This window comes from Artemia sp. Qi Xiang Cuo, chromosome 17 (genome assembly GCF_049724085.1).
Source record: "Artemia sp. Qi Xiang Cuo chromosome 17, ASM4972408v1, whole genome shotgun sequence".
In the NCBI taxonomy this organism is placed as follows: domain Eukaryota; kingdom Metazoa; phylum Arthropoda; class Branchiopoda; order Anostraca; family Artemiidae; genus Artemia; species Artemia sp. Qi Xiang Cuo.
Window position 1 is genome coordinate 28,471,196 of NC_142810.1, and position 144,179 is coordinate 28,615,374.

Sequence of the window (144,179 nt, forward strand, 5' to 3'; positions counted from 1 at the left end):
ATCCAAAATCAATTGTTTTTCCATAAACACTAGATTTGATCTAATTCTCTCTTTCTCAAATTTATTCATTTTTCAATCCTTTCACTCTGACGGCTGACTCTAGACTGACCCCGATTCGTTAGCCCTAGCATTCTAACCTAACCAGAAAAGAAAGGGACCATTTTCGATTTCGAAACAATTTTATTGAATAATTACAACAACAACAATTATACTAAGCATATACAATTACCAATACAGTTTATTGTCTTCGATAAGTTTCACTAATACAATTAAAGCACATTGAATTCTATTCACATGTGCTATATCAAATTTAGCGGCGAAACATAATTGATCCTCCATTTTAAATTTGCTCAAGGATATCACATATCTTGCATATACTTCATCCCATTCCAGACAAAGCCTTGATCCTCTCGTAATTTCCGCTGCAATGTTTGGTGCTCTTGTATTATTGCTACCAACTCCACTATCAACTTCTAATAGGGTAAACATTCCACTCGTCATCATCATCAACACAAATACCCATCCAAATCAATTCTTAATAGCGGATTCTAGAGTGCGTTCATATTATTAAATTTTACTAATAAGCGAGCAGAAGAGGGGAGTTTCTTGTCGCAAGGGCCGTTGTACCTGCCGGGAGTGTGACTCCCTTAAACTGCGGGGATCAGGTAGCAAGAGACTACGCTTCCCTCGCTTATTAGCTTAAATAGCTCTGTATTACGTCGTAGTTTATTGAACTGGCTCCTCCCCTCGGACTTTGATTTTGCATTACGGATTGTGACGTGGCTGTTGCGATGGGGAGTAATGAGAAATTGGTTTGGAATGCGTTACTGAATTATGCTTTCCGTGCGATAAAAGCTGGTAATCGCTCGGAGGATATAGCGAAAAAAGCAGTCGAGTTTTTCTCAGAGGAAGCAATTGCAATGGCGAAGGAGTTATTGTGGCCCCTAGCAGGAATTACCACACGTGTTACTGCGCGATCGAAGAACACCGATGATATCCTGGACATATTAAAAGTATTTCGGGTTTGTGAAGATAAAAATATCTCGTTGCCGCGGTTTGTGATTTTCGAACCTGATGAAGTTCCGATAATCCCGGGAGAAGTGACGGCTACCCTAACCCGGAAAGTAAACGAATTGTGTGCTAAGTTCGATAGTTACGTGGATTCTAATCCCTCTCCTTCTGTCTCTGCTATGCCTGCGGCAGAAACCAACACGATCATGTCGAAACTGTCATATGCGGTTGTTTTGAAGAATCCCCCGAAAGATCTTTCGAACCCTAGCGCTCGGAAATCCTATTTGGACAGAGTATGTGGTGATACTCGTTCGAACATTGTGGAGCTGAAACCTAGGAAATCTGAATGGAGAGTAGTCTTGAACAACAAGAATGCTGCCGAGTCCCTGGCTGAGGCAGTGGGTAAAAGTGACTCAACTATAAGTGTTAAAGTAAAAACTCCCGCTTTCTTCGGAATAATCCGCCACGTTCCCACTGAAACTTCAGATGACGAACTGCGCTCAGTTGTACCGAACTGTGTTAAGGCCGTACAAATTGGTAGTACTCGGTCATTCAAATTACAGTTTGAAAGCAAAGCTCATCTCTTTATCGCAATGAACTCTCCGCCCATTTTTGGTTACGAGCGACTACCCATTACAGAATTTAAATTCTTACCGATGCAGTGCTACAACTGTCAGTCCTACGGACATGCAGCAAAATCTTGTGTAGATCCCCCGAAATGTTCAAAGTGCGGTGGAGATCATTCCAGCTCTCGGGACAATCCATGCCAAAATGCCCCCAAATGCGCTCTGTGTGGTTCTTCTCGACACCCGTGCTACAGCTTCCAATGTCCAGTAGCTCAGAAGCTAATTTCTAAACAATGATCGGTGATTCTATACGGGTTGTTTCATGGAACTTAAATGGTGGAGTGGTTGATAAAATGCCACTGTTAGAAGGATTGTTATGTTATAATGATGTACTCTGTGTGCAGGAACACTTCCTCTCGAATCAAGCCGTTAGTCTGCTTGAGCTAAACGATGGCGTCAAAGTATTTGCTACTCCTGCAAAGTCATCGGGCAGGGGAAGGCCGTCCGGTGGAATCGCCATTCTTGTTAGCAGCAGGTTAAATCCCATTCTGTATAAATCTTCAGACTTTTTTGTTGCTGTTAAGGTGCACAAAACTGTTATCCACTCTGTGTACATGCCAACAGACTACAGAGACAGTAAATCAGAAAAAAAATTTAGTGAAGCCTGCAGTAAGCTATCGAGTTCGGTGGGCAGCTGTTCTAGCCAGGGCCTTGTATGTATAGTCGCTGGTGACGTGAACTGTGACTTGACTGATGAGTCTAACGCTCGAGCACAGATCCTCCTATCTTCCTGTGACGGTCTTCGTCTTGCTAACAATGATCTGTGTTTTACTTATATCCATAACTCAGGCTCGACTTCATCTCTCGACTTCATGTTAAGTTCCATCCAATCTCCAGCTTGCGGCAATTCGCACGTAGATCTGAGCGTAAGCGCGTCTGATCACTTTCCAATTATAAACACTTTTCGAGTAATTCCTGCCTCTCCTAACCCCCCAACTAATGAAAAGAAGTGGAAAATCAAAACTAATTGGAGTAAAATTGACCTGGCTACTTATCATTACGTATTGGATGAGATTCTCACAAAGATTAAAGTGCCGTTCCAATTACTACAGCAGAGTGTATGTATTCAAGATGAAGAGAAACAGCTGCTACTAAACATCTACTGTAGTGAAATATCTCACGCACTGTTATCTGCCGAGGCCGCTGGTCGTCCGAAATCAGGTGTTGTAAATGAAGTTCGGCTGTTCAGCAAACGCAGATTTGCTAAGATTTTGTCTAAGCATAAATGTGAAGTGATCGATCAACATAGTCAATTGATAAGTAATGATCCAAATGCTGTGTGGAGATTTCTTAAACGTAAGGGTGATCAGAATAGTGTCGAACCTGTGATCTCTGAGCAAGATTGGGTGTCCCACTTTACTTCTGAGTTCTCTCCACCCGAACAAGATCTTGAAGATAAATATGAAGTCGAACTTGATAAGTTCATGGAATTGCCTAGTTCTGGTGTTGGCTACATAGTAACTGTTCCTAATCTGATTCGTGCAATTTCAAAATTAAAAAAGAAACACTCGAAAGGTGTCGACAAGTTGTGTGGGTTGCATCTTGTACATGGTACTGCTGGTCTCCTGAGTCATTTAGAGCTTCTATTCCAAATTATCTTTAATTCTGGTCTCGTTCCCGACGTTTTTGGTACTGGAGTAATTACACCTATTTTGAAAAAAGGGAAAAATCCGTTTGAATGCGTATCTTACCGCCCTATAACTGTTTCGCCGGTTTTATGTAAGCTTATGGAATTGCTAGTTATAGATCATATTGCTTTTCAATGTTCTACCCCCGATAATCAGTTCGGATTTAAAAAAGGTGTTGGTCGCGAGCACGTCCATTATATTCTTGCTAATATATTAATAGAAGCTGATGAACTGAATGAATCCCTTATTCTAGCGAGTCACGATGTTAGACGTGCTTTTGATTCTGGGATACATCCCCAGTTATTAGTGTCTGCTCATAAACGTGGTGTGGACCGATCGGTTATTTTGCCTTTTCGGGATATGTATAAGAAGCTTCGAGTCCAAGTTAAAGTCCCGTCTCCTAACGGGCCGATTGTATTACCAAAAGCTATTCCGGTTAGAAAGGGCATTAGGCAGGGTGCAATTTCGTCACCCCGGTTGTATAATAATAGTGTTCTCGAGGCCCAAAAGTTAGTGCAAATGAGCTGCATTTTCCGAGGTTTGGATGTAACATTACTTAATTACGCAGATGATATTTTTAATTTAAGTAGATGTTTGTCTCGTATTGATGAAAATTTTCAGATTCTAGATGATGCTTATAGAGAGATAGGCCTATCTTTTAATGCAAGTAAAAGCGAGATTGTTGCTTTCAATAGGAGAAATGCAGATTGTATAGATCTTGCTGTCAAATTTGGTGCTCAAGAGGTTCCACTGTCTGACTCCATAATGTACTTAGGAATGCCTATAGGTCATAACATGGCATCTACATGTGCTCGCCAAATAAGTAATTTCGCAGAAAAGGCACGTAAGGCTTACGGGGCGCTATCTTCAACTAAAGCGAAATATAATCGACAAATTCGAGCTAGGCTATATAATGCACTGGTGATCCCACACTTTCTGGCTTTATCACCGTTTTGGCATATATTTAGTGTTAGTGATAAAAGAAACCTTCGATCACTTTTTTACAATTATGCAAAATTTCTTTTAAATACCCCACCGTGGGTTAAAAATTCCAAGATGTCTGCAAGGTTCGGTATCACAGATCCGATTGCTGCTGTGACGAAACGTCGTTCTGAATTTTTGGGGTCGCTTGGGCCTAGTAGTCTGGCCATTGCAATTCGTCCTTAGTGAGTTTTTGTAATAATGTTTTTATGTATTGGCGGTGTATTGTAACGTTTGTTTTTGTTTTTGCAGTTAAGTGTTTTTTTTGTTTTTTTTTTCTTCTTCTTTATACTCCATTCGTGCCATTTGTGGTTTTGTATCGAGTGGGTGAATAAAATTATCTATCTATCTATCTATCTAAATGAGTAGTCAAACTGTTCTTCTTCTCACTCCTTTGAATTCTATTCACAGACTAATAAAAAAACTATAGCAAAAATCCTTTCCTCATATTCTCTGCAATCCTCTCCCGCTAATATGTAAGCGAGTCTCTGATTGGTCTAGAAGGGAGATGTATCCGAGTCTATGATTGGCTAAGAAGGAAACACGTGATCCTGTTTCCTATTCCTGGAATCTGACATTCGCCCCGAGCGTGCACTTGGCCAAAACAACAACAACAAATCAATCGACCTTTGGAAATTTAGGTCATTGACCCACTTTAATTATACAATCATTCTCCCTGGGGGTTCCATGCCCATATTTGGTGTAGGGTCAGACTATCACCCCCTTTTCTACTTATATATATATATATATATATATATATATATATATATATATATATATATATATATATATATATATATATATATATATATATATATATATATATATATATATATATATATATATATATATATATATATATATATATCCCAAATTCCTAAAATATGTCCCTTATTTGCCCTATTATGTCAATGTGTCCGGAAGCACACGAATATGTCCTTTGGACATAAAATATGTCCAGTTGGCAACCCTGAGCGTCACCGGAGAAAGATTCATTTCGTTGACAACTGAGGAAGAGCGAGCTACAAAGCTGTGTCCCGGGCTAAAGCGGGACGCAACTAATAAACTCTACTGCCGGATAATATTGCTGGCAGAGAATAAGGTAGGCAATCTTATTTATCTTGAATAAGCAAGCAGGAATGAAGGGAAACCAGACCCAGCCACTTTAACCTCCGGATACATCAGATCCCAAAGCTATTTCTCAGTTTATGCGTGAAATAAACTTCAAACTGGATTTGATCCCACATCTCTCAATCAGCTTATCAGGTATAGAGTCACAAATGATTAGTTTTAATAAACAGCTAGATTCAACAAAATCAGAAATTTCAAGCGATCTAGCCGAAATGAGGAACAAACTCAGGGATTCTACACTGAAAATTGACTCACTGGAGGCAGAAATAAAGCGTTATAACCTCGTGTTTTGCAATTTCCCTGTGACTGGTCCATCCCAGTCGAGTTTGAAGCATGAGCTATGCGATTTTCTTAGCTGGTGCCTCCCGAACCTACAGCTTTCACGGAGGGACATCAAGGATGCTTTCCGCCTGAGATCAGGGCCTGTAATACTTAAGTGACACAACTTCAAAATCCGAAATGTGGTTCTCAGGAAAAGTTTTGTATTGAAACAGAACGGCGTAGGGGTTGCTCCGGACTACACTACGTATCAACGCAAGACTAGACAAAATTTAAAGCCAATACTGTCCCAAGCCCTTGAAAAAGGTCAAAATGCGCGGCTCAAAGGCGATAGGCCTATCATTAAAGGTAAAACGTACACATATGACCGTGAATGTAAAAATAAATAAAGAAGTGAGTGTAAGCCACCAATTAGGCCCCCTATCAACCCAGCGCAAAATAACTCACAGATCCAGGGCACAAATGCCGCTAATGTGAATGAAAAAACAAACACGACACGAACACGATAGTTGAAAGAAACAGCAGCTTGCCAAAAACAGTAGGAACAAGGAAAGGTCGTAAGAGCAGCGAGATTAACCTCATCGATAATACTTACAGTCGCACGGCTAGAAATGTACGGCAAAGAAATGACGAGCCATCGACAAGCCGAGTTACTGGTGGCAACTGGCCACCAAGTTACAGACAATACACACACCCGTTCAGGCAGCTACAGAGAAATCAACCTTGGCAGTACCACTACTACTAGTACTAACAACTCACCGCAGCACCAAGCCGCCTGAGGCCAACACAGCTACGCACGCTTCTCCTCCACCCCAATCTAGTCAAAGCCTCCCATTTTACACCCTCCCACGAAGTTCCCATTTCTATTAAATCTTTCTTTATGACGCCCTCCCACGCCAGACGAAGACGACCTGCTTTCCGTTTAGCCCTAAACGGTTGGCCGAAAAGAACAATCTTCGGCAATCTGTCATCCTTCATCCACACAACGTGCCCTAGTCACCTCAAACTTTCTTTCATTATAGCCCTGGAGAGCGGTATTGAACCACATTTTTCGTATAGCCTATTGTTTGAAATACGGTCATTCAGCCGTGTACCCAGAACAATCCTTGAGCAATTTCTCTGGAAAACATCTAGCCAATCTTCATCCTCCTTTCAGAGTGCCTGTGCTCAAGAGCCACATTTGACCACTATCATCCCTGTAGCTTCTAATACTCCAGTTTTGGCTTGCATAATCATCTTCCTATTCATCCAAACTTTTTTTAACTGTAAAAAAAAAAAAAAACACCCTGAGCCTTGGCTATTCTACTTTTAACATCTTCACTGCTCCCACCATCTTTACTGATAATACTACCAAGGTAAGTGAAGCTGCCCACCTGATCAATCTTTTCATTACCCAACGTCACCTTTTCATCTTCACTTATTTCAGCCTTAGTGACTTAGTCTTCTTAACATTAATTTTCAAACCTATTCTAGCACCCTGTACTCGCAAAACCTCTAAAACTTCATTCATTTTGCTCACACTTTCATCTAGGATGCTTAAATCATCAGCATAATCTAAGTCCAGGAGACTTTTTCCTCCCCATTTGATTCCGTGGTCTCCCATTGCCTTTCCCGTGCTCCTTAAGGCAAAGTCCATCAAAATAATCCATATAAAAGAGGATAGAATACAACCCTGCTTAACTCCTGATTTAACACGAAAACAGCTGCAAAACTCATTTCCTACCTTAAACGCAGCCGTGTTATTCTGGTACTTAGCTCTTATGAGTTTCATGTTTTTATTTGTTATACCATACAAGGATAAAACCTTTACTAAAGCTCTTCTATCAACAGAATCGAACGCTTGCTCATAATCTATAAACCTGAGGACCAAAGGTGTTTGGCAGTACAGGGGTATTATTGGGCCTAGGAGTGACGATTATTACCAGTTAGTCCCCCCCCCCCCGAGTGATTACAGAGCCCAATAGGATCGGTAAGGCCATACAAAACCCTGAAGTTTGTATCTTGGAATATAATCCTGATGTACTTGGTACGCAATTCAAGAATTATAAAAACACTCTGACAACCCTGCTCAGGAAAGCTAAACAGGCTTACTACCATAAGCAGTTTCAAGAAGCAGAAGGATCGCCAAAGAAGACATGGACACTGATAAATGAATGCCTGAATAAACAAAAAACTAATATGTTTCCTGAGACCATAACCAAGCCTGATGGAACATCTTCAACATCCCAACCAGAAGTAGCCAACCCGTTAAATGAATTTTGTGCATGCATTGGAGAAGCAACCGTAGAGGAAGCTTATGGCCTTTCCACTGTCGTCATGGATAATTACGAAAAATACCTACCTTCGCCGTCTTGCTCCTCTATGTTTCTGTCGCCAGTCACTGAAGACGAACTGCTGAAGATTGTTCAAGTCATGAAAAACGGTCACTCCGAAGGTCCAGATGGGTCGTCAAATAACCTCATAAAGAAGACCATCGATTGCTATGTCGGTGTTATCACACACATCGTCAATTCTTCATTTCAAGATGGCATCTTTCCTACTGTCTTCAAGTCGGTGAAGGTTATACCCCTCCACAAAGGTAGCGACCCCAATCTACATTCAAACTATTACTCTGTCTTTATTCTCTCTGCTTTTTTCGAAAACTATGGAACGTTGCATCTACAACAGACTGATGGATTATCTGACTAGGTCTAACTTCTTCAACAAATATCAGTTTGGATTTAGGCCTGGGCACTCAACCGAACATTCTATATTGGTTTTGCTATAGTTTTTGAATGTTGCGATGGGCCGTGATGTGATACCAACTACAATATTTGTGGATGTAAAAAAAAGCGTTTGACACGATTTGTCATCTGATTCTTCTGGATAAGTTTGACAACTGCGGAATAAGAGGTAATGCTCTCTTACTCATCCAGTCCTGCCTCAGTGGTCAGAATCAATTTGTGGATGGGGGTGCAGTAAGATCGGTAAAAACTCTATGTTCTAAAATGTTAGGAGTAACACAAAATTCAATTTTAGACCACTACTATTTTTTATATACACCAGTTACCTTCTGAACACTAACAACGATGATGTACTTGCTTATCTATTTGCAGACGACACGGCTAATTATGTCACAGGTTCGGATGAATCATCCGTCAGAGGAAACCTCTGTGTTGGTCTAAAGAAGCTATTGCAGCGGTTTGCTGACAACCTCATTGTGTTAAACTCTTCGAAGACCCATTTTATCATCTTCTCTCGAATTTCACATGCCGTACCGTCGATTTCCCAAATATCCGTCCGTTTTATCCACAGTTTATGGACAGTAAGCTTATCGCAGATCATTTCTGGTCTTTGTTCTTGGTGCGAACAAAAAAGCTCCTCCCACTTATTTCTGCATTGGCGGATTAGTTTATTTTCATCAATTACTGAGAAATGGTAACCAAGGGCATTATTCGTAATTGCGAAAGCAGAAAAAAAACTTGGTGAGCCAGCCAAGTGGTTTGCAATTGTCCCATCTCACACGTAAGAATTAATTTATATACAAATTATGACTTAATCTATTATTTACATACAGTGGACTCAACTGATCGGCCTATGTAGGATTTTATAAAAAAGGGGGCGGGGGGGGGGGGGTTGTTGAAATTTGTAAAAATAAGGAATTTTTTCTTCTTCTAATAACTTGTGGAATAGATGTGCTGGTTTCATGGGTGGATTCAGGATTTTTTTAGGGGGGGGGGAGGCGCAAAAGAGGTTGATCTGATAAACTTACAGTTGGAGCAAGTTCAAATAATGCGAAGTTGATTTAATTGGGTAAATTACACAACTTTAGACTACAATTGGGGGGCACCCCTCGCCCCCCCCCCTCTGGATCCGCCCCGGGATTGTTTATCATTTTTTTTCAAATCGTGATGTTTATTTTCTATGATATTTATTTTCTAGATAAGACTACTTTTGTTTTCAATAATTTTTTTTTCGTATAAATGGGCAGACCTTTCCTAAACTTTAAACAATAAAAACTTCTGTTTGAAAATCTTTATACTTTCTAAATTTAGATGGCGATAAGGGTTCCTGATTGAGACCAATTTTAGGACTTTGGTTCTAATTATTGGTTGCTGTGGTAAAAGTTGCCATAATAGCCCTATCCAAGAAAATACCAAACGTCTGTTAAGAAGTGTTTTTCGTAAAATTCTTAGGGAACTTTCAGAAAATTTTATTTCTACTGATCTTAAGTTTAATATGGCCTTTACTCTTCTTTAAAAAAAACTTTCTTTTTCGTAAAGTTTTCGTAGTATATATATATATATATATATATATATATATATATATATATATATATATATATATATATATATATATATATATATATATATATATATATATATATATATATATATATATATATATATATATATATATATATATATATATATATATATATATATATATATATATATATATATATATATATATATATATATATATATATATATATATATATATATATATATATATATATATATATATATATATATATATATATATATTATATATATATATATATATATATATATATATATATATATATATATATATATATATATATATATATATATATATATATATCTATATATATATATATATATATATATATATATATATATATATATATATATATATATATATATATATATATATATATATATATATATATATATTTTTTATATATATATATATATATATATATATATATATATATATCTATCTATCTATCTATATATATTATATATATATATATATATATATATATATATATATATATATATATATATATATATATATATATATATATATATATATATATATATATATATATATATATATATATATATATATATATATATATATATATATATTTATATCGGCGCGTACAAACAGCTCCTCTCATTTTATCTGCCATTAGCGGTCCAATTACCCTGGAACACGTATTTTGGCAGAAACTTTTTCAAAATGCCTTTGAAACCAACTCGAGACTTCGAAACCTATTTTTAATTCCTAAAAACATCTAATAATAACATTGCACTACTAACTACCGGTTTTCATGTATGTATTGAAATAAATTAATTTAAAATTAGTTTCTTCAAAATTAGTGTTCCAACGTTGAAGCCAAGTTTCGCGTCCAAGAGAAATCTGACTTGTCTACCCGTGAAAAGATCTGACTTCGCTTATGTTTATATCTGCAAAAACGTTCTCCGGAGCACTCGCACCCCGGTCCGGGTTATTATAATGGGTGAGATAGAGAATGATCATACTGCTAATTATATAAACTGTGGTTTTAACGGAGAACTAGTTACCATTGCCAGGAAGGAGTCTTGTAAGTATCTAGGGCTAACAGTTGATGAAAATTTATCTTGGAAACTTCATCTTGATAGGCTAAGGATACAGCTAGGAAGGAATGTGGGGTTACTGCGGTATCTAAAATTCCACCTCCCTTTCCCTGCTCTTATGTCAGTTTATTATTCTCTAATCCATTCTTATTTTAATTATTGTCCGATTGCTTATTTAAATACTTTCAAATCTCTAATTAAGCCCCTTCAACGTCTTCAAAATAATGCCCTTCGTACGTTAAAAGCACTCCTTCCTTCCCCATCTTCCCTCCCGATAAATCCCCTTCTAAGAGCCTTTATACATTTTTAAGAATATTGCCAGTTGATCTAGTCCTTCCTGTACATTGTGTCCTTTTCAGACTAAAACAAATAAAAGAATTATTACCTAGTAATTGGCTTTAAATTCTAGTAACTTCTCTTCAGTTTCTTTTGTCCAGAATAATTATTGTTTAAGAAGATGTTCAGCCAAATTACCTTGCCCTAGAATCCGAACTGAAAGATCCAGATTTTCTCCTAAAAATTCAATAATAAAGTTCTGGAATATTTATGAAAGTAATATAGATTCGTGTTTTTCTATTCCAGTTTCTAAAGCTAAATTCAAACTATATCTAATAAGTAATTATAGATAACTATTCATTTATTTGAAGTCATGTTGGCCGGTGCTATTGTTGATAATTATTTAATTATGTGGTAATATATTGATTTGAGGTCTAGGCTGTGGGTTTAGTGTGGTGTCTCATTTTCTTCCGAGTATATCTAGTATATTATTATTTCTTTTCATCATTTGTTATTATTATTATTATTTCTTTTTTCTTTTTTTTAGGGTCCCTGTTTTCGAGTAGCCTATAACTCACTGTGTAGGCACCCTCTGTAAATAATTTCTTTTCCATTGATTCATATTGTAAAAGTGTTATTTTGTCTTGTAGTGATTTAATGAGAAATTAAATGAACTTGTACAGGGTATAAAAAATAAGTTAAGTTCTTTGGAAAGTAGTTGTCAAATTTTGACTTTGTAGCATTAATAGAAACCTGGCATTGTCCTAGTGAAACTCCAAGAGTAAGAGGTTTCAATGCGGAAAGTGTATCGCGAGAGTTAGCTTTGAACAATCGTTATTTCGGAGGCCTTGTAGTGTTGAAATAAAAAAAAACAGGTTTTTTTTAACTGAAAGTAAGGAGCGACATTAAAACTTAAAACGAACAGAAATTGTCCCGTATATGAAAGGGGCTGCTCCCTCCTCAACGTCTCGCTCTTTACGCTAAAGTTTTTATTGTTTCAAAAAATAGGGTTGTGAGAAAGAGTCTAACTTTAGCGTAAAGAGCGAGGCGGTGAGGAGGGAACAGTCCCTTTCATATACGGCATAATTTATTTTTGAAAGGTTAAGTCTTTCAAAAGCTATTTAAAGCTGAAAAGTAAATGAGAAAATGTTATTTGGATTAGATTAGAATGTTTAGATGGACTGTGTATTGTAATAGGATCGATTTATATTCTGCCTCAAAATAGCTCGTACCGAAATGAAGATACGTGGAATTTGTTGGTAAAAGAAATAGAAGAAAAAAGAGCTCATTTTGAAAAAGATAGATTGATATTAGTGGTTGATTTTAATGCTTATACTGGTGATGAATTTGGATTAAAAGATGTGTTAATTCCGGGTATTCTGTCAGCAGTCCCAACCGTCTACACGATTCCCAGAACTAGCAGGGATGAAAAAAGAAGAATAAGTTAATGGGGAAGAAGATTGCTGACACTATGCGCAGAATCACGTTTGATGTTTGGAAGTGGAAGATTTGGAAAGGATAAAAGTCGAGGTGAGTTTACTTGTGTATCTGGGGCTAAAGCAAGTTTAATTGATTATGTTTTAGTGGATATTTGCGGGGATCCGAATGACCTTAATGTGGATGTGCTTAAGCTAGTAGGATCAGACAATCTACCGGTATTTTTAGAAATGCCGTCAAGGAGTGCTTCCCATAGGAGGGATATTTCAAGGGAATATCAGACTTACAATGAAAAAGTTAGATGTTAGATACCTAGGGACTGGTCTGCAGAAGAAAAAGTTAAATTAAGTGAAGTGTTTTCAGAGGATGATGTAGCTATAATGGTATGATGGATGATATAATGGATGATGTAGCTATAAGGCTAAGTGAATTAGAGAAGATAAATAACCAAGATAGATTGACAGAAGAGTTCACGGAGATTTTACATGAAATAGCAGGCCCAGTTCTAGGAAATAAAGGAGGCTGTAAGGATTTAGAATTTTTTGATGAGGGATGTAAAATAAAAAAACTAGAATTGACTGAAGAATTGGAGATTTTGAGGGAAGATGAAAAAGAGGAAAATAGGCTTAGACTAGTGACAAGGTTTAAAAATGTTCGCCGGGAGTAAAAAGACCTTTTAAAGCAGAAGAAGAGACTGGCTATTCAAAGAGGTAAGGAGGAGCTGATCCAGTTTTATGAAGAGTGATATGCGGTCTTTCTGGAGAAAGATAAGACAAGAGGCTTCCCTAGCCCAGCCAAAAGTACCTGAACCGAAAACATGGTCGATATACTGCAACGACGTGGTACAGGAAGGCTATTCGTTTGACTGTTGGTTCAGCGACGCATTATCACAGAGAAGGTGATCAGCCTCCCACTAAAAGAACATGATTATGATCTGATAAAACCCGCATCGAAAGAAGAAATCGAAGAAGGCATAAGTGCCACGTAATTACTTACTTTTTTCATTTTTATATACTTTTATTTTAATTAACATACTTTTTCCATTGTCTTTAGAAAATATTAGTCTCTGAGCTTCATGAAATAAAGAACAAAAAAAAATTTCAACTGAAAATAAGGAGGAGTATTAAAACTTAAAATGAACAGAAATTATTATGTACTTCTATAGAAATTATTACGTAATTATTACTCTTCATGCTAAAGTTTTTCGGCACTTTAAAAAAAGTTACTTATTGTTCATATTAAACAACCCTTGTGTTTCAGAAGTCATTTTTGAAGAATTTTGGACAATAAACTTTAACGTAGAGAGCGAGGTGTTGAGCAGGGGGCAACCCCCCTCATAAACGTAATAATTTGTGTTCGTTTTAAGTTTTAATGTTGGTCCTAACTTTCAGTTGAAAAAACTCGTTTTTAAAAATTTATGATCGTTTAAATAACGCCAGGATAACTGGCTCCACCTCCACGGAAAATTCGCCCCTCTCCATAGAAATATCCTCTGGACAGTTCAATTCTGGCTAAAAATTTATTCTGGACAATTACCCTTAACATGTCCATGCGTAAAATTGAATCGGTAAAGATAAAGCAAGATCATATAAAGAAATTTCGTATAGGAATTCCGGCAAATTCACCCAGTGTAAAATTTTCCCTGAAAAGTTCACCCCCTGAAAACTTCCCTCTCCGGCTCTCCATGGAAAATACCGGAAACCTACAAAAATTTCGAACTTGGTCGGTAAACGCAGCAGTTTTACCAACATAGCAACGGATAATTGCACTCAAGGACGCCGGCAGAAAATTTTCCAGGTGGGGCCAGACGCCAAAATAGCAGTGGTGGTTGGGTGACAGTTTAGGTGGTTTAGGGCACCAAACTACGACTTTACCCCGAAGAGGACGAATTTGCAATCAATTTAAAATCATGAGAAGCTAATTGATTTAAAAGTTTCAATATTTTAGGCGTCCCAGTTGCAAAAGAAGTAATGCCAAACGGTGGCAGTACTGGATTCAACCAAGTTGATTCGCTTTATTTGTAATGAAATAAGGCTATGTTTGGTGATCTGTAATTGTGTATCAGCTATCATGAAGGGGGCTGAGTCAAGGGCATAGGCAGCATTAGGCAGTATATTGTATAGGGGGGGGGGGAGTCGATAGTGTGATGGAGTTTTATCAACTGCTTTTTCAAAACCATCTGCTTTTTCAGCCATATCTAATGTAAATTTGAAGGTCTAGGGGGGGGGAGCTGCCCCCCTCCCAGCCCCCCCCCTCCCTACTCCCATGGGCTGAGTCATCGTTTAGGTGGGTGTAGGGTAGATTCCTACAGAAGTACATTTTAGTGGACAAACTGCTTACTCTTTCTGAGGCTTCAGATAAATGTTGAAAGAGGTAGGGGGGGGGGGGGGAAGGATTAATTACAATGTTTCTATATACAGCTAAAATGTTACATTTACATATCTAAAAGCACATAGGTGGAAAAGGCAAGGCAGGTCATCATCAGCCTCGCCAGGAAATTTCTTTGGGGTGGCAAATACTGCTAGGAACTTAGTTTTCAGCAATTTTAAATGGCAATATTTTTCTTTTTCTATGTATATAAAGTACTTCAATGTATTTAAACGAATGTGTGTAATGTATTTATCGATAAGAATCAAAAGATCAAAAATCTCACAGAATTTCCATCAATACAAACAATAATACTCCTTTTCATCCAATCAAAATTCTTTAGTAGCAATATTAACAAGGACTTTTCACCACAATTACTATTCATCGCCAATATTTAAGTATATTCAAATTTTATCCAAAGTTGAAATTGCAAATTTAAACGTAGGGCGGTACTAATCAACGTAAAATTATTGATTTACAGATTTTAAAAGCTGTTAACCCGGGATTTAATGAATTGATATCCAAATCATATCCTAGTTAAGTGTCGGTGTGATTTGTAAAATAATCAGAAATTAAATAAAAAAGAGCGTTTCAACTGAAAGCAAGGAACAGATTTGGAACCTATTTGAACAGAATATACTTTGTATGAAGGGGGCTGTCTGCTCCTTAGCTCCCTACTTTTTACTGTGAAGTTTGTCTTTTTTTCTAAATTTTTGAGAAAATATGCAATTGGAAAAAAAAAATTCAAAGCACTAAAAAACTTTTGTTTGATGAACAAAGTGTTGAGAAGGGGGCAGTCCCCCTTATATACAAAGTAATTTAAATTTATTTTAAGTTTTAAACTTGCTCCTTACTTTAGTTGAAAAACCTTTTTCTATTTCTTTAATTACATTTCGTGGACCAAGAATTTCAAACTGACATAAGACCGTTAGATTGTATGGAATGAAAGGCAAACAATGCAACAAGGCAACAAACAAAGTTTTTTACCGACTGATCAAAAACAAGGAGGGGGTGCCCCCCCCCTCCTCCCAATACGTGACGGACCTGCTCAAATCTATGTTTGAGATGCGCTCTTTCGACAATGTACATGCACATAGTGTCTTCTGATTTAGTTCTAATTCCCCCTCAATATTTTAAATGTAGTACTGTGGTTGTAGTAGTAGTAGTAGAAGCAGTAGAAATGGTTGTAATTGTAGTAGTACTATTGCACAAAAATGTAACGTTTTTGGTCAATTGATCATCTCCCTTATCATTTCCTGAAAGTTCCAAATGTAAATACTCAGTCATTCCTGAGTTACGCCCTTTGGACAGCCCGTATACACATAGCGTGTTTTGATTTAGTTCAACACTCCCCTCAACATTCCCTGAAAGTGCCCTGGTCTAAAAAAAAAATGATAATAATAAATAATACACTGTGCCCACATCGCTCTTTACTTAGGCAGCACTATCGCGCTGCCTATGATAGATTCAACCTAATGCAAAAAACTATCCTTGTTTTGTGTAAAGACTGTCTCTTAACAGCTTGTGACATAGCATATCAATTTTCAATTGAGGTTTTTTTGTTGTTTTTTTTTGTTCTCAAACAGTGCTTTTTTCTGGACGAATTAGGGCTATAGGTAATTGAATAAAGAAAACATTACAGCAAGTATACGCAGTAACTGTTTTTATGGATAATCTTTCTGATTCAAAATAGATTACAGGCAAGGAAAATCATGCGGTTCAAAAAGAAATAAAAAGGACATTTCACGTACTGTACATGTACATACTACAATGAAGATTTTATGAAAGGCAATGTGAATTTTATGAAAGTATGTACCAATTTATGGTTTCCATTACAGGCAAATTTTACACAATAAACTTTTGCATGTTTATTTTTCTACGTTTGGAGTTTTTGGTTTATGGCTACTACGCAAACCGTCCTCTTATATTTTATTCCCTTTGGTTATAGTGACAGCAGTTCGTATTACAAGTTCTTCCGGACCAATAAATCCACTGATACTCTATTTACCTTTCTGAAATGTAATTCGCACTTAACAAATTTTAATAACTTTATTCGGAAAGAATGTCATTTTTTATAACAATAATACACATTGATGGCTTCCAACTGAAACCCAATAATCCAGGACCTTCTTTGCTTTATGCATATCATATAAAAACACTTGTGTATCTACTTCAAACCAGGCTATATTACCGGGGTATTACTAATAGCTAAGGGATAAGCTGTTGAATTGAGTAGATCTCCAACCTATTATTATTTCCTTTCTTTGAGTTCAGCACCAACTAAAAATAGAACGTTTATTAGACTACCAAGCACGAGCAAAAATGTACATTTTCGAAAGTTAGAAGTTTACCAACTGATATGTTTGACAAGCTGCGCTCCATATTTAACTTTCAGTTACTCTCGGAAAGCTACAAAACCTTCGGGAGAATATTGGCATAATTTATTAAACCAAATGGTGTTTGGGGTGTTTTAGAGTAAATTTGAAAGTAATCGGCAGCAGCAATAACAAAAACTAAATTGGTTGTGAAAACAGAAAAAAGAAATACAGCAATATTAGAAATAAATCAATAAATTATCTGTACTTAAACTAATAAAAGATGTTTATTACTTTACGTGCAAATTTCCTCTAAGAATTGCCTTCAAATATTTTTTTTTTTACTATTCATTTGACGTGTTTCAATGTACATGATTTCCTTAGAGTGTTTCATATTAATATTTATGTAATAGCATAATTTTGATAGAATATTGTGCATTAGTGATACAAAGTATAAAATAATGACCAACTGTCTGTTAATCCCACTTGATCAAACCAGTTCTCTTTAATAGGACAGGTCCTCAGGGTGTAGTGGATTGCATAAATTTTTGCGTTCCATCGATTTTTAACGCTTAAGAAGATTTGATACCTTATAAACCCTTTTGCGAGCCCCAACATCTGTTGACATTACGAAGGGTCCATTAGTGAATTCTCCCAGTGAACTATTTATCCTCGGAGGCTATAGAATTTGTGGTTTGACAACAAAATTCTATTGAAAAGACATCGAAACTGTGTCGACAAGGTTTTCAGTCAAAGTGGGTAGCACCACAGGGAACTCCCAAAGCTGTTAAACTGATCAAATGCCATTTCTTTTGGCATTTCTTTCTTTTGATTTTTGGTATTTTCCTAGCAGGTTTACTAAAACATATTTAGGGACTGCCCTTTAAAAAGAAGTTTAAAAAGAACTATAAAAAGAAGTTTTGCTCGGTTTAATCGAAAACCAAGATTCACACTTTTTATCAATGTAGGTTTCATCAAAACTGAATATTTCCATCTCCGGTAAAAAACGATCGAAATGGTTTTTCTAAGATTCCTGGGAAAATAGGTGTCAAATTTAAGTTTTCTTTCGTTCATTTAGATCTCTTTTCTAAGCTATACAAGTTATGACAAGACCACCCAGCCCATTCCAAACAGTTTGGCCACACAAACAAAAACATTTGTAATGGACAAGATAGGTTGATCCCATAAGTTTAAGGTATCAAATCCCCTTAACTCCCATGTTATTTTAAAGCCTGATCCATGCCACAGAAATAGTTGGCAATTCAAAAAAAATTTTATGAATGATATGTATTTATCTTCGATTTTATTGGTAGAAAACTACTGTTTTGAGCATCCATCCTTTTTAATTTTAAAAATTATGTCCTTAATCTTTCCTCTGATTGGTCAATCATCAATACTAAAAGTTGAACAGTGTTGAACTCGATAAATTAGGAAACAGATACATAATTGGCACTGTGCTCTTAAGTAATCTTGGTTTTCTCCGTAAGTGTGACAATAATATAATCCACCACCACCTGGAATAGCCTCCCAGCAGAGGTAATCGTTGAAAATCCCTCACTTGGAGCATTTAAGAGGAGATTGAACAACTCGTTTGGACAACAAGTATATCAAAGCTGAAAATAAATTGAGAATATAACCAGGACTAGCGCCATATCATCATTGTTGATGAGACCATGAAGATTAAAGAAGTACAAAAACAAACAAACTATAAAACAATGCTAAGATAACAAACTTCCTATTCTTCAGATATTTTCCCGACTTCTCGAAACTACAAATATGTCATTAACAATACCTTCTTAATGCACAAAATCTAAAACTTTCATTTTCGTTGAGTATGCGTATATTTTATATGATCTAATTTATGATTTATTTTGCAAATATATTCAATGAATATTCATCTCATCGTATGTTTCACAGCGGTCATTTTGGTAATGCTGAAATATATAGACTTTTATCTCGGTGCCTTTATGGTAATTCCCTACTTTAGTCAAATACAGACCTCAAGGTGTGGAGCAATTGTTTTGTATATTTTCCATGGTGCAGAATTGTATTTATTTATAAAATAGTCAGGGACCCGGCCAACGAAATTCTAACATCACAGGCTTCAACGAGCTAAAGAAGGTTTGAGTAATTTATCAGGAGCAGAAGTGGTTGCTGAAAACGAATATAGGCGGGCGCAACGAAAATTTTGTTTGCCAAAGGAGTTATCACCTAATTTGCAAAATCGATGACGTAATCAGCTATATTTTCTGTTTTTCGACCTAGATGAGAGGTTTGAACTTGGAACGTGAAACAGAATAAGGCACCGAGAGAGAAAAGAAAAAAAAATGAACACAATCAGATCTAGCTTCCTAACTACACATTATTAGAACATACCTAAGTGGTGACACAAGAAACCAACTTTCCTGTACTTACATTAGAGTTATGTTAAAAGGGGAAAGAACAGAGCAATTGGGGGTGCACAGGAAGGTGACAACACCTTTGCAACTCCATTCCGTTCGTGACTTCAAAACAGAAGCCACTTGGAATGAATTAAAGTCCACAGATATTGAATCCTAGCCTCGACAGAAGTACGTCCAAAATAAAATTAGCTGCTGAAATAGAGCTTTTGGTGAAAAAAAAAAGAAATAAAAAGAATCTAAAGAAAATGACCACAAATTACGCATATGTTATACTTCGTCCGGTGAATTATCACACTTTCCGGCACAAGCACACAAAACATCACAAAATCAAGGAAGGCATTTAAAGTTCTTGGTGCACTTTTTGCTACACTCACAAAAGAGCTGTGAATACCCCAACGGAAGCGAGGAAGCACTCGAAACAACAGGAACAACATATTGTCCAGAAAATTGCCATCCATAGCTCAAAGGGCTTGGCAGACTTGGTCTTGCAATCAATTAGGCATTCCAGATTGCAAGTTGATTGTAAGAATGCTTACAATGTCCCACAAACACCCCCTCTGTAGGAGGCAACACTTTCAGCCCCTTTTTCCGAAGGTACATGTGTACTCGTAAATCACTGAGGGGAAACTGATTAGGGTCCCTTCCATAAGCGCTGATTATCAGCTTTCTTGCAACAACTTGGAAGGAGAACATACTGGCTTCCGTGAAGGTTTCATCTCTCAACTTCTGTATTGCACACTGAATCTCCATGTACAGACCGCTATTTTTGGCGGACGCTAAGAATGTTCGTTTTACTTTAGAGAAAAAGTAACTCGTTGTGTCACACGCCAAAATGCTGTGAATGAACGCCAGGGAGTTCAACATTTGCTTCTCGGTTCTCTGGAACAAAAGATCAATGAGGACATAATAATTTGGAAACTTCACGAGGAGTTGAGGCACAACATTCTGCCCAGGAAAAATGTTAAGGAGACGAGAGAATTGTTCCACCAGAATTACAACTACATCAGTATCATTAAGCACAAACAGTCACCCTTTCAAAGCTGTTTTTGAAGCAAAAGGCTACGTGCAGAGCCATTCTGGTTTCCGCTTCCTCATGTGTCCTATATAGAAATTCCTCGAAACCGAGCGAATCAACATAATGACTTAAACATACAGCTCTCATCCTATCTTTAAATCCTTCAGACCGTTATACACGCAATATATCGGCAGTACTTAAGCTGTTTATACAGTCAAATTCATTTGCTTCCCATGTTTCACAAATTGCGTTCATCAAATTTGCTTTGCTCTATGTACTTGTAACATTCTTTGTCCAGTTTCTAATTTTTAAGCTCGTCGATAAGGAGCAGCGGTCACGTAATTGGTGACACCCACTGCAGTCTTTCAGAGATATACTGCCACCTTTTGGATCAATATGATCAAACAGTCCGTCATACCTGTCATCCATGGTATGAATTCTACTTGCTGTTTCAGGTATCCCTTTCAACACGGCTTTAAGCAGCCGCATGGCATAGATTTCGACGGTTTCATGTTCAGCTAGTGTCTTTCGGCGAACTAGTGGCATGAAGTCGATAACAAAGACTTCACGCCCATACAAGCAACGTTCCTCTTCGAAGTTCAGGTTTTCATAGAATCCCTAAGCTTAAAAATTTAAGGAGCATATGAAACCAGTTCAAAGTATAACAGTTAGTGAAACACTCAGAACCAAGCCCTTGGCCTGAAAAAGCTAGCTAGCTTTGATGGACTTACCAGGACAATTTCCAATATATACTCAAATGATATAGATAACATTTAAAATTAATTCTTTAAACTTCTTCAGTAATAATAAATATTTGAATAACCCTGATTTAGCTAGGCAACCTTTATTTAAACATTTCAAGGAAGAAATTGAAGACAGACAAGCAGAAGCACTAAATTATTGGTACCATAAAATTATTTCAAATGGACGTCAGTATTAAATACTTCTTGTCTGTGACATTCATTCAGTCCTTTGTTGTCTTTAAAATCTTTGATTATCCACAGTGATGACACTGACGTTCGGGCAATGAGATCGCATTACTAGGTAGCGTTTACGTAAAATTTCCGCTGGGTGCATAAGTGTAGCGCAAAGAGGGCGTCCAAGCGTGGAAGGATCTGGGTCACATCGGGTGAGTTAGGGTGGGGGGGGGGGGAGAAAACTTGCAAAAATACTTAGTATTGCACAGAGTATAGCTTTTTCATGTTAATGTCAATCAGTTGAAGAACTCATAAATTCTTAATGCTTGCAAGTACAAATGAAGGCAAGGTAAATGTGAAAAGTAGAGTGGAGAGATAATACTCCCCCTCTACTCTTGAAGTCCCTCATTAGTGGAATTGGATCTAAAATTCCACTCATGCAGAAATATTCTACCAGACAAAATGTTCAAAAAAGCTCCTCAGAATAGAAATATACCCAATCTTTGTTTTTTTCCTATTCCGGCAGATACAGCCTTTTTGCCATTGGGGCAAGGAATTTTGAATGTGCCACCAGATATTCGTTTTTAGCGCTTGTTTCTTCTCTAGATTCCATGTTCAAATCTTCTTTAGCTCGTTGAATCCTGGTAACTGTTTTCTAGCGATATTTCTTTATAGAAAGATCGCTTTGAGTCCTTGACTAAACACTTGCTCTTCAAACAAAATAGTATGAGATGAAAATTAATAATATAGGAAACTCAAGTCCCTCTTGCAGGAAAACAAAAACACTTTCATCTAATGCTACCCAGTGCAATCTTAATTTATGCTTAATTAATAGCCTAAAGTAAGAATATTATTTTTAATTTATATGTACAGATGATATATTTACTAATACAGGTTTTGCAAGTCAATTTAGAAGAAACTAACCATCGCATTGAAAAACTTTTGTTGTACTTTAGGAGTACACTTTGCCAAAGAAAAAAATGAACATACACTTAGAACGATGAGCAATATTTCGAGCATAATTTTTTACTTTACCTTATTCCACTTTTGGAATTTAATGCAAATAAATTTGTTTCTAAATTAACTGGATTTAAGGTTGTTTAAAACTGTTCTCGTTCTACTGAGCGACGCTAAACTTTCAGAGGCGCTGTTAGTTTTTAAGTAATTTCCCTTCCAATTTAACTTCTATTCAGTTTCGTATTTTCTTTGCTTTAGGCTTCAAGGACCGCTATTGGTTCTGCACACTACATACTCCCTATTGAAGCACGAAATAGCTAATCTTCTTAGAAATTTAGCGACTAGAGACTAGTGATAATTTAATAAGGTAGATAATTCAAAATGCAATGCGACTTCGATATTTCGAAGAGCGTCATATTATTTTTTTTTCTCGTCAACCTGATTTTTATGGTTTACATTTTATTCTTAGCAATATCTATCGATTGGTTCAACCTACTTTCCCATATTCATTCAGAACATAAGTTTTCAAAATGGAACAGTGTGCAAAGGAAATGGAATAAGCATGATGTTAAAATACGTTTGAAAAATGAGATTTCTAAAAATTTTGAATATATTTCTAGTTTTTTAATTAGAATGATTCAAAAATACCCACAGAAAATTTTCAATATAAAAAAAAACAACTGAAATTTACTTTTGGAAAATAGAACATGCGCTGGATACACTAACACTTCTTCCATTTAAACTTCAGAAAATTATTTAACCTTCAGCCCGAAATATACGCATTATCTTGCGCTATTGTTCTGACATTCTTTCATGTTATTGTTTCATCCGCATCATTACTACAAGTACTGTATCTTAAAAAAATAATACGTTTTAAAGAGGTCATTAAGTAAAGAAGTTTCCAGAATAACACTATTCCTCCGATTTTACTTTATTTTAAGTAGCCACAAGTGAGAAATCTTGTGAAAGAAATATGATTAACTATATCTGTTCAGATTTTTAAGCTCCGTACTTTAAACCTTATTTTCAAAAAGGGGAGGGGGGTCAAAAGTCTAAACAGTTTCAAAGACCTAATCGCTGAAACCAATCACAACCTTTCAGAAACCAATGAAGCTTATATATATACGAGTATTTCTATACCGTAAATAAAAATTATGCGTTTAATTATTAGCCTACTTGAAGTTATTTGATTTGTTTGTAAATGTAAAGTCTAGAATAAGAAGCTTTGAAAAGATCGTCTGGTGAGTCTGTTGGCCTAGGGATAGGAGCTCTGGCTAGCCACCAGGGATTATTGGGTTCAACTCCCATGCCAGCAGCAATTTCTTTATTTAATGAATTTCCAATTGAATATACTTTGTGAATTTGTAGGAATCAGTGTTTTTACAGAGAAAAAATATGCTACTAAGGCTTAAGAAGAATAGAATCATTATCAAACAATGAAATGTACTTTTACACTTCAGGCACTCCCCCTCCCCTCTAAAGAAACATCCACTGGCATCGTCCCTAAAGATACAACTGTCTGAAAATTACTAAAGCTTCAAACGAGCCAGCCCAGTCAAATGAAGCTTAAAAGTAATCGTCTATGTTCACCATTCATTTTGTATTGTTTAAGGATGAACACGCTATGCGTGGTATTGAGAGCGTTGGACGTAGGAGACATGAAATAGGTTAAGTGGCTGTCTTAAAGTTTTCGATCGATAATTCTAAGACAACCACTTGATTTTAACCATCATAAACCTATTCAATATGTCTCCTATGCTATAGCGTTTTGACCCTCTTCGGGCCGATTTTGTACCATAGAATAGTAGGAATTACTATTTTTCTGTTGCCAGAGCTCTGTTGCTACCTAAAAAGGGCACTCCGAGCAAATGACCTCTATTCTGAAATTCATTGACGACTGATTCGGCGCGATCAACCCTGGACAGAAAAAGAAGCAAAAAACAAACACACGTGCATGACCATGCTTCTCGGGTAAAATGCAAAATTTTCTTATTTTTTAAGGGGTTTGAAATTTCTCCTGTAGGATCATAAAACAAACTGAATCTCATTGTGGCACTTTCATCAAGACCGTGACTCCCCCTTTTAGGGGTGAGGAGGTTCCCTCCTTTATATATATATAATATATATCCTGATTTCCGTTTAGCACTAGACGGTTGACCAAAAAGGACGATCTTTGGCAATCTGTCATCTTTCGTTCGCAGAAGGTGCCCAAGCCATCTCAACCTATCTCTCATTATGGCCCTAGAAAGCGGGGTTGAACCGCACTTTTCGTACAGCCTACTGTTTGAAATACAGTCAGTCAGCCGGGTACGCAAAACAATGCGTAGGCAATTTCCCTGGAAAACATCTAGAAAATCTTAATCCGTTTTTTGCAGCACTCATGCTTCAGAGCAATATTTGACCACTGTCATCACTGTAGCTTCCAATATTCTAATCTTGGTTTGCAGACTTATCTTCCTATTCTTCCCAACTTTCTCCAACTGTGAAAACAAACACCCTGACAAATGAATAGACGTCAAATTTTTGCTAATTTTGGCTCTTGTTCCATTCTAAAACATCATGAATCAAGAAATCATTTTTCTATTCCTGTGCTGAAAGCGACTTGAAATCCTGAGGTCAGGAGTTGGAGTCCTGGTGTCCCTGGTTATTTGGTTTGAAACGGACTTCAATGTTGTGACCCTGTAAGCTCAGCCAGTATTGACCCAGCTCTAAATGGGTACCTGAAGAAATCTGGGGGGAAACACGGGAAGCATCGGATTATGCCTACAACCCCGCATTGCACTCCCGGCCGAAGGCATTGAATCAGGAGATCAGTACCTACGCAACGCAGACCGTTGGCCAGCATGCGAAAAAGTTTAAGTAAAGTAAGTGTGCTGAAAGTAGTGTCGATGACCGCTAGGTAGTTATATGTAAATAGGGAAAGAAGTTACGATCCTCTAACCTCGAAAGATCCGTCATTGAAATTGATACCTCATAACAATCGGAAGCGGTGTTTTTTTTTTTTTTTTTTTTTTTTTTTTTTTTAAATAATAAAAAATAAACGCGATTTAATAATAATGTTGGCGTTGTAAAAGTTTTATCCTTAAATAACTACCAGGTTTTTTAATATAAAGAAAGAAAAACGAGAAAAATTGGGGTTTTTAAAGGCCAAATGAAAAAACTGACAAAACACAACAAAGCGAACATTTTGAAGGGACAAACGCCCCTCTTCTTCAGTGCGAAACGAGAAGATATAATCAATAAGAGTGCCGAAGAAAAAACCAATAAAATCAAACGCGGAAAGTCAATGTGAGTGTGAAAAAAAAAACAATGAAAAATAAATAAATTAAAAGATAAATAAAATTCAATAAAAGTCAAAAATTGTAAGAATTAATGCCAAATACCTTTAATTCCACTAATTATTTTTATTTTCTTTTAGTTTTCTGGCTCTAAAATGAATTAATAAATTTTACTCGGGTTACTGTACACAATTCTTCATCTACTGTAAGTCAAATACCTCTAAACTAAGATACATTCGACTCACAACCTCTCTCGATCAAGCGTTACAGTCTTTTGATATATATTTTTTTTTTTTTTTGGCTGGCTTGAAAATATATAATATCAAAATACAAAGAAAACGATGAATTTCTGCGTGCCAGCCATAAATAGACAAATTTGTTGTAGGAGAGAAAAAAAACGAAACAAGTACTGTTTTTGGATCTTTCCAGGACCATAAATCTTTCCAATATTGGCTTTGCGTTTTTTTTTGTAACAGTTGGTATAATGCCATAGCTTTTTGGTGTATTTGAAAGATTCCATCTAAGTAGCATCGTGATAATATACCTGCGTGGACATATGTCAACTCCAAATACCTTTACACATAAAGTTCGGTGACCTTAAGTTTAGAAGGGCTTAGTAACAAAGTAGACCAAATTCGTTTAATAATTTTTAAGGCGCTGATGCTCTAATATTGCTCAAGTCTAACATTTATGAGTAGATTGATGAATTATATTCTAATATATGTACTGCTGTTCTAGCAGATGACATTGGGGTCTATAAGTATCTGATAGTTCTTTCAGAGCAGTAATGAGACATATCCACTAGCCTTTGCTTTTTGTTCTCAGTTTTTACCAGAAAATTATAATATTCATTGTAAATATAGCAAATCGGCATCAGGAATCAATTAATGAAAAGTTACTTTTTCGAATTTGGTTCACTTTATTCTTATCTCGTCTTGGGTCAATAGTCCAGATAAAAAGTTATAACTTAGAAGCGTATATCAAGGACATCACAACAGGCAAGAACAAAAAGCGTAATAAATATACTTCGGTAGAAATCATGCATATACTTATATTGGGTATCCTTGTCTGAATCAGGTAGGGTAAAAAGGAAAGGTAAACCAAATTGGTAATATATTTCATACCACAATTTCGCTACAATACGAGTATGTACAACTCAAATAGAATTCGAGCAATTATCCTCTAACAAAAATAAAACCACTCTGGCTCATACTATGTTAAGTCTTGGATGGAAACTTGTGCAGGGTTAAAAATTGGGTTCACTGAGCACATAACCAATATGAGCAGAATTCAAACACGCCAAAATTGGGCAGAGGCACGAGGGGTTTACTTGATGAAAGAAAAGTCTGTGAAAAGAAAGGGTGTTAATGTTCAGGGTATATAATCAGGGGTATGATATATGTATGCATAGATTATATATATATATATATATATATATATATATATATATATATATATATATATATATATATATATATAGAAAAAGAGAGAAAGATGAGGAGAGGGAATAGAAAACGATTTATGTGACTCGATTTTTTCTATTTGGGGATTGGTGCTCCTTTAGCTTATGACTTTTAGTCTGATCGAATAGAGAAAATTCGGTACTCTTCCATTAGCTGGACTCTTTTATATAATGCTAGTTTGGTTAATGATAATGAAATAAAATAGGATGACTATATAATATTTTAGAAACAAATTTGGGCTATATATTTGCAAATTAGGGGGGGGGCAAAGCATATATTAAATACGTAACTTAACCAAGGTACCTCCCCCCCCCCCCCCAAAAAAACACTTTAAATATCGTACACACAATTAAATCACGCTATACACTACAGCTGTGTCTTGTATCGTCCCGTTAAAAAACGGGTTTTTCAACGCGCTCGAGTTTGAGATATAAAAAGAGTCCAGCTAATAGAAGAGTACCGAAAATTTTTTAGGGTCAAATAATGGGAAATAGTGTCCCAGAATCCTTTGATTAGGACAAACCTTCTGTATACGTTTAATTCATCAACAGGTTTGGTATTAAAAGTGTGGTTTTTCAAAAACTCTCAAAGGGTTACTTGAGGGATTTTATTTCAGGATTTCATGTAACAAATTGGTAGTTAAAAATCAAGACAGGTTCATAGTAAAATCTAAGTTCTTAGCAATTGTATATTAAAAATTATAAGTTAAATTTCAGTATATGTTTTAAATCCAGATAATATTTGAACCACAGTTTATAGAATTATCCAGTAAGTTTATCGCAGATCATTTCTGGTCTTCATTCTCGGTACGAACAAAAAGCTCCTCCCATTTATTTCTACATTAGCGGGTTAGTCTGTTTCCGTCAATCAATGAGAAATGGTTACAAAGTGCATTATTCGTAATAGCGGGTTTCCACTTGTTTCGTGTCCAAGAGAAATCTGACTTGTCTACCCGTGAAAAGATCTAATGCCGCTTATGTTTATATCTGCAAAAACGTTCTCTGGAGCACTCGCACCTTGGTCCGGCTTTTTATAATGGGTGAGATACGGTATGATCATTCTGCTAATTCTATAAACTGTGATTTGAACTAACGAAGACCTTCAAGAGAAAGTGGATAATAACGTCAATTAAAACAAGCATTTGATTATGAAACTTTAACGTTGTGGGAAGAAAACATTAGTTGCAGACCAGAAATCAGGACTTATATTTCACGCATTAATTACTTTGGTTGTTGAAAAACCACAAACAAAAGTAAAAACAAGGGGCAGGGTAAAATATTACAGGAGCACAAACTACTTCCATCAGATAGAAAAAAATAAGAAAAATAGTAACATATTTCAAGAAGAACAACACTCACCCAATATTTAAAAGACGCTTCCTGAAATCTCAAGCTATGCATATGACCCCTTTTACATTAACAAGCTGATTTTTTTTGTAATATACACATAATAACTCAAAATTTGACAGGTATTAAGGCCGTAACATTGCATTTGAAATTTGCTAATGTCTTTTCATTTAAACTACCCACTTTAATAACTGTACTACTTTCTCGACTACTTACTGTGTTAAGAAGGGTGAATTGTAACATAAACAAACTTAATTTATTCATATTTTCCAACCCACTCCAATATTGTTTCATTTTAAAGTTTATAAGTATCTGTTTTACTTGTAGTTGGGGCTTTAATTAAAGCGCCTTTACCGTTGAACTAACTGGTTCCACAACCCTACCATTTTACACTCCATTGCTTAGTTAAATGATAAAAAACAGGAGACAAATGCTTTCTAGGAGTAAGGAACAAAGAAATACTGGTTTAAGAGCCAAAAGGAATTTACCAAGTATAATTTCAAAATACAACTAGGAGGAAAGCGAAGTTATCAAAATTCGAAAAAAGAAAACAATTTTTGATAAATAACGGATCCTATTAAGCCACAACTTTCATTTTGGATTGTTTCGAGTTACTGGTGTATTCCTACAATATATATTGTAGTCGTCAGAGGAACAACACGAATGCAACAATTTGGACAAGATTTACTTTAAGGATTCAAGGTATTAAGCTTATCAAGATATAAATAACGTCAAAGCTAAGAAAACCTAGGATTTGAAGATTACAGAAGAAGAAAAATCATCCCAAAGCTTTAGCCTAAATTAACTTAACTAATTTTTCCCCTCCCCAAAAAATAATCAGTGACGCCACTGGATATTCTGTATATTATTCTACTCGTTTCTTTTCTCCATAATCACCTTCGAAATTGACAATTATATGAGTATATAGCATCAACCTTTAAAATTTGTAGTGGATAGTTTATTTTTATTTTCTAATATTGCACTCTTTTTTTCTTTACTACATTATAACACATGTTTTTCAGAGCATGAAAACTTACTTGTTTTATGTAGACTTCGTTGAAACTGGATGAGATTCAAATTGATTTGCATCAAGTTTTTTCTGTTAGAAACATTCCAATGTTACTATTTCACATACTATCTCTCATTAAAAGCGTCAAAAAATGCAACCATACAAATTGTTTATTTTGAAAAGTAGATTTACTTCTAAAAACATTATCCAGCTAAGAGATCGCAATACCCCCACAGTCTGAAATTTTGGTTAAGACAGGAGAGGAATCGGTCGAGATTTAAAACAAAATAACAAAATTCAGTCTCTAATGCAATTCTCAGTTAAAGTCCAACCTGCAAAAAAACTGCAACTTTCAGAAGTCTCTCAGCACTGAAAAGACTGGTGACTAAACCCTGCACTCTCCTTCCATGAATCGAATGCAATTTGTTTTGAAACCTTTCTTCAGTTAATACATAATTACGAAATGAGACCCTTTCTATTAATTAACCTTAGTTAATCATGCATAATCAAAGGGTTAGTACATTACCTTGATAAGACAAAACAGACGATACAACTATAAAGGCATACCATTTCAGGAACACATAAAGGAATAGCAATCTGGAGAACGTATGGTAAAGCTGCCAAACTTGAACAAAGGTGTATACAGAAATTAATATTCTTAATTGGACAATAGTAGTGTAACAACGGGGAGAGATGCCCCTCTCCACCTTAAAACGCTGGAGAATGGTTACATTGTCAATGACAGGTTTGTCCATGACTTTTTTTGTGCTGGTAAAAGACCCTTTCCACAATTCAGTGGCCATTTTACCAAATCTTACGAAAAGAAACCAGGGGCGGATCCAGGAATTTTTTTTTGGGGGGGGGGGGAGCGCAAAATAGGTTGATCTGATAAACTTGCGTTAGGAGCAAGTTTTATTAACGCAAGCTTGGGTTAATTAAGTAAATTACACTACTTTAGACTACGCTAGGGGGGGGGGGCCTCACCCTCATGGATCCGCCACTGAAAGAAACCAACTTCCCTAAAATTAAATCTTTTCAAAATCTCAATAAGTGAATTTCTTAGGCTACGAAAAACCAGTAAATTTTAGAACCTATCTTGATTTTTTTTTTTTTTTTACTTTCCTGTAAAATTTTAGACAAGGGACTAACTAATTTGGCAAATTCCTAGACTTATTTTAATTGTGCGGTCTATAGACCACACATGGCACAAGAGATTTATGAGTATAATTTTACAACCAAATTTAATCTTATAAAAAATGTCAAACCGAAATAATTCAACTCGCATTTAAGGTTTTCGTCTCAACTAAAGAATTATTTGAGCTTGCCATTATTTGAATTTTATCAACTAAAATTCATAAAATTTGGGAACTTTGATTTCAAAAAATCAAAAATTTTTAATGAATAGCTCATTTGCCGAACCAGTAGCTATTGTGATATGATTTCAAAACCGAATTATGTTTTAGTAGCCTTTTTAGAACTAAATATCTCAAATGCTTTGTAGTGCTAAGGATTTTTTTAAGTCAATGTAAAGCAAATAAGATTGTAAATAAGAATCAACAAAAAAGGCGAATTAAATCACTTTGGCTTCTAACGATTGAAACATCTTCCGACTTCAAAACTGAATTCGTCCGTACTTAAGCCTAAGCATTTGTAATCTGCACGAAAAACATTTTTTTTTCTTTCTAATACTTCAAACGGTTATTCAAACTACTGTTAGTAAATAAGTAACGCAAAAACTAACTTTTATTTCAAAACATGGGGCTTTCTATATAAAACAGACAAGACAAATACATGCTAAGTTTTATAAATACACTTAAACACAGTCGTAAGAAAAGAGTCCATTTTGAAACTGAGATATTGACTATTCCACAAATTTTCTTGTGTTAAAAATTACCGATGACTTTAAAGAATGAAATGATAAAAATATCACTATTGGAAATTTTTTAACGCAAGGAAGAAAGGAAAATTTAAGTATTTCTACATGTTTTTGATTATTATTAAAGAAAATTTATCAATTTAAATATTTTACCATATTTTTCCGCACAATTTTTTAGAAAATGAGAATTTGTGGAAAGGTGTAAATCTAAATGGTAAGGGCGAATTTTATAGCTCACCACCAATGGAATGTAAATTTCTAACATTTACTTAAATGACGTAAACTGTACAAATTTGTGTGATACATGGCATTACTGTGTTCATTGGTTCCCGTCACTAGAGAAAAAATATCTAAAATAAATAAATAAAAACTTCAAAAAAATTTTGTTGCCATGTTCTCAGAGAGCAATACCACTTTCGTCGCACGTCTCAGTGGGGTATATAAAGTTCCTAAAATTGTTCATAGTTATAACGGGGAGTAGAATATCACTCCAAAAAATAAGGCCCATGCGAGGACGAGACCCCATGCATCAACAAAATATGAAATAAGCGGCATACCATCGGTGTATTTTCTGGCTACAAATTTGAGAACTTCATCTAGAAGCAACACTGGGAAACTGATCTTCAATACAACAATCCATTCTGTTAATGTCAGCGGACAAATTTGGAAGACAGTCTGGAAAAGATTAGAAGTACATCAGCCCTGGCCTTTCAATTGTGACGAGGGGAGAAATTACAATTACTTTAGGGGAAGGGTGGCAGTGGTTAAAATAAAAACATAATTTAATCGAAATTTAATCAAATTTCAATCAAATTTAATCAATTTTAATCAAATTAATTAAAAACGAAATTTAATCAAATTTCTTACACCGAACTCAAAAGAACAAACAGGATGTTTATCATCCACTATTTTACTTTTAAATATCTAAAGTCAGCTTACTATTCAAGATTTGAGAATTTGAGCTTAGGGTGGCCAAAATTTTTTTTTATGCAAAAACTTGTCTAGATTTTTTTTTTACATGATTTAATGTTTGAACTAAAAAAATATAAAAAGATAAGAGCCGAGCCTGTGTTCATAAATATAACTGGATCTTTGCACATAATTCTAAAATATATGGAGGTCCAAAGCTTTAGCACGCTACAACTCTGAACAAGCAAAGATTGACTAACAACCCCCCTCTCTCCCAGCTCTCCCTTCAGAAAAAAAAACCTGAAGAACAACTGTAAATGAAATGAGACGAAGGGTTAAATTGTCCAGGCTAAGATCAAAATAAACAGGTATTTATGAAAAAGAGAGAGAGGGAGGAGAGAGAGAGAGGGAGAGAGAGAAAGAGAGAGAGAGAGAGAGAGAGAGAGAGAGAGAGAGAGAGAGAGAGAGAGAGAGAGAGAGAGAGAGAGAGAGAGAGAGAGAGAGAGAGAGAGAGAGAGAGAGAGAGAGGATATTCTGTGGGATTATAAATATCTATATATTTATATCCAGAAATTAGGGTTTTATTCATACAGATTTTTAAGTAAAACTCAAAGACAAACTTGCATTTTTTATTCTAACACTCATAATTTTGTGGAAAATGATTTTTAAATTATCCAATGGAGATAGAGAAAAAAAAATTAAGAATACAAGAAAAAAAAATTGATCCAACGTTGGCCTATATTTGAATCGTGTATAAAAAATACTCATTTGGAAGACTGCTAAATAATTAGAAATTTTAGAAGTCTAAAAGTACCCAAATTTTTAAGGAAAGTGTTCCTTAAAATTTATAGTCGGTCATGAGATATTTAAAAGAATATATATACAAGTTTTTTCACTTTTTCATATTTCATCTTTCCTGACTTATATTATTATTTTTTTTTTGTTAATACTTTTCAACACTGACAAAAATAATGGCAAAAAGTACTTACAGACAGGATCTCGACATAAAGGATAACGAAGTGAAGAGTCATGGAAAGGCAGATGGCAGAGATGAGCCAGATATTACACCAGGGTGGCATAACCAAGAGAGATTGGTTTTCAGACAAGCTGCAAAAGAATGTACATGTGTCAAACAAAAAAACAAATAATGTCCTAGACCACATATATACAAAACTTACTCAGGTGTGTGTGTGAGTGTAGAGGGGGGTGTATTTGAAGAGTAGGAATTAAGCACCAAATGTTATTGAAAATGCAAAAAAAAAGCTGGAACTAGTGACAAAAATCTTCCACCCGATTTTGTTTTCTTAATGTACTACAACTTGATAACGTATTGCTTTGCAACTCCTTTGGTACAAAGTATAATTCGTTAGTTTAGATGAAAGTAATATCTATCTTTACCACAAGCGCAACCTCTGAACATTTCTTTACGGGAAATAGTTTTTTTGTATGGTGTCTGTTGAGAGACAAGAAGTAAAGATGCTCAATTACAGTTTGTGTGGACAATAGAACAAACGCTTTTTGTTGGCTATCTCAAGACATTAGTACCAAACCTATCTCAATTTTCTTGATTCTAATGGACAAATTATTATTATTATTTTTTTTTTATTTATTTATTTAAGGAGTTAAAATTTGACTGTCGAAAGTGGGATATATCACCCTAAATCTTCATTTTTGACATAAAATAATTGCATATATATATATATATATATATATATATATATATATATATATATATATATATATATATATATATATATATATATATATTATATTGTACCGAGAGCCCAGCGGCTTTGCCACCGGTCCCCGGCACGCGGCAGGTTTCTATATATAGATTTTCACTGTGGCTTGTCTTCTAAACACAGACAATTTGAGCCTTTTTTTGATGTCATGACGTCCAAATGGACCTTAAATTAGAAGTGGTGCCTTTTTAAAATTACATTTTTTTTTTTTTTTTTTTTTTTTATTAAACCTTTTACTTTTGCCTCGGCTTGTCTTTTGTCATTATGAATCACCTGTTGCTGACCCTTTTCTTGTTTCAATTGCTCAGACGGTGGGATAAAAACTTCTTCTTCTTCCAGCAATTCATCTAGTCCAGGTTTTGATTTTCAAAGATATGGAAGGCATTGACAACCACCTTTGTTTCTTTTAATTGTTCAGGTGGTGGGACAAAAACTTTTTTTTTTGCCTTGTCTTTTGTCATTATGAAAGACGTATCGCCGAACCCTTTGTTTCTCTTAATTTTTCAGGTGGTGGGACAAAAACTTCTTTTTCTTCCAACGATTTATCCAGTCCATATTTTTTATTTTCAAAAGTATAGTAGGTATTGATGACCTTACCCATGTTAAAATCCAAATCCAAACGTCATCGCAATCATTTTCAATTTGTCTGGTTCGTTACACCTCGGCTTATCCCTCGTAATTATGAAATACGTATCATCGAATCTTTGTTTTTTTTAACAGAGGAATAGGGCACGCGACAAGCTTCTAAGTATAAGCTTTAACTGTTGTTTGTCTTCGATACAGAGACCATTTGTTCCCTTTCGGGATTTAGTTGCATCGAAAAGAGCCTAAAATTAGAAGTAGTTTCTTTGTAAATTTACATATTTCTTTTACTGGACCTTTAGCTTTTGCCTCGGCTTGTCTTTTGTCAGTGTGAAAGACATATCGCCGAACCTTTGTTTCGTTTAGTTACTCAGGCGATGCTACCATAACTTCTTTTTCTTTTAACAATTTTTCTTTTCCAAGGTCTTGATTTTCAAAGGCATCCAAAGTTTCGACGACCCACTTTGTGTCTTTTAATTTTTTAGATGGGGGGAACAAAACTGCTTCTTTGTTTTGGCTTGTCTTTTGTCATTATGAAAGACGTATCGCCGAACCCTGTTTCTTTTAATTTTTCAGGTAGTGGGACAAAAACTTCTTTTTCTTCCAACGATTTATCCAGTCCATATTTTTTATCTTTCAAAAGTACGGTAGGTATTGATGACCTTATCCATGTAAAAATCCAAAACCCAATCATCATCGCTATCATTTTCAATTTGTTTGGTTCGTTACACCTCGGCTTATCTCTCGTAATTATGAAATAAATATCGCCGAACCTTTGCTTTTTTTAACAAAGGTATGGGGCATATGATAGGCTTCTATACATAGGTTCTCATTGTTGCGTTTCTTCGAACCACAGACAATTTGAGCCTTTTCTTGATGTCATGACGTCAGAATGAGCCTTAAATTAGAAATAGTACCTTTGTAAAATTGATTTTTTTTTTTTTTATTGGACCTTAAGTTTTGCCTCGGCTTGTCTTTTGTAATTATGAGAGATATATCACCAAACCTTTGTTTCTTTTAATTGTTCAGGTGGTGGGATAAAAACTTCTTTTTCTCTCAACGATTTATATAGTCCAGGTTTTTGATTTTACAAGGTATGGAAGGCATTGACGACCACCTGAGTTTCTTTTAATTGTTCAGGTGGTGGGACAAAAACATCTTTTTTTTTTGCCTTGGCTTGTCTTTTGTCATAATGTCATAAAAAATGCTTATATGATGTAATAACATAGTAAATGACGTCAATTGCAAAAACCAAAATTAAGGCTCTTAACGATTTTTCTCAGACTTAGGCCTATTTAGATCGTTTTTTTTATGCGAGAACATCCCAAGATACCAATTTTCCCGAAAAAATTTGGAGCCGTTTTCGAGAACATACATACATAAATACACACACACATATATATATATATATATATATATATATATATATATATATATATATATATATATATATATATATATAATTTAGGTTGTCGTAATCTATAATCTAGATTACATTCTACAACCGTCTAGCTCGGCTAATGAAGAATTAGGAACTGGGAAAAAATTTACCACCTGAACTTCATTTCACCAATCGTTTGATTGATATGTAAATAATCAAATAATCTATAATAAAAGCTTTTATTCCCGGCAAAAAAGGAGACAGATTAAAACATAAGTAGGACACCCACACAATTTACAATAAGGAAAACAAACAGAACGAAATTGATGGCATTGAACATAAAAATAGCCCTGATTGACAAGCTAAAAAGGTGACAATACTGTTAACATCAAATGTGAACGGGGTCTGGAAATGTCACTCATCTTGTGTATTTTATATGGTGTGAAATAAATACGCAATTGCACTTTGTGGTGCTCAGAAGGAAACTAACTTTCATGATTAATTCAACAAATTTGACCCACACTAAAAGATATAACTCATCTGAGACTAAGACCGTTTCAAAGGAACAATGATTATTAATAAAGATATGCCCATTCACAGGTACGAATCGGCAATGACCATTTATTCAGTTATTGCCCACTTCCTGGAGTGGCAAAAATGGGCTAAGTATTATTTCATCTTATCCAGTTCAGAATCAGAGAAAGATGCTTAGCTCAACCCCTAAATCAATATTCAAGGCTGTTAACTCACCTATTTAAGAGGATTAGAAACCTGCTCACTCTGACTATTTCTCTTTCCTCCCTTTTTCTTTTTATCAAAAATGTATTTCTTCAAACCGAAGAGCATGCATATTAAAAAAAATAAAAGAAATCGACAACACTAAACTCTAATCGTTTTTTTTTTATCATGGGAATTGTCGCATAACAGAACGAGAACGAACAAGAGAATGGGTAGCATGGATAGCAGAAGGAGAGCTCTTTATCAGAACTGGAATGTGCCTGTGGGAATCCTGGCTGTAATAAAAAAGACTGCTGAATAGCTACACGAGTCGACTCGATAATCTGACCTTGAGCTACCGCCAAGTTGAATTTGATTGTAGTACTTCGAGCAACTCAGTTTAAATGGATGGAATAATTAAGAATGAACAAAACAGAGTAATGACTGCTTTCAAAATAAAAAAGATGAGGATTTCCTTAGAAACACAAAATAAGTCAAGTTTAAAAAACAAAATTGCAAAACAAAACTTCAGAGCATCGCACCATTACTTCGTCAAGTACTTATTCTTCTTCCTTTTTCCTCCGAAGATTCCGACATAAGTACTATGATCGCAGATATTATCCCTAGTTCGAATCAAGGAGAAAACGGTCTCAACTGCAATGTGGTTTCCTGGCTTCGTTATGACAATTGAGACCACACTAAAAATGCGTTCGACCCCAGCAGATGAGAGTGGAAGGGACATGGTACAAAGAATGAATGTGAAAGTTGCGATGTCAAGATCATCTTGAAACTCATTCAGCTTCACCCCAAAAAAAAATTTCGACTCTTCAACTGCTAAGGTAACCATAGCTAGAAGGGACACTAAGTCTTCTTTGCAAGAGCCACCACAACCAAGTAAATCACTCATTTTCTGAAAAACCTTAAAAGTTGGATTGTAGAAGAAGAAGAACATGAAACCCCTTTGTTAGCTTTGCATTATAACTTTAGACACAGGATTTATTTATCCTGATTATACCACTCTGTATTTAAGTATTAACGATGGGTTGGGTCTGAAGTACACTTCAAGAGGCCTATCATCAAGCGGGAATTAATGGACCATCGTTTTACAACTCAAAAATTTGGCGCAAACTTCTGAAACCATCTGAAGCAATACAATTGGATAGAGATGTGTTCTCACATAACCCATAGTCAATTTTGAGTCAAAGAAGAGCCCCCACTTATCAATAAAATTCGGTGAATTGCGGAGCAAATGTTTAAAAGTTTTACCAGCACGGCAAAATTATACTAAAATTCGGAATTAATAATTCATATTTTTTAATGAATTTTCTCGCAAATTTGAATTGTTTGCAACTAGAAATTGCACCATGACATTTCACTACCTTCTGAAACTCTTCTCATCTGGCTATATCTATTTTTTTTTTTTTTTTTTTTTTTTTTTTTTTTTTTTTATATTCCCGATAGCATGTTTAAATCAAACATGGTAAGGGTAAATGTTGTCTTTTACGGAATCAATGGCCATGATATTCGGATTTGTGCGATAGTTTAAAATACGTCATAAGCTAAGAAGAGCAAAATCCATTATAAAAACACACAGCATAGCTAATAATGTAGTCAATTTTTTATTTTCATTGGTAGCTATATTTTATTCCCAAAATGAAAACTGGAAAGGGAATGAACTAAATGCAGGAAAAAAGATTGCCAGAAAGTTTTAACTTGAACCCAATAGCATCAAGGTACATATGAGGATTCTAAAATGATCCACCAACATATTGAACTATTTATCACATCTTTTATCACATATTTTATCACACTTTTATCACACAGCTATGTTCGGACATATTTTCTTGTTATTATTTCTTTTAGGAACTATAATAGGAGACACCCATTTAACAACCGAAATTCAAGAGGAGTTGCGAGAGAATTTCCTAGAGGGATGAGGTATTGATTCCTGATTTATTAAGTCGGTTGAGAGCACAAGAAGGTGCAATTTCTGGTCAATATATACGACTGAGAAACTATTTGCAATATAAAATATCTTTAAAAATTGGTTAACTCCAACAAATATCTCTAATGTTAACATTTTTTTTATTCAGAAGCCCAAGCTTAATAACACGTACCTTCAATCAGTGTTAAAAGATCAATATTTTCCTACTAGAAAAAAAAAACAACAACTAAAGGCATTACCCCCCTTTGGGTAAGGCCTTGAGTACAGGTAAAAAAGAAAATTTTGAGGATTGTTAGTTTTTCTGTCTAAGCAGAGTAGTTTCCTAAACTTGAGCATTTTCTTAAACATTTATTTTACTACATCAAGGGTAAAAGACCTTTGTGTTAGAAAAAAAAGGAGAAAAAAAAATCTTAGCTGCCATGTTTGAAGTGACAGCGTAATCATTCCACAAAATAGAAAAAAATTTCCTTGAATACTTTACCTGACATGTTGGTGCATTTTTTATAATTGGAGGGGGGATAAAATATGATAAAGTGTAAAACAATAAGACTTTTCAAAAAAAGAAAAAAAAATAGTTTGTTATGTCTTAAAAAAATTTGATTTCCTACCTTTTCAAACAGCTTTCCTTGTGACATGAGGGATTGAACCAGAAAACCCTTAAGTGTGAGTCACGGCCTTATCCACTGCACTGTCACAAGGTACTGCATAATTTGATTTTTCGATTAAACTGTTCACACGTTTTTGAAACATAAACGGTTTTGCTGTTTTCGTTGTTTAATTTTAAATACAATTAAAACAAAATTAGTAATTTTTATAAGGTTCTTTGGTCACTAATATCAAAGCAGTTTGCCATCTTGTGTTTTACATGCGTCATAGATACTAAAAACGATACGACCACTGCTGGGGGGGGGGGGGGGGGGGGAAAAACGTAATTTATGCTCTCTAATTGTATTATTTTTTAATGTTTTAAAATTGTTGTAATCCCTTGTCAAATATTGAATCATCATTTGTAATAATTACAGATTTTGTTTTTTGGGCCTTCCTAGTTACAGTATATAACTGGTTGCGTTTAAACCTGTAAGCTTTTTTTTCTGACATGACAGCTTTAATATAGACTTGACTGAAGAGTAAGTTGTAATTAAGAACATAAATTTATTTTCGAGGTGCAAAAGACAGGCAGAAACCCTCAAACATGACGTAGTATCTAAATAGGAGTTTTGGTCTGGCAACATTGACATAACACCTGGAATTCCAAACTCAAGAATCTATGGCAGCACTGACAAAAACAGCTGGGATTACAAAATTTATCTATTAACTCTTCCTCCTTAAAAACGATCAGAAATAAAAAACAAAAAAACAACTTCTTTCAACTGAAAGTAACAAGTAACATTGAAACTTAAAAGGAACAGAAACTATTACGTATATGAGGGCGGCCTTCCCCTCCTCAACATCTCGCTCTTGACGTTAAAGTTTGAATTTTGTCCCAATTCTTTAATAATGACTCCCAAACACAAGGGCGGTTTAATTAGAACAATAAGACTGTTTTTTAAAAATACTAAAAAATTTAGCATAAAGAGTGAGGTAGAGGAGTGGGCAACCTCCTTCATATACGTAATAATTTCTGTTCGTTTTAAGTTTTAATGTTACTACTTACTTTCAGCTGAAAAAACTTGTTTTTTTATTTAATCTCTACCTTAATAAGTATTTTCTCCTCACCGCTCTGTCAATACATCTGGGATGTATTTGGAACAAATAGAAATGCTTGTCAATTGGAAGAGGTACAACTCCTTTGTTGGTCAATTTAAAAGCACGTCCTATGTGGTACAAGGGGGTTGTTACATTCAGGGCAGGGGTTTGGGGGATGAACCCCCGACCCCGAAATGTTTGTCCGACTTTTCAAAACGTAGAAAAATGCATAAAAACACATTTTTGATGCGTTTAAATTTTTTTTTTTTGCAACTGTATCCCCCTGAAAAAATGCCCCCCCCCCAAAAAAAATAATCCTGGATACAACCCTAATGGTGCAGTTCAACCTGTACTTTATTTAAATAAAGAAAAAAATAAAAAGATTAATGATGCACATTTGATACAATAAATTATGACAGTTTATATCTCAATTTTATCAACTGAACAGAATGAATGGATGAATACAAAACAATTTTTTTTTGGTTCCTGAAAAGGAAACTGTCAGAAAAAACATTTTTCGAAATTTCAACATTAAAAGCAGGGAATGTCCTTAAGTATCACTCAAGAAGGTTACGAACCATCAAACTGTCAGAGGTTTACCCTCAATTGTGATGAGACCAATGATGCTTTACGTTGGTAGATCATAGTGAACATACCTTACTAATTAAATTATATAGCCCTAGCAAACCTCTATTAGCAATGTAACAATTTTCCCTTTAAACACTTGAGCAATAATCCTGGAAAATCACTTTTGTTCTGTAGGCTTTGTTTCTTTTTTAGAAGATTGTAACATACACACCCTCCCTGAAAAAAAAAAAAAAAAAAAAAAAAAAAAAAAAAAAAAACTAAGAGAAATATATATATATATATATATATATATATATATATATATATATATATATCACATTTCAAAATATACGCCGAAAAATGTTGAAGGGACGAATCTCCAGCATTTTTATTGGGGGGGGGGCAAGAGGGGTCTATATCTGGATAGTCAAAAGGCATGGGATGTATAATATTTTTTCTCCACAGATGCTCTCCCCCTTGCCATCCCCAAACGACGCCCCTGTCCTGCTGTGGGGAAATTTAGTCAGAAGCTTATGTTACATATAGATAAACATTGATTCATAGCAACTAGCATAAAAGTCCATCTACATATCGATTCCCATTAAAGGCTAATATAATAATTTAGAAAAAGTAAATAATTATTCATCTTAATATCGAATGCGTAAGTGGCTAAGTCAAAACCATTTGGTTACCTTCAACTGCTGTTAGCTAAATTTTCCTTGTCAATATTATAACAGTAATAACAATTACGTACAAATAATAATAATAATGAAAAAAAAAATATTGCTCAAAACCCCAAACTAAAAAATGGCGACAATATGAAAAAAAGCCAAGAAGACTTCATAAAAGCAAAATAATACCCTTTCCACTTAATATTTAGGATAATTACTTTACAAAGCATATCTTTGCAAAGACAAATTCATCCCACCCTCCTCATTCCTTGTAAAGAAGAACCGATCAAGAATAATCATTTGAGAAAGGGTGGGGGGGGGGGGAGGGTTAAGTTATATATGAAGACAGACATAAACTAAGTAATTTAATATATTATGCGGACCAAATCCATCCATTAATGAAATATAAAATCAAAATATCTCCGCCCTCCCCCCTCCCAAAAAGTACTTTTTATTTGATTTTCAATATTTTCTGTAATAAAATCCTTGATGCAGCTTTACTTTTCCAACACTGTACTCCTTATGTTCAAAAAGGCCTTAAAATAAAACGAATTGATGTAGTTAAGTACTATTTACGAAAATAATTACCATTCATATTGATCTTTGAATTCCACTTACTGGTTAATACAAAAAACAGACAAGCATTACCTGTTGACGGCATTCAACATCTCAATAGTGACCAATACTGACAAAGCCATAGTCATTGGATGAGGGTCATTAAAGATTCCACAATCAATACCTTCAAAATATTCATTCTCAGGTGTACATTGAAGGTGATGGCTCTATAAGAAGAACAAAATAGTTAATATTTAAACACAAATTAGATATCTTCTATAGCTGGACATTCCCGGTCATGATGGGTTGGGCAGCTTCTGAAAAAATAAAATCTTAGCTACACCCTTGGTATGTATCTGTTTATATGCGTGAACAAAGCGGCAAAATTAGCCATTTGAGATCTAATTCATAATTTCACTATGCCATTTCTTAGTGTCTTTTTGAAGTTTTTTTTTTCTAATTTTGGAAAAGCATTCACTACCAACATTAGCCACAATCGCACTCAAAGCATGACACTTGTAGCCCCATCATGCTTTCATGTTCGAACATGAGTACTCAGTTTGCTATTGCTTTAGACTAAATACCAGGTGCTTTTTTTGCAAGATTTGTAGCACCGGCAATGACTAGGATAAGCCACCTCTCACCTAACGAACTTTTATGTTAAATTCTTTTTAAACTTACATTAAAATTACTTCACCTGCATTTTAATAATATCCCATTCCTAACAACCTTCGGCTAATTACGTCTTTAAACCTTGCTTACACACACGCCTTGAAACATCATGAATAAAGATAATTCGATTTTAATAGATAAATTTGATAAAGTCGCATAAAACTGAAACAGGTAATTTTTTCTAAAAACTTAAAATCTGTACGAGATTTAGAAGAATGAGAAAAAAAAAGAGAGTGAGAGTGAGAGAGAGAGAGAGAGAGAGAGAGAGAAAGAGAGAGAGATAGAGATAGAGAGAGAGAGAGAGAGAGCGGGTGGGGGAGAGGAGGAAGAGAGAGAGAGAACGAGAGAGAGAGAGAAAGAGAGATAGAGAGAAAGAGAGAGAAAGAGAAGAGAGAAATAAAGAGAGAAATAAAGAGACAAAGAGAGAAAGAAAGAGACAAAGCGAGAAAGAAAGATACAAAGAGAGAAAGAAAGAGACAAAGAAAGAAAGAAAGAGACAAAACGAGAAAGGAAGAGACAAATAGAGAAAGGAAGAGACAAAGAGAGAAAGAAAGAGACAAAGAGAGAAAGAAAGAGAGAAATAGAGAAAGGAAGAGACAAATAGAGAAAGGAAGAGAAAAAGAGAGAAAGAAAGAAAGAAAGAAAGAAAGAAAGAAAGAAAAGAGAGACAGAAAGAGAGAAGGAAACACACAAAGAGAGAAAGACAAAGAGAGAAGAGAGAAAGAAAAAGAGAGAGAAAGAAAAAGATAGAGAAAGAAAAAGAGAGAGAAAGAAAAAGAGAGAGAAATAAAAAGAGAGAAGAGAGAAAGAGAAAGAGAGAAAGAAAAAGAGAGAAGAGAGAAAGAAACAGAGAGAGAAAGGGGGAGAGAAAGAGAGAGAAAGAAATAGAGCAGCATCCCAGACATTTTTCTATCCACAAATATGTTGTTCAACAGAAAATACAAAAATAATAGAATATAGACTAAAAAAAATTTCCTCAAAGAAAGAGGGAAGCATAAAAAAAGAAAGAGAGACTGACCAACTGGTAGAAATTAAGACCAGGTCCAGTGGGTGAAATCATGAACCAGTGCGCGGCAGCACCTACAGTGGCAGCACCAACATATGAGCCAATTGCCATATAACGGAAAAACAGCCATCCTGTAATGAGACCTTCATCAGCACGACGGGGTTGTTTGTTCATAATGTCAAGATCGGGTGGATTGAAACCAAGAGCAGTAGCTGGAAGACCATCAGTGACCAAATTGACCCACAAAAGTTGAACTGGAATTAAAGCTTCAGGAAGTCCAAGGGCAGCAGTCAAGAAAATGCTGAAAAATAAAATTTATTTAACAGTATATGGAGGCAGGACACTGAAACCAAATATAAAAACAACTTATGCTTGGGTAAAAGAGACTATGTCAAAAGACTATATATATATATATATATATATATATATATATATATATATATATATATATATATATATATATATATATATATATATATATATATATATTGTACCGGGATATATATATACTTCATTTACCCACGTGGACCCGAAATTCAGCATTACTGTATAATTATAAAATAGACAACCCAGTAACAGCTCTATCAAAACGTATTTCGAAACACAATCACAACCTCAGTTTTCATCTATGGTATTCCCTTCTTATACAGTTATATTTAAAGTTGTATGTAAGTAAAAGTTGCTCAGTGTTTTATAGATGTTCTTTATAAATTGTTCTGATACTTGTGATGTCAGTTTTTTTTTTTCATATTCCGTTTTTTGGCGTTTTATCTATACACTCCGTCTATGTGTACCTGTATGATAGGTTAGAAATAAATAAATAAATAAATATATATATATATATATATATATATATATATATATATATATATATATATATATATGACGATGGCTATGGTTGTGATTTTTCTATGTTTAGTGCCTTATATGTTATTGTGACAAGAACTGCCACTGATCAGCATGACCACGTAAGACGTTTTACAATAAAACCGTTGGAGAGTTGAGGGGTGAAATATAAAACATTAACTGCTTGATCGGACTAGAACCCCATTTTAAGGTGTTTTTTTTTTCTAATTTTGGAACACACTTTTCACCAGAGCTAAATTCACCCCCCCCCCCTGCAAATTTTTTTTTAATGAGTACACAAAAGTTATTTTCTCAGCAGCAATGTTTTAATTTCCCCTTTTTTCATAATGTGATTGACTGCAGCAGGCATAGAGCACATAGCTATATAATATACGATACTATCTGGGCTGTATACACCTTTTATACCTTCACTTGAAGGGACCAACAAATGGCCTTGATGGGACAACTACCTCAGGAAGTTGTTTTCAAATGTATATAGAGCTAATTCGGATATTATTCAATGTAAGGACGTTAGTGGATGCACTCGTAAAATTACAATAATTAATTTAATATAAATACTACCTAATGTTTGACGGTGCTCAATCCATCTCTATAAACTGGATCCCCTGGAGTCGTGCCAAGTCAGCTATTCTGGATCCTGCATAAAGATACCTTGCCAAGAGCTCGTTGATTGCCAAGAGCTCGAGTCCGTTGATTTTGAATTGAAGTTATCAAGTATTTTGCAATAGGTTGCATAGGTTGCATCAAGACGCTGGGTAATTGTAGACAGATAAAAGCCAAGACAGATAGTCCAAGTAAGACCTATCAAGACGGACGATTGAACTGGATGAAAAACGGCTTTTCGAGGCATAAATAACTCGTAGATGTCTACCCAAGAGGATTGAGCCTGGTCAAGGTGGGAGCTTCAAGATTGGTCAACTGAGAAATGAAATAACAGGATTTTAAATTCATCTGCTCCCTCGACGGCATAATCCAAAGGTGAAGCAGGGATGACGGAGCAAGACCACCGACAAGCAAACAAAATTCTCCAGTTTTTCTGAGTTGAACCTGATTATCCAAGCATCAGATCACAAGACGTAATAACGCCAGAGACACCGATCATAAAAAAAATTAAATTAGAGACTATAAATCACAACGAATTGCCGACCACAGATTACAAACGATTTGAGCTTCTCTGGCAGGCGTATATTCTATCAAAAGCTTTGGATTAGTAAAAAAGTCACCCTGTACCATATCCCAGAGCTAAAGATTCGGTCAATTCTTTATGCCAAGCCAAAGACTGTTTAATGCGGAACGATTCAGTTGGAAGAAAAAATGTAAATAGCCTAGCAGCCTATTTGTTTGAAGGTTCTCTTAACGCAATATACTAGAAACGCTATAATAGACTTAGTAGACTCTTAATCCACGTCATCAAGGTTTGGAATTTGAGTAAAGGCTTTACCAATAGTTTCAGATTTGCTTGTAAAAAAAAAGCACTAGACCCTTAAGGTCCAAACCGGCGATGCTGATCTCCGTTTCGTGGCCCTTCAGCCAGGAAGTGCAATGGATGGTTGGGGGCCAGCCATCCTCTCACACCCCCTTCCTGCTTACCTTCCCCAGATTTCTCCAGGTACCCATTTAGAGCTGGGTCAACTCTGGCTGAGCTTACAGAGTCACACCACTGACCCTCGTCCCAAATCAAATAACTGGCCACACCAGGGATCGAACCCTTGCCCCTTGGACAAAGAATTCTCAACCCGGCGCGCGTCCACTTGAGCTTTTGCTTGTGGGTCATAAAAAAAGATTCCCCTCAACTTGAAAGAAAGAAATCGTAGAGCCTACCCACGACGAAAAAACCTATTCTCTACTGGTACTGGAAACCCAACGACATTTTGGCGAGACACATTAGGCATGAGGGAGAGATCTCTATTACACCTAAGGCAGTCGCCTTAGGTATAAACATTAAATGCCAAAAGTTTCGCAAACTGACCAACAACCTTGTACGGTGATATTGTCAACTCGCATGTACAAATTTTATTTGGCTTCCATATTCCCTGGAAACACAAATGGAAACACCAAGCTTGTTCTATTGTGAACCGTATTTAACACCATATCTTACTGTACATCAAAACTGATCCCAGAAAACCAAACCCAACCCACCACTCTGTACACATAAATTTTTTTTTTTTTATTATTATTCTTTCTTGTTTAATTTTTTATTTGTTCCCTACAGTAACAAGTCTGACCCTTTTCGAGGGGTCAACTGTTCAACAAAAAGAATCTTCAAAAATTTCTTAAAAAAAACAAAAAAAAAACTTTGCTGCATTCTTGCTGCGGCAATAATCTGCGCCATTGATGCTAAAAACAATATAACAAACTTTTCATAAAATGAAAATAATCTTTATAGAGAATCTCGATTCATTTTCCCTGTGCGATAAAGGGCAATTAAAAAATTAACAGTTCCAGACTATTAAACTTTGGGAGAAAAGAAAAAAAAGTTATCCAAAAAAAAGGAGAAAACGCAAAGAAAATAAACTTACGAGACAACTTCACCAATATTGGAAGAGATCAAATAACGGATAAACTGCTTCATATTGTTGTAGATGGCACGACCTTCTTCAACGGCGGCAACGATGGTAGAGAAGTTATCATCAGCTAAAACCATCTCGGCGGCAGATTTGGCGACAGCAGTGCCAGACCCCATGGCGATACCAATTTCGGCCTTTTTTAAAGCTGGGGCATCGTTCACACCGTCACCAGTCTAAAATAGATCCATATACTATTATATAAGCCTGAAGAATGGTGAATACTAGGGTGACTAAGCAAATAACATTGATTTTGCAATTTTATCTGAGCAATTCAGTAAATGGTCACATTTGCAGGGTAAAGTTGGCAAAAACCAGAAATAAGCAGCGATTTTGTCCGCAGACTCAACCACTAGATGAGCCTATCTTCATAGCTATTTTCAACCTAATTTTCTGCTGATAAACACGGACGTAGTGTAGCTGTCATCACAAATTCGTAGCTCATTATAGATTTTTTTTTTCCCTCATATACACAAGAAATAATCACAAATTTAGTGAAAAGATATCACAAAATTTCAAAACAGAGATTTACTGACGTTTTCAAACTATTCTTTATCCCTGTGCTCATGTCAATTCCAGGCTTGTTACTTGTTACTTACCAAATTAAAACTTGTTACTTACCAAATGATAAGCTCTTACTATAGCACGTACATTATCTTTTCTATAACAAGAAGTATAATAAAAGCTGTTATTTGACCAAGAACATTGCACTGCCTAAGTAAAGAGCGATGTGGGCACAATGCTTTTTATATATATATATATTTTTTTTAGACCAGGGCACTTCGTATAGAAGGAGTTGTCATAGAAACTTCGAAATTGGAAATTGAAAGGGCTAGTGCCCTTTTTAATATCGAAAGTGATTGGAGGGCAACCAGCCCCCCCTCCCAAGCCCATCATTTTCCCAAACACATCCAATCAAAATTTTGAGATGACCATTTTGTTCAGTGTAGTTGAAAGGTCCAGAAATTATCCCTTTGAGGATGACAGCCCCCCCCCTACAGCTCTTAGAGCAAGGGTTGTAAGTTATGCCCTGGGGGCATATAAGGTTTTTTTATAGAAAGGGTGGTCACATAAACTTTAGAGGGGACTCATTGGACTGGTAACAGAAGTTCCGGCCCTTTTTAAGATTCAAAGTGATCGAAGGGCGTCCCTTTTTTGGTTTTAGAACAGTGCACTTTGTATAGCAGTTGTCGTGATCAGAGGGCAACCAGTCCCCCCCCCCCCTCTACGCCCATCATTTCCCCAAATACATCCAATCAAAATTTTGAGATAGCCATTTTGTTCAGCATAGTTAAAAGGTCTAGTAATTATGTCTTTGAAGATTACAACCCCACCCCCCAAACACACAGCCCTCAGGACGACGGTTGTAAGATATGCCCTGGGGGTATATAGCGTTTTTATGCAAAGGATGGTCATATAAATGTCGGAAGGGGCTTATTTGATTGAATATATGCCGCATGGGGCTTATATGCCGCGGGGGCACATAAGCTTTATATGGAAGGGGTGTTTGTGTGAACTTTAGAGGAAACTTGTTTGATTGGAAATTTAAAGTTCTAGTTCTCTTTTAAGAGTCAAAAGGGATGGAGGACAACTAGACCCTCCCCCCTGACACCCTCTTTTCCCCAAACGCTTCCGATCGAAATTGTAAGAGCCATTCTGTTCACAATAGTCAAAAGAGAGCATAACAATGCCTTCAGGGTAGATACAACCCTCCAGAGCACAGGGGCAAGGGTTGTGAGTTATACCCCGGGCATATAAGGTGTTTGTGGAACGGATGGTCGTATAAATTTCGGATTGGGTGGGGGTCATTTGATTGGAAGTCGGACGATCTAGTGCCCTTTCTAAGAGTCAAAAGTTAATGGAGGGAAATCAGCCCCTCCCCCAAAAGCCTATCATTCCGCAAAACACATGAAACCAAAATTTTAAGAAAACTATTTCGTTAAGCATTGTCGAAAGTTCCAGTAATTATTTCTTTTACAGGTTAAGGGCTGTAAGTTAGACAGTTCGTTCACTCTTTACATATAGTATGAATTATTGAAAAAGGTGTTCATGTTTGATCTTTACTTTCCAAAAAGACAAGGGGCACTCAGGTGAGCCTTTCAAAGAATGTTGAGGAGATTACTGAACTAAATTAAAACACCGTTATGTGCATAAAGATTGTCAAAAGGGCGTAACTCATAAATAACTGTGCATAATAATTTTGGAACTTTCAGGAAATGATAAGGGAGGTGATCGAAAAGGGAATATTTACATACTACCACTACTATTACTGTTACTTACTACTATCATCTATTACTTACTGCCATTACTTACTGCTATCATCTGACCAAAAGACAACATGGGCACGCTACTACTAATACTTCTATCACTGCTACATTTACTACTATTTCAACAACAACTTCTAATGCAACTACTTGTAAAGACAATACGTTAATATTGCTGCTGCTACCAGGACAATCGCTATTACTATTAATACTAATGCTAGTAATACAAAGACTACTACTATTACAACAATGCTTAAGGGTATAAAGGCGAAATTTTCAAGGAACTTTTTGGGGGGAGGTGAACTTAATCACAACACGCCGTCTGTATACAGGTTGTCAAATGAACGTAACTGGAATATCTTAGGAACAGTTTGACGTGTGAAATTGAAACTAAAAGGGCTTGTTGTGGGAGACGTTGAACTAACCAAAAGAAAATATTTGTATCCTATTGCTACTGTTTCTACTTATACTATTACTACTACTACTGCAACTAAAGCTAAGGCCACTACTATTAATTCTGCTGCTACAACTACTACTACTGTTGCTACTACTACTACTACTACTGCTGCTGCTACTACTACTGGAAGATCTTAAGCCGAACTGGCCAGCCATGAAAAAAACCAACAGAGAGAAAAATCTCAGTGAAAAAAACAAACAACAACAAAAGAGACTACAGCCAGTGGAAAGAAAAGACGAAAAATGTAAAACAATGCGGATATTCTCTGGTGTTCTCACTGAAGTAACTCTAATAGCATCTTTTCCCTACGTGGATTAGTTTGCGCCAATTGTATATATTTTTTTGGTGTTGGTTTTATTTATTTTTAGTTTCAGCTTGGTTTTTATCTTGTTCTTCTTGTGTTTCTCTCGCGCTGAAGACGCCTTGTTTTGATACAGGCGAAATATCCGCGTTGTTTTACATTTTTCATCTTTTCTCTCCACTGTCCGTTGTCTCGTTTGTTGTTTTTTTTGTCACTGAGATTGTTCTCTCTGTTGGTTTTTTTACTACTACTACTACCACCGCTACTAAAACTCAGGGTATTTAGGCGAAAATTTTGGGAAATATTGAATGCTGTATGGAACTTAATAAAACACACTATACTCACACAGGTTGTTAGAGGACGTAGAAGAAATGCTTCGGGAACGGTTCATGGTATGAAGTTTAAACTTTCAGCGTGTGTTGAAGGGGATGTTGAATAAACCAAAGGTGATATTCGCGTACTGCTACTAATACTACTACAACTATTGCTACTACGCTAGCCAAGAGTATTAAAGTGAAGCTTTCAAGGAATATTTAGGCAGATGTTGAACTAAATCAAAAAGTTCTAGTGCCATTTTTAAGAGTCAAAAGAGATCGAAAGGCAAGCAGCCCTCCTCCCAAGCCCATTCCTTTTCCAAACACATCCAGTCAACATTTTTAGACAGTCATTTTGTTCAACATAGTAGAACAGCCCAGTAACCATGTCTCTAAGGATATTAATAATATCAGCCCCCCACAATTATGTAATTGGCCCATTATGCTTTAGAACTAAACGTTACTTTGAGCCTAACTAAGACGAGGTTGTGTATATGACTTCCGACAATACACCTTAGCAATATATTGAGAATAATTGGAGTTATTAAGCTCGAAACTTCTGAGCTACTATTATTGCTGCTTTTGCTCTTACAATTTAAATAAATCAAAAGAGTGTAAATGTATCCAAGTTGTCAAAGAGCGTAGAAAGATTTTTTTGGGAACGATATTATATCATATTTTTCAGGTCAACTTGAGGAGATATAAAATTAAATTAAACAGTACTATTTGTGTCAGGATTAAACACTGGTGAAAAAGTTTATTCAACATACATTTTTTCCGCGAAAAAGACTATGTCAATATAAAACGAACAGAAATAAATTTAAAAAACTTTTTCAACAAAACAAGTTTTTCAAAGAAAAGTAGAGCTCCATTAGACCAAAATTGAGCAGAAATAAAGTCAAACAATTTTCCAAGCGTAAAACTACCACAAATCACCATCAATAAATAAATGAAACCCAAAACGGAACAGATATTACAATAAATAACCGAGTCAAACTCAAAACGAGCAAAAATTAACATGAGTAGTGTTAACAGTCCCCATGCCTTCTCAAGACCAGAACATAATTTGCACTTTACTGAAAAAAAAAACTTATCGTGAATTGTCTGTTTAATATACATATACTGATATTTATTCCTTGAAGTCTCAACATTTTTTTTATTTATTAAAGTCAAAAAAGTGATAACATAAAATAACGTCACCTAGGAGTAAATCTAGGAGTGACCGCTTTTCAGCTTAATAAGCAGATTTTTTCTACTCGAGCAACAATAACAACGACAATCACAAGAAAAGATTAATTCGTAGAAAAAGTAATAGAAATTCGTACACAAAACTCAATCTACTTTTTATTTGAAGTAATTATAATCGATAAACTAAGAAATTTTCGCCTGAACAATCAAAATTTACTACAGAACCCTGTACAGATCATACAAAGGAAGCACAAGTAATGAAATAAAATACAATACGTTAGACTGACTTACCATAGCGGAAATTTCACCCATGCCTTGTAAATACTCGACAATCTTGGATTTGTGGAAAGGCTCGACGCGAGCAAATAGACGAGAGCGAGCAACTGCATCACGTTGACCATCAACAGTCAAGTCATCGAATTCGCGTCCAGTGTAGGCCATACCTTCCGTATTTTCATCTTCACCAAAGACGCCTACAAAAATCATACTGAAAACAACTTGTACACTCAGTTCGGCTTCATTCTTCTTTTAAAACTAAATTAAGCAAGTCTTTTCTCTTCTGAGCGACGTCAGTAACACTTGGAATAATGGTCCCTGTTGCTTTAACTACGTTACATAATACATTTCAACTCAGCAGAAAATTAATAAAAAGCGTAGTTCTTTTCAAATTTACAAAACTGAAGAAAAATTATTTTAGTAATAAAATTTAAAATTATAAAAGAAATAAAGAGACTATAAAATATAGAAATTAAAAACGCTTATAAAATTTATAAAACATCACTAATACCCTTTGGAAGGAGTGTAATCATCCATAGATATATAACCGTCATATAGGGGAAAAGAAGTAAATAATGATTACAAAAGAGCAAAATGGTTGGCCAAAGCAGCAGGGCATTTATTACAAGCAAAACAAGAGTACAATCCACAGCATTTCTGTGGACGTATCATTTCTATAAAAGCATCATGAGATTCTTCTTTTAGGCTCAACAGATTAAAAGGGGAGAGGGGGGTTAGAATTTAGATTTACAGCTTTAGATTGCACAACTGGGGCAAATATGTTAACTTTTATAGGGCCCTCATCAAGGACAATAATTGTTTTGTTACTAACAATTTAAAAAATTGCCGTTGGCTTAATGGATAAAAAAAAAAAAAAAAAAAGAATGTCATAGACTAGTATCCTTATTTACTTTCTAAATAAATTGTTGCGATTCACTTCTATTCCAAATTAAGCGTATGGTTTGTTCGGTGTGTAACCAATAAGTATCATAATAAATTATAGCAAGTACTCATAGAAAACAAGTTTACATAAATTAGAGGATTCTAAAGTTTGGTCATGTGATCATCAAACCATAAGATCCTTGTTCTATTTACAGTTTGATACAAAAATAAAAACTACAGTTGGCACGACTACACAACAGTGAAACGATATTGGGGGACCACTTCCCTTTAAAGCAGCTAGGCTTATCCTCACATCTATACAGAGGACTCGAAAGGAATTCCCTTTATCAAATTGGTCTTAAGGACTTTGAGAAAACTGAAAATTTTAGTATTTAATCAAAGACAAACAAAAGAAAACTTACCGATTCGCCTACAAATAGCCTCAGCGGTGGCCTTGTTGTCGCCAGTAATAACGATGACACGAATACCAGCAGCCCGACAGCGTTCAATGGCATCACGGACTTCTGTACGAGGGGGGTCAAGCATACCAACAACCCCAACAAATGTACAGTTTTGCTAAAAATAAAAAGAAAGTCATCGAAAACTCTTCACTGCTATTAAAAGCCAGACTTTCAAAAATAATTGTAAACAAGTTATAAAAAGCTAACCCTGTGGTAGCACAGTGGATTGATGCTCTGTTTGGCAACACGGGACTCGGGGTTCAATTCCTGCTGCCTTGACACCCTATGCACCATCAATGGCACTAGAGGATCTTTATCCTTTTTATTTCATATAGAGCTACACATAGAAGATTGAAAGGGAAGGAGTGTGTCTCTAGATTAGAATTACCACTTTCCATAAGTTCAATAAGTAGGCTCCCTCCCCCAACCACCGCCCCCACCATACAAAAATTGACGCTTAAAAATGCAACTTCTTGAGGACCTAAACACACAGAAAAAACTTCTAAAAAATTTGAGCCTTACCCCTACCCCAAAAAACACGCATTAAATTGACATTAGGCAGCTCTAAAAGGAAATAATGCCTAGAAAGTACACATAAATTCCGTTTATGAAAACACAAGTTCGTACAGAGAAGGTGGGTGCCTGAAAGCTCTTGGATGGACACAAGCTATGCCACATCAGCAGCCCCGTCTTTCGGACGAAAAAAGACGTAAGTTACACAAGTAAGATTATATATACCATCTTTATAAACGAGCAAGAATTGTATATACATGTATGTATTTTTTCTCCAAAACGGCTCCATATTTTTTCGGGAAAATGGGTAACCTGAGGCTTTTTGACCTAAAAAAACGATCTAAATAGGTCAGAAGTTTGAGAAAATTCGTTAAGAGCCTTAATTTTGAAAAAAAATTACTTATGTGAGTGACGTCATTTTTATATACATCAGTATTGCTTGTCACACTTTGTCACACTTTTGTGGAAAAATTGAAGACTTTCATCCATGGAGAAGTCTATGTTAAATTGCTTAAAGAGCAAAAAACTGGTAATTGCAAAAATATCTTTATACATTTTGACAAGGGATTGCAACAATTAAAAAACCTTCAAAAAGAAAACCCTAGCAATTCAAGATTGCTCGATTTAAAAGATTCAGGATTTTTTTTTTTTTTTTTTTTTTTTTTGCATTTAATGGTTTACCAATTCAGATTAATGATGAAAGATTTGGACGATTTTTAAAAAAACAATTGATGATATTATTTGCCATGATACCCAAGACTTTTACAATGCGACTGATTGGCTTCGAGCTTTGAGAAATGCATGCAGTCGTGGTGTTAAGGTCTAGAAATTTATTGGAGAAAATGCCAAATTGTTAGAAAAAATGGAAACCATCATATGTGAAGCAATTTCACTTCAACGCCAATCAGAAAAAGCATTTTTGATGACTGCAGTAGCTATACAGTGTTTTGGAAATTTAACTGTGAACAATCCTAGCAATTCTCTGACAATCTGGAATTTGATAAAGAAAAAATTTATGCACCTCTGCTTTACAGTAGATGCTACGAAAGTTTGGAACTCCTTTTCAATGCTGCTACTGAATATATTGCTACAGAATGAACATTTGCTTGATGAGATCCTTTGTTCTGAATATGCAACAACCATTTTAGAAAAATTAACGAAATCTGCACAAGATGATGCCGAGTTTAGTCAATATGTCATCCAAGTTTGTATTTTAACACGCAAAGAGCTTTCTGTCATCTACCCTGAACTGCCACATCCCTCTCGACTTTTTCTTTTAGAAACTGTCTACCACGCACTTGCCTCTACTCCCGAAAATAAAACTAACGTATCCACATCATTCATACAATACGCTGCGGAGGTCTTCAAATTGAAATCAGACTTTATGCTGCATGTATTGAGAAGGAATGAAGATGTAGAGCCCTTGGAGTATACCAAGATGTTAGAAATCCTCGCATCTTCCTCTGATTCAGACAGATACGTGCTTATGCTGCAGGGGGACAAGTCTTTGCTTATTTCAACAGTTTATCTTTTAAAATGTTTCCATCAGCATGGAAAAGCAGGAGAAGAAGTATTTGCCCCAGTTGAAGATTTAGCTGTACTAGCACCAAATAATGGAAACCAGTTCAAAGAAGAGCCTACATTTTGTTTCAAAAGAGATTTGATTCGATTAGTTGCCAATCTAACATGGAGAAATGTTTCAAATCAAAACAAGATTCGTGAAATGAGCGGAATTGAAACAATTATGGAGTGTTGCTGTATCGATAGGGCGAGAAACCCTTTAAGCCAGCAGTGGTGCATACTGGCTATGAGAAACCTTTTTCAAGATAACATAGAAAATCAACGTTATGTAGCATCGTTGACGAAGCAGGCAACTGCCAGATCCCAAGTTTTGAGTGAAATGGGCTTTCAAGTTATAGATAAAAGAATATGGCGGCTTTAAACATTTTTGGTCTTGCCTATTAAATTTTTTTTTATGTTTTGGCAACACGATATTAAGTAAGAAGACAGTGTCAGGCTTTCATCAAAATATTTTAGTGGAATCACACACGAATTTCCAATTTTGCTGGGAAAATTCTTGGCTTTTTATTTATTGGGAAATGGTTTTTCGGAGATCAAAATTTAATTTTTTGGTTTTTCAGTTTTTCTTATAAAGAATACTCAAATTTGTAAGATGCTAAAGAAATACTGTATTTTGAAAAAAATGCTGCAAAAGAAAAGAAGTTTACTTTTTAATCTTAAGTTGCATGTCGTATTTTAATTACATGTGTATTGCTACGTGAAATACTATATTGTATTTTGTTTAAATATGCGTTTACACCCTTGTTTTCTTCGTTTTAAAATGTGTTTTGTTCAGTCTACTTTTTCCCCGTTGCTAAAGGCTTCCAGTTATTAAGCCGAAATATTTTAACTTTTATTGTTATTCTGGAATAAATAAGTTTTGGTTTTAAATAATAATAATAATAAAAAACTTACTTTGAAGCTTAGTAGATATCGTTGTTAGAAAAACATGAATACCGAATTTATTTTCTTATCAAACAGTTTATGGTAACGAACTGTAAGTAAGGAGCGACCCGGCTCAATAGTAGCCGAAACTCTAAAAAACGGAATTTTGAAACCAATAGATACATCAAAAGAATCAGATTTTTATGCTGATTTCAAATATATAAGTTTCTTGTTTCAAATATATTCAAGTTTAGTCCTACCAATCAAAATTTAAGCACCTGAGAAAATTTGCATAATTTTCGAAAAAAGGGGGTAACAAAAATTAAATAGAACCTTAAGGAAAATCTCACCATCAGATTCAGCATATCAGAGAACACTAATGTAGAGGTTCCAAGCTCCTATCTGCAAAAATGTTGGGGGGGGGGGGTTACGTGGGAGGATCTTTCCATGGAGGAAAGGACATTGCTATGAAGGGGGCGCCGGATTTCCAAGCATTATTTAAAAAAAAAAAAGATCAGAAATTAAATAAAAAAACAAACAAAAAAAACAAGTTTTTCAACTGAAAGTAAGGAGCAACATCAAAACTTAAAACGAACAGAAATTATTACGTATATGATCTGGGTTCGCCCCCTAATCAATGCCTCACTCTACGCCAAAGATTTTTTAGTACTTTCATAAGAGCTTTTAATGACCCCTTAATCGGGTTAGTGATTTCTGAATCGCTTCACAAAGCCAGGAAATCCATTGTGAAGCACACAATCCCCGCCATTAAACGTGCTAACGCGATTGTTGTTCCAAATCGAGGACGATACTCCAGGAAATCACTTGCTTCTATTTATCACTCAGAGTGCCAACCTCAAGTTATTTACCTCACCGGTGCGGCTCATCTACTTGCCGAGAATGACACAGATAAAATTAATAAGTGCTATTTTAGATACGTAAAGTTTCTATTGTTTATTCCTAAGCGGCACCGAAATTTCCGACTTGAAAAATTCGGAATTATGAATCCAGTCAAAGAATGGTCGAGAATCCGAGAGAATTCTGTGATAATATTGATACTGAATAGACGACGTTTCTGGCAGACAACAGAAGCACCTACAGGAGGCACATCAATGAACTGGTTAAAGAAGAGGCCACAAAACGACCTTCAAGGACGGATGGGACATAAGTCAAGTAAGTCAAGTCAAGTTGTCTTTTAACTGCACATTTTTTTGCATTTCACTCCATTTTTTACACGTTCTGATAATCACTTGCTCGTGATTGCTTGTAATTCTCACAGCCACTTATCTATTAACCGCATATTTCCTTGTTCTCGCAGACCAATCTAGATAGTTTTTGAAGGCCAGAATATCTCAGTGTCTCATGTCTTCTAACCGCCCGTTGTTGCTTTTCATTTTCATTTTTGACAAGCCCTAGTTCTCGCTTTCGCATGTCTTCTAACCGCCCGGGTCTATGTTCTTCATTTTTATTTTTGATACGTTTTGATATTCGCTGCTGTATATCTTCTAACCGCATTTGTCTTTCTTCTTCAGTTTGGATTTCAATTGCTTCATACAATAAAGTTATGCCCTTTGCTTTAGCTGCCCTTATTTGTATTGTCGCAATTGATGGTCCAGGTTGTTGGTTTTCACCCATTGTGAATTTAATTATTTCGGCTGTTCTCTTGGTCTTATCACGTTTGATAGTTAAGGTGGTGGTTCCAAATAATCATCATATTAATTATCGTCGCTATCACTTTCAATTTTTGGCACGTTTTGATTCTCGCTGCCACTTATCTTATAACCATTTTGGATTTTAATTGCTTCAGACAATTTGCCAATGCCCTTTGCTTTAGTTGCCCTTATTGGTCTAGTCTTATATGATGGCTCAGGTTGTAGATTTGTTAACTATTCAGGTGGTGGGACAAAAACTTCTTTTTCTTCCAACGAATCATCATTTAAAACACTGGTAATTTTTTGTTTTTTGGGTATTATCTCATTTGATGGTCTAGGTTGTTGATTGTCACCCATTGTGAATTCAATACCAATGCCATTTGCTTTAGCTGCTCTTATTGGTCTAGCATTACATGATGGTCCAGGTTGTAAATTTGTTAATTGTTCAGGTGATGGGACCAAAACTTCTTTTTTGTCCAACGAATTATTATTTATAATATCTGTAATTTTCGCTTTTTGGGTCTACCTCTAGATAAGTTTTTCATACTGATATGTATTTTCGAACTGCAGTCTTTTCAAAGATATTTGATTATTGCAGCAAGTCTGATTTGTAACAACGATATCTACTAATCTTCAAACTTTGGTTTTCTTTTTTAAGGTTTTCGAATTGTGGTAATCCCTTGTTAAAATATATACAAATATTTTTGCAATTATCATCCGCCGAGCCCCGGCAGGCTTCTATATATGGATTCTCATTGTCGCTTGTGCACTAAGCGCAGACAATTTTGTTGTCTTTTCATACTGATTTCTTTTCAAAGATATTTGATTATTAAAGCAAGTCCAATTTCTAACAATGATATGTACTAAGCTTCAAACTTTTGGTTTTCTTTTTTAAGGTTTTTGAATTCTTGCAATCCCTAGTTAAAATATATACAAATATCTTTGCAATTACCAGTTTTTTGTTCTTTACACAATTTAATGTCTTTTCATACTGCGTCTGCTCAAAGATATTTAAGTATTGAAACTAGTCCGATTTCTAACAACGATATGAACCAAGCTTCAAAATTTTGGTTTTCGTTTTTAAGGTTTTTGAATTGTTGTAATCCCTTGTCAAAATAGAGAATCCTTATTTGTAGTAATTGCAAATTTTCGTTTTTTGGGCCTTTTACTGACATTATATTTTTAGACTAGTTTTCAAATAGCGACGATTATACGATTATTATACTACTTTTGTCTCTATTTTGTTTATCGTAATAAAAAATTGTAGAATTTTTGAACAAATTGGTATTCTATCAAATTTAGCTTAGTGTACATGTAAATACTCAAGAAATATCTGATACTTCATAAGAAATATCTTATAAAGCGAAGAGGGTGGGAATTCTTCATCTGGTCATTTTTAGAATGCTAAAATATATTGATTTGCCTTTCTAATTACTTTCATTAATTTGTTTATTTCTACCACTAAAGCCTGCCGACTATTCTGAGTGCTGGGAGCGGCGATATCTAACTTAATCCAATTCTCAAAAGAAAATAAATGCTATGTTTTGCACATTGCAACTAGTATAGGATATTATAAGAATTCATATTATAACCAGAAATTCAGGGAAGAATAAAATTCTTTCTTCTAATGACAGACTTCTATAGACTATTATAATCATATACATATAGATTCATATAAATTCTACAAGTCAAAAACTAATGTTTATTTAAAATAGCAAAGATATTACATGCAATTTTCAAGAATGAAAGGGCTATTTTACTCGTTTTTCCGTTACCCGTGAACAGTAGCAGCTTAGTCTCGGGAAAAAAAAACGCAAAAAAACGACAAATTATATAGAAAATACAAAAGTTCAGAGAAAAATAAAATGCTTTCTGATAATGATAGATTCATATAGAATATTATAATCATGTACATATTAAATTCTACAAAACAAAAACTAATGTTTATCTAAAATACATAGTTACAACATAGATGTACCTGACATTTTCAAGAACGAAAAGGCTTTTTAATCGTTTTTTTCGTTACCCGTGAACAGCAGCTTCGTCTAAAAAAAACGAAAAAAGGGCGAATAATATAGAAAAAAAAAAAAAAACACATAAGAATTAAATAGTTCAAAGCAGGGCAAGCCCCCCCCCCCAAGACACCTGGTTAAATACGAAGGAGATGTAAAAACAAAAAATTATCGAACACGAATAGAATTGACTTTAAATCCGAAATCTGAAAATTACATCAGGATTAAGAGATTATTATTACCTCATATTTGACAAATTTGGTAGAATCAATAATATCCATGTCTTTAGGGTCCATTGGATCATCAATCGTCGCCAAAGCCAGGCACCGAAGTGTATCACGTCCAGTACCATAGGCACCAGTGACTTCTAAAATCTTGTCCATAATGGCTGGAGTCATTGGGACCTTTTTAGTTCCTATGCGGACATGTGTGCAACGGTCAAGAACACCCTCAGGGGCTCCTTTTACGAACATCTTGGGGCCATTGCTAAGGATACCAGCTTTCAATGGTACACAGTACGATGACATAGATTTGCGATCACGGGAAAATTCCAAAGTAAATTCCTGTAAGGAAAGTAATTTATTTTTAAAAGTAAAAAAAAAAAACTATAAATAAAAATAGTTAGGCAGAAAGCTAAAAAATCACACACACAAGAAATGCTGAAGGCGCCTCTTTGTGGAGCTGCCACGTCACTATTCTAGAAGATTTAACACTAGGGAAAACCGTGATCACTTCTTCTCTAGAACTGGTGTTCTTGCTCTTAACTATGGTAAACAATCATTTTCCAGACAAAGCATTTCTATAGCATTTTAGAAAGAGAGAGTAGCAGTGTCAAGTAAATAAAACTATCAGAAATCAGATCATTTTCAATCTAATCCTAACAATCACGGAAGCTTCTTCGATCCATCCCAACTATTTATTTTTAAAATAAATACAGTTAGTCTAGAAAAGCAATTTTTTACGCTCAGATATGTGAATTAGATATCTTTGGACAAAGAGAGGACTAATTGTTGCAGTGAAACCGATAAGGCTGCATACGGGGAGGAAGAGCATTATTCCTTTACCCAGCTTTATTCCTTTTCCTTACTTTCGCTATTATTACCTAGTTTCATTGTCCTATTTAGGTCCCCTGGCATTTTTAGAAGAGCATAAGCTTAACGCAAACCTTAACGGACAACAGAAAAAAAGAATCAGTTCATGGTAGAGTAATTTTCAATACTGACCACTTTTTAAGCGTCCAATATAGCTTATTGTAAGTAACCGCAATTATTGATTGAATATGCGCGCAATTATTGTGCACTATTAAACACCGTTTGGCAGTAGAATTTATTTTACACGAGTAATTTGAAAATTGAAAGAAGCGGTTAAAAGGCTGTACTACAGTGGTCTAAATTTTCCTTTCTATACGCCTATCTTATCCTAACAATACTGCAAATCTTACTATAAAAAAAAAAAAAAAAAAAACACTGGAGTTAATATATTGCAGATCCATAGCACTTTTTAATAATGGTTCTATCAGGACCAATTTTTATCCTGATAAATAAATACACCAAAAATGTTCTATCTAAACCAGTACAATTTGCAGCTTATTGAGTTCTGAAGCCCAACAAGGAAAAAATTAATCTGATATGTTAAAATGAGTCCTTTTCAACGCAATTTAATGATTGCAATTGCCTATTGAACACCAAACATTACAAAAATCAATTCCAATATGCTTCCTGAATGCAAAGAAACTATCTCTAGATTATCAAGTGCCCCCCCCCCCCCTTCGCGTCAAAATGCTCTTTTTTAAGAGTATTTACTTCCCAGCTAGAATGCTTGTCGAGGCATATATAAAGAACGGTTTATTTGTAAAACCCAAAATTATGTAGGGCTTTGTGTCCAAAATAATACTGTTCTATTCGACGATATTCATCGGTTTAATGTAGGTAAGTAAAAAATGCACCCTCTTACACCGATGGCTTTAGATCCTTTGGGCATAATATGAGTTTTCATTTATTTTGTTTTTTTATGGTAATTATCAATAATTTTCTTTTTGTTCTTTTTCCTTATTCGACTAATCTTTTCTTCTAGAGTTCCGCCATCTCTTGAAAAATTTTATTTTTCCTCTCTTCTTCAATTTTCTTGTAAATCTATAGTAAATAAATAGTTTTCATGAAGACCTTTAATTATTTTTTATTTCTGCGTTTGTTTATACAGTTGATACAGGCTACAGGCAGATTTCAGATTCAATCGGATTCTACTACGATAAATAAAAATAAATAAAACAAATTCTACTTCTCTATGCAAAAATGCAGGTTAAACTTAACAACTCCTCTTAATCACGCGTTTACTTAATCACTCTTAATCACTCCTCTTCAATCGGATTCTACTACGATAAATAAAAATAAATAAAACAAATTCTACTTCTCTATGCAAAAATGCAGGTTAAACTTAACAACTCCTCTTAATCACGCATTTACTTAATCACTCTTAATCACTCCTCTTCAATCGGATTCTACTACGATAAATAAAAATAAATAAAACAAATTATACTTCTCTATGCAAAAATGCAGGTTAAACTTAACAACTCCTCTTAATCACGCGTTTACTTAATCACTCTTAATCACTCCTCTTCAATCGGATTCTACTACGATAAATAAAAATAAATAAAACAAATTCTACTTCTCTATGCAAAAATGCAGGTTAAACTTAACAACTCCTCTTAATCACGCGTTACGGCTCTCACTTCACTCTTCAACACAACCTCATTATGACAATTCAACATCTGATAAATTCCCCCAAGCACAGCCACCTTAATTTTACAAAATAATAGTAATAACAATAAAAACAGAGATAATAATAATAATAATGATTAATTGATAAGGTTTGCAAAAATCTTAATTTTTAGTTAACTCTATTGACAGTCAATCAGATATTTTTTAAGATTATCTTTAAAAGAAACCAGGGAGTTCCTATATCGCAGCTCTTGTGGAACCATGTTCTACACTTTAGCACATTCCACATTCAGGGCAAACTCCGATGATAGTATGGGTGTTTGTCTTACTAGAACCTTTGATGCAGATCTAGTATTCCTAGGATGTTGTTCTGATACTAGCTGGAACAGATTGTGGAATGCTGTTGGAAGTAGTCCGGAAAAAAAATTTGGAAATGATTACCGAGCACGATAAATGATAAATCAACGCCAGTGAAAGAAATTCGTCCACATTTCCAATTATTTTCAGGGCACGTTAGTGGATTGAACCAAGCCTTTTTAAGTGGAATGTGAATGTTGACTGTCAAATTAAGGCATTATATTGTATATGAGGTTTCATAAGTTCATTGTAAAGTAGACAAAGCTTTTTGAGGGAGTATATAGTTTAGTTTCCTGATAATGCCAAGATTACGAGAGAGCTTCAGCTCCATAGTACGGATGTGATGTCGGTAAGAGAGATTTTAGTCAATGAGTACACCTAGGTGCTTCGCATGGCCTGTTTCTGGTCACTTAATCGTCCTTCGAGAAGTCATTAGTCCTGATATTTCTGAATGAAAAGTTCCAATCCTTGAGAAGAAGGGAGCGCCCGATTTGTCGATATTAATTGCAAATCGACAGGCATCCATCTAGACGTAAATTTCTTCTCAAGTTTAACGACCTCAAGCTTACTCTTGAGTGTGACATGAGGCCATTGTACTGTTACCCGCGTTTGCTACAAGTTCACAAACTTGTAAGGCGTTGTTTGTGAGTAACTGTCATGCTCAAATCCTATCAATGAGTGAATCCAAATTAAAATGTTCTTATGGACTTTCAATAGCTTTTATGCAATCCTTGATGCATAGTCGTTAATGGGGGTCATACTAATAGTTCCTGAGGCTTGTTATTTTCAATAAAAAACAAAAACTGTATGTTTGTGAGTATCTGTCCTGCTCGAATCCTATCTATGGGTGATTCCAAATTAAAGTGCTCTTATGGACCTTCAATAGCTTTTATGCAAGCCTTGATGCATAGTCGTTAATGGGGGTCATACTAATAGTTCCTGAGGCTTGTTATTTTCAATGAAAAACAAAAACTGTATGTTTGTGAGTATCTGTCCTGCTCGAATCCTATCTATGGGTGATTCCAAATTAAAGTGTTCTTATGGACCTTCAATAGCTTTTATGCAAGCCTTGATGCATAGTCGTTAATGGGGGTCATACTAATAGTTCCTGAGGCTTGTTATTTTCAATAAAAAACAAAAACTGTATGTTTGTGAGTATCTGTCCTGCTCGAATCCTATCTATGGGTGATTCCAAATTAAAGTGTTCTTATGGACCTTCAATAGCTTTTATGCAAGCCTTAATATAGTCCTTAATGCGGATCATACTAATAGTTCGTGAGCCTTTTTATTTTCAATGTATCAGATTAGACTGTATTAGAGCAAATAAAGTTGATTCTTTAGACATGCCACATCTTGATTCTTATACATACAGTCAGTTACTTAGAAAAGAAATGTACAGTGTTTCGGTTTTAGATTGGGGTCAACATATATAAAAGCATACCTTTTTCCACCTAGTATTCATATCTTCTCGTACAAGAAGGGCGGCACTGCGACGGTCTTTTCCGGCCTTTGATAAATTGTATGGGTTCAGTTTTTCAGCAAGAACGATCAAAGCAGTTTCAGTGGCTTCTCCAACCTTCTCAAACGCTTGTTTATACTGGAAATAGAAACAAAAGTTCTTTTTCAATTCAGCACAAAACGAGGGCTGAAAATCAGGAATTTAGTTTCGGGAACTAGCTTCTTCCCATGTTTTGAGATTACAATTCCACGAATAGGTACGCATTTGCTCCTGAGATAATCAGGAATCTCAAGAATCAAGAGTTTATGGAGAGAAGCAGAAAAACCTACTTCATCCAACCAGAATTTCACATGTAAAGGGGATATTCCTCCTATGATTGGTTTGGAACGGAAAAACCATCAAACATTGGCCAAAAATACACCCCTTCTACACCCAACAACTCACTAGAGAAAATCCTCTTACCCCCCCCCCCCCTCCCCACATACATTTTTAGACATAAAGTTCCGCCGCCTAGCTCCCTTTGGTAAAACTAAGTTTTCAGAATTCTCTTTAAAGTCATTAGCCCACCCTCCCAAGCTATGTTTATCCGCTCTTATTAATGGCGATCCATATGTTTTTCTTCAATGAAAGACTATGCAAAACTATCATAAATAGATAAAATTTTAAAAGGTGAAAGAAGCAACAATCATTGCAAGTTTTTGCGAAAACGCTAGAAATAGCGTGGCTTAATCCTTATAAACAACACAACCTTTATATTAAGAAATAATTTTTACTTCAAGTGTGGTGGCAAACAGCAGCAATGGCAACCTTTCAGCAAACACAGTTCCAACCCAGAGGATGACTACATGAAAATATATAAATTCTAATTTGCTCCCTACATCAAAGAAATAGAGGTAGGAAACTTTTGCTCAGGTATATACACTGCATGACGAGTACATTAAAAAGAAGAAAAAATAGAAGAACAGAGGATGGTATTTCCACATGAGCCCTAGCAGTGACATTATTCGCGTGTATTCACGAGCCCCAGCAGTGATCTTTGCTTACATTAAATTTCCATCCAGTTTCACTTCAACATGTCCCGATCGATCGTATTAATGGCTTCCAAATTTGGATAGAGAAGTCTCGAAAGTCAGAGATAAGAGAGTTTAACTCTGACCTTTAAACAGCCCAAAGAAACAAAAAAGGAAGCCATTGATACCAGAGCAACATATATATTCGAGCGGATCTAGGTGGAAATCAAATGCAACAAATTGTCCATATCATCAGAGGGTGTCACCTACAAGTGCAGTCATTTTTTTATGCTAGTCTGTTGTAAAATATCAATAATTTGACAATAATGACCATACAATACAAGAATGACAATATTTTGACAGTAATGTATGTTATCAATAATATGTAAATTATTTTTCACATTAGTCTTTGTTAGCATTTTACTTTTCTACAATTATTTAGACAGAATAGCTATTGAGTTTCAAATTTAACGCCCAAGATCAACCAACAAAATCGATAATCATTTGCAGGTCGTTTTTTACAAACAACTGCTGGTGACAAATTCAGTGTTGCTCAACAGAGTATTTGTTAATCAAAAGTTTCCAGCAAGAACCAATAGCTGGCTAACAATTTTGATCCGCAATATCACACAATGTTAGTAAGTATTACAAATAAAACTTTAACTTGGTAATATGTTTAAACCAATATTACCAATAAAACTACGCTGCTTAACTAGTCTCAATACTTTATCAAACCACGCCCCTACTTTTAATGAAAGGGCACTCTACTTTTATGTCTTAATGCCCTTTTATCTCACCCAACAACAGTTACTTGAATCATACATGACCTACATGGGAATTTAATTTGAAAATTGGAAGGTCAGGCTTTAAGAGACAAAACAGTGTATAGAGCTTCAGAGCTTCCATGGTTAATATGATGCTAATATATCAGCATGGCCCAAAACAATAAGCATGCACACAATTTTATGGTCACGCAAGACATCAAGAATTAGACTAATAATATTTTTTTTTTTGTAAAATTATACTTTTAAGAAATTAAATAAGATAAAATAACTAATGAAGCTTTATTTGAATATATGTTTCCTAGGATTATGTTAAGTAGTTTGATTTGTTAGCTTAAGGCATGCTTCTCCGAAACATATCCAGTCTACTCTGCGTTTTATGCCTCAAATACTCCTCTGTTATTGTGTCCTGTGGATAGAAAGTCACTGAAGGATTCTTGTTGGAAATAGTTGATATATATTTCAGCAGTTCCCAAGGTTGTATAAAAATGTTTAATTTCTTTTCATATTTAGCGAACTTTTTTTTTTTGACAACAAATGTCATACTTTTCATTGCAAATTGAGTGGCACCTGTTCTCAGAAAGCTGTTGTTTTCGAGTTTTTTTAATAATAATACCGACAAAGGATGTTTTCAACGAAAATATATGCAAATCTTGAAAAAATGGCAATTTTTTAAATTTGGGGGGTCACTATGCAAATAAACTAATTTCCCCCAAAAGAATATCATATGCACCCTTTGGCAGAACATGACTCATGACTGAACACGAACATGACTCACCTCATTAAAGTCAATAGCCGAGTCGTTACACATCATACAGATTGTAGAGATTTCTTTCACAGCATCATAGTCAGCGGGATTGATTTTCTGTCCTTGCATAAAGGTCTCTCCAATAGGTTCATAGGTAGATCCGGTTAGTTCGAATTGATACAATTCAGGAGCAGCATCATCTGGGATGTCTTTGAACACAAACATCCTTAAAAATGAATTAAAATTGATTTCATGTTAGAAAGAATTAGACATCACCCAGCTTGTTTTAGGACGATAATCAGAATCAGAAAAAAACGAAAAGGTGAAAAAAATAACTAGTCTATGGAGTATATCATTTTTATTTCATTAACTAACTAAAAAAAAAAGAAAAAAGAAGATCAGACAAAAGTCACAGAACATCTGTAAAATAAGCGAATAAATGAGCAAAAATATAACGAATACAATGGACATTTTAATCCAAATTATATTTACATTTCTATCCACAGCATATTATAGTCATATTTTAATTACAAAATATTAGCCCAAGAATCTACTAGGCTCGATACATATGTTTATGGCTAAGTTATTGTACACAAAACCAAGGGACGTTTCTAACTTTTTCATAATTCAAAGCGCAAAGAAAGAGGTTATTAAGATATTCGCCAGTTAAATTTTCTCCCACAATTTAGATGAGGAAGTGTAAAAATTCTAGTCTTTAGCTGAATAGCCTGACCTTCATTTCGATTTATAATATATAAATTTGTATTATGTTGCTATTGACAAGATAAAAAAAAATTTTCATCAGGTTCGCCGGACTCGCCGGACTTGCACAATAATTAAATAAATAAAGAAAAATGTTTATTCTTCCTTTGAGCAATCCATATTCAGAGTCAAGAATTTATAATCAATTTGGATTGCCGAAAACCTACGATAGAAATTAATCCCATGAACAAATACTACAAAAATTCAAAAGGCGGAGATGGAAAATTATTCAGCCTTCTATTCTTTATATTTTTTAATATGTTTAAGAATGGAAAATCTGATCATGTCTTGGCATGAACGACACAATTTTTTTGAACAGTTCTTAATTTTAGAAAATAAAAGTATAAACACATACTGAACAAGTACTGACAAAACCTATCCTCTCCACACAAAAAAATGACCCTTTGTCCGCGTCTCCGGAGACGATTTCATACCTATGCGAACTTGGTGACTAAATCACAAGTTCCGTAGGTGATTATACTTGTTCCGTAAAAGCTGTATTAAATTTAACTTATTGGTTCGGAGCGATTAAGTAGTACAACATTTTCCCTCTAGAGGCGCTGAGGTACGCGGGGTCACTTTTGGAGAGTTTTGACTGTACTTTTTCAGTAGATGATTATACTTTGTTAGAAAATATACTCATAAGCATAAAAGTTGAAACTACAATTGAGCCAAACTAGGTTCAACCTCTGGGGAGAGGGGGATCTCTCCCCCTCTCCCCAGGAGAGAGGGGTGGTGGGGGATCTCCACCACCCTGTGTGCAAGAATGAATGTGGGATTACATAATTAAAAAAATAAAAAATAAACGGCTAATAATATAAATTATAAACGAAAATACTAGATACTAAATAATGGACTAAATAGTAAACACTAAATAGTAACAATAAATAATAGAATTTGAACAGAAAAAAAGGAACGATAGAAATATAAAACACAATATAAATAACCAAATCATACCTCGAAACTGACATTTGGTTGGTTGTGAGAGTGCCAGTCTTGTCAGAGCAAATAACAGACGTGCAACCCAAGGTTTCAACGGAAGGCAAACTACGAACAATGGCATTCTTCTTAGCCATACGACGTGTACCGAGGGCCAAACAAGTGGTAATAACAGCAGGGAGACCTTCAGGGATAGCCGCAACAGCAAGGGCGACGGCGATTTTGAAATAGTAGATGGCACCTTTTATCCAAGATCCACCATGGGCAGGGTCGTTGAAGTGTCCGATGTTGATAGCCCAAACAGCGACGCAAATAACGGAAATCACTTTAGATAGTTGTTCACCAAATTCGTCAAGCTTTTGCTGGAGAGGAGTTTTCATTTCTTCAGTTTCGAACATCTGAGTACGAATGCTACCTAGAAAATGGAAAAAAAAAATTAGGAAATTGTCACATTTTCAAGAATTGGCTACACAGAAACAAAAAAAGCCAGCAAACCGTTTTTGACGTTCTTAAGAAGCTATCTCGAGGGGGCTTGACAAGAGAACAGTGGTAGGTATTTCCCACGAATAAAAGATTCTTAAGAAGCGTTCATACATGCTAGACTTCCGTGCCAGATAGCTACTGCTCACAAGTAAAATTCAGATATTGGCTGTAACAAGCTACAGTCTAGCAGCTAGTTCTGGTATCAAGGGTTTCCAATTCGGGCAATCAGGAAGACCATTTAAACACCATGCTTATCATCTCTGCTTGAAAGCGCAATTCACACACATGACATGCTAAACATCAATCTCTTAACACGCGTCTCGTCAGACATTCATGTCCAGGCTCAAATATCTAGCCAGACTTGTATATGAACACCACCTTAATCCATTGCAGATACCCAATGGTCTTAAACTCTCGACCCTAAAATGTTAAGATGATTTTGTGGTTTCACTGACGTTCTTCCTTTTGCACCACCTTATTTTACCTGGCAAACAGTTTGCTTTTTTTTTAAGAATTAAGATCCTTAAAATTTACAGATAGTTACTCAAAATTTTGCTTTGACACGTGATGCATATTCTCAGTTTTTTTTGTTGTTTTTTTCAAGGGGTACTGAAAAACATTCCGTCACGATCACGGCTATTTTTTTTAAGTTAAGGAGCTGTATTTATAAAAGTAAAGAGGCACTTGATAAAATAATACCAAGAACCCGAATACTTGTACAGGACACTCCAAGCATATAATAATATTCAGAAAATACAGCATTACACCGAAGTTTAAAGACGTAGCACGGGTTCGTTATAAAAAATGATATAAAGAATATCCCTAAATTGCTTGAGACATAAACAAAGATAAAGTATTACAAGTAAATAAAGGGCACCATAAATCGTAGCATCTCTGGTTTCTTAGCAGCCCACAAAAGATCGTCTTCTCAACCACATCACACACACTCTCGGGAATCATACTCCACACAGTGGGAAGAATATTACGTAATGAAAAACCATTGATACCATCTGCAGTCTCTAAAATTGACTGTTCCTAACACTGTAGCTACTTTTTACGTTAGAGGGGCCATTCACGGAAATTAAGGCGGGAGGAAGGAGGCGAGATAAATTTTTTTAACGGGGGGGGGGGGGTATAGTTTTTCTGGGTTTTTTTCCTAGTGGAAATACAAAAAAAAAATACATTTTTCAATGAAAATACTAAGAAATATATTTTCAATCCCCTGCTAATCAATGCCACTGCCCCCTCCCCCCTCCGCTAAATAGGAACTCGATTTTTGAACATTAATACTAGTTGGGTTAAAGGATTTAGCTACGGTTCTGTGGTCATGGCCAAAAATGGCTACGAACAACTGACACTTATAGAAAACTTGCTGTAATACAAGGTATCAATTTGCATTCGTATACACTTAGGTCATCCTCGTCTTATTTACACTGAAAAATAAGACTGGGGCAAGTAAATCAAAGATGTATGGGTACATATGTAAAATAAAGCAACTATTCAAGAGTTTTTCACTAATTTCCTTGTCCAGTCAAAGGTTTAAAATAGGTTCCAGGTTTATATCAGCGTTCCCTTGAAGTGGTCATAAAACGGCATTTCAAAAGAGCACACTTCCGGCTCTTGTCTCTTGAATAGGATGGTCTTCTGTCGGCACCTGTTGCTCAAAAAGTGTCGGCAATCAATCTATAGTAAATACATACACATCCCGGAATTGTTTGTTTTCATAATTGTTCTCAAAGTCTTACAATGAGATACTATTTGATCAACTTAGGGATATATTTACATAATCTATCAATCATATAAACCGGGAATTCAGGCATTAAGTTAAACTCTCAGGTTGTTTAGTCATCAAATATTCAGCTAAGTTATAAAACAATATGTATAGCAAGGCCGTATCCAGGGGGAGGGTTACGGGGTTTGAACCCCCACCTCCGAAATGTTTGTCCGATTCGTAAAAACATAGCAAAAATGAAAATATACACATTTTTTATGCGTTTTAAGTTTTTTTTGTACCCACCCCCCACCAAAAAAAACCTTTTGTAACCTCCCACCCCTGAAACAAAAAAAATTCTGGATAGGACCCTGAGGTATAGTGGCTTCAAATTTTTTTTTTTTTTTTTAAATCCTAACTTTGACTATAATTTGAGAAGATCAATAAAAAGTTATCAGACTAATTTGCATTGTAGCATCCAGGGGTGGCTCGATGGGGGGCGGGGGTGATACACCCCCCCCCCTGCCTCTTGCTAGGTTGTATCAGTCGTTTATTTTGGCCTCATCCAGGTCCCGGGCACTCATTTAAGTCAGTGACAGTCCGAGTCGTTTTTCTTCCTCCTGGAAAAACTTTCACTCATAGACAAGGTCGTTTAAATTAAACCAGGTTTCATAACCCCGTTAGGTATCTGTTAAAATGATTCCCAAAGGGACTGGACTGGCAGCAACTTGCTTTGTTTCAAAACCTGTTCTTACTCGCATATAATTTTTGTCCCAAAGGGACTGGACTGGCAGCAACTCGCTTTGTTTCAAAACCTGTTCTTACTCGCATATAATTTGTGTCTGTCTCAGATAGGTCGTTCAGATTAAGCCTGTCAATATTATTGTAGGCTAGTTATTAAAGTGAAGTCTGACTGGATAACATGAATAAACCGAAAGTGAGAGACAAGGTTATGTGCATGGACTATGGGTCAAACTTTGACTACGAGTGGAAAAGAAGGCATGAAATTTCTAAACACAATGGAAAAGCAATCAGAATTCAAATGACAGGAGCCCCGCGAAACCCCTTTGAAGCAAGTGTATCTAGGTCAATGAAAAAAGCTCGATTACAAAACGAGTCTGAGGTTGAGGTGGATACAGCGCTTGAAAAGGACAAGGAAGATTTGGCCATATACCTAGAATTTGTTTCCCAGGGCAGGGATAGTTCTGAAGACGCTGGGATAGCTCATTCCAGTCTAGAGGTAAGTTTTTGGCTACGACTCTAGTGAAACATAGTTACAAACTCGGCGTGTCTGCAAAATTTTCCGTGGAGATGTCCCCATAACATAATTTCCTCTTGGCAAACGCCCCCAAACATAAATTTAGTACTTCGCCTTGGTCATAAGGTGCATTGTCGTTAAATAGCAGCCGAATTTGTTTTTAAAGTGAAAAGAAGAAAAGGTAGATTTAAAAAGTTTTATCTTTATAACTTTAATCGATGTTTTTTTTTGTTTTTGCGTATATATTATGGTGGTTTCTTGTGTTAAAGAAAGTTATAATGATAGAAATCTTTCTTTAGGTTTTGTTATTGTTATTAAATTTAATAGTTTGTTTTAATTCCTTTGTTTTTTTTTTGGGGGGGGGGGACATGACGGGTCACTATTGGGAAAAGTTTTATGAGTTGGTAAGAGATAGCCACCGTAAGAAGAGTTTCTTGTGGGGGAACGACACCCTTTTCAACGGTTAAGGCAAGTTTTTTATAATGGAAAAGTTTTAGGTAGTGTATAGTGACTTATTGTGTGTCCAGTTCGGCTGCTAATTGATATTTAAAAAAGTGTAGGTGACGCATAAAAGTTAATAATTAGATTTGTTGCTTAAAGTAAATTTGTTGTCACTGAGAGGAGAGAAGGTGGGATTAAAAAAAAAAAAAAAAAAAAAATAGGTGTATTGCCGAAGTAAAAAAAAGACCAAAGATTTCGATGGGATCCCAAAAATGGAATATTATTGGACTTCTTGGTCCAGACAATCGGGTTTGTAGATTTCCGGTCTTCGCCAGACCCGTAAGCATGTTAGCATTTATCCCTAATCAACCGCTTGAAAATGTAAAAAAAAAAAATGATACCGAAGTGGGGTTTTCGACGGATTACGACCAAACGGCTATTCCGCTGAGAAGACCAAGTTCAGCTATGGATTTAGCAGCTATGTTTACGCCTATACATCCTCTTCAATCGACAATCGAATTTATAAAAATCTTTAACTTTTACTGAATTCCTGATATTAGCAATTCCGTGCAAACTACTTGTCTGGCAGGAAAATAAAGCTCAAAAACAAATTCAGCGTGTTTTATTACCCCTATATCGAAACTCTAATTAAGATCAGACAAATATTTTTACCAATTTTGGCCGGAATCCGGGCAAACTAATTGTCCGGCAAAAATATAAAGTGACGGATGAGCAAGTATGGATTCAGTATGCAATTTTACTCTATTTCGAATTTATAATCGACTTCATAACAAATTTAATTACTAGTACACTAAATTTCCGGTTAAAAACGAATGCAGTATGTCTCCTTACCCCTTATACTTCGGATTTTGTTTTCGTTTTACCAAATTTCCGGTTTTGGCAGGATTCTGAGCGAACTACTTGTCCGGCCCAAAAAAAACTTCAGATACAGATTTAGCATGTATCTTTACCCCTATACCGAATCTGTAATCGACTTGCAGACACATTTTATTTCTTCCAGATTTCCAGTTTCGGACGCATTCCGGGCTAAATACTTGTCCGGGAAGAAAATAACGGTCGAAAACGAATTCAGTATGTGTCCTTACCCCTACATCGAACCTCTAATCAACTACAGATACAACTTTTACTGTTAATCATTTTTCCGGTTTTGGCTAGATTCCGGGCGAACTATTTGTCCAGCGAGAAAATTAGTTTCAGATATGGATTCAGCATGTCTCCTTACACCTCTAAATCGACTATGTTATTTACTTTTAAAATATCTTTAACTAACCCCCACCCCTAGATATAGAGCTACATAGCCCATCTACGAAACTGACATGTACTTTGACCCAAAGAATCCTCACACCAAGTTTGACCAAAACATCTATAGGCCTACCCCTTCGAGAGTTATCATGCTTACAGATGGAAAAATTGTACAAAGTCATAGATATCCCGTCACTTACGTTTGGGATCCCAAAATTTTAAGATTTTGCATCGAATATTTAGGAACAGTCTTATAGGCAAGAAAAAGCGGATGTGGGACCAGTTGCGTAGGATATTCACCGTTTCCCTCAAAATATACAGTCTCGTCCTGGGCTGGCCTCGTACATTAGTGATCTTAGGTCGTTTAAAACAAAGGTTGCAGTGGTAGCAGTGCTTTCTGTATTTACTGCGGAAAACTTGAAAACCCGGTATTTCTGATTAACTGTCTCCTCGTAGTCAAGCAGACCAAAGGTTTCGATGGGATCCCAAAAAGTGGAATATTTATTAGACTTCTTTGTCCAGACAATCGGGTCTTGTAGATTTCCAATCATCGCCAGACTCCGTAAACATGTTAACATTTATCCCTAATAACCGCCTGAAAATTTACTTCTGCATCGCAATCCAAATCAAAGCTCTATACGACTTCAGAATTAAATTTAGCTTTTTATCAAATTTCCGGATTGCAGGATTCCATACGAATTCCTTGTCCAGTGAAAAAAGATAAAGTTTAGCTAATACGGATTCAGTATTTATTTTTACTCCAAACTCGAATCTCTAATCGACTTCAAAAGAAACTTTTACCTATAGCCAATTTCCGGTTTTGGCCGGATTCCGGGTGAACTGCTTATCCGTCAAAAAAATAAAGTTCAAAAATGAATTCAGCATTTTTCCTTATCCCTATATCAAATTTTTAATCGACTTTAGAAATATTCTACCAAGTTTCCGGTTTTGGCATTTACGAACTTGGCTTGTACTTTGACCCAGAGGATTCTCACACCAATTTTGAACGAAATTTCTCAACCCCTTGCTAGGTATCCCTCACTAACGTTTTAGGATCAGAAAAAGCGGAAGCCTAACCTGGCTCGAAAAGAGTCAAACAAGGATAATGCAAAAATCAGTGGAGTTCTGTTAGGGTGGATAAGAATGGCCTAAGAAGTTCGAGATCTCGGAGTCTGACGTAAGTAAGATAAGGCGGGTCTGATGCTTTGATCAAACCAATCTGACAGATAAAAAACATCAATCAACTAAATATCGCAGAAAAGCCTGATCAAGGAGTTATGTCACAAACATGAAAACAAACGAGAGATTGTTTCTATATGTGGGCTGATATAGCCCACAAATAAGCCAATAAAATATAGCACAAAAAGAAGAAAGGACACACTACAAAATTTCGTGGTCTTAAATTAATCCACTTTGAAAGAATATTATTATATTTTAACCGTGGACGTTTTCTTGGGATCCCGAAACGTAAGTGACGGATACCAATTTTTCCTACTGTCCGTCTGTTAGTACTATAACTCTCGAAGGGATTGAGATATTTTATTCAAACTTGGTGCCTTCTCGTCAAAGTAAAAGTTAAGTACGTAGATGGGCTCCCTAGCTTTATATGTGGGTGTGAGGGAGGGGGTTTCAAGTTAAGTGACAAACAAATATTTTTTGAATGCCAATGAGATAGTCACTTTAGGGGTAAGTAGAAATGCTGAATAAAAAGCTGAAATTTATTTTGACGCCGGACAATTGGTTTGCCCAGAATCCGGCAAAAACTGGAAATTTGGAGGATGTTCCTGAAGCTGATTAGAGGGTTGATATAGGGGTAAGGAGACATTCTGAATCCGTTTTTTGGCTTCATTTTCTTACCGGACAAGCAGTTCGCCCGGAATCCGGGTTGGAAGAAGGTAAGTTGTTCCTGAAGCTGATTAGAGGGTCGACATAGGGATAAGGAGACATTTTGAATCCGTTTTTCAGCTTCATTTTCTTACCGGACAAGCAGTTCACCCGGAAAGCCAAAACCGGCAATTTGGCGGAAGGTAAAAGTTGTTCCTAAATCCTATTAGAGGGTCGAAATAGGGGTAAGTAGACATGCTGAATCCAAACCTGAAATTTATTTTGACGTCGGAACATTGAGTTCGCCTGGAATCAGGTTTGAAAGAAGGTAAAAGTTGTTCCTGAAGCTGATTAGAGGGCCGATATAGGAGTAAGGAGACATTCTGAATCCGTTTTTCAGCTTCATTTCCTACAGGACAAGTAGTTCAACCAGAATAATGCTCACACTGGTTTAGGGGCGGTCTCTGGCGAAAATATGTTTACTGACAATATTGTTTCAGGACATGCATGTTACAGTTACTAGGGAAACACTTGGCGTTAGAACACCAATCTTGACAGAATATCTAGCGACAGAAACATTCGAAACCGGAGAAGACTTCATGCCATCGGTCCACACAAATGATGAGAACGTGTCAGATATAGGGCAAGAGGTCTCCGATCAAAGACACAACATGAAACTCTTTTCATGTGTCGCCAAGCTGGAGTACATTATATCAGTAGTTGCTGGTTCCAATGACATAGTTAAGACCGTCCAGGAAAATTCTGCGTTGAACGCAAGAGATATCTTGGTGGAAATACAATCTACATCATCTTCTGTGTTTGAGCTGTGCAAGGAACTAACAGTCGATTGCACTGAAGAACTTCTTAACATTTCGGCAACTAGTGGAGTTGTTGTCGAAAATCACAGTGACGACACGAAAGTGTAGTTCACAAGGATCCTGGAATAAGGAAGCCAATCTCTAGCGAAAACAAAAGGAAATACCTGATTTCATGTGGTCCTAATCAACCAAAGCTGAGTGTGTTCCCAGCTGATCTGTCAATATCAAAAAAGAAACAGTGTTGTTTTCACCCCGGCTGGTATGAAGATTACTAGTTCTTAGATTACAGTATCAAAAAAGATGCTGGCGTCTGCTTCATTTGCTCGATTTCCGTAGTGGTACGGGGCGAAATCAGTTCAAAAACGCTTGGGTGGAAGACGGTGTGCAGCAATGGCACAAAATGAAGAGCCAAGGAAAAGCAAAGAAAGGAAAACTAGCTAGTCACTTCTCTTCCGGGTCACACAAAGCAGCTTTGTCGGATTATTGTCACTTCGTCAGCAGTAATGGTCATGTTGATTTCCTACTTGTTAAAAGAACTCGAGCTAAGCTTTTGCAGCAAGCAAAAGATGAAGAGACAAACAAAAAAATTGTGACAATTTTTTTGGACGTTGCAAGAACCCTAGCGAGACAAGGCATTGCATTTAGAAGAACGGAAGAACAAGACGGCAACTTTGTTCAATTTGTTCAACTTCTAGCGAGATATGTGCCTGCTCTTGAAGCTTGGTTAAATGATTCTCGGTATAGACCATACAAAGTTACCTATCTACACAAAATATCCCAGAACGAGTTTATTGAATTGCTTTCAGCAGAAGTCAGGAAGAAGATCCTTGACGAAGTCCTGGATTCAGAATTTTATTCTGTGATGGCGGATACGACACCCGATGCTTCACATTCTGATAAGCTTGCAGTCGTAATCCCCACCATCAGCTCGGAAGGGATGCCTAGAGAGAGACAAATAGATTTTAGCGAGGCAAATGACAAAACTGGTCAGGGTATGGCAGAAACTATTATCGGAACACTGACGAGGAGAGGAATTCCGCTGAATAAACTAGCTTTTCAGTCATATGACTAAGCAAGTGCAATGTCTGGTCAGTTTAATGGAGGCCAGTCGAAAGTATAAGAACTTCTCAGTCATCGTGTATCTTATATACCCTGCTAGGCACACAGACTAAAAACCGTCATACAGCCTAGTGGCAATTCGTCTTTTTTGATAGCCGAGCTTTTCAATATCCTTGAAGAAATATACGAGTTTTTCTCGTCATCTACAAAGCGTTTTGCAGCCCTTAAAGAAAAACTCTCATCGATTGAAAACAGCCTTAATCTCCGAAACTTATCACGGACCCGGTGGACGGCAAGGGCTGAAAACATAAAAGCAGTGGTTACTTCGTTTGAAGCAATAGTCTCAGCCCTTGACGAAATAAAACAGATGAAGAACGCCGATACGAAGACGAAAGCACAAGCCAGCGGCCTCCTGAAAAGGATTCTCAACTTCGATTTTATCGCCTGCCTCCTGTTCTTGAAAAATATCATGTACAAGGCCAGGATTGCAACAGAAAAGCTGGAAGAAAAGGATATGAATATCATCGACACAATTGAGATGCTAGACGTTAAGAATAAACTTTTTGAAAGAATATCTCGTGAAGAAATGAAAAGTTTAGTTGACAGTGGAGTACAGTTTATCAAAAGGATGGAAGTGGACCCAGAGGCTGATTTCATCAGACACCATCGTCTGAGACTTGGACCATCTCGTTATGACAGCCGAGCTCAAAGTCAAGCCGATATCTCAATGCATCAGTTCTATAGACAACATTTCAGAATCTTGCTTGACAAGTTGACTACAATGATGGGAGATAGTCTCAGAGCTTACCTTGCCGATTTTCTGCCATTTTGCACCTTACTCCAGCCTCCTTTGAACAAAAGTATCTCAGTTGCAGATATTGAGCAAGCAACAAAGTTTTTCCCAAACTAGGAAAGAGCTCCAGACGCTATTGCTCTTCAAGTAGAGCTTGAAGTTTTGTTCCAGTTTTGCCAAGGCGCTGCTTGCTTCAGAGAAGTCCTTGGTGAAGGACATCGCCGGAACCGTCAGCGAAAGTAAGCCAGTCGTCTCTGCAAATTGGCAGCGACTGCACTTGCTGCAGTTGCAGCTGCCGAAAGAACATTCAGCAAACTCAAGTTTGTGAAGAATTGGCTGAGAACTTCCATGCTTGATTCTCGACTGGATTCCTTCATGTTGTTGGCGAGTGAGAAAGACCTCACCGATGGTGTAGACTTAAACAAGATTGTTCAGCGTTGGTCCATTTTGAAGAAGAGGCGAATCCTGATTCAAGCTTTTCTTAGTTGTGTATTTGCACATGTAGTGTTCCGTTTTTGTCCTTCTTTGTTCCCGTAGATAAGTATAAATGATAAAACACTATTGTCTATGAAATTTGTAGGTAATGACGAGTCGTAGAATATGATCTACAAGTCGTTTAAATGAGGGTTCTCTCCCCCCTGGCCTGAGTGCTTCGAGCCACCCCTGGTAGCATCAACTGGAGGGAGGGGGCATTCACTCCCAAATTAAAATAAAAATTCAAATAAATTTGGTTTACTACACATGAAAAGAAATTAAACTTTTTTATACAGCCTTGGCAACTGCTGAAAAACTTTAGGAAGTGCTCGAATTATAACTTAGCTCAGGAAAACAGTGAACAACATTATGTGACGGGGACAATATTATATCATATAAAAATGACATTAATGAAGTCAGTTCAATTTAATACTCAGCCCACTAAACATGAAAAGTTTGTTTTGGCTAAGAATTAAGTTAACCTTGTAAAATTAAGGGACGCTTGACAAAAACTATAACCGTAACATCCCAAACTGAAAATGTGATAGTTCTTTCCTTGAACAGGTGAAATCTCCCTTTGAAGATTTATTCGTTTTCTAGAACCAAGTTTTGAAAATTGTATTAGATAAAACACTAGCTCTTCTCTTCCTACAGCAATCATAATGGTATAAAAATCTAGGGATTTTATTTGTTCCTATAAATACGAATCATTTGGTAGATTTGCATAAAACTAGCACAAGACTGATCCGATGATTTTTTTTTTTTTTGGCAGAATTAGAAGCGAAAAACATCATTGTAAAAAAAAGAAGAATAAAATGAAAGAAAAGAAGAAAATATGTTACACATAAAAGCGTAGATAGTACTGAGACGAGCTGTCAACAGAATTAATGACTGCCATACTGAGGAACTAACCTACTTGTTGTTATTCAATCTGATAATTGCAGTGTGCATGCAAACAGTGTTGTTAAGAGTGAATTTTTTTCAATCAATTCCAAGCTTGAATAAAAAACGATAGCTACGACCAGGGGCGTCGTTGGGAGGAGGGCGGCAGTTGCCACCCCCCCCCCAATAATGTGGAGAAAACATTATTATATATCCCATGCCCCTTGACTATCCGGGTGGACCCCTCTTGCCCCCCCCCCCCCAACACAATAAAAATGCTAAAGATTCGCCCCTGGCTACGACTATTCTACGTGTCATCAATGACATTATTATAATTTAATGACGTCTTAGTGATGGTCGATGCCAGAAGGACGAAAAAATAAGAATACCACAAAAAAAAAAAAAAAAATATGAACAGCCAAAATGCTTCAGAGATGGAATGGCAGTAGGGTAAGAATCTTCCTCATTTTCTTTATGTCAATTGACATAGATGCACGCAGGTCTGGTCCTTATCAAGAGGGGGTTTCAAAGTTAGAAAAAAGTATATTTTATACTAGACAGGGTCCATCAAACCAATCTAGGGAGGAGGGAAAATTACTCCAATTTCCCACCTTACTGTGTAGGACAACAAAGAATGTAGACACATGGAGCCCAAATCTCCAAGAATACGAGATTTATAAATTGGTTCTTACTAAATGGGAAAAACACTGATGGTCGTATTATTTACTATAATGACTGTCAACAAATATAATATTCGTTTAAATGTTTTATTATTTTTCCCATACATTTATGCAACACAAGGAATATCTTAGAAATCAAATAACTATTTGATTTCTAAGAAGTTTCCGGTCAGACAAGTGAAATCTATTTCTCTTCAAGAGTTTAATCATTGTAAATAATATACTGTAGAGCTTCAAAATAACTTCCAGGTTTTAGTGTGATTCTGAAAAATATACAATCGAATATTTCACCAGAACTGTGTTTTTGCATAAGAAACACAGTTTATAGACAGTAAGCTTATCGCAGATAATTTCTGGTCTTCGGTCTCGGTGCGAACAAAAAGCTCCTCCCACTTGTTTCTGCCTTAGCGGATTAGTCTGTTATCGTCAATCACTGAGAAATGGTTACCAAGTGCATTATTCATAATTGCGAAAGCAGAAAAAAACTTGGTGAGCCAGCCAAGTGGTTTGCAAGCGTCCCATCTCACAGGTATGAATTAATTTATATACAAATTATGACTTAATCTATTATTTACGTGGACTCAACTGATCGGCCTATGTAGGATTTTATAAAAAAAAAAAAGGGGGGGGGGGGGTTGATGAAATTTGTGAAAATAAGGAATTTTTTCTTCTTCTAATAACTGGTGGGGTAGGTGTGATGGTTTCAGGGGCGGATCCAGGATTTTTTAGGGGGGGGTACAAAATAGGTTGATCCGACAAACTTACGTTAGCAAGTTTAATTAATGCAAACTTGCGTTAATTAGGTAAATTACACTACTTTAGACTACTTTACGGGGGTAACCCTCGCCCCCCCTCTGGATCCGCAACTGGATAGTTTATCATTTTTTTTTTCACGTCGTGATATTTATTTTCTCAGATTGTAGTTCCTGTGATATTTGAAAAATCTAGTTACCTGTTTTGGCGAAGAGCCTAGATAAAACTAGTTTTGTTTTCAATCAATGTTTTCATATGAAATGGGCAGACCTTTCCTGAACTTTAAACAATAAACACCTCTGTTTGAAAATCTTTGCACTTTCTGAATTCAGATAGCGATAAGGGTTCCTGATTGAGAACAATTTTTATATTTAATTTAGCTGCAAGTCTACATTCATACCCACCACGTAATTTCCCTTTGAAAAAATATTGATAAAACTTTAAAAACTAAAATGTGAGTGCGAAGCATCAAACGTCATAACCAAATATTATCGCTTTATGACATTGTTCAAATAAAACTTATTTTTTACTTGATTATCGTCGTAAATTTATTCCTTGTCTTTCTTTCCATTCTTAAACCAATGTTATATTTACCTTTTGCATTATTACAGTCCGCTATATATACATTCATATAAATGTATGTGCAGTGTTACCGTCATACCAATTATTCTCCTTTCCTTTTTTATTCTTTAATAATAATTTCTGGTCGTTTTGAGTTTGAATTATTGTAGGCTTCTATTTCTACTGATCTTAAGTTTAATATGGCCTTTACTATTCTTTAAAAAAAACTTTCTTTTTCGTAAAGTGTTCGTAGTATATATATATATATATATATATATATATATATATATATATATATATATATAAATATATATATATATATATATATATATATATATATATATATATAAATATATATATATATATATATATATATATATATATATATATATATATATATATATATATATTTATATCGGCGCGTACAAACAACTCCTCTCATTTGATCTGCCATTAGCGGTCCAATTACCCTGGAACACGTATTTTGACAGAAACTTTCTCAAAATGCCTTTGAAACCAACTTGAGACTTCGAAACCTATTTTTAATTCCTAAAAACATCTAATAATAACATTAAACTACTAACTACCGATTTTCATGTATGTATTGGAATAAATTAATTTGAAATTAGTTTCTTCAAAATTAGTGTTCCAACGTTGAAGCCAAGTTTCGCGTCCAAGAGAAATCTGACTTGTCTACCCGCGAAAAGATCTGATAACGCCTATGTTTCTATCTGCAAAAACGTTCTCCGGAGCACTCGCACCCCTGTCCGGGTTTTTATAATGGGAGAGATAGAGAATGATCATACTGCTAATTATATAAACTGTGATAAGAAATAAGGAGATAAGGTTAGACAGACTAATGTTTTGACAACTCTATAATTATTTTAAATTATGTGGGCGATGACGTTGAAAAATAAAGCAGTAACAAATTCAGATCAGTCAAAATAAGCATGTTTATAATCTTAGAAATTACCATCATCAAAATAAGAGTTAATTTAATAGCAGCTAGGATGCAGCAGTATAAATCAAAGAAGAAAAACCCTATTTAATTTACACGTTTGGGCTTTATAATTAATTCTGTCTATTTTACATTTAGGGTGGAGGGGGTGAAAGGGACCTGATGTTTATAGCAGCGGCAAAAGATATATCTATATTAAATATCCAGATTTTCATGCCTCTTAATACACTTATGAGTCAGTATGATTTCACTTAAAAAATGACGAGAAACAATGACAAATTTTTGCTTAAAAATGTGTAGGTATGGGATGTGTATATAAATACATCTAAAGAAGATTAATCGCGTTTCACAGCTGAAATGTATTCAAGTTATTAATTTCCGCTCTACATCCATTTTGAAACAGAGATTATCAGAGAAACGAGATCTGGAGAGAGAAGGAAGTCGAGATAAGATAGAGAAGAGAAGGAACTCACCAATAGCTGTGTTCAATCCAGTGCCCATGACAACACCCCGAGCTTTACCAGCGGAAACATTTGTACCAGAGAAAAGCATGTTCTTCTTATCTTGGTTGACGGCACGAGGATCAGGAACGGGTTCGGTGTGTTTAATGACTGATACAGATTCACCAGTGAGAATGGATTGGTCAATTCTCAATGTGGTTGATAGAATACTGATGAGACGTAAATCGGCAGGAATCTTGTCACCAACTGAAATGTATAGACATCAATAATACGAGCATGGTATTAGGAGTAGCAAAACATTCAAAATTAAATGAGGTAAAAGTTTTTTCCGCAAAGAAGCCCAGAGTTTTCTAATAGGATCCAAATATTTTAGATGACATTATTTACCTGTGTGATGATTGTGATTTATAAAAGGAAACATCAACAACCAAAGCCTCTGTCGTTTGGTCGTTTCATGTAACCTGGTCAGAGGACGGGGAATTTGTGTGTTGGATTTATATGCTTGTCAAAATTAAGGGCTCAATTCATTGTCTCTTGAAACAAATATCTTCTTTTAACGAAACAAAATTTGTAGGTTCCCTTCTTTGTCACCATGTCTTCTTTGGCTAGATTCGAATGAAGCTCAAAAAGTTTCATTTATTTTATCCTTTTAACGTCGCATCAAAAAGTCCAAAGCCTCGTTTTCAGGCACCGGGTTTGGAGCAGGTTCAAACGGGTTTGAAACCGGGATTGAAGCAGGTTAAAAAAAATATGTTTCATTTTTGTTTCTCCATTTAACGTCAAGTCAACAAGTCCAAAGCCTCGTTTTCAGGCAGCGGGTTTGAAGCAGGTTCAACAAAATCGTTTTCAGGTTCCCCTTATTCAATCCAGAGAAACTTCAAAGCATTTTCATCTAAGGAAGTGTGTTGGATACGAGTTCTTCAAAATTAGAATGCCCCAGAATAGCATGCTTGAACACGGGTTCTGGAAGACTCGAACATGGGGAGTCAAAACGATAATCTGGCACAGCCTTAGTTCGATATGGGTCGTCCTGAAAACGGGGATCGAATACTCTTCATACAACCGAGCATAAGCAGGTTTTTTTTCTTAAGGCGTCTAAACCCATTTTCTCAGATTGATTTAATACATATTTCATGCATTTTGCAGAGAATTAATTCAGCTTGTTAAATTTATAAAAGACACTTAATTCAGGTGAAGATGTTATAGAGCATAATTTTTTTTATCAAGTCTTTTGACTTACCCATCCTGTCAGTTCCTAAAATTTTTGAGAGAACAAATAGCTCAGAGATAATAAATCTCTGTTATAGATAATAGATAATAAATCAAATCCAGTTTCGAACCAAAAATAGAAACAAAGAATTATTTTTTGTCAGGCGGGTCTTTATTTTCGAAATAGATTTATTCTTGGCATGCTCTGCTGGTTTTGGCATCATATAAGAGTGTTTTTAGGAATAGAAAAAAGATTTTGGCTATTTTTGTTTAATATATTTATATCTGTAATTAAATTTAATATATATATATATATATATATTTGTTTAATACATTCAATATAGGTTTGACAGTTTGGGCTGAAGTCCCAAGTCTGGAGAAAATTAAATTTTTTCAACAAGTTCCATTTTTTAACTGATAATTGAACTGGTATTCTTAACACACAAGTTATAAATCACGCCATATGTATTTTAATTCTTGAAAAGCTACCTTCTTCGAAAAATCAGTTTTCTTTTTTTGATAAATCTTTTTTTCCTTTTCAAGAAGTCCTCTTTTGCCAAAAAACATTGAGGGCTACTTTTGACAAAAAAAAAAAAAAATTATGTGTGGTTAGGTTCACTTTCAAGAAGCATATGTTCTACATAGTAAGTTGCCCCAAACTATTTTACAACCAATAAAAGTTGATTTAAAACAAATGAATCCACCTACTAGCAGAAAAACTTCTCGTTGATTCGAAACTTAGACCTTTAATCGAAACCCATTTGCTAATAAATTACGATTATGTCTTAACTAGACATAATTAAACCCAAGACAGAAACGATAAACTGTCAATGGCACTTATATTTTATAATTCATATTAGACCCATGCTAAAACACCCAAGTTTTTTCCTTCGATCAGTTTCCTATACTCTTTGGTCACAATATTCTAACAAGATTTATAATTTATATATTTTAAATGCAACAAACAATCATGAGGATCGTTCCAGTTTTTCTCAATACACTTGAGTGATCGAAACTCTCTTGCATTCATAACTTCTTTTTATACCCCACCCCTACAGAATTTGCCCATCAGCCTCCCTAAAGAGGAAGAGAAAATAGTAACTCACCAGAAACTTCAACAATGTCACCAGGTACCAAGTCACGGGCCTTGATCTTCAGGATACCGGTCTTGTCAGCTCGGACAACTTTACCCATCTCTGGCTCGTACTCTTTCAACGCTTCAATAGCAGACTCTGCGTTCTTTTCCTAAAATCAAACAGAAAACAGAATTAGTCTGCAAAACATTTCCCTTTAAACTGATAGCATTTACCCTGCTTCAACACACCGAGTCTACCTGCAAAAACCTGGGGGAATTAGCACTGCAAAGTAGAAATTATGTCATCTGCGATAAAGGAATTTCATATGTACACACTCAAAAATTTATTAAAGGAAAAATAACCAAGAACTTCTTTCCATGGAGGGTAGCTAAATATTAAACAATTAACCCGTACAAATTACATCTTTTTTCCCCTATCAGATAGTAGGAACCCTATTTAAGAGAGATACATAAAAACTGACACATAATGACAAATGCCCCTTAGAATATGGCCTCTCAAAACTCGAAGTTTAATAAAAACATTTAAGTTCAATGAGAAGTTAATTTCTTCAACCTCTATTAGGGTTCTATAAACAACATGGGCTTATGTCATTTGAAATGCAGTTTAATGAGTTTTTACATGGCTTATGTCATGTTTACAGACAACAGCGGTCATATAGCCCAAAGAGCATGGGTAACTTAAAAGAGAGGAAACTGGCACTAGTGTTTACAAAAAAAAGACCCTCAACACCATCTAGGGTATGACAACAGGGCGTTTTTTTTTTCACTGCAATAATAAGAAATTTAATTTCTGTATTTGGCAAAATTAAAATAATAACACGTGTCTGATCTCGGTTCCTGACAAAACAACGATTACAAATCCTGAAAAAATGTCAAATGAAAAAAAAATAGCGCTAGTTTCCGCTCTTATAAGTTACCCATACTCTTTGATCTAGTCTTCAAATGTGCGAACTGAGATACTAAAAATCGTGAAATAGGATTACTGTAAAGTAATAAGATTTTACATGGATTATTATGAACTATTAGCTGAGATTTCGGGATTGTTTTAACTGATTAAACTCGTGTGATTCGAGTGATTAAACTCGTGTGATTTCACCGGTTATACCTAGCTAAAGGAGTAATCTATAATGGCAAGTTCGGAGATTGGCGTATAATGAGCTTTTTGCAGAATAACCACATTCAAGGAATTGAAGACGATATCAATATTCAGCATGCAATACTTTTCTGAATGTGGTCATGCGAGAGAAAAATTTCTGACGAAGGTTGCGCCCTAATGACATTGGGTCTAGTTTATTAATGTTTTTAGATATTTGTCAACAATTCTATTTTAAATTGTTTATTAAAATAAGTCTATTTAACTGCCGCTGCAGTATTTCTTTTATTTGGTTTTTGTCATGTGAATAAAAATTTTAGAGCTGCATTGGTGGAATTACACTAATTAAGCCCTACTTAAGGAAATTGAGTTTAATTGACAAAGCTACTCACAATCCTTGTAAAGCTAGACGAAAAACAGGTTTTTATTATTTAGTTCTGCCCTAAGCCAAATTAGATATTTCTGTTATATAAGATTTTTTTCTTATGATTGATAAAGGACATTTTTTGACTATACTATTCCGTTCGTACTAATAATACTATCTTGATAAAAAAAAATCCATTTGGTCAATTTTATCATCATTCAATAAGGGGGGGGGGGGGAGAATCCCTTCATATGACCCTCCATCCTATGGGTGAGTATGAACTATAAACCAGGATTACCACTTATATTTCTGTCAAAAACATTTTTAGACTTTTATTCTCGGATTTCCCACTTTTAGAAATTCTTCCAAAACTAGGTCAAATTGCGAAAAATCAAGACTCCAGAAACAAAGCCTATGTTGAGACGATTATGAAGTTCCTATATTGTGAAGCTAAAACAAAAACACTGAATTGTCCAACACTTGCGGCTACAAAAACAATGATAAAAAAAGCTGTCAGTGACATTTCAGAAGTTACTCTGCGTTGAAGGCTCTCATTGGGCTGTACCAGCTTAAATACAACAATCAATTTTGTTTCTAATTAAAATTCAGTTAAATAATTTAGCTAATCAATTTAAAGCCTAATATTGCCACCGTATCTTCCCACGGAATACTTAGTTCTCTGGATAAAATAGTATCATTTTTAAGACCAAAAATCTAGATAAGTATAATAGGTAAAACTGAGAACGCTGAGAACTTCTGAGTTCTCAGTAGGGGCCTCCCCCAGGCCACTCAGCGCGTCCCCAGGTGGCGGATAGGGGAACGCCCTGCAGATATGTAGGGTACCTCATGGGTAGTGAGGCACGGACCAAGGGGGGACCCAGTCTCTTGGGGTCTTGAAACATAGCTGGAGCACCCTCGTCTGGGGGCCTTAAATTCAGACGGAGGAGAAGGATGACCCCTCTAATGTGCACTGGGCAGGGCCCATTGGCGTATGGATACGTCCCGTCAGTCACAAATTTTTTCTTCTCCCAGTAATGGGTTAAACTGCTGATGAGGCGGGATACCAAAAGAATACACTGTCATTAATAGATACGTTCGGGTCCTGCTATGAACAGACAGGAGTGGTTTACCACTATCCCAGATCCAGCCAAGAAACCCCTTCTTTAACTTTAATGATGAATATACTACAACAACTCAAATGGCTTGGACATACCCAACGCATGGCTAGCACTCGTCCCCCCAAGATAACCTTCGATGGACGAGTACACGGTTCTCGCCCCAGAGGTCGCCCTCCGAAGAGATGGAAGGGGAAGTTGTCACCCTACACCCTACCACAACTCTACCACCTGGCCGACCACCCAAGCCACTACAGGAGGCATATCAATGAACTGACTAAAGAAGAGGCCCCAAAACGACCTTCAATAACGGATGGGACATAAGTCAAGTAGGTCAATAATAGGTAATGTAAATAAATATAAATTGACTTGTATATTGAAGTTTTGGATTCATCAAAATAACTATTTCTTAGCTTAAATTACTAACCTTAAATAACCATTAAGCAAAATTAAATGTTTCAAGGAACTTCTGCATTGAATAAATCCTACTTATTTCATGTTTCTATATAGGCACTGTATGGATTAGATTAGCGTTAAACACAGTTTGGCAGAAACTTGACAGAATTGCAACAGCAGAATTGCTGTTGATAACAATTACTTTGAAGATGCCTCTGATCGGATGAGGCGGAAAATTGTCTCAGGAGTGCCTCGTTTAAATCATTATATTGCAATATTATCAACAAGTTTTGGTAGTCTGTGCTTATTTACGAATAAAACTTGCCCTTAGAGCTTTAAATTATTACCCTTTTTAATGGAGGGAGGTCAAATTTTTCAGTCTAAATGGATGTGCTTTCACCAACCATTTTACTGATTTGGGATTTTGTTCAGCTCCGAATCTACCATTGATTTCATGTGTTTTTATATAGTGACAAAAGTGGAATATTCAACTTGGTGAGTTAGTAAGTTTGCCTACAAACTTACCCAGTAAGTTTGCCTACAAACTTACCCATTAAACTTGATGAAAATTTCTTAAATAAGACAACCTTTAAAACAGGCGAATTGTTTAGAATTTAGAACAATTTAGATGTTTATAATTTAGATGTTAGAATTTAGAACAGGCGAAATGTTTAGAAAAAATATTAGTGTTCGTTGAGATGAAAAAAAAATAACAGCTAATCTCAGCACAAAGTAGCTTGGGGGAGCAGCGTAAAGCTATGCCAGTTTCAAGGCTATTACCACCAGGGGCGCCATTCCTTAAGGGCCTGCAACAAGCAGGTTTCAATCCTAATTCCATGAGTGGCTGGATGTGGCTTCTAACCCCCCTTAATCCTCTCTGTAGGGAGAATTAAGGTGGATAAGGATATTTCGAGCTCTCGAGAGATGAGTTACTAATGAAGTATTTATAAAAAAAAAACAACTGCAGGCACTAAAGTCCAGCATCTGAAGTCAGATGATTGTTGAAATGCAGCTATGCATAATAAATAGGACATACCTGCCACACACCAACTACTGCATTGGCAATGAGAATCAGAAGAATAACAAAAGGTTCTACATAGGCGGTCAACTGTTCAGCTTCATCATCATGTTCTTCAAACAATGCAAGCACCTATAAATAAAAAAATAAATGTAACCAAATATTTAAAACCACTTTCCTCTATTTGCAAGCAAACTTCATGGTCAAAAGGATAATGCTCTCATAAAGCTTTGGTCATACAACTGGCTAATGTCTTATCCATAGTCTTTGAGACGAAGCATTCAGAATTATTTCTAGCAATTTCTACTGGAAATATTCTATAAAGTACTATTTCCGCTAGCAAACGTATTGTTCAATATTGGAACATAAGCCACCATTTGCATTAACTTTTGTTTTCATGATCTTTGTTAGACGCACAAAGTATATCAAAGATCCGTTAGCCATTCGCCCACTTTCATCACTATGTTTTACGTTTCAATTAAACCTTCGCTCGAAGGAAATGCAAGATGGCTTTGATAGAAAAATATCCTTGGAAAGAATTCCAAATGGGCGTAAATCAAGTAATCGGTTCAAGACGTGTCTTCGTATGATGGAAGCGAGCTGTGTGCCTACGCATTTGACCAGTCACATTGAGAAATTAATAGGCAAGGAGAGAAAAAGCTATATATATGCTATATGTGAACCAGTTCAAGGTTTCAATATCAAAGTAATTTATCAACTTCTTAATTTTACACAATCACAAGGATTTCCTCTAAAATAAGGATTAATACAAATTAACAAAAAAAAAATAAGGATTAATACAAATTAACAAAAAAAAGAAAAATGTCATTGAATGTTGAATGGTTTTTTAAGCCAATTTGGCTGAATTTACGATATATTTAAGAACATTCTCCAAACTCAAGGGGATAAACCAGGGCACGCAATTGCTTAAATCTACACTACCATAAGACTGGCATACTAAAAGCGCAGTGAATCTTCTTTTTGAAATTGCCCTACTCTTCCTTTTGTGTACTTTAATACATTGATCTCTACACGCTTTTTTATTTAAGGTTACCAAGTTTCATTTTGAGTTTTGAAGACAAAATACAGCAGAATACACTACACGATATCCATCCAACATAAAACGTATTCCAGCAGACTTTTTTGAATATAAAAACTCTAAAGAATCTTCACATCAGTAGTTCATAATCTACACCATTTGTACCGATTGGGATGCCAAATTTAAATTGAATGGGCTTTCTGTATGCAAAATCGGATACATTGATACCATTGTGGGCTTCTTTTAAAGTATCATTCTATCATTTAAAGTAGTAAAACACTAATCTGGGTAATGAACATTTCAAAAATCTGACTAATCAAAGCTATAGAAATACGAACCTCTGTTTTGCAGGAACAAATTGTACAAAAGCTCGGTAACCAATTTAGACTGTTACAAGACAGATTGTTACAAAGTAGCCGGAAATGGAGTCAGCTATCAAAAGCTATACTGTCCGAAAATACCAGGAGACACAAAAAAAAATGGAAAAGTTTTAACAATCCAATAAAATTAATTACTATCTCCATAAATAGTCCAATTATCCATATACATGTATATAGATAAAATCAAACCCTAGGACCATCGATCTAACAAAAAATGGCCAATTTTAAGGTTTCGATAACTATTAATAAGGTATTTTTCTTCCATCATTCTTGGTTTTATTGAGTTGTTCAAAATTTCCAGTTTTATTGCATGACCCTGTATAAGGAACAGTATTGATTATTTTGACAATACCATTGTGCCATTTGAAACCCTACTTTGGGAAAATGATCAAAAGCTATACAGCCCCTGGGCTAGATCCTTCAACCTGGAATTTCAACCAAGATTAAATTAAAAAACACGAAAATACTATGGAATGTTATAACTCCAAATGCCAATGCATCTTTGCGGTATCCATTGTTTATAATATTATCACTTTTACGTATAAAAGTCATATCTGACATAGTGTACTTCTGAAATAATTTTCAGTAAACCGCTGCCTAAGCTGTTTTCACGGCCAGGATAAGCACCACAACGTACGACCAATCACACTTTTATTCTCCTAATCTAAATTGTCCTGCTGATCCTCCCTTTGAGAACACCTTAGCAAACGTTTTCTGGCAATCATCTTGGGAGCTATGAAACGATAGATACGACCTTTAAACGCGACAGCAACGATGCGTCCTTATTTTTAGGCCCGAGACAGACTTAGCCTTTTTTAGGGGTGTATAGGATAATATTACGACGGACACATTGGGCAGTAAAAAAAAAAAGCTCGGTAAAACAATTATCAACTGTAGCAATTCAGCCGTTCATTGTCACTACAATAATCAAACAGTAGAATAAACAGTCGTTTATTTTAACACCTACGCCCAGATGGTGACCTATGGAACTAAATGGAAGCGGACACACTCGGCGTTTTTTTACAGCTGACGACTGCTGATGAGACTGTTTGCAGAGGGTATATATATATATATATATATATATATATATATATATATATATATATATATATATATATATATATATATATATATATATATATATATATATATATATATATATATATATATATATATATATATATATATATATATATATATATATATATATATATATATATATATATATATATATATATATATATATATATATATATATATATATATATATATATATATATATATATTTATATATATACATATATATTTATATACAAACTAATTTGGCAGTCATAAATGAATTTCTTTTCCTGGGCAAGGAAAGGGCTATTGAAAAAAAGCTGTATTATTTGATTAGAAAGTTTGAGGTGTCAGCAGTTTGGGCCCAAATTAGCCCTACCTTTGACCCTAAAAAAAAAATCAAAGCTTTCTTATCATAATAAAAAAAAAATGAGCACTAATAAAATTTATGTGCCCTAAACTAAATACAATATTAACAAATATTCGAATTTATTTACATTAAGAAAATGTCTACCGATTGGTTTTCAGAACAGCTTTTAGTTTAACTGATCGGAACCCGCCCCCTCCCCCAATGGCTGTGTGTAGTAAATTCATGCGAACATAGGGGGTATACAACGTGCTTTACAATGTGTAGAGGGGCCAAATTTGTAGGGTTTTTTTCAGCAATTTTCAATGAAAATACAATTTTCAATTAATAAATTATGATTTATTAATGATCTATTATGGGGTATCAGATCTATTATGATCGACTGATGTTGCGACGGTAGAATGTTTACCACCCAGTGTGTCCGCGCTAGAGTAGTAACGGCAAAGAAAACGCTCAGAAAAAAACACCAACTGTGCCTCGGGCCATAGGTTGCCCATCATCATTTTTGGCATCCACATCTACGACTATATTGATAATTCTACATATAAGAGGTTCAATTACATCTTCACTATTTAGTCCTCGTAATCAGAAATATTTTTAGTATTTGAACACGGAAAGTACAATTTATTCTGAATCAAATATGTTTTTCAGAGAGACAATATGAGCTTTTAAGCCAGTTACATTATCGACGGTCATCTTTGCTCACGTGAGCGAAAATAGATATCTTGCTCTTTTTTTCTTAATTTTAACTGAATAATGAAGCAAAACACTTTTCCTTTTTTTTTCAAATAAAGCGTTCTCAAAAATGGGTGCATGTAGAAATTATTGATATTCGCATTTAATTTTATCAGAGGGGGGATCTATCACTAAAAAGTAATTTTGATTAAAAATCTAGGCGGTAATTGCTTCCTTCCTAATTGGCACCCACTGAACCTTGGAATTTTGTGTAAGAGGGAGAGAGATATTCACCAAAGGCCCTGAGCAAAGATATACTATAGATTACATCCCGCTTGGAAATAAAAAAATAATATCGAGAACAATTTAACAAAAAGCTGATTCATTTAAAGCTGAATCATTATCCTTTCAATATTTCCTCAGGAGTCATAGAATTATCAAGGACGATGTGAATATTACTCAACTGACGTAAGCACAAATCAATTGACGCAAGCTATTCGTTTTTACATCCATTAGTTTTTAACGACCTAAGTCTTAACAATATTTTGATTAGCATAGTCGACCATTTAAATTTTTATCGTTAAATAATGGCGAGTGCGGGATTCTTATCGCATCTTTCAGTTACTTTCTAATATTTTTTTTATGAAATGTTACATCCACATTAGCTCTTCGTTTTTTTCTTTTTTAAATTGGCTTTTTAGTACGTTGAACTTTGTGAAACTCTGCTAGACATTTGAAATTTTTACAACCAACAAGCATTAGGTGATAGAAACATAAATTTAAAAATCAGCAGAAAGAACTAAATAAGCAACACTGGAAGCATTCAGCAATGTTAAAGTCGACGAGTTTCATTAGACCATTAAAGCTTCCAAAATTAAATAAAAGACAACAGAAGTACTTACTAGAGAGATAATGGCAGCTAATAACAAAATCTTAACTAATAAATCATCAAACTGTTCTAAAATGAGTGTAAGCAGAGACTTTCCCTCCTCAGCAGGTAATTCTGAAAGAAAAAAGAAACGGATAAAAAGAAAAACTTGAACAATCATCCTCATTCTTTCAGGCCTAAGCTATCATTAAAAAAATTCTGTCTAAGAGGCTATCATTTTGAATAAATAACAGTTCAATAGGGACAAATCCTTTATTTGATAGTGAAACAAAAAACAATCTCTAGATATTTCGGTCACATATACAGTGGCCGTCATTAGATGTGACCAAACACTGTACATGTGTACTGTATTTGTGACCGATTAACCAGAATTTTTTTTTGTTTCACTGTCAAATAAAAGGATTTGTCCCTATTGAATTGTTAGTTGTACGTCATGGAAAGGCAGCGTGAACGTCGAAAATACCTAGGCTATTATTGAAAAAAAAATTTATTTCGAAGAGGCTATTTCAATTTTCTTTAAAGGTTCGAGGTAAGGACTGATAATTTTTCAACTAATAGGGGATCAAAAGTTAAACAATTTTTTTTCTTATTTTCAAGTAGTATTTGATTTAGCAACATTTTGAAAACTTTGGAACATTAGACAGGGATTCATTGCACCTGGCCCTCTCCTAAGTGACATCATTGTTTCTTTTTTGGGTGTTTTTCTGAGATTCTAATATGCACTTTTTGACTGAAGGAATTATGAAAATCATCCATGATGCTTAGCTAGAAGATTCAAATATAATTGAAACTTATGAAAAACGGACAAAAACCTAAAATGCCTGAATGGACAGAAATATGTTCACTAGACCACTATTTGATTTACATTATTGAAGAATAAATACTCCCACAAAAAGAAAATAGAACAGGAGTTCAATACCGGTTATATAATTCTCTGTATATGGAAAGGCACTGGAAAAGCTTCGCTTCTTTCGTTACGGAAATACTTAATAAATTATTGATTCTAATATTTATTATAAATTAATTTATTAAGAATTAAATTATTAATTCTTAGTGGTTCAGTAATTTCTCCTTGTAATACTCCCATTTTTACAGCCTAGTTTTTGTTCACCAAATGCGTTTTTTCCTTTTTTATTTAAGGTATCTCGGTTATTTGTCCTCTAGGTTCTGATCATGATTTATTACAGAATTACCTGGAGATTCCGCACTGGTATCTTAAAATAAACCAACAATAAGAAGACATTATTTTGTTTGTTTTGGCTTGAGGCATAAATCTGGCCCGTAGTCACTCGTGTTAGTCATTTTTAGTAAAGTATTATCTTAAACCCTTATGCGAGCACTGATTGAACATACTTCCAATGATTACTTTGAGATTTTCTATGAGGAAAATAGTAATTAATAAAACTTTTTCACAGCACACTTATAATTAAAACGTATCTATATGTTTAGGACAAAATGGTTTATTTATAGCAATACAAGACAAAGGTCCGTGCTACAGAATAAGATATAAAACGACTCAAAATAGACTACGAATATTTATGAGCTCAAATCAAATTTGGGAAGTTTGAGATTATCATGGGAAATTTCTAAAATTCAATACAATAAAAGAAAGGCCGAAATCAAAAAAGTGGCGTCAATTGAAGAGGGAGTGGACATTTGCCCCTTGCTAAATAAATAAAAAACACCTTTTTTGGTATTTTGTTTATTGAGGTACCCTGCTTTGTATTTTGGTTGAAAAAAAAATCGAAAAAAAACACCCATAAATTTTGAAAAGTACATTGCCCCTCCCCCCTAAACATTACCGTGCGCTGGAACTACTTAACAAAAAAACTCATCTTTCGTCTCTAGACATGACCCTCCCCCAAAAAAAAACGGCCTTTAAGCCTCTACTTTGGTATTTGGAAACAAGTCCCCTTCCCCCAAATTGAAAATTATATGTTTGGCTTGGATGTAATGGCACGACAGAAAATTTTATAAACCATAAATATAAACTCCAACACAAATCTTTACAACGAATTATTTGGCTAATAAACACTTTTTCTCTCAGATCAAATAATAATTACTGATTCATAGACAAAACAAAAGGACAAAATGTAAAATAAAAACACATGAAAACCATGGCTTGTGAAGATGTGCCACTACCATATAAAAAAAAGAACATTACGAGACGAGTAACCAGCTCGTTGTCCAACCTTGCTGCAACAGGGATCGATCCCTGGGCCCCGTATGTTCAAACTGAGTATCAATCAACTGTCCTACAATAGGGTGATACGCTGGAAACAAGGCTGGAGATTTCAACTTAATTATTGACCAAGTATTATGATTAGGTGATTATCCAAACTTACATAAAAACTTACTATCAAAATAATTTGTGATATGTCAATTACAATAATTAAACGTAAAAATTAAATACTAAACATCTCGTAAACCGAAAGAAGGCATTATATTTATTTCCCTTTAAGTTGCCTGCAGCAATATATGGTCATCAAAACCATAAACTGATCTAATAGCAATATTTTGACATATCTAAATGGAGTGAAGTATTGAAGTAAAGGTGTGGAACTAAACAGACGAAGAGTACAAAATGTAAGGGTAATTAAATCTTAAGACTCTCCAATTCCATCAGTTTGTTTAAGTTATTGATCATATTTTCAGCTTTACATGTGTAACCAACAAACTATTTCTGATTTTGAACAACCAACGATAGGCCTAGATGAAAAAAGAGGAGAGACAATCTTGCCTTGCTCTCGGTCTAGTAAAATATAATACTTATTACCGTCATACAATTATGAAACCAGATAAAGCCCATATTTTGTCAAATAAGTCAGTTTCCAATTTTATCTGTTTACAAAGTTTATTGGACCTATTTACTGCTTTAAAGGTGTATACAATAAAGTAACTTTGATTTTGATAAAAAAAAACAATTGGCAAAGCAGAAAAAAAGGTGAGAGACAATTTGATCTTGTTCTCGTAAATTGTACACGTGTCCTAAGACTCGAACAGTTGTTTTTGGTTCTTTTGATCCTGGTAATTAAGAACTGTTCATATATTCATAATTAGTCATTTTGCCAGTGTGTTACAGAGCTGGTTACTTTATGTAGTAACCTGTTGTGTAACCTTAAGTTCTGTTGGCTTGAACGGCCAACAGAGGGGTAATAATTGAAGTGGATAGCATTACATGATAATCTCCAGAATGTTTTTACAAATCATTCTCATTTTTTTTAATAATGTGACTTACCACAAAAAGTTCCACCATTTTTCGTTTTGAAACGCAAACAGAATTCAATTATCTCAGGGAAAGTAAAATATATTTTATATTTAGTCCACAGATTTAAAATGCACGGTTTCTCTGAAGTGGGACATGCAATCAAGCAGAACAAGTTCAATAATCTACTCAGTTAGGTAGCAATTTCTGCATCAATGGAGAGCACTGAGCACCTTAACCGAAAAATTTACTATTTAAAAGGAGACCATGCTGTATTTAATTGTACTAATGCTGTATTTAATGCTGCACATTAATAAAACATGCTGTATTTCTAGTCTTTAGCGATGATTTTCGAAATATTCCAAAAAAGGGCTATGTTTACAGAGTAAAATCATAAGGCCTCTGGAAATCTGTCATCCATCAAGTTCGAGCCTCTATTCGTTAGAGCGTGTTTAAAGAAACTGAGTGAACAGCAACAAGCCGTTTGTGTTAGCAAAGTCTAGAAGGGATATATAACAGTTACATCCTTGTTCAGCCCTAGTCGAACATTATACTTCTTCCTAACGACAAAGGTCTATAAACAACAAGGACAGGTTCTTTCAATTCTTTTGTATCTGATTTTGATTTAAAAATGCACGGTTTCTCTGAAGTGGGACATGCAATCAAGCAGAACAAGTTCAATAACACTAGTTCTGTAACACTTCTTCTTTGTTAGAAGGGAAACGTTTGGGATAAGTCTGTCTTCTGGACTACTGTCTACGAGAGACAAGACAAAAACCAGAAAATCTAAGCTCAATCTCTCTATGAGGCTCTGTATAATCAGTGTAAATATCTTTATCAAAATTGGGGATTTAAGAAGGGAAGTTGGAATTGCTAGGCAAGTTCCAGAAGTTTTTTAAAGGGAGCTAAGATTCTCAAAAGCCTAGTTTTATTGGTGATAGGCTCTCATAGGGATAAATCATGTTGACTGGTTTCATCAGTTAAAGATTAATGTTCAAAACAGCATGAATACCACTAAGTACTGGTAAGTAGATGAATACTGTCGGAGAAAGACACTGTTGCCAACCTTGGCCCAAACTTCTAAACCATATTTTTTTCTTAATTCTAGAAACCCGTTGTTTTTATCACTTTCTTGGCTTAATGAATTTCAGTCTCTGGTCAGCACTTGCAAAAAAATAAAAATAAAACATATAAAAAGGTTATGTCTTTACAATCTAGAAATTGAAGTGAAAGCAAGCCTCTGAATTGCCAAACACAGAGATTTCTGAAAAAAGTAACACAGTTTTTGCAAGTAGTGTTTTGTTTAATTGTATAATCAGAAAAAATCTGGCAACAATAGCATTGGGTTCAGAAGCACAAACGCAAAATCTCATCCAAAGAAACTAACATTACATAAGTCTAGTGACTATGTGGCAACTATAAGCAGGATGATTACCATGATGGCTCATCGTCACAAACAATCCAATTCGTCTGTAGAAATTCAACCAAGGCCCAACTTTGTTCTTTTACTGAACCTGCCTTCACATTTTGAAGCTGGTGAGTTTAAACTTTTTTGTCCCCATATTTTCCAACATTTTTCATGTAAATCATCTGTTTAACTCTTGAAAAATTTGTCCCTCTCCCTTCAAAATAAGTTCCCACATATTTACATGAACTACCTAAAACTAATCAACAGAGGTGGTTTAATAAACAATAAGCTTAACTCTTCTAAAGCAATAAAAAAAATTTAGTCTTGATCAAATTATAGTAAAATAAAACTTTGGATACGCGCTACTTCGCAAAAGAGAAATAAACACGTTCTAAGATGATCTGGCAATACTCAGGAAATAGTCCCAAGCACACTTTCAGAGAGGATTGGTTTGCCAGAAGTTTTCGGATCCGAAAATATTCCCTGGGCCAAGGTTCTACGACAGGTTAACAAGACAAAACAGGACATTGGACATAGGACACTCGAGATTGAAGATGAAACAATAGATTAACCAAAAATAAAACGAAAACACGATCTTCCAGTTTCCACATTTATTAAGGATTGACATGTGGGCGATTTTAAGTCTTAGAGAAATTCAGAGCATGAAAATTTTCACTAATGAAGCTAAATTTCGTTTTCTATAGAAAATTTTCATTTGTTCATACCAATGCATGTTCATGTCCAAAATTGATAAGGTTATATTTAAAAAATCCAGACTTCAATGCCAACGTTGAATCGTGAAATTAAGCATACTAATAAATTTTGAATAATGTCTGAAATTTGATGGCAATGCAGAGAATGAATTCATCATAATATGTTGCACTCAAAAAGGACAACGCTTCCTTCCTGCACTTAACAGCTCAAATTTGGAGAAAAACAAAGTTCAAGATTCGAAAATACAGACTAACGCTTAATAAATATATTTTTTTAAAAGACGAAAAATCACTGATCCAGTTTTCCCAGCTCTTCAGACTTGCTGAACTTACTTTTACTGAAACTTACTTTAACATTCACTGTCATTCCAATACCAAGGGATAGGCTAAATTAATCGAATAATTGTATGATTGCAAGTTATTCTGGCTTTTTCAATTAAACTATAATGGAATCGTAATTGATTTTCTAAGATATCAAATAATCGTAATGGAATCCTAATTGTCTATTTCTTTCAATTAGCCTGTCAAATACGCCAAACGGAAACAATTAAACAATGGATGTGAAGGAAAAATGTTGTGACTGATTTAGACCACCATACATACTTTGTATGGATACTTAGTAGGGATATTGCAGAATTCAGATTATGATTACAAAAACACTGATTAACCATGTTGGGTTTCTAAATCGGGTGATAAGTAGTAAAACAAAAATTAGTCTTGATAAATGTAACCAGCAAAACATCAGAATGAAATGAAGCCTCAATCTAATGAACATAATGAGTCTGTTTTCTAGAAAATATCCTTAGCTTATCAAATGGATGTAACTTGATAGATGGTTAAATACGTTTCCCAAACAGTATGTACTTTCGTGTTAAATGTCCTTTGAATTTAGTATGAGGTCTTCAAAAGTTAAGTAAATAGTGGTCTTTTGTTATTAGATAATACAACCTAAGTTTATTAAAAAAAAGACAAAATGTGACGTTTATAATTAATGCGAGAACAAATTAACCTAAATTTTATAAACTTAAATAAACAGAACTTGTAGTGTACAGAGGGGGGGCTAGTCATCCGGTTTGCCAATACTTTAAAGTAAATACGGATTAATGAGAACAGACAATTTCAAGGCAGTAAAATAAGTGTCATCAAAAAAATTGAATGAAAAAAACTTTTTGATCTTTCAACAGTTTTCAGATCAGACAGCTTTTTCCATCTAATAATGCAAATTGTTGCTGAAAGATAAGGAAAAACCAGAATAGAAACGATATGACTCCTAAAAAGGATTGTGTGCTACATCCAGCAAGACGTTCACTCTCTTTTTTGTGTCAAAAGATCAAAATATTTTAGAACAACATATTCAAATAATATCTAAGCAAAGAGTTATCTGACAAGGAACAAGCCCATTGGCCACTGAGAAGAAAAAATAAACAATTTCCAACTTTGGCAGTTTTGGGAAGAAAGTACTTGAGCATCCCGGCCGCCATTGAGAGGTTGTTCTCTGTTGCAGGGTAGATTCCCATTCCGCATTGACTGTAGAGAACATTTCAAATCTTATGCTTTTTAAGTACAATTTTTGGTATGTTTGTTACATTTATTATTGCAGTTTTACCATTTTGAATTGAAACATAATTGTAATCAAAATGAACATCATCATAATTGAATTTTAATAGCTTGAGAAAAACTACTGTAACTCAAAGGAGCATTCAAAGGAGCATCAATTTTTGAAAAACTGTTTTATCATAATTTTTATTCATTTATTCAATATATTTTGATTTAACAATTTACCTACCTTCAATGAAATAGAAAATTAAGGTTAAGACATTAAACAGAGTAAAACACCAAACTAACCATTAGGTCCATATTTCTCTTGGTTCTTTCTGACTTGTTCTAGTGCTAATCCTCTTTCTGGGTCTACTCCAAAATAGTCTACAACTTCCTCCCATTTTTTGGCGTGAGCATCCTCCATCTTGGATGACTGCTTGACGAAGGACTATTATTTAATAGTCCTACTCTAAAATAAAACATAAAAATGAGCTGGGTAAATGCATAAATAATACAAATAAACACAGAGCAATATTTTTTGCTCCATATTTTGTTACAAGTGCTCTCCTATGATCTAAACTTGTAAATAAATATACATTCAGATTGTTCATTTTCAACTGTAAGACAAAAACTCATTTGACTAACATTATATTTTCTAAGTAAATCTTATATTTTCTAAGTAAGTCTGGAGGCCATTTTAAACCAAAATTTACCACTGATGAACAAGGGACTATAAACATTATCTATTTTAGAATCTATGGGTGCACACAGGTCTAACCAAGAATGAGATAAAATGCTATTCTTAACAGTACAAAGTTTCTATTTTTTGCATGAGCAATTTAATAAAATATTTTTTTTATCAAACCCTAATATAAATTTGCTTTAAAAAAAGGATTTTATTTTTCTCTTTATTTCTTTGTATACATTCCATAAACTAATTTATAAAGAATATTTCAATTTATATTCAATATACAATTTCAGCATTATCTTCTTCCTGTTTGGTTATTTGGAGATGCTAACACATAATCTCTATGCAATTTTGGGTCATGTTGCAACTGAGATCAAACTACAGGTCCTATCTTACTAAGTCCTACTGTGCTACTATCAATCCTACTGTGCCACTACAGGATCATTTCAGCACATAAAATCACATGTATAAATTTATTATCTTATTAAATACTGAAAATAGTTTTGCCACAAAAACAGTATAAAAAACTATAGAAGTGGGATAGTTTCAATGACTTGGCTTATTTGGCCCCAGCCAATTTTCGCTCTAAGGTTCAATATCAGTTCTTTAAAATCAAAGGACACAAATGGGCCAGGGACCAAATGGGCCAAGGTAAAGGAAATATCAGAATCAGTTAGTTTTTCATGCTGTGATTGTGACAAACCGTCTTCAGTACAGTATTTAATAATAGAAAAAATGTATACCTATTTAATAAATACTCTTTCCAAACATTATAAATACTCTTTACTCTATACAAACATGTAAAGCACCTTTTACGAGCATACTACTTCTCTAGTCACTCTTTTTGCTGCATTGCCTATCACCAGAAAATACCTTCACCTACTTTTTGTGTTTCCTAACAAAACCCAAGGTAGGTGTGCATTATCATTTGCAGTTTGAGCAATGATAGTCTTAGGCACTTTTTTGAATGACCATACATCAAACAATAAACTGTATAAAAAATGGAGTTAAATTTCACTTTCTTGTGGTATAACAAAGAAAGGATTAAGATGGCTAGGGTATATTTTAAGGATGGAAGATGACAAATTGCCATTCAAATTGCAGAAATTCTATTAAATGGATGTTACAGGTAGCTTTTGCTTTAATTCACATTATTCTACTATATTTTTCCTTATTTGAAATAATATGGTTATGAAAATGTGTTTCTAAAATCTAGGGTGTGTGTGTGTGTTAGTTTTCATTAAAATAGTAAAAAGACATTTTCAAGAAAATCCCCCCCCCCTAAAAAAAATAAATACAAGAACACATAAAAAAAACTTAACAGTCTTATTTAAAATAAAACAAAAATATAGTGAAAAAGGTGAATTCAAATAGAAGAAATCTAGAAAATCTATATAACATATTTTTTTAATATTATAAATTAAGAATATTGCAATTACAGTAGTTTCTCCAGAAGAGCTCATAGACAAGAATTATACAATCTTTTTCACTGTTGGATTTTTCTGAGTTTTTGTAATAGATGTCATTAATCTGAATATTTTAGCTTTGTTCAATATTAACTATTTTAAATGTACTGAAAGTTGCAAAAGTGAATTATAATTGCAAATGTGCATTTTTAGCTTCAACACATCTTAAAATTGACCCTTAAAATTACACATCAACTCTGAACCTTAAAATTGGAACAAATGATCTCAACCACAGAAAAGTACTGTGATTGGGAATTGTATTTAAATATGCTTGGCTATAAGGGTTAACTTTTAGATTCATCCTGTTGCTAGTAAGGGTGATTTACAATAAATAAACATTGGGAAAAAATTGCAAGTGTAGTCAAACAATCTTAGCTAACTTAGTTTTAACCATCAATTGATCCCAACTATCACTGTCTACAACATGTCCAAAATCAGGAATATGCTGTCTATGTTTAGGTAAGACATATTTATCAAAATCAGACTTCAGTATTAGGTGCAGTCTAAGTGCTTGGGGTTTTGCCCAAACCTAAAGCTATATCTGGGCTCATTAAGGAGGGCTAGGATGCAGCTGTCAAAGCAACAAGCATTGTATTTTCAAACAGTGTCAAGGAGTATGACTCTTGTTATTATAGTGTTTCCTTCAGACTGAGAATGATTGTGCAAAATTACAAAACCTGGAATTTTTGTGTTTTGTTTTTTTTCACTGATTATTATCCAGGCCTACCTTGAGACAATTAAAAATAGTGTCAATATGGTTTAGCCTATATGAAAATTGTAAGTTCTTCAAATCTCTAGTAGGCTAGCATATGTGTATTTTATATTGATGACCATGGCTACACCCCATACTTATTGAGCTTTACTTCATATTACTTTGGGGTATTTTCCACAAAATGTTCTAAAAACAAGGCAACTAAAAAAGTGAAATTAGCTATCATAGCTTCTGGCTAAGCTATCTCAAATTAACTAATAGGTTAGCATATTGTAGGGGTCTTGAATCCTGAGAATTTCAAGAGATTTATAGCTTGAATTTAAAACTTCCTAATTTCTGAAACTAGTGATTCTGGTGTCATTTTGTTTGGGTTACAGAAATAACCCATTTTCAAAGTGTCCCTGAACATAATTTCATATAATTATTGAAAAATTTCAATGCATGTGGATTTATTTCTTTTGAAACAATTACTGGAAAACAAATCCTGCAACCCACCAAAGTCTTCTGCAAAAGACAGAATCTGGAAACTAAAGGTATTTCCAATGTCAACTTCACTGCAATTTCTGGTTTTTCTGGAAAACCATGATAAATCAAGGATTTGTGGAAAGATCTATTGGGTGAAGCCCTGTTTTTTCAGGACAAGCTTTCAGTTTTGCATATCCTACATCATTTTCATCAATACAATAGTGATCTTTTAAAACTGTGAAAAATCTGACAACTGACATTTTCAGTGATGTTAAAACTTTTAAACCCATATAAGGGATAAGGTAATTTATTTATTTTATTCAATAAAGGAGAAAGCCATAGGCTTGTTGCAATACAAACACAAGAAATGACAGCTCAAACAACAACAATACAAAACAAAAAATAAAACAAAAACATTCATAAGTAAAAAAAACAACTATACAACAACTATATTACAGAAACTGTTTTTCATAGAACTCAGTTTCAACAAGAGCACTCTTAAATGTTTGCACTGTTTGCACAGAAACTACAGTATCAGGTAAACTATTCCAATGTTTTGTTGCTTGGTTAATAAAGCTACATTGACCTATTTGCTTGTACACTTGAGGCTGATACAGTTTATACAAGTTTTGTTGAGTAGCTGAGTAGTGACTAAGTTTGAAGAAATCAGCCCAGTCCATATTATTGACACCCTTTATAATAAAGAATTTATTGATCAGGTCAATTCTATCCTGTCGAAACTCCAGAGAAGGAAGTCCCAAACACTCCAGTCAATGCTGATATGGTAAAATAGCTCAAATATGGCACAAACTATGACCTCCCCCCCCCATATATTGAACCTTTTCAATTTGCTGTGAGTCACATTTCCAAGTAGGATACCAGACAGAGGAACAGCATTCTACCACCAGGCATACTTTTGTCTTGTATAATGTAATAAAAATGTGAAGGTTAAATTTCATGAAACTTCTCTTAATTTGAAGCAGACTGTAATTGCCATTTTGCAAAATTGTTGAAACATACTTGTGAAACTTCAACTGGTTATCAAAGTGAATACCTAAATCCTTTACTGAATTCACAGATGAAACAGGTGTATCACCAAGAAAATAATGATATGTCAAGCTTTTCAAAAAGTAATGAAGAACAAAACATTTTTGATGGTTACAGTTCAATTTACACCAATCATTTAGGGCATTCAGATCTTCTTGAATAAGGGTGACGTCTACTGGGGAGGTAACACTTTTATACAGATTTAAATCATCCACAAAAAGTTTGACAGTGGAGTGATGAAATACTTCCGGCAAATCATTAACAAAGAAACAAAATAACACTGGGCCCAAACAACTGCCTTGTGGCACACCACTCAAAATCAGGCTCTCACTTGAAAGTGCACTACAGACAGGGGCAGATCCAGGATTTTTTTAGGGGGGGGGGCAAAATAGGTTGATCCAATAAACTTGCATTAGGAGCAAGTTTAATTAACACAAACTTCCATTAATTAAGTAAATTACACTACTTTAGACTATGCTAGGGGGGACGCCCCCCCCCCTCTGGACCCACCACTGACTACAGACTATAACTTGTTGGGAATGGCCTGATAAGTAATCTATAATCCAGGTTAAAGTTCTACTGCCTAGCTTGCACTTTTCAAAATTACTGTAAAATTCTAGTTGATGGACTATTTGCTAACTTAGAAAGTACTCAAGTTAAGAGAAAAAAACTTACAGGGATGAAAAAGCCCTTTATTCTACTCATTCTTTATCTCCAAGGCTTGGGGAACTGCATATAAGACAGGTCTATACCTATTTTAAAACAGGGAAAAATCTGTATTTCCATAATTTTGGCTTGTGTCTGCTTTTCATTGACACTAGGTTTGAAAATACATTTGCAACAACTTGAAAAAAAAAACTTATAACCATATCAAAATGTTTCTTTTTCTAAGCTTAGATAAGTTTGGAGTTTCCTATTCCTTTTTTGGTAGAATATGAACACACCACTCAATTTATTTTGTGGACCAAAATTCTATTTTGGTCACTTAGAAAGGAATTATAGTGACTAGATTAAGGGTCAAGTCTCATAGGTCTATTGCATCTACACCTTCTACATTCTGCCCAGCAGAATGATGGGGAAAAACCCATATCCAGTCTACCAGAATAGGCAACTATCTAGGCCTATATTAGCAGCTCCATAGAATGAAACATGTTGATAAGTAAATGTATTTGCATAATAGTAGATTCCTCATTGTATGCTCTTTCCAAATATCATATTGTGTTAATGACAATACACCCCTCCCCTGTTGGCCCAGATATACACAAAACTAAAAGAAAGCAGTAAAACAAGGGAATCCTATCTTTATAATATGCAGCATGCTTCTGTTAATCAGATAATCATGTTTCCTTCTACTTTTAGACCAATAGGCTACTCAATATCTATAGCCAACAATTGGTAATGAGAATATCAATCAAGTGAACAGCTTCACTTACCTATATAATATTATTAGTGAAGATGGTGGGTGTAGCGAAGCTGTTACAAGTAGAACAGCCAATGCCCAGGATATTTTTTCACAATTGAAAAAGTTCAGAAGAATATGAAGATAAGTCTTTGCACCAAGATTTTGAATATTGGAAGCTACAGTGATAACAGTGGTCAAGTATGGTTCTGAAGCATCAGTGATCAAAAAACAGAGGAAGATTGCTAGATATTTTCAAGAAAAATTGCATACAGATTGTTTTGGGTACACAACTGACAGACAATGTAAGTCAATCCTGCTATGCTGTAATGAGAGAAAGGTTGAGATAGTGAAGATATGTTCTGTGGATGAAGGACAAAATATTACCCAAGATCATCCATTTTAGACAATTACCTAGGGCCAAACAAAAGCAGGTCATCCCTAAATAGAGTAGAGGGATGTTACCTTAAATTGCAGCTTGGAGCAAATCTAAGGATTTTCCATCCTGGCAATGCTCTGTTATAACTTCTATAGGTTGTTTAATGCAGTGGCTTGCTGTATTTGGGTCGAGGATTCAAAAACTTCCCAGTAGCCATTCTTTGTCAAGATTTTGCTTGAATGCACCTGTTGAATCAACAGCCACTGTATCTTCAGACAGTTGATTCCATAAGTTTGTTACTTGCTGGCTGAAGAAATGGCTTCTTTCTCAGGCTGAGGAGCATTTGTTGAAGATTTTCTTCAAATGCCCTCTTGTCACATAACATTGTTGGGGGGGGGCAGGGAGAATATTTTTGGAAATAATTTTGTAGTTCATAATCATTTCACCATGTTTCCTCCAGTACATGAGAGTAGGAAGCTTCAAGTGACATAAATGCTATTTGCATGGCATTTATTTGAGACCTTTGACCATTTTGGTTGCTCTTTGTTGTTCTCTTCCTAATATTTCTTTGTACTTCTTGAAGTAGGGTGACACCAGCTACATTCCAACCTCTAGGCATGGACAAACTTGTGCCTTGTAGAGCTTCATAAACACACTAAACTACATTAGGGGGGCATGCACCCCCTTGATCCACCACTGTGTGGTGGCGCTGTAGTGAGATGCTAGTAGTATTAACAATTAGCCTATATAGTTAGGAGCATCCTGAGGCTCATTTTATTGGGGGGGATCTTTGAAAATTTTACTGAATGGAGACATGATTTATGCTGAATTTTCTGCAAAAATCAAGAAGTTTGCTAAATTTCAGCTGACTTTGCAAAATTTCTGCCAAAATTATCACATTTGGTGAAAATGTTATCAAATAACAAAAAAGTAGGGGGACAGCACACCCCTCCCTATCCTCCCTCAAGACACCCCTGTATATAGTAATCACTCAGACAAACTGGGAAAAGCATGGAATTAAGTGGCTGTGGTGCATAGCTGTGTTGTCCACAGGCATCTAGGTGATTTATTGAGTTGTTAATAGTAGTAGTAGGCTAATAATTTGGGCTATATATACAAAAAATTAGGGGGACAGCACATCCCTCCCTATCCCCCCTCAAGACACCCCTGTATATAGTAATCACTCAGACACACTGGGTAAAGCATGGAATAAACTGGCTGTGGTGCATAGCTGTGTTGGCCACAGGCAGCTAGGTGCTGTATTGGGTTGTTAATAGCAGTAGTAGGCTAACAATTTGGGCTATATCTGAGACACTGGGGGTTGGAGTACATTACCACAAATACTAGACCAACTTTTGTTTTATTAATGTGGGTGTTTGGTGAAATTCTAGTTTTGCCAAGAAATTGGAGCTAGAACTTTAGCTGGTTCCTTCTGTGGAGCTGTTAATATAGAATTGATCCTCCAAACTGAATGGCCAGCACATTTCTTTATAGCCTAATTCTTGCAAACCCTACACATCAGAACTAGCAAAGCTATGAGGCTAAAAAAATTCTTTGGGCCTTGTATGCACTAGGCTATAAACATTTCTGAAAGTTTAAATTTTATTACACAAAGCTTGTCCAAGCTCAATATAGGGTAAAAGACTAGTATCCAATTGAGCAAAATGATGTAAAACTCAAAACCTCATATCTTGTTATCAAATTAGAATTGAAAAGGTTTACCTAGACCAATGAATAGCTAAAAATCCAAGCTATGCAACAATATAGTTATTAAAATTATTTAAGATCATTCACTTAAAACAATTAGTTTATTAACTTACCTAGAAAAACCTATTTTTGGAAATACCAATTATCCTATTTGATGTAAATATCTTTTTAGTGTTTCAGTATTAGGCTATTCACAAAAATAACAGAAAGCTGATTGTCTTCTGAATCTAAAATCTAACTTATTTCTTGATTTTTACTCTATAAATCATAAATATATATATTTTTTTCATTTCACTTGCTTGTCAAAACTGAGACCACACATTGGATTTATGATGACAAATTATTCCCACTGGGCTGGCTCTAGTGAGAGATGATTGGGTCTAGACTTACATTGTGTCATACTGTAGTAAAAAAGAGAACAGTCCTTCTCCCTCTAGAGGGTCCTTAAATTTGCCTAAATTGAATTGAAATTTGCCTACAATACCTATTGAAATTTTGACAAAACAATATTTTACCTTAATTTTCAGTTATAAGATTCTTTTTCTCTGGCTTTAGTTCTGAAAATGCAATTCCTGTTATTTGAGTGGTATTTTAAGCCATATCAATGTTAATTTTAAAAATTTAGGAAATGTATTTGCATGTCTTTAAAACTCTATAAATCAGGATTGAGCAAAGTTGTGAAGCTGAAAACAATTTTGTTGGACTTCATTTTAAGCAGAAGATCTATATCACAAGGTTTCACTTCTATAACACACAGATTTTAAACAGTCATCAAAGGTCAGGACCCTCTAGAGGGAGAAGGAGTGGAGGTAGGTACTTCAAAATACCTTCCCATGACATACTGTAGCCTGTATATATGTCCCTGAAAGTTTCATTTTCCTAACCAAACTCCTTTCCAATATAGCCAAAAGTAGCTAAAGTAGAATTTTACCTTAACAACCATTTCTGTTGGAAATTAATTTTAGCCCCCCCCTATATATGTCAATTCAGGATAGGCCTATATATTTGCACATTTGGGGGTGGGGGTTAAAATAGGTTAGGGGGCTAAAATTCATTTCCATCAAAAATGATTATTACGCCTATAGGCCTATTTGTAATAAGCATAAAAAAGGCATCAAATGGTATATCCACTTTATTTGTTAAGTCAATGATATGATTTGGTAAAAATTTACCAAAAATTGGTTTTTCCCAAAAAGAGGTCTTTAACCCTAGGCCAATGCCCTTTTGGGGGAAGAAGGGGTGGCAGTAAACAGGCTTCTTTCAAAATGCCTCTTAACAGAGCACTGTTTAGTCTCTAGTAGCAATCCAGCAAGTTTCATTTACCTTACTTAGCTATTTCCCAAGTTAGCAAAATCCCTGTCTAGGAATTTATCCAACACAAGTCTAACCTAAATGAGCTTTAAGGGCCAAACTCCACTCTAACCTATTTTTTATCTAAATTTCAATCATTCTGTTACCTTGATTAAGTCTGGTAGCCAATAATAGTTAGTTCTACGCTAGATCACTGGCTTTTCACTTTCTGATACTCAGATCCAAAATTGTCCCAAGTCCAAAATTACGTGGCAGCTTTATTTCTTGAAGGATATTAACGGCGACTCTTATTCCTATGGATACAGAATAAAATTATCAGGCCGTTTTCCATAGTTTTCTTATTTCTTTTTTTGTCTCCTTTCGATCTTCATCAATGGAAGTTTAGACAGAGTAAGATGATTGCAATAAGATGAATTCTTCTTTAATAAAAGAAAGTATTTTTTTTAAGAGAATATTATTTAATTCTTCAAATTGAAACCGTAAGAAAAAATTTAATTAAACAATTGTTTTAAATATTTTTATCCTTGTATGGTATATCGGACAAACACCTTAAAGCGATTAGTGCTACGTATAAAAATAACACTGCTGTAGTTAAAGTAGGAAATGAGATTAGAAGATGGTTTCGTATGAAATCAGGAGTTAAGTGGGGCTGTGTTCTATCCCCCAGGTGCGTAGATCCATTTTTATTGGGGGCGAGAGGGGTCTCCATCCGGAGAGTCAGGGGGCATGGGCTATATAGTAGTTTTTCTCCAAATTAGTGGGTACATTTAAAATTCTTTCCCTTGCCGCCCCCCCCCCCTAAACGGCTCCACTGCTATCCTACTTTGTAATGATCATTTTCATAGACTTTGTTTTAAGGAGCACAGGAAAGGCAATGGAAGACCACGGTCTCAAATGGGAAGAAAAACTTTCTTGGACTTTGATTATGCTGATGATTTATGCATTTTAGGTGAAATTGTGAGTAAAATGAATGAACTTTAAAAGATTTTGCGAGTTCAGGGTGCTAGAGTAGGATTAAAAATTAATGTTACCGTGGGTTCCCACACATACGATTTTTTTTTCTCTGCGAAATATCGTATTAAGAAATTGAAAGCGAAATTCGCATGCTAACGCGATATTTATAATAGGGGATCACACTACACAATTTATTATTGTCCGATTTTCAGTGGCAAAAATTTCAAAAAGAAAATGGTGTTTATAAGTTCTAGAAAAAAGAAACTTACAGCCTTATACCATCTTAATGAACAAGTAAAATATCAGAACTTTACAGCACGAGGAAATCATTGATGATTTTTTTTTTTTTTTACATTGATTTGAAGTTGACTTTGATATCAACCTTTGCTGAATTTTAAAAAAAAAAGATCCATTGAATTCTTAATATCCATTTTTATGTTTCTTAATACGATTTATTCATCAAAATTATCGCCCTAGCTGAGATTTGTGAACTTGTACGATATTTTAGAAAATCGGATAGATTTTAACCGAACTTCGCAAACAGCTACGATATTCGCATATCTGGCCGAATAATCGTGTTCGTATGCAAATAATCGCATAAGTGGGAACCCAGGGTTAAGAAGACTAAGTCACTAAAGCTAGAGATAAGTAAAGATGAAAAGGTGACGCTGGGTAGCGGAAAGGTTGATCAGGTGAACTGCTTCATTCATCTTGGTAGTATTGCTCGGAAAGACGGTGGGAGCAGTAAAAGTAGAATAGCCAAGGCTGAGGTTTTTCTTACAGCTAAAAAAAGTTTGGAAGAACATGAAGATGAGTCTGCAAACCAAGATTAGAATATTGGAAGCTACAGTGATGACAGTGTTCAAATACGGCTCTGAAGCAGGGGTGCTCCGAAAAGCGAATGAATATTTGCTAGCTGTCTTATAGAGAAATTGCCTACGGATTGTTCTGAGTACCCGACTGACTGACCGTATTTCAAACAGTAGGCTGTACGAAAATTGTGGTTCAATCCCGCTTTCTAGGGCTATAATGAGAGAAAGGTTGAGATGGCTAGGGCACGTCCTGCGGATGAAGGATGACAGATTGCCGAAGATTGTCCTTTTTGGCCAACTGTCTAGGGCAAAACGGAATGTACGTCGTCCGCGGTTGGGGTGGAAGGATGTCACAAAGAAAAGGAAATGGGAACTTCCTGGGAGAATGTAAAGAGGGATTCTTTAAATAGATTGGTACGGAGGAGGAGAGTGCGTAGCAGAGTTGGCCTCAGGCGGCTTGGTGCTGCTGTGAGTTGTTTTTCCCTACTATGGCCTGCTTAACCTAAGAGTGGCAATTTAATAAAAATCTAGCAAACAAACGAAAGTTTATTTTCTTGCAAACACCATGCAAACTAATGTGAGAGGTCTACTTAGCTGAAATTAAATCAAAATCTGTAATACTAAAGAGGGGTAACACAAAGACAAGTGGCGTTGTTTTGGGGTAGCAAGGGGGGCAGTTGACCCCAAAAAATCGAACAAAAGCTTTTATATAGCCCATGCCCCCTGGCTCTCTGGATGTGGAACTTTTTTGCCCCCTCAATAAAAATGCTGGAGCTACGCCCCTGACAAAGACTAAACATTCATTTTGAGATTAATTTCACCGTTTTTGGGAGACTTTGACGATTATCTTGAGCTTTAGTCATATCTTTTTATACCAAAAGTAAATATTTTTGGATGCACTAGCACCCTTCCGATTTTAGTGGCAGTAAAACTTTCAATAACCATGCTTTTAAGCTTGTTTTCCAGCCCATAAAGCTTGTCAGTTATGCTTTTCATCGAAATTAAATTAAAAAAACAAGTTTTTTTCTTAACTGAAAGTAATGAGCGACATTAAAACTTAAAACGAACAGATATTATTCCGTATTTAAAAGGGGCTGTCCGCTCCTCAACGCCTCGCTCTTTACGCTAAAGTTTTTTATTGTTTTAAAAAATAAAGTTGTGAGACAGAGCCAAATTTTAGCGTAAAGAGCTAGGTGTTGAGGAGGGGACAGCTCCTTTCATATACGGAATAATTTCTATTCGTTTTAAGTTTTAATGTTGCTCCTTACTTTTAGTTTCAAAAAACTTATTTTTTTTGTTTAATTTGTGAATGTTTTTGAATTAATGCAGCTTTGATTGTGGCTCACTGTACATGAATAATTAAAACGAAATTTGTGCATTAATTTTTGCTTTTTTTGGCTAAATGGCTTTCTCGAAATTTTGTTCTGACGTAACTTACAAATTAACTTACGTAACGAACTTCTAGATTCGTATGTTTTATTACTTATACTAGGGAGTTTGCCCCCTAGTCAATACCTCGCTCTTTACTTTAAAGTTCGAGTTTTTTTTCGAATCACAAACCCCTGAATCACAAAGGCTGGTTAATCAGAATAGATAGTTCTTTTGAAAGTACTAAAAAACTTTAGCTTAATGAGAGAGGTATTGACAAGGGGGCAATCCCCTCATATACGTAATAATTTCTGTTCGTTTTAAGTTTTTATGTTGCTCCTTACTTTCAGTTAAAAAAGGTTGTTTTTTTAATTTAATTTCTGATCGTTTTTTAAATAATGCTGGGAAATCCGACACCCCCTTCATAGAAATGTCCCTTCCCCCAAGGAAACATCCTCCATGGAAAGATCCTACCCCGTACCCCCTCCCCCACCAGGAAAAAATTCCTACTGAAAACGTCTGTATACTTCTCATTAACCAATACTACACGTAAACAATGGGCAAAGTTCATAACTTGCAGCCCTTCCTCCGGAAACTTGGGGGATTAAGTCATCTTCAAAGACATATCTATTAGATTTTAGACTATGCTGAACAAAATGGCTACATAAAATTTTGATTGGCTGACTTCGGGAAAAAGATAAGCGTGGGAGGGGGTCAAGTTGCCCTCCAATTTTTGTGGTCACTTAAAAAGGGCACTAGAACTTTTAATCTCCGTTCGAATGAGCCCTCTCATGATATTCTAGGACTACTGGATCGACTAGATCACCCCTGGGAAAAAACAGCAAAGAAACAAATAAAAACGAATCCGTGATCTTTAATCTGGCAAAAAATACAAAATTCCATCTTTTCGCAGATAGTAGCTTGAAACTTCTATAGTAGGGTTCTATGGTACGCTGAATCTGATGGTGTGATTTTCAACCATTTTCTCTGACTGTTATGGGTTGTTTCCCCCTTTTTTCGAAAATAAGGCAAATATTCTCAGGCGCGTAACTTTTGATGGGTAAAATTAAACTTGATGAAATTTATATATTTACAGCTTCTTACCACGAACTGTTCGATAGAGAAGTTCTGAAATTGATGAGAAATTTTGTTGACATGAAGACTTAAATTATGTTTTATAAATCGTATCAAGGAAAGCCTTATAGGCGGAGAGCTAAAAAGTGTACAGCTTTCTTCAAAGGTAGCTAGGAAATTGGATTTAGAATTTTTGGAAACAGAATTAGTCTCATTGTACTTAGATAAAACTAGGCAAATACAACTTAAATACAACAGACATAATAGGAAATATTCCATAGAAAAAAAAATTATGAGAGCATTCCCAGCAAATAACATTTGAATAAAAATGATATAGCAATGTAAAATAGATTTTTTTTGTAAAGAAAGAAGTCGAGTTTGCAAAGCTATCTATGTACCGTTGAATATGATCTGGATAAGTATTTATCATGTTCGTCTCATACAAATATATTGGATAATTTGATTTTTCTCTTGAATGACTTTCTACTTAATTGGTTTTCTGAAAAAAAAATTGTTTTATTATAGCATACTCAAACAATTTGTCAAAACATTTGTGCTCAATAGATAATATCATGAGAACTTTCCCGCAAATTTCTCGAAAGTGCAGATGAAATAAAAACCATGGGATAAGGTAATTAATTTCTTTTTTTAAAACTAATACACATTTTTTTGCTGATCTTGAATAGCTTCAATTACATTATTTTCTTTGTACTTTGTTCCTGAGTTTTCTTTATATTATAAACCCTTACAAGTATTGTTGGGTATATTCTTCAAGATTTTTTGCTTCATAAAAACAAATGATAATTCAGTTATTCATTCCACAAGAATTTGCTCTAGTGGTGTACATTTCAGCCAAACCAGTGCATTGGTAAGGATTTTAAATTCTTCCTGATTTTAAAATCCTTAATTTTTTTTTTTTTAATCCTTAAAATTTTTGCTAAAAATTTCAGAAAATATAAGGTATCAAAGTTTTTACATGAGCATGCTAATCTACAAATATGGGCATCTACTAAAAAGGAAAGAGTTTGTGTTTGGCCTTACGCTCGTGAAATACTAAGTTCAAAATGTAGCTACATTTGGAAAAAATAAGTTTTCCTGTTCTTCACCTTAGAAATTGTTAAGAGCTTGCCATATAAACGAAACAGAACGAGTGCGTTACTTTTGAAATATTATTTTCCTGAATGAAAGCATTATTAAATTTCTTAGCATGCACAAAATCTACTTAGCCAATCTATCCATATATTCTGTACAAAAACCATAAAGACATTTCACTGAAAAGAATATTTCACTCTCACTGAGATCCACAGTTGTCCTTTAAAAAGATTCGGGCAATTCCCTCTTACCAAGAAGATATCCAGTAACTTCGATCCGTCGAATTCCCAGTAGGCACTGCCGGTATTTCGGCCTTTTCCCCCTGACGAACTCGGCACGAATAAGTTCCTCCAGAGCCAAATGGAAACCTTATAAGTATACCACTCGTTTTCTTACTATTTCTAAATACAAGAGAGAAATGCGCAGAATCGAGCACCTGTGGAGTTTCTGAAAGTATTCGACAGGTGCAATGAATTAGAAAAATTTGATGGGGATCATTTGACAAACTATCAAAACACAATTCTGGTAATATATTAATGTGAGAAATAGTTGTAAATAAGCATAGCAACGCCACCCGAACAAAAACAGTGGGTAGTGAGGAGAGTCCCCTTTGATGGGATGCAAGAGCCCTTGGTTTATTATTTTTTTTTTTTAAAGCAAGTTATAATGCGTAAAGGCAAAACAATTGGGCTATAAAATACAATTGTGTGTAATTTTATACAACTATGGGCACCAATGAACATTTGGGGAAAGAGGATTAAAAACGATGTCATATACATCTTATCTATGAGGTGGCTTTGAAAGTTCAAAGGGGCTAGTTAAAAAAAACAAATTATAAACTTCATGCTCTATTTATTCTATTCATCAGGAAGGTATATCGTTTCTATGGTGACCAGAGTTTATACCCCCCCCCCAGGTGATTACCCCCGGAAAATACCCCCGAAAAATACATACCCCCCCCCGGAAAATACCCCCGGTAAATACCCCCACCCCTCCCTGGAAAATACCCCCGTGGAAAATAAGGCTTTCCAAATTTAAGAATTTTATTTGAGTTTTTTTTTTTTTTTTCTGTAGGGGGAAGGATTTTTGGTACTTGTGTATTATGCACCACTCACACAAGTTTATGCTGTGTAAAATTCGAGAACACACCAGTTTTTTCGTTAGTTTCTTCCCTACTTTAGAAGGGCTATAGATTTGCACACTCAAGGGGGGGGGGATTAAAGTATAGCGGGTCTGCATGCAAAATGTGTTTGGTACAATTATTCTGCATATTAGTTAGACAGATAGATAAGTGTATTTTAAAGCCAAATAGACCGCCATGAACACAGTAAACTAACATAAATGAAAAGCAAATAACATAAACTTTGATCAGCAATCATCAAAGAACACTTAAATGAAATACTACATTAACATAATAATAGTACTTAATACTTGGAAAAACGGTCATTGAAAAAAAAAAAAACACTTAACACTTGGAAAAAACACTTAAATGAAACATTACATTTACTTTATACTGGGATTTTCTTCTTTTTTTTACTTAACAGCATTTCCAGATACCTCACTATTCTTCTGTAACTTTTTAGTGACCATACGGAGGAATAATTGTTTTATGACTTTAAACTGTCCAAATACTTTACCCCCCTTCCCTTTTGTACAAATATATAGCCCAAATTATATATTTCCCATATATTCTGTCACTTGTCTTTGTCTTTGCACGCGTTAAGCTGAAAAAAAAAAAAACATACAAAGAAACCGGTTTGTTCTCGAGTTTTACACAGCGTAAACTTGAGTGAGTGGCACACAACACACAAGTACCGAAATTCCTTCCCCCTATGGAAATAAAAAAAAAAAATCAAATAAAATCCTCAAATTTGGAAAGCCTTATTTTCTACGGGGGGGGGGGTATTTTCCATGAGGGGTATTTTCTGCGCGGGATATTTTACGCGGGGGGGGGGGGGTATTTTCCACGGGTTATTCGCCAGGGGGGTAAACACCTAGAAGCCGTTTTTATATACGGTTTTGCAAAAATTATTTGAAAAACAATTATATATTTGGAGCAACAGGTTTAGTGAAGATGGAAGAGTGATGGGTTTTAGTTGAAGAGCCGAAAAATCAGTAACAATAATAATAATAATGATAATAATATGATAATATAAACGATAAAATGATAATATATATATATATATATATATATATATATATATATATATATATATATATATATATATATATATATATATATATATATATATATATATATATATATATATATATATATATATATATATATATATATATATATATATATATATATATATATATATATATATATATATATATATTTTTTTTTTTATATATATATATATATATATATATATATATATATATATATATATATATATATATATATATATATATATATATGTATATATATAGCTTTAAGCAAGTGTAGAAAAAATCATGGAAATACCAAAGCTTAGCTGTTGATGTTTATTCTTGAATGTTAATGGAAAACTATAAACCAAAAGAGAACAAAAGGACAAAAACGTAAAATTTATTTATATCATTTGGTCTGAAGGCCTGGGGATTCATGTGTATGTGAGTGCCAAAGTGCGTTACCGTAAAGGTGTTCATCAGGGTAATGCAAACTAGTCTCCATAATCAGTGATGGACCCTAAGTAGGCTCCTTAGGTCCGTTCACCCTGTAAGCACCCTCCCCCTTCCCACTTTGCAAATAAACATGATGCATCACTTCCGACACAAAATAACCTAAGCTTTTCTTAAGGAATGGTCTTTACTAATTGAATATGAATCATTAAAAATTATTTATACATTTGCCTTGTATCAGAATTTACTAAGTTCACAAATAATGTTTGATTTCCGCCAACACTGGTCCATAAGGATTTCTGAATCTTTATTTAAAAGTTTCAATCTAACACTGGTATTGTATGTTCGTCATATATATTTTTATCACCCTTCCCCGTTTCTTACCCTTTCCCTTCAAGACAGAATTCGAGGTCCACTTGGTCTTTCCATTACTCCCCAAAATATTTATACCGATTCTTTAAGCCATTAAGAATATTGCAAATAACCTGCTTTGATAATCTGGCTCCACAATGTCTTCAGCTTTACACTGTTACTTCACATCGAATAAATTCTAAGCTCCACGGATGGTTAATAGTGCTGTTAGGTATATCAAAGACAAATACTGTTTGATCCTTCAACCTCACCTCTTACACATTAATTTGAAACCTCTTGACCCCCTCCCAACACTTGGAACTCTTTAGTTCAATCTTCAAGCCGTTTCAAGGATATTGATGATACGATGCTTTTATTACCTAGATACATGTAGAGCTTTTTATTTACCTCTCCCATGTCAAAATATGAAATCTTTGTGGCTTCTGACCGCTCCCAGAAGGTTTCAAACCGATCCCACGAGCCGTTGTCCATAAATTACTGATAATAGCCTGCAACTTTTAATAGCCTGGAAATATATAATGTCTTTTGATTAACCTCACTACTTCACCACGAATAGATTGTAAATTCCACTAAGGGTAATAGTGCAGACACTTTTTGGTGGACTGAAGACAAAAATGTTTTGCCCCCCTCCTCAATGCTCTCTATTCAAGCCAAATTTCAACGTCCCCTCGTTTCTCCTTCCCCCTAACACTCCGTAAGAGTTTTTAATTTATCCCCAAGCTTTTCACAGGATAATGCGAATACACTATTATGAAAACTTGGAAACGCATAGTTTTCTTTTGATTTACCTCGCTAATAACCATGAATAGATTTTGAGTCCTATATGGGCTTATAGTGTAAAGACGTTTAGGGGTATCGAAGATAAAACTCTTTTAGCCCAGGGCTCCCCTGCAAGGTTCCCCCTAAGTCAAAACTCGACCTCAACTTCTCCCCTCTCAAAACCCCTCTGGTGTACGCAACATTTTTTTAATTACTCCAGAACATAAGCCGTTTTAGGAGTGTCACCTTTGGGAACTCTGGGAAATCTCTGGGGATTCAGGGAAATCAAATAATGAAGATCAAATATGCTCACCTTTTCTACTAAAAAGTAGAAAAGTTCTCTCCCTGAAAAATGAAAAAAATGACCACTTCAAAATGTTGCTCCCATATAATCAGGGGTTGCAGGAGGGCTCAGAGGGTAAAAAGATTTCGGAAGGGGGATCTGATTGCCGTATAATCACATTTGGGCTGTAAATAATCGTTTCTTCCGATTGAGCCCCTCCAAAGCTTTTATGACAAAGCCTTCTATAACAAGTGGTTAAAAAAAAAATAGATTACGAGAGGTACATTTGCGAAGTCTGCGATAGTGTCTAAATCTGTTCATTTTGAGCTCAAATTCTAATACAAGTTAATTTTATGCTTCTTTCAAATTCTTATGGTGGTTTTTAATTTTTGCTGAACAACTTTACTTTTTTAATTCAGTTACAAGGAGTACTTGTGAAAACAAAATTGAATCAATTTTATGTTATAAATAACTTTCCTTGCGACGGGATCTAATATACACCCAACTGTTTTACACGCAGTTCTGTTATCTCCGCTGTCACAAGGTTTACTATAATAATCTAAAATAATTTTTATTGGAAAGCCCAAGGGCCATATAGAAACGACGTTTGCGCCTCCTCTCCATCACCTTCAACACAAACTTTCCCAGCATAACCATCGTTTATGGAGCTGTTTGTAGAAAACAATCGTTTGTGGGAAACAGAAAGAATATCCAGATTAATACTTGCTTGAGAAACATTATCTTTACTTGACTTACTTGGCTGCAAATTAATTGAAAGAAAACAAAGATAATCATAGGCAGCGCGATCGCGCTGCCTAAGTAAAGAACGATGTGGGCACAATGTGTTTTTTCTCCATCCGGGCACTTCGTATCGAAGGAGTTCTCGTAGAAACTTTAAAAAGGGCTCATTCGATTGGAAATTGAAGTGGCTAGTGCCCACTTTTATAGTCGAAAATGATTGGAGGGCAGCTAGCCCCCCAAGCCCATCATTCCCCCAAACACATCCAGTAAAAATTTTGAGACAGCCATTTTGTTCAGCGTAGTTGATTTCCAGATAGAAAATATGATTTTGAGGAGGACACTCCCCCACAAATCTCGGGGCAAGGGTTTTAAATTATTCCCTGAGGGCACATAAGAACGGTGTTGTGACAATATATGATGTATTATTTTTTTCCTTTAGAACAGGGAACTCTACATGGAAGGGATCGTCGAGAAAACTAAAAAGGCGGCTCATTTCATTGTAAATTTAGAGTTCGAGCGCAGTTTTTCATACTCAACAGTCATTGGAGGGCAAGTAGTCCCCCCACGACCATCCTTCCACCTAATACATCCAATCAAAATTTTGAGATAGCCATTTTGTTCAGCGTAGTTGATTTCTAGATAGAAAATATGTTTTTGAGGAGGACACGCCCCCACAACCCCCAAAAAGTTAGTGCCCTATCTAATAGTCAAAAGCGATTTGAGGGCAACTAGCCCCCCCCCCCCCCGCCCATCATTCCCCCAGACACATCCAATCAAAAGTTTGAGAAAGCCATGTTGTTCAGCGTAGTTGATTTACAGATAGAAAACGTCTTTTTGAGTAAGACACTCCCCCCACACCGTTAGGGCAAGGATTAAAAGTTATGCCCCGAAGGCATATAAGGTTTCTATTGAATCTTTTTCGTAGAAACCCGGAAAACGGCTAATTCGACGCGAAATTCAAAGGGCTAGTACCCTTTTAATAGGCGAAAGTGATTTGAGGGCAAATAATCCCCCTCTCACCCCCACCTTTTCCTATAACACATCCAATCAAACTTTTTTGATAGCCATTTTATTCAATGTAGTTGAAAGTTTCGGAAATTAGGTGTTTGCGGATGACAAACCCTCCCCCCACAGCCCTCAGTGCAAGGGCTGTAAGGTATGCCCTGGGGGCATAAAAAGTTTTTATTGAAGGCGTTGTCGTAGAAACTTCAAAAGGGCTCATTCAATTGGAAATTGAAAGGGCTAGTGCCTTTTTTAATAGTTGAAAATGATTGCATAGCGACTACGCCCCTCTCACGCCCACCATTTTCCCAAACACCTGCAATCAAAATTTTGAGCTATCCATTTTGTTCAACGTAGTTGAACGTTCTAGAAATTAGGTCTTTTAGGATGATAACCCCCTCAGAGCCCTTAGTGCAAGGGTTGTAAGTAATGCCCTGGGGGCATAGAAGGTTCATATATAAAGTAGTTGTATAAATCATAGGCAGCGCGATCGCGCTGCCTAAGTAAAGAACGGGGACATTCAAGAACGAGAAAAGATATAGGGACTAAGTAAAGAGGAGGACACCCCCCCCCCACACCTGCCAGGGCAAGGGTTTTAAGTTATGCCCTGGGGCATATAAGAACGATGTTGGCACAATGTATTATTTATTAAATTTTTCCTTTACAGCAGGGCACTTCGTATCAAAGAAGTTGTCGTAGAAACTTCGAAAAGGGCTGATTCAATTGGAAATTGGAGTGGCTTGTGCCGTTTTTAATATCCGAAAGTGCTTGGAAGGCGACTAATGCCCCTTCCACGCCCACCACTTCTTGAAACACATCCAATCAAAATTTTGAGATAACCATTTTGTTCAGCGTAGTTGACTTCCAGATAGAAATTATGCTTTTGAGGACAGTCCCCATCAGCCGTTCCTAGCCATTTTATGACAATCCCCCTAGCCATTTTATTTAACGTAGTTTTAAGTTCTGGAAATTAGGTCTTTGAGGATAACGAGCCCCCCCCCCCTCCCCCAACAGCCCTCAGGGAAAGGTTTGTAAATTATGCTCAGGGGGCATATAAAGTTTTAAATAATGCGTTGTCGTAGAAACTTCAAAAAGGGCTCATTCAATTAGAAATTGAAATGGCTAGTGCCCTGTTTAATAATCGAAAGTGATTGGAAAGCAACTAACACCCCTTCCACGCCCACCATTTCCCCAAACACATTAAATAAAGATTTTGAGATAGCCATTTTGTTCCACGCAGTTGAAAGTTCAGGAAATTATACCTTTGATTAGGACAATCCCCCCACAGTCTTCAGGGCAAGGGTTATAAGTTATTCCCTGGGGGCATATAAGGTTTATATAGAAAGTTGTTATAAAAATTTCAAAAAGGGCTCATTTGATTGGGAATCTAAATTGCCCTTTTTAATAATCGAAAGTGAGTGGAGAGTAATTAACCCCCCTCTTACACCCACCATTTCCCCAAAAATATTCAATCCAAGTTTAGAGATAGCCATTTTGTTCAACATAGTTGAAAGTTCTGGAAATTATGTATTTAAGGATGACAAACCCCCCAGAGGTTTGTAAGAGGTTTGTAAATACAAAGGTTGTAAGTTCTGCCCTGGGGGCATATAAGGTTTTTATAGATAGAGTTGTCGTAAAACTTCAAAAGGGGCTTATTCAACTCGAAACTGAGAGGACTAGTACTCTTTGTAAGAGTCTAAAGTGATTGGAGGGTAACTGACCCCACTCTCACCCACCACTCTTCCAAATACATCCAATCAAAATCTTCAGATACCCATTTTTTTCAACGGAGTAGAAAGTTCTGGAAATTAGGTCTTTGAGAATCACCCCCCCCCCAGCAGAATTGTAAATTATGCCCTGGGGGTATATAAGATTTTTATTGAAAGTTTTGTCGTAGAAACTTCAAAAGGGCTCATTTAATTGGAAATTGAAATGGCTAGGGCCATTTTTAATAGTTGAAAGTGTTTGGAGAGTGACTACCGCCCCTCCCACGGCCATAATTTTCCCAAACACATCCAATCAAAATTTTGAGATGGCCATTTTGTTTAACGTAGTTGACAGTTCTCGAAATTCGGTCTTAGAGTATGACAACCACCCTAACAGACCTTAGGATAAGGCTTGTAATTTATGCCCTGGGGGCATATAAAGTATTTATAGAAAGCATTTCCGTTTCCAAAAGGGCTCATTCGATTAGAAATTGTAAGGCCTAGTGCTCTTTTTAATAGTCGAAAGTGATTGGAAGGCTTAATATTCTTATAGTAAAGATCGATGTGGGTATAATGTATTATTTTTTGTTGTTGTTGTTGTTTAGACCAGGGCACTTCATGTCGAAGGAGTTATCTTAGGAGCTTCAAAAAGGGCTCATTTGATTGAAAATAGAAAGGGCTAATGCCCTTTTTAATAGTCGAAAGTTATTGGAGGGCAACTAATCCCCCTTCCTCTCCCACCCTCCCACGCCCACCCTCCCATTCGCCCATTATGTTTGAAAACTAAATGTTGCCTTAAGATTAAATCAAAATGCACTGTGATAATGCTATTTCCCAATAAGGCATCTCAGCAGTATCTTAAGAATGACTGAGGGTATTATGTTCAAACTTTCGGGGCTACTTCTGCTCTTAAAATTTAACCAAATCAAAATAGCGTAAGTGTATACAAGCTATCAAAGCAAGTAATCAGACTTTTTTGCGAATGGCATCAAGTTTTCCATTTCAGGTGAACTAGAGGAGGTCTTAAACTAAATTAAACAGTACTATTTGTGTCCATATTTTTAAAAGGGTGTATGTTGTTTAAAATTGCTGAAAATTTTTCTCCAGCATGCAAATATTAGGCCAAACTATAAAGTCTTAAAAAACGAAAAGATTTAAAGCACGAAAAGATACAAATTAATGTGCATTGTCAGTTTAATATACATATACTGATATTTAGTAATCAAAATGTTAATATTATTTGATTTATTAAAGTTATAAAAGTAAAAACATTTATATTTTTTTTCAGTAAAGTGCAAATTTTGTTCTGGCCTTGGGAAGGCATAGGGGTGTTGTGCCCAACTTATGTTAATTTCTGCTGGTTTTGAGTTTGACTCAGTAATTTATTGTAATTTCTGTTCGATTTGGGTTTCATTTATTTACCGATGCTGATTTGTGGTAGTTTCACGCTTGGTAGATTATTTGATTTTATTTTTCTCATTTTTTGTTTAATGGAGTTCTTTACTTTTCTTTGAAAAACTTATTTTGTGGAAAAAGTTTTTTTTAATTAATGTTCATAGATAAAACCGCTTAGACGTCACCCTTAACTGTTGAAATTAACGGTCAACCTGTCGACTTGGTAATGCAGTTCACATATCTCGGGTCAAATATACCCTCAAATGGCACTCTTGACGCCGAAATCTCTGCCAGAAGCCAGATCAACAAAGGCAAACTCTGTAAAACTGTTGGAGGTGAAAATTATAGGCTAAGTCTAATTTTTATAAATTGGTACAAAAGTCTTCCGTTAAGCCGGAAGACAATAAAAAACTTTTAAAAAATTGTGATTATAATAAGTTTTTCATTAGAAAAAATGTGTTTTGGGGATTTATTAATTTCACTAATAAAGGCTAATGTTGAACAAGAAGTTAAAAGTAAATAAAATCCACACAAGTGAATAAAGGAATATCTAAATCAGAATGGGACAGAATAAAGTAAACAGTTTGACCCTATCCAGGATTTTGATGATTGGGAAGGATTTTAACTATGGAAAAGTTATTCTAGGTCTTTCTTACTGATTACATAACTAAGAAGGCGTAATGTTTGAATTGCAAGGAAAGATTACGGCTGTTTTTTGGGGGAAAGGTCAGTACTTAGTAGCTTGGCAATGGCAAGAGATGGAAACTCGAAACTTTTTTAGCACGAAAATTATAAAACGGAACGTTTAAATTTTCTTCTAAGATCTGGAAAATCCAAATTTTCCAAAGAAAAGTATAAGCATTACAAATTTTTTCCAAAATATTTGTCCAATTATTTTCTAATAATTTATTTTCCAAAGAAAATTATAAGTAATTTTTTTAACAACCTTCATTATAACTTAAAAAAGACGAAAAACAAAACTGTTTTAGCTCCCAAAATAAACCTCTTATGGATCATGTAATTTTGGATTTGCATGCAAAAACACCGCATTATTTCTTTGAGTCCTAAGATCAGAAGTTATTTATGTTTTATAGATTTTTCGAAAATATATTTAGAAAGAAGATTAGAAAACCCCGAATTATGAATATTTTGCTACTTATGAAATTTTCACTTGTGACTGACTTATCTGAAATTTTTTTATGCTTATAGAGTCAGATTGGTCAGGACTCACATTGCAGGAAACATGTCCAGTGACAATCTGCATCACAAATAATGGGAAAGGAAGGTTCCCGAATTTTGTCATTTGTATATCTACGAGAAGAAGCTGTCACATCTCCAATAGACTTAATAGCAATTATAAGTTAGCGTACTCGGTGGCCTTTCGTGGTGTCAGGGCGCCATCTAACTTCTATAGGACAGAAGCTTGGGTAGAAAAACAATTTCACAAGGAAATTCGTCAGAGTAGATCGTCGGGTCATAATCGAATATAGGGGCAAGCAAGAGCTAATGATGCAGTTAAGGTCCATTCGCAATGTGATACCGGAATTCAATACGTTTCTTGAGCTCTGAAGAGCTCCAGTAGCTCCTCTCACTTCCTTTTAATTCCATTTTCCGATTAGTTATTTATTTCTTTTTTGCAGTTTCTTTTCTATCATTGGTTGCAACGTCAAATGTAACCTAGCAGAGAACGAGGGATGGTTCAGGGATGGTAACTTTTATTTCGGCTAATCTTATTGGTACAGTAAGTTTGTTGCGAAAACAAATTTGTATGAATGTCAAAATATAGCCTGAAACCACTTTAAAACGTTGTCGGATTATAATGCAAACTGCACGTTGGGAATCACCATAGCTGAAAACTTAACATATGGGAATTACAGTCCGCTATCTTCAGCATAAAGGAAAATCACTTTTTCACATGGGAAGCAGTAACGTCACCTCTTTTTTTCTTTTTTTATGTTTGTCGCCACTGAGGCACTGGAATATCATAGAGAGAAGTTTAAGGCCTCATTTAAAAGAACAAAAATAATATTAAAACAAGATCCAGTTTTTTTTGTTTTTTTTACAAAAACTGCATCTTCATATAGAAGTTGATAAGACACACGCATCTTTTGTCAAGAGATGATATTACACATTCGTCTTCTGAAAATTTGATTTTCTGGGGTATAGTATAATATTTGAGTTACTTTGTTGCCAAATTCCCTGAAGTTCGTTCCTTATTAGTTATTAAATAAAAAAAAACAAGCTTTTCCAACTGAAAGTAAGGAGCAACATTAAAACCTAAAACAAACAGAAATTACTACGTATACGAAGAAGGTTACCTCCTCCTCTTCACCTCGCTCTTTACGCTAATTTTTTTTAGTACTTTTGAAAAAAGTTTCCTATTGTTCCAATTACGCACATAATGTTTCAGGAGTCGTTCTAAAAGAATTGGGACAAAATTCAAACTTTAACGTTGAGGAGGAGGCAACCCCCTTCATATACGTAATAATTTCTGTCCGTTTTAAGTTTTAATGTTGCTCCTTACTTTCAGTTGAAAAAATTCGTTTTTTTTTAATTTAATTTCTGATAATGTTCTAAATAGTCCCAGGAAATCTGGGCCCACCTCCACGGAGAAATACCCTCCCCACGGATATATCCTCTAGACAATTCACTCCCGGTGAAAATATACCCAGGCAATTACCCTTAACATCTCCACGCATAAAATTGAAACGGAAAAGAGAAAGCAAGAAATATTAAATGAATTTTGTATAGAAGTTCTGGAAAATTTCCCAAGTGTATAATTTTCTTTGAGAAGTTCACCCCCTGGAAATTTTCCTCCCCATGGAAAGTTCCTTCGTGAAAAAACTTCCACAAAGACATAGCTTTTAGATTTTTCAACTCTGCTGAACAAAATGGCTCTCTCAAAATTTTGACTTGGTGACTTTGGGAAAAAATAAGCGTGGCAGGGGCCCTAGTTGACCTCCAATTTTTTGGTTATTTAAAAGGACACTAGAACTTTCAATTTCCATTCGAATGAGCTCTCTCGCAATATTCTAGGACCACTGGGTCGATACGATCACCCTGGGAAAAAAAAACAATAAACACGCCTCCGTGATCGTTTTTCTGGCAAAAAATACAAAATTCCACATTTTCGCAGATAGGACCTTGAAACCTCTACTGTAGGGTTCTCTGATACGCTGAATCTGATGGTATAATTTTCTTTAAGATTCTATGACTTTGTAGGGGTGTTTTCTTCTTTTTCTAAAATCAGGCAAATTTTCTCAGGCTCGTAACTTTTGATGGATAAGACTAAACTTGATGAAACTTATATATTTGAAATCAGCAAAAAAAAACTAATTCTTTGATGGATCTATTGGTACCAAAATTCCGTGAGGCGGGTCGCTTCTTACTTACAGCTCGTTACCATGAACTGTTTGAAAAGCTAAGAAAAAACCGAAGGCTTTTTACTGTGTGTGATATATTTTCAATTTAATCTCTTCGTTTTTCTCGAAGGTTTGAAACTTGTGTCCATAAGCTATTGGTTACTTTAAAGTTTATTCATAAACCGCCAGCTGATAACGAAAGGAATGCTGCAGGGACTATCAAGGTTTTTAAATAATTATCAGCAGATGATGACTTTTTAACTAACAAGAGATCGTGCAAGAGCAAAGAAGTGCATTCTGCCACTTGGTGCTGCTAATCATCGTTTTTTTTTTACCAAAGAGGGTTATAATGCCAGGAATGCGAGTTCTACAACTGCCATTCAATTTCTTATCGTCTAAAACCCTCAACTGGAAGTTTTCAGCCCTCCTCCCCACTTTAAAAGCAGAAAAATGATGCTTTTACTTTGCCAGTTACCGTCAATTGGGAAATATAGACTCATGAAAGTTTAAACCCTAGATTCCGAGAAGGTGGAGTTTGTGAACGGTGACAGAATCGGTGTTTTTTTTTTCTGTATTTAGATGCAGTACCAAACGGTACGTGGCTCGTAGCAATGAGCTGTGAGTACACTTAGCAACATGTAGTTATTGGGTATGGAAAAATACATACCTTTATAAAGGTATGGAAAATACATACCTTTATTCGTTTCATTTTTTGATCGAGCTAGCATGTTACCATAAGGTCGCAGAGAGATTTTTAATGCCTCAATTAAGAGCTGCTACCTCTTATAAATTTTCGCCTGAATATTCGACCTTGAAGTGTCATTCCACACAAGAAATAACAATTTTCGGTGCCATCACAAAGAGTGGAAAGGCTGGGAAGCCTAAACCTTACGAAAAAAAAAAACTCCAACCTAAGGTTATAAATCTCCCCTAGTGTATACTACCATGATCAGCCCCATTAGCAAATTATTTGAAAAAAACTACGTTTTCTAAAGAGTTAAAGAGGCTGAGTCACAAGTTCGAACCTTAAAACGTACAGGGATTAGGAGGTTCAGTTGGGGGGCTGCCGCCCCCCACCCCCCCCTTTTTCAGCCTCTTTTGTTAAGATTCTTTAAGTACTGTAGCCTGCAATCAGTTGGTCGTACCAACACGAATGAATTTGTTTCAATGGCATTTTTTTAAAAATCTTTTTTAAATCCGATCTCTCCTTCCCTGTTTTCCAAAAACCAAAGTTATTTTTTTTATCAGACACGCCTAGAGGCCACAGTTGGCAACGGATCCGGGTGAATGAGGACTCGTTCGAAGTACAATTAAACCTGTTAGAGAGTGGGAGATTTTCAGACCGAGAAAACTATCCCCCGAATTTACATTTACGAAAAACCTCCTTTTCCTATAAGAGCCCATGTTAATTTTTCCCACCACGGCAGCGCAATAGCGCTGCTTAAATAAGGAACGATGCTGGCACAATGTATTATTTATTTATATTTGTTTTTGTTTTGGTATTTTGGTTTATTTTAGGCTAGGGCACTTCGTATCGAAGAAGTTATTGTAGAAACTTCGAAAAGGGTCCATTCGATTGTAAATTGGAAGGGCTTGTGCCTTTTTTAATAGCCGAAAGTGATTGGAAGGCAACTAACACTTTTTTCACGCCCACGATTTCCCCAAACGCATCCAATCAAAATTTTGAGATAGCCATTTCGTTCAACGTTTTTGAAAAATCTGGAAATTATGTCTTTGAGGAGGACACTGCCCCCACAGCCCTCATGCCAAGGGTCGTAAGTTATGCCTTGGGGACATATAAGGTTTTTATAGAAAGCGCTGTCGAAGAAACTTCAAAAATGGCTCATTCAATTGGAAATTGGAAGGGCTAGTGCCCTTTTTAATAGTTGAAAGTGATTGGAGGGCGACTAACCCCCCTCTCCCACCTACCATTTTCTCAAACACACCCAATCAAAATTTCGAGATAGCTATTTTGTTCAACGTCGTTGAAAGTTTTGGAAATTATGTCTTTGAGGATGACAAATCCCCCATACCCTTCGGGGCAAGGGTTGTAAGTTATGCCCTTGGGGCATACAAGGTTTTAATAGATAGCGGTGTCTTAGAAACTTCAAAAGGGCTCATTCAATTGGAATTTGAAAGGTCTAGTGCCCTTTTTAATAGTCGAAAGTGATTGGAGGGCAAGTAACCCCTCTCTCACACCCAACATTTCCCAAATACATCCAATCAAAATTTTGAGATAGCCATTTTGTTCAACGTAGTTGAAAGCTATGGAAATTAGGTCTTTGGGGATAACAACCCACCTACAGCCCTCAGGGTAACGGTTGTAGTTCATGCCCTGGGGGCATGAAAAGTTTTTAAAGAAGGGGTTGTCGTAGAAACTTCAAAAGGGCTCATTCGATTGGATATTGAAAGGGCTAGTGCCCATTTCTCTTAGTAGAAAGTGATTGGAGGGCAACTAACCCCCCCTCTCGCGCCCACCGTTTCCCCAAATGCATCCAATCAAAATTTGGAGATTGCCATTTTTTTCAACGTAGTTCAAAGATCCAGAAATTATGTCTTTGGCGATGACCCCTCCCCCCCCCACAGCCCCCAGGCCAAGGGTTGTAAGTTATGCCCTGGGGGCATATGGGGTTTTATAGAAAATGTTGTCGTAGAAACTTCAAAAAGAAGGGCTAGAGAACGGCTTGGAAATTGAAAGGGCTAGTACAGTTTATAATAGTAGAAAGTGATTGGAGGGCAACTAACCCCCCTCTCGTGCCCACCATTTCCCCAAACGGATCCAATCAAAATTTTGAGATATCCATTTTTTTAACGTAGTTGAAAGATCCGGAAATTAGGTCTTTGAGGATGACAACCCCCCCCCCCCCCCACAACCGTCAGAGCAAGGGTTGTAAGTAATGACCTGGGGGCAAATAAGGTTTTTATAGAAAGGGTTGTAACAGAAACTTCAAAAGGGCTCATTCGATTGGAAGTTGAAAGGGCTAGAGCCCTTATTAATAGTCGAAAATGATTGAAGAGCAACTACAACCCCCCCCCCTCACGGCCACCATTTCTCCAAACACATCCAATCAAAATTTTAGAATAGCCACTTTGTTCAACGTAGTTTAAAGTTCTGGAAATTAGGTGTTTGATGATGACAACCACCCACCCCAACCCTCAGGGCATGGGTTTTAAGCTATACCCTGGGAGCATTTAAGGTTTTTATAGAAAATGTTGTCGTAGAAACTTAAAAAGGGCTCATTCGATTGGAAATTGAAAGGGCTAGTGCCTTTTATAATAGTTGAAAGTGATTGGAGAGCAACTAACCCCCCTCTCAAGCCCACCATTTACCCAAACACATTCATTAAACATTTTGAGATAGTCATTTTTTTTCATCATAGTTGAAAGGTCTGTAAATTATATCTTTGAGGACGACAAACCACCCACAACCCCCAGGACAAAAGTTTTAAGTTATGTCCTGGGGGCATGTAAGGTTTTTATACCTTATAATATAGGTGTAAAAATATTATACCTATATTAACCACTAATATAGATAGCCACTTTGTTCAACGTAGTTTAAAGCTCTGAAAATTAGGTGTTTTTTGATGACACCCCCCCCACACACACACACAACCCTCTGGGCATGGGTTGTAAGCTATGCCCTGGGGGCATGTACGGTTTTTATAGAATGTGTTGTCGTAAAAACTTAAAAAAGGGCTCATTCGAATAGAAATTGAAATGGCTAGTTCACTTTTTAATAGTCGAAAGTGATTGGAGGGCAACTAACCCCCCCTCCCTCTCACACCCACCATGTCCTCAAACACATTCAATCAAAATTTTGAGAGAGCCATTTTGTTCAACGTAGTTGAAAGGTCTGGAAATTATGTCTTTGAGAATGACAAACCACCCACAGCCCCCAGGGCAAAAGTTTTAAGTTATGCCTTGGGGGTATGTAAGGTTTTTATAGAAAGTGTTGCAGTAGAAACTTCAAAAAGGGCTCATTCAGTTTGGAATTAAGAGGGCTAGTGCCCTTATTACTAGTCAAAAGTTGTCGGAAGGCGAATGACCCCCCCCCCCACCCACGCCCATCATTTTCCCAATCACTTCCAAACAACATTTTGATATAGCCACTTTGTTGAACGTAGTTGAAGGGTCTGGAAATTATGTCTTTGGGTATGACAATCTCCCCCCCCCCCTCGCCCTCAGGGTCAAGGTTGTAAGTTATGCCCTGGGGGCATGTAAGGTTTTTTTTTTTATAGAAAAGCGTTGTCGTAAAAACTTTAAAGAGGGCCCCTTAGATTGAAAATTTAGAGGGCTATTGCCCATTTCAACAGTCAGAAGTAATCGGAGGGAGAATCAATCCCTCCCCCCTCTCCGACATCCATTATTTCCCCAAACATTTTCGATCAATATTTTGATGTAGCCTTTTTGTTCAACGTAGTTGAAAGGTCTGGAAATCATGTTTTTGAGGTTGACAACCCACCCCTCATAGCCCTTAGGACAAGGGTCGTAAGTTATGCTTAACCTTACATGCCTTAGGGCATATAAGGTTCTTATAGAAAGTTTTGCCGTAGAAGCTTCAAAAAGGGCTAATTCGATTGGAAATTGAGAGGACTAGTGCCTTTCTTTTAAGTCGAAAATGATCAGAGGGCAAATGGCCCCCCACTCTTCCCCAAACCAGCTTATCAGAAAATCTTATTGTTGGGTTTATGCTCCCCTATCTGCAAAAATGTGGAATTTATGTTTTTGCCAGAAGACTGATTATGGATGCGTTTCTATTTGTTTTTTATATTTTGTTTGTTCTAGTGTCCTTTATAATCTACCGTAAAGATTGGAGCGCAACTAGACCTCCTCCCAAGACCTAATTTGTCTCTTATTTTGTTTTCGAATGTTATGATTTGAGATCAATTTGACAAAAAAAATCGTCTCCTTGAACTAGCTATAAACGTATAATATTGGAATATAATATTGCCTTTTCATTGGAAAAGGCACTTGTTTCATTTAAAAAAGTTGGGGAAACAACCGAAAGTGCACTTTGTGGGAAGGTGCTATCAAGTCAAATTTGTAAAAAGTGATTAAGTATAGATATAAGCTTTTCAATAAGCCCTTAAACGGCTTTCTTTTGTTACAGTAGCCTTCTAGTTTCTGCTACTCAGTAGGTGGTTTATAAAGTCCTGTCTTGATTATGGCTTTTTCAGGCGAAGTCGGCCGAGTAAAAACAGCTTTTTGCTCATCGGAAAACAAACGTTCCTGAAAAAAAATGTATTGTTTTGAGAAGTATGGATAATGAACTTTATGTTATAGACTAAAATTTTTTCTTAGCTGTCAAGGTTGTTTGCAGTATTTTTTAGAGCTGTCTTATGTCCCCTAGATTGATGACAATAAAAAATTGTATTGAAAATAAGTTTTCAACTGAAACTAAGGAGTGACACTAAAACTTAAAACCAACATACATTACTCCTTATAAATAAAAAAGATCATGGCACCGTTGTTTCTATATTAAATTTTAATCAAAAACGAACATAGATTAAGTAAAAAAAAACAAAGTTTTTCCGAGGGAAGTAAAGAGCGAAGTTGAAAGTTAAAACGGACAAAAATTATTACTTCACTACATATTTAATATATATTAATATAACTAGCACAAATAAACCAACTAATTATGTTTCCCTATGCTTTTATGCTTATACAAAACTAGCGCTTTACTGAAAACACAAAATAATATAGGAGTTTTGGTACAGTAAAAGCAAACCAATTAAGGACAATTTTTATAGAATCAAAATATTATCAATCCCTATTAAGATAAAGCATCATTCCATTTTAGGGTTTTCTTTATTTTTTTAAGTTTAATTTGGTTTCACTTCTGCAAAGTAGCTCGGTTCAATGACTGGCTCTCGTTTTGATTTTAAAACCACATGTCATAATTAATTTGGACATAAGTTCGAATTAAGGCTATCTTGATATAATTAGGACTATTGACCAGCTTTAGAATTTATATTATAGCTTGAAATTCACTCTTGTATATAGAGAAATAATCGGATTTCCAAAGTTCATATATCTTATTTTATCTTCATTTCAAGTGATACTACAGCATATTTCTTGCAATTTAAGACTGTATATTACACACTATTGGTATTATAGCTGGTGAGAGCAAAATACTGCTTGATAAATCAATCCAATATTTCTGTATGCTGTTCAATTACTTAGCGGTTATTATAAAATTGAACTTAGCGGTTCAATTACAAGGAAAATATTTAGTTTTACGCTTATGTTTTTAAGATAATTTTAATTGTATACTGAAAGTTCCTTATGTCACAACTGGTGCAAGACTATGAAAATCTTTATAGATTCGTTTAGTGTTTTCAGGCTACATACTCACTTTTGACTCTTAAATCAATAATCCTGTTTTTATACTTGACTTTTGTGTTTTCAGTAAAGCGCTAGTTTTGTATAGTCCTAAAAGCATAGGGAAACATAATTAGTTGGTTTATTTGTACTAGTTATATTAACATATATTAATATGCTGTGAAGTAATTTTTGTCGTTTTAAGTTTCAATTTCACTCTTTACTTCCCTCGGAAAAACTTTGTTTTTTTAAATTAATAGTATAAAAGGACCATAAAGCTACATGAGGTAACATAAAGTCTTAAGTTATCATGGTCACAGTGTCAGATGCAACCTAGTAAAGAACGAACTCTAGCTGATAGTAACCAAAACTTAAAAATATGTTTTAAAAAAAGAACGTTCAGGATAAGGTTTGGCTATTAGCCAATCAGGAAGTTCAATGAAAAATTCTGCTTCGTTTGACCTAGCTAAGATCAATTCCATTAAACTTTAGTTTTGTTTCAATCCAGTTCTTAACGCTAGCTAAATCTCTATTGTGAACGGGCTTGGTTTCACTTGATGCACGAAATTATCGCAGGCTAAATCTCGGTATTAGTAAAACCTTATTGTGAATGAGCCTTTAGGTTTTGATGAGCAGTGTCGAACTCGACCTCAGCTGGTCATGGAAAAACAGAAGGTTTCCTAGATTAAGATTGTCGAATCTCCGTCTAAATTGATGAGAAATAAGAGTAAGTTTCCTGATCACATTTTTTCAGTTCGTACCTTATTTGGCCTCGTGAGGAGGGGCTCTTGTCTTACAGAATAATTAACTGAATCTCAGTCAAACTTGATAGGAAACGAGGGATAGTCGTGACCTGTCGTTCTAGTGATATATTTCGGGGATCACGGCTTGATCCAAAGTGTTTAGGTAGATTCGGTTAACTTTTAATTGAATTAGTTTAGAGTTCACACATAACTATTCACTCCCATATACGCGTCAAATGCGCAATTATTTGCTTTTTGCTATTATTAAGGTGCACATACTTTTGTGTTCGAATGGAACTGAAGAATTGGCTTTGTTCTGCTAAGTATTGACCTTATCTTATTAGCCAATAAATGACCCCTCCAGGCTTGGCAATTTATAACTAAGTTATAATTGCAGCACCTGTTTCTTAAAACGGATAGAAAGTTTCCTTTTAAATGATAACAAAAATGGGACTCCTGCCTTGAAAACACTTTTTGGAGTGTTCGTTTCATAAAATATATATTTGGTAAGGAAAGGAGAAAACAAATTGAGGAAAATTAGCTTTTGATAAAATTCTGCAAAATGTGTATACTATTAAAAAAAAAAAAAAACCAGTAAAAATACACGTACTTATGTGTTATAGCGACCACACCAAATATGTGAAGTTAGGCTAATCATAATGAAATATACCACAATATGATGAAAATATAATACTTTAGTAACAAAATTATGGAAACTACAATAGTGAATTATGGAAAGCAGGCCGCCCAGAACGCACTATATTAAATGCCTAACCTAACCACCTCTATATATTGAATATTTAATTAAAATATACCTGCATAGATACCGTTTATCTCTCTCATGTTAAGCTGATTATCTCCAAATGGACAAAGAAAACCGGCTTCATTACAGTTCAAGAACAAAGTGTGGTTGCTATAACACGCAAGTACCAAAATACATACTAAATTAATCTGACGAAGTCATATCAACTATTGAATAGCTAAATGGAAAGAAACCGTTCTTTCCAAGGGGCTCCTTATCAATAACTTAAGATTTTTGCATTTTTTGTTCATTCTTTTTAGACTGAAAAATAAGAATTACACTTTAACAAGGCTAAAGATTTAGCGGAGCTAGCATAATATCCGACAGACAAAATTCGGTACAGTTCTATTAACCGGACTCTTTTATATAGTGCTAGTTTGGTTAATGCTAATGAAATAAAATAAAATAGGATGACTATATAATAGTTTAGAAACAAATTTGTGCTTTATATTTGCAAATTAGGGGGGGGGGGGGGGCACAAATCATAGCATATATTAAATACGTAACCTAACCTAACCTAGGTACCTCCCCCCCCCCCAAAAAAAAACAACCTCAAAAAACAACACTTTAAATATCGTATACGCAGTAAACCACACTATACATTGTATTTCTCCACAGCGGTGTCTTGTATCATCTCATTGAAAAACGGGTTTTTCAGCCGTCTCGAGTTAAAGATATAAAAAGAGTCCGATTAATAGAACAGTACCCACAATTCTTTTGAACAGAACTATTCCTAATAAATTACATTTGGGAACTATAGTTTTTTGGCAGGTTGTTCGTTTGGCAGTATCAGCAAAATGTCAAATTCGGTGAAATATTGCTTGGTTAATTTGGGCAATTATCAATCGGCAAAACATCCTTCTTAGAAAGTCTGTCGTTAACTTCCTATAAGCGTTTGCTTTTCTCGCACTTGCTGTTATATAATTCAACATTTCTATTCTTATCTCCAAGTAGGACTAGAAACAAGCTAAAGAAATCCCATTTTTTTTTCAAAGGGTAATTATCTTTTTGGCGTTCAATTCAATTCATTTGACGTCACCCAAAAGTGTTAGCAGGTGTTTGACGTCACGAAGCTTTATACTGGATAAGCATTGACAGATACGTGGCCAAAATTACGCTTTTTCTGAAAATAAATGCAGAAGCAAAATAAAACAGTTTTCGACCTTGTGCAAACTGTGATTGATTTCAAATTACTAGCATCGGTCAATCTTATAAACAAACTACACTTCTTTTAGTTTTCTTAGTGAATCACGCAAGGCTTATTTGTGGATGCACTATTGGCCGAATTTTCGGGTTTAATATTTATTTAAAGTTTCTGGTGTCGTTAACAGTGCGATGGCGTTAATTGGGAGGGGATTTTCACCCTTATATTCTTTCTATACTTAAAAATTAATTTGTGGGGATGATTTTATTGAAAATGTCTTTTTTGCATTTTTATTTTAAAAATGGAACATTTCCCCTCCTCTACATTTTAAAAAGCATATTTATCCCTCTCCCCTAAATTTTCGTGAGTTGACCCCACTGTGATAGTGGCACAGATAGGGAGAAGCAACAAGGGTATACTTGTCCTCTGTGCAGCGTCTGTTGGGGGTACATTAGATCAACAGCTCTAAAATCAAGTTTGTGACAGATGACCATCTCCCTAATAAACATTTTTTTTTTCAAGCTTGTCCAACTAGCTCTACTAGCAGTTTTTATAATTGATGCACTGGATTGAATTTTAACTATGTGGATCTCTTATTCCACAGAAACAGCGATCAATACTAAAAACCACCTTTTTTTTTGCCGATGAAATCTAAAATATCCTGTTTCAAATGAAACAGACTAATTTCTGTCGTAAACTGTTCTTACGAAGATTAATGCTCGTTGTCAAACGTCTTCTCCTGAGTTATGCAAATTAGCCAATGTTGTACTTTCTCTTAAGTTATCCTATGTATGTTACACACACACACACACACACACACACACACACACACACACACACACACACACACACACACACACACACACACACACACACACACACACACACACACACACACACACACACACACACACACACACACACACACACACACACACACACACACACACACACACACACACACACACACACACACACACACACACACACACACACACACACACACACACACACACACACACACACACACACACACACACACACACACACACACACACACACACACACACACACACACACACACACACACACACACACACACACACACACACACACACACACACACACACACACACACACACACACACACACACACACACACACACACACACACACACACACACACACACACACACACACACACACACACACACACACACACACACACACACACACACACACACACACACACACACACACACACACACACACACACACACACACACACACACACACACACACACACACACACACACACACACACACACACACACACACACACACACACACACACACACACACACACACACACACACACACACACACACACACACACACACACACACACACACACACACACACACACACACACACACACACACACACACACACACACACACACACACACACACACACACACACACACACACACACACACACACACACACACACACACACACACACACACACACACACACACACACACACACACACACACACACACACACACACACACACACACACACACACACACACACACACACACACACACACACACACACACACACACACACACACACACACACACACACACACACACACACACACACACACACACACACACACACACACACACACACATTCGTGGGGGTGATTCTCCCTCCGATTACTTTCTACTGGTAAAAAGGGCAATAGCACTCTCAATTCCAACTGAATGAGTCATTTTTGAAGTTTTTACGACAACGCTTTCTATAAAAACATTATTTGCCCCCCGGGCATAACTTACAACCTTAGCCCTGAGGGCTGTGGAGGGTTGTCATTCTCAAAGAAAGAATTTCTAGACTCGTCAACTACGTTAAAAAAAATGACTATATAAAAATGTTGATCGGAAGTGTTTGGGGAATTGATGGGCGTGGGGGGAGGGATATTGCCCTCCGATCACATTGGACCATTAATAAGGGCACTAGCCCTCTCAATTCCCAATTAAATGAGCCCTTTTTAAGATTGTACCATAACGCTTTCGATAAAAACCTTATATGCCCCCAGGGCATAACTTACAGCCTTTTCCCAGGGGAATGTGGGGGGTTTGTCATCCTGAAGGACATAATTTCCGACCTTTCAACTACGTTGAACAAAATAGCTATCTCAAAATTTTGATGGAATGTGTTCGGGGAAATGGTGGGCGTGAGATGGGGGTTAGTTGCCCTCCAATTACTTACGACTATTGAAAAGGGCACTAGCCCTTTCGATTTCCAATCAAATGAACCCTTTTTGAAGTTTCTACGACAACACTTTCTATAAAAGCCTTATATTCCCCCAGGTCATAACTTACAACCCTGGCCCTGAGGGTTGGGGGGGGGTTGTCATCCTCAAAGACCTAATATCCAGAACTTTAAACTACGTTGAACAAAATGGTTATCTCATAATGTTGATTGAATGTGTTTGGGGAAATGGTGGGGGTGAGAGGGGAGTTAGTTGCTCTTCAGTCACTTTTGACTATTAAAAAGGGCACTAGCCCTTTCAATTTCCATTCAAATGAGCCCTTTTTGAAGTTTTATAAACAATGCTTTCTATAAAACCTTATATGCCCCCTGGGCATAACTTACAAGCCTTACCCTGAGGGGTGTGGGGGTTTTCATCCTCAACAATCTAATTTCAAGAGCTTGTAACTACGTTGAAAAAAAATGGCTGTCTCAAAATCTTGATTGGATGTGTTTGGGGAAATGGTGGACGTGAGAGGGGGGTTAGTTGCCCTCCAATCACTTTCTACTATTAAAAAGTGCACTAGCCCTTTCAATTTCCAATCGAATGAGCTCTTTTTGAAGTTTCTACGGCAACCCTTTCTATAAAACCTCATATGCCCCCAGGGTACAACTTAAAACCCTTAGCTTTAGGGCTGGGGGGGGGGGACATCCTTAAAGACCTAATTTTCAGAACTTTCAACTACGTTGAACAAAATGGTTATCTATAGATTTTTATAGGATGTGTTTGGGGAAATGTTGGGCGTGAGAGTAGAGAGGGGTCATGAGCTCGTGACAGAACCACGTGGTTTATGGTTTTCTCAGTAAGACTGAAAAAACAGGAATTTTCTCACTTGGAAAAACATGAATTTTGTCGCATTTATGGTTGTTTTCATGGATGGTTATGTGTGTGGGTCGATTTATTTGATGTTTTTCTCGGATGTCAACATCAAATTATGGCTGTTTTATGGTTTTTATCAGTGAGAATTTGAAAAAAATGAATTTTCTCACATTTATGTATGTTTTAATGGTTTTTGTCAGTGAGAATTTGAAAAACAGGAACTTTGTCACATTTAAGGATGACAACAGCAATTCATGTCTGTTTTATGGTTTTCTCAGTGAGAATTTGAAAAACAGAAACTTTCTCACTTTCATGGATGTCAACAGCAATTTATGTATGTATTATGGTTTTTGTCAGTGAGAATGGAAAAACAGAAACTTTGTCACATTTATGGATGTCAACAGCAATTTATGTATGTTTTATGGATTTTGTCAGTGAGAATTTGAAAAACAGGAATTTTCTCACATTTTTTTATGTTTTATGGTTTTTGTCAGTGAGAATTTGAAAAAACAGGAACTTTCTCACTGAGAAAACCATAAACCAAGTGATGCTGTCACGAGTCTGAATACCTGTGCTGTCGACCACATTTCACCTATCGTGAATCAATAATTCCCCTTAGAAACAACAAATTAATTTTCCCTTTCTTGACAGATCAATCAATCAATGACATCATCTGTCAGACTTTAAAAATTTTCGCCTAGAAACATTTCTCCAGGAATAGATCCAAAATCATTAATGTCTTTGCCACGGAAACAGCTCTACTGGTCGAATTCCAAAGGATATTAATAACCAAAGGCCATGGAAACAATTAGGCAAGAAACATCTTAGCGATGAATTGTTTTAGCGTGCGAGAAGGTTTCATATTAATTTGAAATGCATTAGTACACAGATGCCAATAACAAAGGAACACGCTGAATTTGCGTTTAGGGATTATTTGGGCGAAACCGTTTTAGACAGGTTATGGAACTATTTCGGCGAAACAGATAGAGACATTTTAAAAGATGATTTTTGAAGAGATTTTGAAAGAGAATTTGAGTGTGGTCGTTATAATACACAAGTTTCATTTGAACAGTGTTGTGAGGTCCTCTACCCCAACCCCAAAGGTTCCGATCCCCCTACCACACCCCCGAAGGAAGCCACCCGTCCTCAAAGGTTCACAGGGCCTCCAAAGGACCCCCCCCGGGTCCCCAAAGACCCTCACCCAGTTCCCCAAAGGTCCACCAGGCACCCAAAGGGCCCCAGACCCTAAACAGACCGGACCCGAGCCCCCCAAAGGCCCTCACCGGTCCCCAAAGGTCCACCAGTCCCCCCACCGCCCTCCCCCGATCCCCAAAGGCCCTCCCAGGGCTCCAAGGGCTCCCAAAGGGCCCCCATTGCGCTACCCCAACCCCGACGGAAGCCGCCGGTCCTAAATGGTCCCCCAGTCTCAATCACGACCCAGTGGCGCCCCACCGGCCCACACCTGGTCCCCAACGGACCACCGGTCTCCCAACGGGCCACCCGGAACCCCACCGCGGCCCCCGGACCCCACCGGTCCTCCCCAGCACCTCACGGGTCCCCTCGACCCCCCCCCGACCCCCTGGGCCCCCCCGGGCCCCCTCGGTGTTCACGGGCGCCCCTGCCCCCCCAATGCCCTCCATGGGCTCCAAAGGTTCGCCCAGTGCCCCCACACCCCCTCCTACCCTCCCCCCAGGCCCCTCCAGCTCCCCCCGCGCCGACCGGTGCCCCTACGCGCTCCCCGGCTCCCCACCGGCCCCTCCGGACCCCGAACGGCCCTCCCGGTGCCCCACAGGCCCGCCCTGTGCCCCACGGGGCCTCCTCCGGACCCCACAGGCCCAGCGAGCACCCCAACGCCCAATGGGGTCACAAAGGTCCTCCACGCGCCCCAACTGACCCACCGGACCCCCAAAGGTCCTCCCTGTGCCCCAAACGCCCTCACTGGGCCCCAAAGTTCATCCTCCTGTCCCCACAGGCAAATCAAGCTCGCACCGGTCCAACATGGGCCCACATTGCCTCCCCCGGGCCCCACAGGTCCGATCCCCGCACGCCCCCCCACACTCCCGGGCCTCCAACATCCTCCCACCCTCTCCCCGAGCACCCGGGGGTCGGGGATGGGTGTTGTCTGAAACCTCGGAGTTGGGATGTCTAGTTTGCTACTTCAGGCTTTTCTGAGCTAAGGTTTCCTAGTATTTCCTAGGTGAATGCTGTCTGAAAACAAGAGTTGGGATGAGTAGTTTGCTATTTCAGGCTTTTATGAGCTAGGTTTCTTAGCCATTCGTTTGTGTGTGTTGAGTGAAACTGATGATTTGGGATATGTATTTTGCTATTTTTGACTTTTCTGAGTTGGTTTTCTTAGTCTTTCATAGGTGTGTGATGGCTGAAACCAATGATTTGGAATGTGTTGTTAGATATTTTCGACTTTTCTGAGCTGGTTTTCTTAGCCTTTCATAGGTATGAGTTGTCAGAAAATTATGATTTGGGATATATATTTTGCTATTTCAGTCTTTTCTGAGCTAAGGTTTTCTAGTATTTCGTAGGTGAATGATGTCTGAAACCAATAGTTTGGGATGAATAGTTTGATATTTTTGACTTTTCTGAGCTAGGTTTCTTAGCCTTTCGTTGGTGTGTGTTGACTGAAACCGATGTTTTGGGGTAGGTAGTTTGCTATTTCAGGCTTTTTTTGAGTTGGATTTCTTAGTCTTTCATAGGTGTGTAGTGTATGAAACCTATGATTTGGGGTGGGTGAATTGCTAATTTTGACTTTTCTGAGCTGGATTTCTTAGACTTTCATAGGTGTTTGTTGTATGAAACATATAGTTTGGGATGACTAGTTTGCTATTTCTGACTTTTCTGAGCTAGGTTTCTTAGCCGTTCATAGGTGAGTGTTGTCTGAAACCTATGATTTTGAGATATGTAATTTGCTATTGCCAACTTTTCATAACAGGATTTCTTAGTCGTTCATAGGTGTGTGATGTCTGAAACCTATGATTTGGGGTGTATGGGTTGCTATTTTTTTGACTTTTCTGAGCTGGATTTATTAGCCATTCGTAGGTGTGTGTTGACTGAAACCTATGATTTGGGATTGTTAATTTGCTATTTTTGACTTTTCTGAGCTAGATTTCTTAGCCTATCATATGTGTTTCCTTTCAGAAAATTATGATTTGGGAGGTGTAGTTTGCTTTTTGGACTTTTCAGAGCTAGGATTCTTAGTCACTCATCGGTGTTTGTTGTCTGAAACTTCGAGTTTGGGATGAGTAGTTGGCTATTTGAGACTTTTCTGAGCTAAGGTTTATTAGTATTTCGTAGTTGAATGCTGTCTGAAACTTATTATTTTGTATATGTAAATTACTATTTAATGCTTTTATGATTTGGATTTCTTAGTATTTCATAGTTTTGTGTTGTCTGAAACCTATGATTAGAGAGGTGTAGTTTGCTATTTACGACTTTTCTGAGCTAGGTTTCTTAGACTTTCATAGGTATGTGTTGTCAGAACATTATGATTTGGGATTTTTAGTTTGCTATTTCAGGCTTTTCTGAGCTAAGGCTTTCTTGTATTTCGTAGGTGAATGTTGTCTGAAACCAATAGTTTGGGATGTGTAATTTGCTATTTCCGACTTTTCATAACCGGATTTCTTAGTCTTTCGTAGGTGTGTGGTGTCTGAAAACTATGATTTGGGATGTGTGGGTTGCTATTTCAGTCTCTTCTGAGTTGGATTTCTTAGTCTTTCATAGGTGTGTCGTGTCTGAAACCTATGATTTGGGGTGGGTTGATTGCTATTTTTGTCTTTTCTGAACTGGATTTCTTAACCTTTCATAGGTGTTTGTTGTCTGAAACATATAGTTTGGGGTGACTAGTTTGCTATTTTTGACTTTTCTGAGCTAGGTTTCTTAGCCATTCATAGGTGAATGCTGTCTGAAACCTCTGATTGTGATTTTTAATTTGCTATTTCTGTCTTTTCATAACCGGATTTCTTAGTCTTTCGTAGGTGTGTGGTGCCTGAAACCTATGATTTGGGATGGATTGATTACTACTTTTGACTTTTCTGGGCTGAATTTCTTAGCCTTTCATAGGTGTTTGTTGTCTGAAACCTTTAGTTTTGGGATGGATAATTTGCTATTTTTGACTTTTCTGAGCTAGGTTTCTTAGCCGTTCATAGGTGAGTGCTGTCTGAAACTTGTGATTTGAGATGGTTAATTTGCTATTTCCGGCTTTTATTAGCTAGGTTTCATAGCCATTCATGGGTGTGTGTTGTCAGAAAA

General features: G+C 35.7%; 1 protein-coding gene and 1 pseudogene across 4 annotated transcripts; one reads left to right on the plus strand and one right to left on the minus strand.

Annotated features, from left to right (window-relative positions):
* Nucleotides 1-17,132: 17,132 nt before the first annotated feature.
* SERCA (ATPase sarcoplasmic/endoplasmic reticulum Ca2+ transporting SERCA) lies at nt 17,133-115,927 on the minus strand. Of its 4 annotated transcripts, none has more exons than XM_089103667.1 (18): nt 115,793-115,927; nt 101,374-101,536; nt 94,216-94,316; nt 89,812-89,925; nt 85,818-85,956; nt 83,515-83,748; nt 69,102-69,498; nt 67,413-67,608; nt 64,825-64,980; nt 60,552-60,872; nt 53,649-53,802; nt 52,360-52,541; nt 47,500-47,720; nt 44,126-44,414; nt 42,529-42,662; nt 33,579-33,696; nt 32,238-32,355; nt 17,133-17,382 (listed from the first exon to the last, which is right to left on the minus strand). In XM_089103667.1, exons 2-18 carry the CDS (start codon nt 101,489-101,491, stop codon nt 17,354-17,356), a joined length of 3,021 nt encoding a protein of 1,006 aa, XP_088959793.1. In that variant the 5' UTR covers nt 101,492-101,536; nt 115,793-115,927; the 3' UTR covers nt 17,133-17,353. The 4 variants fall into 4 exon arrangements, with proteins under 4 accessions (XP_088959793.1, XP_088959794.1, XP_088959791.1 ...); XM_089103668.1 differs by lacking the exon at nt 17,133-17,382 and adding an exon at nt 27,083-27,332; XM_089103665.1 differs by lacking the exon at nt 17,133-17,382 and having other exon boundaries at nt 31,587-32,355.
* Nucleotides 54,897-56,142, plus strand: LOC148942073 (ataxin-10-like; annotated as a pseudogene).
* Nucleotides 115,928-144,179: the final 28,252 nt, after the last annotated feature.

What these genes read in the sequence shown, in the direction of transcription:
- SERCA (XM_089103665.1), bottom strand. Translation starts at nt 101,491, where the DNA reads ATGGAGGATGCTCACGCCAAAAAATGGGAGGAAGTTGTAGACTATTTT. An exon ending in TGAATACTAGGTGGAAAAAG is followed by an intron (nt 60,873 to 64,824) that starts GTATGCTTTTAT and finishes CTTTCCTTACAG; the next exon opens with GAATTTACTTTGGAATTTTC. An exon ending in GTCTTAATTTCTACCAGTTG is followed by an intron (nt 42,663 to 44,125) that starts GTCAGTCTCTCT and finishes TTCTTCTTATAG; the next exon opens with AGCCATCACCTTCAATGTAC.